Source organism: Medicago truncatula, chromosome 4 (assembly GCF_003473485.1).
Source record: "Medicago truncatula cultivar Jemalong A17 chromosome 4, MtrunA17r5.0-ANR, whole genome shotgun sequence".
NCBI lineage: Eukaryota > Viridiplantae > Streptophyta > Magnoliopsida > Fabales > Fabaceae > Medicago > Medicago truncatula.
In genome coordinates, this window is record NC_053045.1 from 44,024,854 (window position 1) to 44,125,824 (window position 100,971).

Below are 100,971 nucleotides of genomic sequence, written 5' to 3' on the forward strand. Positions count from 1 at the left end.
TGGTTCTCTTTCTCCAACTTTTATCTTATTTTATTTATTTCAATCAATATCACTAAGATCATAATTCATAATCAAAAAGTAAAATGATAATAAGTGTAGACACCATGTGCACAAGATCATTAATATGACAAGTAACAAAAAACTCAGCCTGATACAAAGTCAGTATGGTACTATGATATAAGCAATTCATACCTTAAGCCTCCTAACTTGTCCAGATACAAAAGCATCACCTCTACCTATCAACTTAAGCTTTTAGGAGAATAATCATCCGCATGATACTATACATATTAATGGATACTTAACATATTGTCAGAAAACCCCATTAAAAAAGCCTCATAGCTCAAACCATTGTCAAGAACACTAGTCAAAAAGTCACACTGATTTTTTTCAGTAAGTATTGAATGAATGCGTTTCATTGGTATGACAATGGCGTTTACGGTCGCGGTCAGAAAGAAAAGCATAAATACAAGCAATCCTGTTAGAGACACAAATCACTTTCATTCTTATGGTAGAAGTTTCCCATCTTTGAGACTAACTAAGTTTTTTTAGATTATCCTATTTCAACTCTAGTTCCTGTACTTTTACATGCATTATTAAAGATTTATAAGCTAAACCTCATAAAGTTATAGGTGCAGCCTTGCAGGCTACAGAATTATTGGTTGATTTTAACATTGTTAAACTATATATTTATCCATGTGTGTTGAAATAAGCTATTCAACATGCAACTATTAAACAACATAAGATTATATCTACACATCCAGTGCTAATCATATACTATTAACTTCCATATATTATACCATGAAGCCAAAGTAAATAAATTCCTCCATCCAATTACTCTTGTAGCTTGAACAAGAACCAATCATAGCAGACCAAGTAAACAAATTCATCACAATCATTTCATCAAACACTTTATGTGCCTTCTCCAAAATTCAATTTTCAGTGAGTATTGAATGAATTACCTATTTCCTCAAATGAAAAGCTCGTGATCACATACATAAGAATCTAAAACCTAAAACTCATAAACTAGATTAAACTCATAAATTAGGATCGTGAAACTCAAATCAGAAACTCATCATCAAATTCAGTTGAATGAGAATGAAAGTAATCTAAAACATATAACTCATAAATTAGATCAAATTTAAAAATTAGGATCATGAAACTCAAATCAGAAGGCTATTTTTTATAAAAGGCTATTTTAGTCAACTGCATTTAACTAATAAAAAAAACAAAAGTGGGTTTAAGTTAACCTCATTAAAAGCGTGAAGAAGGTAAGAATATGCGAAAGATACGGGGTTCAAGTGCTGACAATTTTTTTTTTAATATAACAATAAACGTATTATCAAGTTTAGATGAAAACACATCAATTTTAAAATCAGTTTCAATTTCACTTTGCAACTATCTTTTATAAACTATAATCATCAACCATCAGCTATAAATTATAAATTATCAACTGTTTTTATTTTTGTTCTTATTGTCAGGAATCTAATTCTCCATTTTTAAATGAAAGAGAAAAAATAATTAAATTGACTTTGCACATACACAATAAATATCAAGGTGTTTTATACCACATAAAATTTTTAAGTCTTTTTTATTGAGATTTGTGGTCTAATGTTATATTATTTATCTATCGAAATATTTTAACATATTTTTCTTAAAAAGAATCAAAATATTTTAACATTGAATGTGAACAAAAAATTATTAATTACAATCGGTGACAGTTTGACAATTTATATAGATATGTGTTGATTTAGACTTAAATCTAAAATTATAGGATCCATATTCAATATCTAAAATTAAGAAATCCTAAATCCAAGGAAAATAGTAGAAGAAAAAAAAACAAAATAAACAAACTGCAGGAAAATCCGCAGGAAATGACTTTAGAAAACACATAGTAAAAACCCCAGCAATACCTGCGGAATTTCCTAAGGAAACGTTCAAATAATATTCGTCAACGGTTCGGCAGGAAAATCCTCAGCAAATTAAAGTTACCCGCAGATTTTCCTGCGGTATCTGAATTCGCAGGACATTTTGTATGCAAACGTTATTCGCAACAAAATCCTCAGGCATTCCTGTGGATTAATTTCCGCAGGAAAGTCGACAAAAACTTGTTGTGTTTGAGCATATGAGAAACAAGACATGGAGGTTGGTTCATCAGCCTCCAACCTTGTTCGACGAGTAAATATAGATTAGAGGTCCCGTTATAATGTTGATATATTTTTCATTTTAAAAGAAATTGAAAAATAATGTAACACCACTTATAGTAACAGACAACTATAAGTTGTAGTTAAACATATGAGCAATGTTCAAGCATGACTTTTATCTACATACAAATAGACTTTATCCATAGATAATGCATAATCGACAACAAAATTGTTGTCTTTCAGACTTTCACCTACGGAAAAAGGACATTTAGTGACAGATATTCATCGTAGGTACAAATATTTTTTTCCTTTTTTAAAATTTTGAGTCCCCTATATTTGAGGCCCTCTGTCAAAGGCCTTGTTGCACTTGCACGATGCCGGCCTTGAGAGTCATACAAGTTACGAAAGCCCATTTCACCATGAGACTTACTAATTGAAAATGGGCAATTCTATATATAGCGATGACAAATATAGCGAATTTGTCAAGAATAGCTAAATACTATTAAATATCTTCCACTAACCATACAAGAGTAGTTAAAAATGAAATTGAAGAATTGACTTCCAACTGGGCAAGATCACTCGTGATGGTTCGTGAGACTGATTGTCACGATAAAAACCATTTCCCATTGAAAATTGTCTCCTTAAAGCTAGTTTACCGCTCTCATTGTTTCCACCCCAGCCCCACCAAAATGAATTCACGAGTTTCTGAATCTCATCCCCTAAATACCGAGGACTAAGAAAAATACTCATGTACTATATATGTAGGAATAGATTGCATCATCAACTTGATCATCACTTCTTTTCCCTTTTATGGCTAACGATCCACCTGTCTCGTGATTGCTGAATTTGTGAGGGATTTTATTTTTTCCGTCACTAAAACATACTGATTCATCACGCTGCACAATCAATCCGTACGTGGCTTATAATAATACAGTAAAAGACTTGCTGCAATTTGGCAATGGTATTTTCTGAGAGAGAGAGAGAGCGCTCTTACATATTTAAGACTTTTTTGTTGCTAGCTAAAATAGTCTCATAAAATCTCAATTTGATACACCCCTAGGACTCAAATTGTGAACCTAATTTTTGGGTATGAAGTAAGGGTACTTATGTATGAGTTGCAAGATTGTAAACCTAATTCATTCACTATCAGTAAGATAAAACTATGACGTAGGCGTACTTGACTGAACTTCGTAACAAAACATTGTGTTTCATTAATTGTTTGTGCTTTCTCAACAAATTGAGGTTTTGATTTAGGCCGTGAGAATTAATTATTGGTGAACTTATTTTGATTTGCCCTCAAATTTTAATTATTTCCATGAATATATAACTTAGCTTATTAAATAATAGAGACGTGAAATAAAGAAAATGAAATTGTGTATGCAGTTTAATAAAAATTCATATTATTCCATTTATACATTAAGAGTTGACACTAAGGCTTTGTTTGGAAGTTGGGTTTTGGAGGGAAGGGAAGACTGGTGAGGAGATAAAACTTTGTTTGGGAGTTTAAAAAAAAATAAGGAAAGGTTTTGGAGGGCTTATTTGGTCCAATTTCATAGCTCCTCCATATTGGGAGGTTTTGGAGAGTTAAACATACAAATTGACAAATTTACCCTCACAATAATTCAAAATTCTAATTCTTTTATCATTCTTTTATTTTTTTTAAAATTATTAATGAAATTTGTACCCAAAAATAATAATTATGAAATAAAAGGAAATTGTTATGAAATTAAAGAAATAAGAACAGGAATAGAGAGAAGTAAAGAAGAAGAGAGAAACAAAGACGATTATATTATTCTCTTGTAGTACAATGATGTTACATGTGATAAATACAAATATGTGTGTGTGACTTAGAAGATAAGTAATTAATATGGTGTCACTTAAGAGATAAATATAAGGGTTTGTGGACATTCACTTATGATATTCATCACATAAGTATAATTTTTGTGTATATAGTGAAATTAATTTATCATTATTGTATCACTTGTTTAAAAAATGTTTTCAAGATTTTTCATAAGATTGGTAAAAAAAACAATATTTTTATATAATAATTATAAAGTATAACACAAATTATTGATTTTAAGAAAGAGAGAAAAAATGGTAAAATAGTAAAATTATCACATAAGCCCTCCTTTTCTCCTTTTTGTTGGTTTCTTACCTCCCAAACAAGGGAATGGTTTTTCCTCCTTTCCCCTGCTTAGCCTTTCCTTTCCTTCCCTTCAAAACTCACAAACAAAGCTTAAATATGAATTTCATATAACCTACTAGGTATACTCTGTTCGTGTCTAAAAAAATTGTCAGGGTCAACTTTTGTTTTCACACTAACTAATCTTTCAAAATTTTCCTTAAAATACTTGCTTCCATAAGTTCTAGCAACGTCAATTTTTGTTAAGTTACTTGGATGATTGGCACCAATATCAACATCCCTATAATTGAGCAATGCTTCCGTTGGAGAATTCGAAACATAGGGCGTCATGAATTCATAAAACAACCTTGAAAAATTCACATGACGTTCAATAGTCTTGGGACATTCTTCTGTCCAAGAATTAAAGTATTGAATCATGAACAAGTTCCCTGCTCTATGTGGAAATGGTGTTTTTGATGGCGATATCTCTTCCATCCTTCCACCGTAAGGATTCCATTGCATAGACAAAGTCTCACCTTCAATCATCAATTTCCACATAGACTTTAAAGCCTCCCTTGGAATAGGTTTCTTCACATAATCTGACTTACCTTTGAAATAAACTGGTTTAGGGTCTTTTGGTTCATCCAATAAAGCTTCAAGAGGAGAATTGATTGGTTTACCATACCAAAAAAAGTGGAATTAATCCAAGACATTGAAGAACAATCACTTTTCTTTAAACCTAATTCAGGGAAACTCTCATTGATCAAAGGTAAAAGTCTTTCAATTGTCCCTAAAAATTGACCAATGAAACTAACTTGCACTACCTTTTCACCATGTTCACCAATTTGAACAACATTATGTTGAGCTCTAATAAAAAGATCTTTATGCAATTTTGGTGCTATTAATTGCCATTTGTAGAAAACATCAGTCACATCTTCATTCACATTCCTTTTCACATTAAAAACAGTCACTTCTAGAGTTACTTGAATCAATTTGAGTTTCCATGAAAGAATAACACCAAAACTAGCCCCACCACCACCTCTTATAGCCCAAAAAAGATCTTTTTCTATTGATCTTCTATCAAGGATATTACCATTGACATCGACAATTTTTGCATCAATGGTATTATCAATAGAAAGACCAAATTTTCTCATTAAGTTTCCATGCCCAGCACTAGATAATTGGCCACCAGCCCCTACCGAAAAACATACCCCAGATGGGAAAGCAAGGGAGTTATTTTTCATTGCAATCGTATAATAAATCTTACCAAGTATTGCACCTGATTCAACCCATGCAGTTTCTTCTTCTAAATTGACATCAATTGAATTGAGATGAAGCAAGTCAATTATAACATAAGGCATGTCTGATACATTTGATAAACCTTCGTAATCATGTCCGCCACTTCGAATTCTGATCTGAATGTTGTTACTTTTAGCACATTTAACTGTTACTTGGACATGGGAACTATCCTTTACTGTTATAATTGCCAAAGGTTTTAGTGTTTGTTGCTGTTTTGAATCTCTTGTAATGTATTTTCATGTTGAAGATGGTTAAGAATGAGGTGTTGTTTTGAGTGTAAATGATGTCAGAAACATGGGAATTCAAAGATTGAGAATAATGAGAAAAACAAGTGAGAAAATTTTAAATGGGAGATTGTGATGTTGTTGTAGAAACAGACAAGACAACTGTTATAGTTGTCAAGAGAAAAAACAAAATCCTCATAGTTTACGTGGTATAGTAACAATGTGGTTTGTATTTGTTGTGCATCTCATTGTGCAACATTGCACTCTAAATATATTGATGCATCCTCTAGTTGTTGTTAACTACATATAGAAAAAGGCAAATTATATGGTACATCCAAAGATATGAGTGTATTGGTACACCAAATCATTAAATTAATAGTTAAATGTGTTATTTTTTGAAGAGAAAACTGTTTTCTATCACCTATAATTATAATAATTAAATCTTATTTATCAAAAACGTCGACGAAATAAAATTTGATTTTTCTGAATTTTTAGTACTCGTAATAGAAAATTTTGATTATTTTTTACAATAAAATGTAAAAAAATTAGTATGATTTTTATAAACAATGAAATGATGTTTTTTTTCTTATGAAATGATATTTTCTAAAATACAAATATCAACAAATAGCTTTTTATTTCATAAAAATGATAGTTAATTTATAAATTTTTGAAGTAAGAGTACCGGTACACCTTAATTTACAGGTGTACCGTAGAAGTTCCAAAAAAATGCTATTTAAAGAGAGAAAGTGCCAGGCCGATACACTGTGGCATGTATGCCGCTTACCCATTATCTCATGATTTCCATCTTTTTGTCCCCACCTTCCATGAAATCCGCTCAACACAGCTTTCTCGTTGACTTGTTTTTAATTCGGGATCCATTCGGGACAATTGTTGTCGCTATGTATAGCACTTCTGCTAAATAAAATCTGAAAATTTACTAAATAAAATCCAATAAAATATAAAATAACTAGCCAATAACATTCCCTTTCAGAACCAATTACCAAAAATTTAAAACAAAATCAAACATTCATAAATAACTTCCAAACGGGGGCAGTCCAATTTTAATATATATGTGCAAATATTATTTTAGGTTTTATCTATATCATTTAAGATTTTTTAACTTTTAGCCCTCCTTAAAGAGCATTGCTAGATGGCACGGCAACCATCAAGCACGAATTAACACGACATGTGTTTTCAGTAGCTAGACTTTCATTCCCTATTTATTTATTAGTTATTTACAATTACACATAAATTAAAAGTAAAAATAAGCAACCACATCATACAGAAAACTCTGTAACAATAACTCATTTTCATCTCCGGCCACCAACCTCTGGAAACAAGCCATAACCACTTATCACAACCACTATAACTCATCCTTGCCGTGATATCTTCATCTTTAGTTCACCATGATGTTGCAGTTGCTGAAGTTATCTTCATCATCACTGTCATCGTCGTTGTCGTTGTCGCCGCAACCATATAACTATCATCGGTTTCTCCCACATCGTAGCTACTGTTGTCGACCATCATTGTTGATGTTGTCACTGTTATCTCACTGCCTGGTGGAGGTAAGGAACGAAGAGGATTTTGGTGTTGAAGAGAGCGGTTGCCGCATATAAGAGAGAATGAATAGTTCGTGGGATTTGCACAACAAAATGTGTCGTGCACATTAGCATTTCTCCTCCCTAAAATCTGATCATTTGAAAATGTTGAGGAAGCATGCATAGTCAACAATTTTTTTTTAATGATGTGGCTTTTTGACAAACCTGGCTCACTTTTTTTAAAATAATTAAATAGAAAAAAACAATTTAGGGTGTTTATTCTTGAGTGAATAGGCATGTTGGTCCTTGTGTTTGAGACTATCGTTCGATTATTTTCTTAAATTTCTTTTGAAATAATTTTCTTAGATTTTTTTAAACAGCAAAATCATCCCATAATTAACTTCACGTCTATCAAACAAGTTTTCCTGTTAAATTTCTTTTGAATAAATATGTTGGATGTGAAAGTTGAATCTCCACTGTTTTTCTTGTGAATTTCATTTAAACTTATCTCCTATATTATGAGACTCATGTTGCTAATTGAACGAATATTGTGAGAATTGAATATTGTAGTGCTCAACTATTGGATAATTATACACATAATCTTTATCACATAAATGTTTCTTCATATCACATGACATTCTAGTCACTTAGGTAGTAGTGATGTGTTGTTAGATATTGTTCATTGCTTAATTATAATATTTCATATGTGATTTAATATTATTGCAAACGTTATGAGAACCTACAAAGGCACACAATTTAGACATAATTATGAGAGAAATAAATGAATAAGTAATACTTGTTTATAAAATAATAAATTAGACTTATTAGAGATAAATTATTTAGTCAGACTTATTATTTAATTTATAAAAATAGAGAAATACGGTCCAATGTGGCGTGCTCAAGTGCTTAGGTTGCTAACAACATAAGTGCTTCTATAAATAAAACCTTTGTGTTGAAGCAAAAAGACACTCCGCACAATTCACTTGAGAAACCATATCCGCCGCATGGGTTATCTCTTTCGCTCAAAAGCTTTCATTCACAATTTGTGAATGAAAGAATTATGTTCGTATGGACTGTGTAGAGGCGTTATCGCTTCGAGAGGTGTTTTAGTTAATAATTTAAAAGGGGTATATTGGATTAGGATTTTAAAAGATATTTTTTTTATTAAAAAAAAAAAACTTGTGGATTTTAAAGACTATGCAAGATTTTAATGACTATCAAGATTTTCAAAGACTATCAAGATTTGTGATTTGAATTTAAAGAATATATCATAAGATTTTATAATCATAAGAATGACTTTTATGGATTTGTTTGAAAATTATGAACTCTACTTTTTTTTTTGAAGGATTTTATGAACTCTACTTGAATAGTACCAAATATTTTCTCAATTGCATTCCTTAAGACCCATGCTGGAAATTGAATAACTTTTTTTTTCATTTTGAAGGGTGCAAAATTTTGTAGAGGATATCGCACACTTCAATAAGCTAAAAATATATAACCAATTAATGATACAAATAATTTTTTTTCTTAGGGGAATGATACAAAGAAATTTGTTATGTTAATGAAAAGTGGCATATATTCACTGAATACATAACAAAATAGTACAAGAGAGAAAAATTGCATACATCTGAGACATGATAGCATAGGAGAGTATAAGAAAACTGTCACACAGTAGCATAGAAGTAGCACGAAAAATAGCAACAGCTCGTGGTGAAAAATTGGCATTCGATCGTGTGAAGGTAATTAAAAAAAAAAAAGTAAAACGTATGAAAAGTCTCGAAGTTTTTTTGTAAGATTATTGAAGGAGTGTATTATGTATAATTTTAACTAAAAAAAGAAAAAGTCTTTGAAAAAGTATGAAAAGTAGGTTTTAAGTAAGTTTTTTTTTTTCCAAAATAAGATTGTTGAAATCCATTAAAAGCTGTGTACTTTTAAATATTAAGAGACATTTGTTAAGTTGTGAGGAATCTTAATAAAATACCGTTTCGATTGTATTGATTGAATATCATAATATTTATTTATGTTTTATAAAAATCTTGATTGAATACCATAATTTTTTTTGTAATGAAAATGTCTTTTTAAAATCCTAATCAAATACATCCCGCTAATTAAGATCTGTTTTGTAAACTGGTATCAAAACTTACGATTCCGATTAAATCTCATTAGATTTGAATCTAGATTTCTGCATAAAGATGTTTATATGATGAAATATTCATAGTTATATGCATCTATTTCAATATACCCTACACGAGTTTGAATGTGATTCAATTGTCGGATATGTTCTTGGGGAGCAAAGTACGTTAGTCTTCTTATTTTGGTAAATCTTACGAATTAAGATTAAATTGATTTGATGATATCCGGTTATAATTGTTTACCGATTTAGAATTAGTGAATTCAATATTGTTATCACGTGAATATATGATATTGCTTTCTTCAAAAATATGATATATTGCATAACAAACTTGGTACGAGATATTGGATTTTCCTTTTAAATTGGATTCAATTTTTATTTTTATTTTATGTAGGAGTTAGAATCCTCTCCAAAATACATCAAATTGAACAGTATTTGGGATTGAACTCTGCATAATATTATACGGTATCCCTTATCAAAAAATATTATATATATATATATATATAGTTCCCCATTATTAAAAATATTTGGGTTCATCCCCAACGTCGGCTACCGATGGTCGTGACTTGTGAAACCAGTTCACCACCTGACCACCACCATTCTTCTCCTCTCTCAGAATCATATCTCTTTCCATCCAATGGAATGTCACTGCCACAATCTCCATTGAATTACCATCACCTTCACGTGTTTCCACTGATGTCGTCTTGTGAGCTCCTCTATCAAATCTGTTGTTAAATAATTTTTTATTTAAAAAAATGTTCATATGAAATATTTAAAAAAAGAATCTATCATAAAAAGAAAAATATTTTAAAAAAATGATACAGTGTACCACATCAAGGATTTCGCATGGCCAGATTCCATGAATGACTGAAAGTTGAAAAATCTAAAGTGATAGAGGTGGAATCTATAAAACAAGATTTACCTAGTTTCACACTTTCACCCCATATTACAAGAACCAAAAACATTTTTTTTTACCAAATGCCAAAAACACTATTAACCCTAAAATCTCTATATTCATATCAATATCGATATCGTCCATGTAACCCATCATTTCCGGTAAGAATTAATTAAAAAATACAATACTAATTATAATGAATCATATAAAATTTAATAAAGTTTTAAAAATCCAACAAATTTAGAAAATCAATCTCATTATATTACTTTTCAAAATCAATTTCCAAAAATTTAAAATCAAATACATTCATAAATTTGTTAGCAAAGTGCAATTTAGTTGGTTAAACACTTCATTTACACCCAAAAGATCAAGGATTCGAGTTATGATGTTTGAAGTGAAGAACATTATTGATTTCTAAAATAAATATATTCATTACATAATGTTTTACTTAACAATAAGCTCATATCGTAGGATTTTAAGAGGGTTTTTACTCTTTGTCAAAAAAAAAAGGCTTAATTGCATTTTTCACCCCTATCTTTTGCCAATTGTGCGATTTTGCACCCCATGTTTTTAAACGAGCGATTTTGCACCCTATCTTTTTCCCCTTTCTGATTTGGAGGCCCCCCATGTATTTTAGTGATGATGTGTCTGATTTTGATGACGTGTCTTCATTTAATGTTTGCCACGTGTGTAAATGTAATTTTCAAAAAACAAAAAATTGATTTTGGAAATTAAAAGAAACGGAAAAAAAATTTGGTGACCAAAAAAAAAAGGGAAAAAAATTGACAACTCTGCCATGAACAGAACCGGTAATCAATATTTTTTGTTTAAAAAAAATTCTATGAATAAAATCCAAATGGAAAAAAATTAAAATAAATAATAGGTTTTTTTAATTGATTTTTGTTTTAATTTTAATTTTATTTTTTTAATTGGTTTTTGTTTTTGTTTTTGTTTTTATTTTATTTAATTTTAATTTAACAAGATCTGCATTTTCTTTTAATTTCCAAAATCAATTTTTGTTTTTTAAAAATTACATTTACACACGTGGCAAACATTAAATGAAGACACGTCATCAAAATCAGACACATCATCACTAAAACACATGGGGGGCCTCCAAATCAGAAAGGGGAAAAAAGATGGGGTGCAAAATCGCTCGTTTAAAAACATGGGGTGCAAAATCGCACAATTGGCAAAAGATAGGGGTGAAAAGTGCAATTAAACCAAAAAAAAAAGAGGGTTTTTACTCTCTTTTTAAATACTTATAAGCTCTTATTTAGGATTTGAATCTTACTTACCCTTATTTATTTTTCATATCTGCAAAATTGATCTTGAGATAAATAAATATTGCATATTGGTGAAATTTGAAAAGGGCAAAAAAAAAATGGATGGAGTGGAAGGGATGGGACGGGGTTTTGGAAAGGGAGGATTTAGGGGATTTATTTTCAATCATAATACAAAAAAATCTCTAATTTCGATGAGCTGAAAAATTTTATTGAAGGAGGATTTTGACGGGATCAGATAATCTCTATGAATCTGATCTATGATCTTATATTACTCTCAATATTAAAAATATAATAATCACTAGTTAAAATATAATAATCACTAGCATTCATATATCTTTTTATACAAAAAAAAAATCTTTAAAAAAATGGGAAATTTCTCTATTAATAGGCTACCGAATGATCTCGTATTTTTTCGTAAGACTCTGGATGTGGAGGAATTGGTTCTTAAGATCCAGTTCTCATTGAGATTTTTTTTTAGGAGGCACCCTGATTTGTTTGCACTATGAGTTGATAGTGGAACCATTTCTCTTTTGGAGTCGGTAGCCTTTCTCTACATGGGCGTTGGTTGGGAACCTTTGAGCGAGGTCCTTGGTATATTTCTTGATTTTTTGTGTCTCATTTCTCGGGTGGCATAGGCTTGGTATATTCTTCATGTGTTTTGGGTACTAGGACAGAGGTAGGTTTTTTTTTTTTTTTTTTTTTTATGTTAATGTTTTCATTCTATGTTGTTGTTGAAGTTTTAGTTTTATTCTAGGTGATGTTGTGGGTGTTTTTATGTTTCGCTCTTGGTGGGATTCTGGGTCACTTTTGGTGATCATTCATCCTTGTGCATTCGTTCTATTCCCCCCTTTTCTACATGGATATTTGCAGTTTAAAAACAAATAACGAAGCAATTGAAGTCAAGTGGTTAATGAGCTCTATCAAAGGACAAATTGTAAAAGAGAGTATGAGTTTGCTTTTTGGATGGAACAATTCTTGGCAAACCTTTTCTTACCTCCCGACCGAGCTCTAAATTACTATTGCCCCCTTTGATTCAAACGATTAACGCTCGAGGAGAAACTGTATTCCTCAATTATGGATTTCCTAACTTCTTCGGTAGAATGTTAGGTGCAATTGTTTTTGGGTTTAGGCTACACTAATTAATGCATAAATAAAGGCAAAAAGGTATAGGGATAAAAATTGCAAAACAAAACAAAAAAAAACTTGTTTGTTTTGATTGGATGTGTTAATTACAATATATAAACATAGTATTTATATTGTTTTTATTTCCTATTAGCAAAAATGACGCGGCCTATACAATGCATGATAACTGCCTTGTTAGTGGGATCAGGACGCCCCACATCCGTCTGCATTCTCCTCTTTTTGACATGCATATAATTCTTTGACAAAGTCCTTTTTATGTGTATCTCCACTTGAGGTCGTGTCTTCCTCATGTTTTAGTAAAAAAAAAAATGAATTTTGAACCATATTGCATGTTTTCGACTTAATATAATTCCTCCTTAAAATTTATAAATTTTGGGCTTGTGTTTATACTTATGCTATCCCATTTTAAATTTTTATTTATTATTATCATTCGAAAGGATCGATGGCATGTTCGATATTGAGGATTTTATATTCTAAAAGTTTTTTTAAAAAAAAAAAAAAATAGAGTGAAAAACATCATATGATGACATTTCCAACTATATGATTTTACTAAAATTAAATGAATATAGAAAACATTCATCTTGGGCCCCTCAAAAAAAAAAACCAAGGGAATGATTTTTTATTTTTTTTTGAGCAAAGAGGAATAAGTTTTATATTTGACATTTAGGTGTTTTTACATAACTTATTTAATACTTTATGTTACATTTTTAAATTCATGTTTTTTAGAGGATTTTTAAATTCTTGTTAAACTTCTTCAAAATACAGAGTAAAAATGTAATCAAATCTATTAGTTACAAACCCTTTTTTACACAAATAAAATATATTATTTGTTTGTTAAAAAACTAAAATGTGGTTAACCGTATATATTATGAGAGGTGCTATATGGTACGGCATTTTGTTTTACGAAATTTGACGAACTTTCCTATACGCACAACACATCTTCTCGTTTATTTTACTAAAAAAAATCGGGAGATTAAACTAACAAATATTAACGCCAGATTAAAAATAATAGACTTAATTAATGATGTGGTCTCTTAAGTTATTTGTTGGTTATATTTTAGTTCCATAAATTATTAACGTTATAATTTGGTCCCTTTAAGCTATCTTCCGTCAACTAAATAAATCTCCACCGTCAAAACCGTTAATCCAATATCTAAGGTGGATACACATTGCAAGCTGTCACGGCATCCTTTTGTATAAATAATAATAATAGTGATCATGTCCCTTTAATAAATTATACAGTGATCATGTCTCATACCATGGACCATAAAGGCCACTGGATTTGCAACAAAAGGTCTTAAGAGATCAACTTATTTATTTCTTAGAACCAACAAAATAGGTGCATGATACACAGGAGAAATCAAATCAGTGTTGAATTAGTGCTTTTTTTTTTTTTGTCAGGTAGCCTAGTGGCTGGAGCTCACACATTTTAAATGTGGAGAAGTGGGGTGTCCGGGGTTCGAACCCCGGCCCCTGCATATAAAATGCATTTGTCCCTACCAATTGAGCAAAGCTCACGGGGACTGAATTAGTGCTTTTACTATGCAAAGAAAACGAAAAACATCCGGTTATATTGCTCATCCGTGAAATTTCGTATGCACCGTATCCGTACCATTCAGCATTATTCATATATTATTCTCATTTTGTAACAAAAAAAAATATATATTTTCATTTCCATTTAATGCAATTTCTACATTCAAAATTTAGCAACTGTTTAGTAAAAAATCTGAAAAGGTGTTGACTACATTTATATACTACCTCCGGTCCTATTTACAAGAGACAATTTACTTTTTAGATACATTAAATAATTTATGTATTTGGTTTAGGTTCTTGACTAGATACATACATTATTCAATGTATCTAAAAAATCAACTGTCTCTTGTAAATAGGACCGGAGGGAGTATTCTTTTTAATGCAGCTTCTCCGTTCACAAAGACTAGAAGCTATTAATTACAAACCCTTTTTTACACAAATAAAATATATTATTTGTTTGTTAAAAAACTAAACTGTGGCTAACTGTATATATTATTCTCATTTTGTAAGTTATTTTCATTTCCATTTAATGCAATTTCTACATTCAAAATTTAGCAACTGTTTGGTAAAAAATCTGAAAAGGTGTTGACTACATTTATATATTCTTTTCATTTCTTTTTAATGTAGTTTCTCCGTTCACAAAGACTAGAAGCTAACTAAACTATATACTTTCCCGTTTTAAAAAAAAAGTAAACCATATACTTTCCCCATCTTTTGAGTCAAAAAATAAAAATAAAAAAGGAAAGAAGACTCGATTATAAATTAAATGACACAGAATATTACCAAGACCCTCACTTAAAAAGTATATATAGAGCGCAACAATGAGATGCACAACCAAGTAACAAACCACGTTTCTGTTAGTACCATGGAAACAATGAGAGCGTTGTTTTTTCTCTTGACAACCTTAACAATTTTCATGTCTGTTTCAACAACAACATCACTATCACCCATTCAAAATCTTCTCAATTGTTTTTATCATTATTCTCAATCTTTTAATTCATCTGACATTATTTACGGTCCAAAAAACCCCTCATTCTCAACCATCCTAAATATGAAAATACATAACAAGAGATTTAAAACAGCAACATCACCAAAAGCTTTAGCAATTATAACTCCAAAAGATGATTCTCATGTCCAAACAACAATTAAATGTGCCAAAATCAACAACTTCCAATTAAGAATCCGAAGTGGCGGCCACGATTATGAAGGCTTCTCATACTTATCAGACGTGCCTTATGTTATAATTGACTTGCTTCACCTCAATTCAGTTGAAGTCAATTTACAAGATGAAACAACATGGGTTGAAGCTGGTGCAACACTTGGTAAGATTTATTATACCATTTCAAAGAAAAATAATTCTCTTGCTTTCCCATCTGGGGTCTGTTTTTCTCTAGGTGCTGGTGGTCATTTCTCTGGTGGTGGGTATGGTAATTTGATGAGAAAATTTGGTCTTTCTATTGATAATATCATTGATGCAAAAATTGTTGATGTCAATGGTAATATCCTTGATAGAAAGTCAATGGGAGAAGATCTATTTTGGGCTATAAGGGGTGGTGGTGGTGCTAGTTTTGGTGTTATTCTTTCATGGAAACTTAAACTGGTTCAAGTAACTCCACAAGTTACTGTTTTCAATGTCAAAAGGAACATGGATGAAGGTGCAACTGATGTTGTATACAAATGGCAATTAGTTGCACCAAAATTGCATAAAGATATTTTTATTAGAGCGCAACATAATGTTGTTACAATTAGTGGTAAAAAGATAGTGCAAGTTAGTTTCATTGGTCAATTTTTGGGAACAATTGAAAGACTTTTGCCGTTGATCAATGAGAGTTTCCCTGAATTAGGTTTAAAGAAAAATGATTGCTCTTCAATGCCTTGGATTAATTCCACATTTTTTTGGTATGATATTCCAATTGGCACTCCTCTTGAAGCATTGTTAGATGAACCAAAAGATCCTAAACCAATTTATATCAAAGGTCAATCAGACTATGTGAAGAAACCAATTCCTAAAAAAGATATCGAATCTATATGGAAATTGATGGTTGAAGGTGAGACGTTGTCTATGCAATGGAATCCTTATGGTGGAAGGATGGAAGAGATATTGCCATCAGAAACACCATTTCCTCACAGAGCTGGAAACTTGTTCTTGATTCAATACATTAATTCTTGGATAGAAGAATCTCCTGGAGCTATTGAACATCGTGTGAATTTTTCAAGGTTGTTTCACGAATTCATGACGCCCTATGTTTCGAATTCTCCAAGGGAAGCATTCCTCAATTATAGAGATGCTGATGTTGGTGCCAATCATCCAAGTAATGCAACAAAAATTGATGTTGCGAGAACTTATGGAAGCAAGTATTTCAAAGAAAATTTTGAAAGATTAGTTAGTGTGAAAACCAAAGTTGATCCTGAGAATTTTTTTAGATACGAACAAAGCATACCTAGTAGGTTATCTAAAACTCATATTTAGTGTCAATTTCTAATGAAATAAAATGGAATAATAAGCCCCTCTGGAAAAAATGGAATAATACTATTTTTCATTGAAAATTGCATACACTATTTTGTTTTCCTTTCTTTATTTTAGTTCTCTATTTTCTTATTAAGCTAAATTATATAGCCAAGGAAATAATTAATTTATTTTGAGGGTTAAGGAAACAATTATGTTACATTCCCTCAGCCAAAGACATCAAATCCCAATCAAGAGATAACCAGTTTGAAGGCAGATCAGATACTTTTAAAAATTATTAATTCTATCGACATCAATTTAGATATAACATTTTTGCTATTCCATGTCTTAAAATAGTTGTCTTTTAACATTTCTTTTTCTGTCTTAAAATAATTGTCACTTTCGAATATCAATGGAGCATTATTATTATTTTTTTCCACTATTATATCCTTACTAAGGGCAAGCTGCATTGATAATCATTTCTCGATGACAAAATCAATCATTTTAAATACAACGTTCATAGACCTAAATGACATCACATTGTTTGAGGTAATAATTATGTTCTCCTTTGAATTGTCCCATGACCAACTAATGCTAATTCATGTATATGATTTTAGGGTTTTTATTGTTAATATGTATTAAAGATAGAAAATTTGTATTAAAAATTATGCATTTTATTTTATCAGAAGGATCACTACGTTCAAGCAAAGTTTTTTTTTTATTTCTGTTAACAAATTCATGTATTTTTGGAAAAGATTCTTAAAATATTCTAAACATTCTTGCAAAAATTTATTCAAAAAACTAAATGGTACAAATGAACTAACTTAACATCAGAGACCAAAAGTCAAGGTTAACGTTAGTCATATGTGCTCATAGTGGGACGGCTTAGGGCTCAGTTTTGTAATGCCTGAATTTTTTTTTTATAGGGGGTGTATATAGAAAAACTTGTTTTATATAGCAAATCGCACTGGGGGACCCAAACATGAACATAGTTTCATCCCTAATGATGTCTTGGCTTTATACCCCCCCCCCCCCCCCCCAGCAAGTGTTTTCAACCCTAAATTTTACTATCAAAGGAATCTTGCAAAACTTAAAAAAATTGGACCATGAAAATGAGGAAATTGGTCATAAATTGGACCATGAAAATGAGGAAATTGGTCATAATTAAAGTATTCTTAATGATGTGCCAAATGTATCTAATATTGAAAATTTTGGTGATGATTATGAAAACAAAATTTCTCATTTTGATATTTATGATTCAAGAAATTGAGAGAATCTTAATAACAACTCAAATTATATTGTAATTAAAAAGGAGCCTATTTTTTTTTGAAGAATTAAAAAGGAGCCTATTAAAGAAATGAATCTTAATTTTCCCAATGACAAATATCTTAGGTATTTCTCATATGTGAATTATTAAAGAAAATTAAGCAATGGTGAGATTAGTGATTGAAAGTGGTTACTTTATTGCAAATATATTGACAAGGTATATTGTTTTTGTTGTAAATTGTTTAAATCTTCTACTTCTATTAACTTGAGTTTGCTAGCAAATGAGGGCTTAAGTGATTGAAAGCATATTAGCTAGAGACTCACATAACATAAAAATAGTGTCGACCATATGACTATTACGAATACTTGAATGAATTGAAAATAAGATTGGATAAAAATAAAATAATTGATAAACACTTGGAAGAAGAAATTATGAAAGAGAAAGAGTTTTGGAGAGAAGTTTTACATTTAATATTTTCAATTGTGAAATGTCTTGCAAAATATAATATTGTCTACCTATTGTTTTACTTATTAATTTTGTTGGGTTTGATTTGGTTCTCCCAACTTTTTTGTTTTGTAGTTGTTTATTTTGATTAATAATATATAGGATGAGGGGCATCTCACACATGATGTTTTGAGGTGTCAGCATAGTTGAAATGTCAAAGTATCGTATTATGATATGAGTTTTTTTTTTTTTTTTTTACCAAATGATGAGTTTTTTAAAAGTTATATTATGGTGACATGGGGTGCCATAATAGTTGTGATGTCAACTGTTATAACTAATGTATGTTTCATTCATCATTTATATATATAAAAAAAATGATAGAATATGTAAAAGCGTCTTTTTCTCACGCTTTTACTATGGCCCGTAATACACAACGAACGAGGCTGCCAAAGGTGTGGACCGAAAAACTTTTGAAGAAATAAAATCAAAGAAAAAATTTATGAGGACTAATGTATTTATAAATAAAAAAACACATTTAACTCTTGTATTAATTGATAATTCATCATGGATGATGAGAATGAAATGTGACAAGATAAATATGTAAACGATGAATAATGTAACATGTAAAAGTGTCTTTTTCTCACGCTTTTGCATATTACCTCACATTCAACGCTGTTACTCATGCTTACTAATGGTAATTTAGTAATAACACTTTGAAAAAACTTTATTTACTTCAAAAAAAAATATTCGTGATTTTTGTAAAGTAGATTTATAAAAAAGAACGGACGGAGTATATTAATAAATTTATACTATTTGGTTGAAGTTTCAAGTTGACATTTAAGTTGGAGGTGGAAGGCACGGTAGGCAACCTTTTGCAGAAATTGCATAAGAATGAATATGTCTACACCAGAAAATTATAATATTAGTATTATAATTTTCCACAAAATTATGTATGAGATAGCACCATTCAAACTGATATCATGTTGACCCGTCAACAGCAAGACGACGGCAACCCAAGAGCGCTACACACAAATGATGGTCGAGGATTATGGCTTGAAATATATTGTTGACTATTCTGGTAAACTGGTATACCAAAATATTAAATATCTCATGTTAATTGAGAAATTAAGATAATGATTGTTTATAAACAATACTTACATTCATCTACCTATCAAGACGTCTTTTAGCTTAAACATGCACCAAAGCTAACAATACATCCCCATAACCTCAACAATAGGACTACTGCTGTTTCACAGTGCACCAAAAGTTTTCCCACAAATGTTGCCAATGCTTCCGACCTTTAAGAACATTTCCAACATATTGCATATGGACAGTAAATATACTTATACTAAAATATTAAGAGTGTGTTTAGATGAAGGAATATGTTCAAGTAATATAATTTTTTCGAAAAAACTAAAATTCATCTAGGTAAATTTTTTTTTTTTTTTAAGGAAGGTAAATTTTGTTGTTTGGATGATTATTTGAAGAATTTTTAAAATGGTAAAAATTTTATAAATATTTTGTTCAAGTTATATTTAGTGAATTTCAAATGACATCTAAAAGTAAAAGAATTTTAAAAAAATTCCCTAACTCTATACAATGTGAATGACAAAAAAATTCTTATACTTTTTTTTTTTCAAATTTTGCAAGTCGATCCTCATACTTTTCCAAATTTTTCAAATCAACCCCTATAAATTTTCAAAAACTGCAAATTGGTCCTCAAAATTTCAAAAGTTAAAATTTTCCCCTTAAAACTTTAAAAACTTACCCCTCAAAATTTGTTTAATTATTTAATTATTCAAGCACCCATTTTTAGTCACTACCAAATTTTAATTTATTTAATTATCTTACACTTTCAATAATTTGAATTAATATTGGCAAACATCTTAAGAATTTTTCAACATGGAATGAATTGCATATGCTTTTTTAAAAACGTTAAAATTCAAGATAAAATTAATAAATAACTGGACCTAAAAATCAATTTTTGAGCTTACTCTTTTACCAGAGTAACTTTTTATAATGTTACAAATGTCTAAAAACAAACCATTCAAAATTTAAAAGTTTAAAAATAATTAAATAAATTTAAATTTAGCAGGAATTAAAAATGCACGTTGAAAAACTGAATAAGGATTCAAACATGCAATACCTTAGGGGTAAGGATGAGAATAGTCTAGGTCAAACTAAGCTTTTCAGGGTCTAAGCCTGGCTAGTCGAAAATTTTAAATCCTAAGTCTGGCATGTGACATGTCATAGACTTATTTTTTAACCCTGAGCCTACCATTTTGAAAGTCTAATATGACATGCTAGCGTGTTTAAAAGCCTATTTCATATGAACATTTTTAAATATTTAATGTGATTCAAGTTTAAATAGACTAACGAACTAATATATCAATGAGATTAAACTCTCTTTTGATATTTTACATGAAATGTTTAGAGATCGTGATTATATATTATATTGAATGTCAATTTTAGTTCAAAATAATACATTTAAATTAAGGGTGTTCAAAACCGTACCAATCCAATAGAAAAATCGCAAACCGAAATCGCAAAAAACAGCATTTGATTTGGATGTATTCAGATCACTTTTTTACTCAACCGCATGGTTTGCTTTGCTTTGCGGTTTCCATTTTACCAACCGAACCAGACCAAACCAAACCGCAACATAGGAAAAACTCTAATTAAATCTATGTCACCTAGACCAATACTCATAGAATCTCAATTGAAACTTTTATAAAACGGCATATTTTTTTCTTTTGTTAAGTTTCTTCTTTACTTTTTATTTCAAAAATGTATTTATGTGCTCCTTGAACTTTAAGAGAATGATAAAATATTAGTATTTACATTTCTTTCATAATAGAATTACTTTATGTCCACATTTTTAATTTAGTTTATGTTGTTCAGAGAAAATGAAAGTGTAATGTGGAATGAAATTAAAAACATTGTCGAAAACAAAAAATTGTATTGTCTCGAAAAAACCGCACCAACTGATCCAACTCAAACCGCATTGGTTTGGTTTGGTTCGGATTTTATTTTAAAAGTCAACCGAACCAAACCAAAACCGCATGTTTTTTTATCTTGCGGTTCGGATGACTTTTAACCTCAAAACCGAACCAAACCGCACCGCGAACATCCCTAATTTAAATATGAAAAAAAAATTAAAGTATACTAATAAACTCAAATTACTGAAAAAAGTTAACAAATGTATAGTTTAATTCAAAGTACAGATTAAAATATAATATAATATAATATAATAATAATTGATATTTTTTATATTTTTTAAGTAGGTAGGTCTAATAAATTTAAGAGTCTGTTTTAATGGCATGCCATCTGACCTTTTAAATTAGATAGACTTTTAAAAAAGCTAAGATCTTCTCCGATTTTAAAAAAAAAGTTTAACCTAGTCTAATTTTTCGTAACCTAGGTCGTATGCCCTTGAGGCCGGCATGCTCATCCTTACTTAAGGGACATATTTAAGTGTTTTTATTTAATGAAATATTCAATAACTTATGTTTTTCTACGAGAAAACAACTTATTCATTAGTATACTAGCTAATAGTTTCTTTACTGTTTAATTAAAAGTTGACGTTACATTTTTTTAATTGATGCATATCCTCTTAAGTTGTTAATAGACGTTTCAAACTTAGAAAAATAAAAATCCAGTAAGTTCTTTGAAAAAAAACTGAAGTGGTGTCAAGCATTGTCTTTATATATTGTTTTCATTTCTATTTAATGCAATTTTTCCAGGACGAAACTTCCTCTATTATTATTTTGGAAAATGTTTTTGTTTTCCATTTTTTATTAATCAAATACTCTAGCTTATGGAGAAAAGTCAAGAAAAAATACTAGACCATAAATTGATTTTCTATGCCGTACAACTTTCGCGTTTGAAAAGTAGAGGATGCATCAATATATATAGAGTGCAATGTTGCACGAAGAGTTCATAATAAAGTAGCAAACCAAATTGTTACTACTATACCATGGATACAATGGGGAAATTGTTTTTTCTCACGGCAACCTTAACAATTGTCTTGTTTAATTCAACAACAGCTGCAACATCACCTATTCAACATTTTCTAAATTGTCTTCCACATTCCCTTGTCTCTGAAGTTACTTACACACCAAACAATGCCTCATTCTCAACTATCCTCAACATGAAAATACAAAATAAGAGATTTAAAACAGCAACAACACCAAAACCTTTGGCAATTATAACTGCAAAAGATGATTCGCATATCCAAGAAACAATTAAATGTGCCAAAAGCAACAACATTCAGATTAGAATTCGAAGTGGCGGTCACGACTATGAAGGTTTTTCATATGTATCAGATGTGCCTTTTATTATACTTGACATGTTTCATCTCAATTCAGTTGATATCAATTTACAAGAATCAACAGCATGGGTTGAATCAGGTGCAACACTTGGTAAGATTTATTATAACATTGCAAATAAAAGCAACAAGCTTGCTTTCCCATCTGGGGTCTGTTTTACTCTAGGTGCTGGTGGTCATTTCTCTGGTGGTGGGTATGGTAATTTGATGAGAAAATTTGGTCTTTCTGTTGATAATATTATTGATGCAAAAATGGTTGATGTTAAGGGTAATATTCTTGATAGAAAATCAATGGGAGAAGATCTTTTTTGGGCTATAAGAGGTGGTGGTGGTGCTAGTTTTGGTGTTATTCTTTCATGGAAACTTCAATTGGTTCCGGTAACTCCACAGGTTATCGTTTTCGATGTGAAAAGGAATGTCAGTGAAGGTGCAACTGATATTGTTTACAAATGGCAATTAATTGCACCAAAATTGCATAAAGATCTTTTCATTAGAGCGCAACCTAATGTTGTTCAAATTGGTCAAGAGGGAAAAAAGGTAGTGCAAATTAGTTTCATTGGTCAGTTTTTGGGGAAAATTGAAAGACTTTTAACTTTGATGAATAAGGAATTCCCCGAATTAGGTTTGAACAAAAGCGATTGCTTTTCAATGCCTTGGATTAATTCCACTCTTTTTTGGTATGGTGAGCCAATTGGTACTCCTCTTGAAGTATTGTTGGACGAGCCAAAGGATCCTCAACCACTTTATCAAAAAAATAAATCAGATTATGTGAAGAAACCTATTCCAAGGGAGGCTTTAGAGTCTATATGGAAATTGATGATTGAAGGTGAGAATTTCCTTATGCAATGGAATCCATATGGTGGAAGGATGGAAGAGATATTGCCATCAGAAACACCGTTTTCTCATAGAGCAGGAAACTTGTTCTTGATTCAATACCTTAATATATGGTCTAATGAATCTTCTGAAGTTAGTGAACGTCATGTGAATTTTTCTAGATCGTTTTTTGAATTTATGACGCCTTATGTTTCGACTTCTCCCAGGGAGGCATTCCTCAATTATAGAGATGCTGATATTGGTGCTAATCATCCAAGTAATGTAACGAGATTTGACATTGCTAAAACTTATGGAAGCAAGTTTTTCAAAGGAAATTTTGAAAGACTAGTTAGTGTAAAAACCAAAGTTGATCCTCAGAATTTCTTTAGATATGAACAAAGTATTCCTACTAGATCATTGTAAAAGTCATATTGACTGATCGATATAAAAGTCATATGTAGTGTGAATTCCTAATAAATAAATAAATGGCATGCATAATATGAATTCTTATCGAATTGCATGCACTGCTTTGTTTTCTTTATTTCAGTTCTCTATTTTTCTTAATAAGTTAAGTTATATATTCAAGGATTTCAAGGGAACAATTAAGTTAAATCTGACGGCTCAAGTAAAACATTCATGAAACTGATCTCAACTTTTCAAATTTATCTAACAAACAAAATTATAACTGCAGTGAAAAATGATCAGATGCCAAATATCAGTCCACAGTACCAAGCAGATACTTCTGAAAATTATTAATACTATCGACATCAATCAGCAAATAAGTTGTTTTTTTTAGCATCCTATTCAAACAGGTTCCACTTTCACGTGATTACGAAGTCAAACACTCCACTACTCTATAAATAAAGCTAAATTGGGATATCTCCCATGCATTGTGCAAATTTCATTTTGAAAATGATTGAATGTGATATTTATAATTTATAAATGTATCATTCTAAGTAAAATTTTATAAATTTGTAACTGTTTGGTTGTACGTTTCCGTTGCAAAATTAAATATTAGTAATAAAAAATCCTGTTGAAGGGATTAGACTACAAAAATATTGTGAATCAATATTTGAATTTTGATCGTGAGAAATATTTATATTAGTGTCTGACACATCTCGAATATGATTATGTGGATCAATAAGGATTTACGTGAAGAAAAAATAAATACATTTCAAGCATGAAAGGAAAATTAACGTGGGTTGAACATGTAAACATTGACTTTTAATGATATCTATTGTAAGAACCAAATTGGTCCTATGAACAATTCATGGAGACATTGATGATTTGATTATAACATAGCATGAGAACAATTTGTCTCCTGACTTTTTGTTAAGTGTCACTACCAGAAAGTTGTCATTCAATGACCGATTTAGAGAACGAAAAAATATCAGTCACTGCAGAGATAAATTTAGAGACCAAATAAAAAAAAAAAAATCTTTTTTTTCTTTTCAGAAACCATAAATGTACAAAGAAAAGTTAGAGAACAAATGATTGAAATTGATAACCAAACACAAGCTTCTCTCTTATTCAGCCGTAAAAATATTTTAGTGACCAATTTGTAGACGAGAAATGATATTTGTACAACTATTTTTGTACAATTTTTGTACAACCTTCTCTCTCATATTCACATTATCTTCTTATTCTCTCTCTTCCTCTTTCTCTCTCTATTATTTTTGACCAATAAGAAGAGAACACAACAAGGTTGTCCCAAAAATTGTATCAAAAGAGTTGTTCAAATATCACTACTCTTTGTAGACAGATGTATCCGGTGACCAAAACTTTGGTCGCTACACTTCACATTATTTTTTACATATTTGCGCTATCCGAAATTTTACTTTTTGATTCCGCCTGTTTCTTTTATAAAACCATGCAATCTTCTTAAAAAATGCAGTCCCTCCCCATATTCTTTTAGTCTCCCAGGTCTTATGAAAAGAAAGTAGTGTTAAATAAGTTTTTTTGTCGGTATAAATGTCTCAAATTCATTTTAAATCCCGCTAAAAATTTCAGCAAATTTGGTTTGGTTTTCAACTGTTTTCTGTCAAAATTTTGATACATATTTTTAAGTCAACTCATATATACCTTTTACATTTTTAAATAAATGAATATTTATAGAGGTGTTTAGAATATTATAAAAATCTTTTGAACAAAAATTTAGAATTTGTTTAACAATATATGAATTTTTTAGCACCAATATTCTAAAAATATTCTAAACAAATTCTAAGCTATCACTATGCAGCAAAAGAAAGTTTGGTTGAATGTTAGAATTTTTTTTTTGAAAAAATGAAAAAAAAAATTCCAGAATTTTATTTCAAAAACCTTATTTTCCAGAATTTTATTTTCTTAGAAAAATAAAAAACATCAATTTCAAAATATTTTTTTTAGGATTTTTAATTTATTTTTCAGAATATCTTATTTTATTATGAAATTAAAAAATATATTCTTTTAGAAAAATAAAAACTTATCTTAGTTTCCAAAATTTTATTTTTTTCAAAAAATAAAATTCTAACATTCAATAAATGAATTACAGAATTTAAAAAAAAATATTTGAATTTTTTTATATTTTTTTAATTTCTGAAAATTAATTTTAAGAATTTTTAAATTGTTGGAAGATAGTGTGAAGAAAAATCTAGTGTTTAGAGAATATGTTAAGAATATGTTCTTCACTTAATCTAATCATTGAATCCAATTTCCCATGGTGGGAAAGGATTAACCTTTCCCATGTGAACACACACCTCAATTTGGTGACAACTTATTTGACAACCATATTTTACAAAGAAAAAAGTGGTATTGGCACGGAAACCATAGCAATAGAGAGATAAAGTAAAAAAGTAATGTGAGTATGAGAGATAAAGTTGTTGCAAAAGTTGTTACTAAATGGATGTTCAAATATCATTTCTCTATAAATAAAGAGTAAATAGGCAATTACCCCTCTGAAATTGTAAGTTTCGTCAATTACCTCTCTGAAATTAACAAAACTTTAATTACCCACTGAAATTGCATAACGTTAATCAATTTACCCCCTCTGTCAAATTCTTCTGTTAGTCAACATGACGTTTTGCAAATACCCCCTGAAGTTTTGCACTTATGTGCAAAATGCCCCCTGAACTTGAAAATTTATATATTTTTTTATCTTTAAAAGTGACTGCATTATTACTGAATTGTGAAGCAAGTTAACTATGTTTTAAAGATAAGAGAAAAAAATAGCTAAGTTTTATGGGATATGTTGTCCTTTGGTAATTCGCAACTCTCAGAGTTCATCAATATGCAGTTAATTTAGTCGCACAAAAATCATTTATGCATCAATTGTTTTTTTTTTTTTTTGTGTACAATTATCATCTTATAGTTTGTTATCACATTCTTAGGAAGGCCAATAAATCCTTGTTTGGTGGTTAAACTTTTTCTCATGTTTTTATTTTTCACTTCAGTAAATAAACATAATAATGTATTTATCTGACTTACAAGAGCATCATATGGTTGTATACCGTCAAAATTTAGCTAATATGTTCCACAATTCAGTGATAATGCAGTCACTTTTAAGGATAAGAAAAACAAAATATAAATTTTCAAGTTCAGGGGGCATTTTGCACATAAGTGCAAAACTTCAGGGGTATTTGCAAAACGTCATGTTGACTAACAGAAGAATTTGACAGAGGGAGTAAATTGATTAACGTTGTGCAATTTCAGGGGGATAATTGAAGTTTTGTTAATTTCAGGAAGGTAATTGACGAAACTTACAATTTCAGAGGGTAATTGTCTATTTACTCTATAAATAAAATAAAATTTTGTAAGAGAGATATCTATGACATATTAAACATGACTTAAAAAAATAATTTCAAAAGATAAACATGAATTTACTTCAAAGGAGATCAAAAGTGGCGACAGAATATTTTGTTGACTAAAACTTGATGAAATAGTTTCGAAGACTAAAAAACAAAATATTTTGTTAACAAGTGTCCTGGACACTCTTTAAGGATCCCAAATTAAAAAAATATTCTTTAAAAAATTAAATGTTACAAATTTCAATGTTCATGTCTACCACCGAAAGCCCATGTCTTCGTCTCCTTCACTCCGTCAAAATTTGAAATCATCATAGCCTAGCCCGTGTTTGAAAGGAAATAAAAAACGTGATATTATATGTTTGTGAATCAGGCTGTTCTTTCAATTTTTTTCAAATATCAAATTATAGACTTAGACAGACTTTGAAAGTGAAGGAGATATATGTAATTCTCCTTCAAAACCCTATAAAATTCGACTTACAAACACACCCATATTGATTTTGGGTTTGCTGGGTTTTTGCAAGCTGTAAAATGTCTTCAAATGAATTTTTAGGAGATATATGCAGGTTTTGGGTTTCATAATTTTTTTTTTAAAAAGGAAAAATAAATTAAAATACTCTGCAATAAACAAGAGAAGAAATATAAAATTACATATAAACAAGAAGTTGCGAGATACATCCAAATAAACATAACACCAATAACTGACCGAAGGCAGCAGAACTAACACAAAAAATCAGCACCTATACATCATCAATCAACATCCAATAGTCCTACCAAGTTTGATGGTTCTTCAACACAATGAGATTAATTTGCTAGGATTTGCAAACTTTTTCGAAGAGGATCCATATCGTGATGACAATAGTGAGAGAGTTGTGAACACTTGTTTTTGGTGTTTTAGTGTTGTTTTGCTAGGTTTCGTGATCACTATGAACTTTGGAGGAACAAAATTACAAAATTGTAAAATTTCAGCGGTTAAAAATGCAATTAAGCAGCAACAACAAAAAAAAGAAGCAAACCAACGCAATTTGAGTTGATTTGGTTTTTAACGAGACCAGACATAATTTAAAAACTTTGTTAATAATTTTGATTATATTAGCTGCAACAATTAACTAGTCTGCAATGATTAGCAAACTAACTCCAAACACTATTAAGGTGCATAAACAGAAGATGCAACAATTAACTCAATTACAAAGTCTTTTAACAATTAAGTAGGTTGCAACAATTAAGCATAAACAAAAGTTTTCCAAATAGAGTCTAGCTCCAAAAAAAATTAAGCATAAAGATTCAACTCCAAAGCAAACAAAAAATAGAAAGATTCAACTCCAAAAACAACAATAGAACCATAGAAGTGTAGAGTGTTTGGGTTGAGTGTTCGGGTAAGTTACTAATTTAATTAAATGAGTATGCGATTTGGTTTGGTTCAGGTGGCAAGATAAAATCCGTAAACTAAAATGTTTCACTATTGAGTGAAAAATTCATCCGCACGCGAGACGCAATTTTTTGTGGTTTTCAATTTATATTGGTTTAGTTTACGGTTTTCTATAGGTTGTTTCTATTTAGAACAGCCTTATTTATTTATGATTGAAAAAATAAACAGTTCATTCAAATCACTAATAGGAACGAGTGTCGTTGATATTTTTGTATAGAAGTTAGTTTTAACAAGGAAAGGGCCCCAAACCATGTGACTCTAGTTTCACAAAAGTGAAATTCCGTCCACCTGTTTCATGGCTTTGAACATTGAACCAATAGACCATATACGTTGTCTGCCACGAAGAATGATAGCAAACCAATTCATCAACTTTATCTTTAAGACATGGCTTCATCCCAACAAGCAGATTATTACTCATACAAACTGCTATGTCTTTCTATTTCCTTTCCCTTGTTGAGTGTAGACAATGAAAAATGCTACGATATATATAGTTATAAGGATGAAAAAGGGTGCATTACAGGGGATTGTATAAATTAAGATAAAAAATAAGTTAAAAGAGTAAATTGTGTCATATCCCGGGTAATGCATCATGGCTATGTTAGATGGAAGATCTAGTTGACATTGTGTGACATCCAATGATGCTTCACATCCTTGCAGTTAAGTTAAAGATGGTATATATAGTTTTATACCTCAAATTCCTATTTTGGAGTTTATAGTAGGAGAGTGGTAGAATGTTATGATCATAAACAGAAAGGGATAAAATAGAGTTATCTCTCTTATTATCAATTGTGTTATAACTTGTTGTCGGATGCTACAAAATTAGAATATAAGATGATAAATTAAGAATATATATGATGTTAATATATGTGCTATATATTTTAGAGTGTGGATGTCGCACTATTTATATAACAAGAGACGCTACTTCACTTGGGAAAAACAAATATTTGCCAGGAGTTGTACAAATATATGATCAGAGTGAAAAAAACGTGTTTATTCATTTACTATCATTTCTTAAAAATATAACAATACATCTCTCTCAAACCCATGAAGATACGGCATTTGAAACCCAAAAAACATGAGAAAACCACATCTAAGCAATAAAGCATATGTTTGGTATGTCAAAATCACGCCGAACCGCTATGATTTTTCAAAAGCTACACTTTATAGCTTCTGCAAGATATACTAACCGTGATACCAAGCATACACAAAAACATTGCCCCAGATGGCGACTAACACGATTCCCTGGCAAACAGGAGGCCAGCGCCTTGTACTCACTATGCATTATGCGGAGCCCCCTGCACATATATTTTACTATTGCATTTTGTGATTACATTATTATGGAAATCACTCACAAATTAGGCAAAAATACATTATGTGGTTCTTGAAGTTGTTTAATTGTACCATATTAATATTTTTTTTTATGCCACAAAGGTTTTTAAGTTCCATTACAGGTACACATTACTCTCATACATTTACTACGTTAAAAGCTATACACATGTCTTTTATGTTAAGGACTTGGCTGGAAGAGAGTTTTTCATTTAACCCGTTTCAGAATTAGGTTAAGCAATTTCGACCAAATTGCCTAGTTCTTGAGGTATTCGTCTCCTAATGTACAAAAATTTGATAGGGCAAAAATCACCTCAGTTCCTCTTCTCACTCGTGCAATAAGTGATCAACCTAGTTCATGTAACATCACTAGCATAACAAACACATGTGATTGTGGGTAACTACTAGACAGCTATTCTTCCACCTCATTCAATAGTGTTTTGGCTCCTTATTTTTCTGGATTCCTATTCTAAGAGTGTCTTGAAACTAATGTTTAAAAATTGAATCGGACATCAAATTGGTGAAACCTTCGGTAGCAATGCAATTGTTAGAAACCTCTTGAACTTGAACAAAACTACAATCAAACCTCGAACAATGTATAGTGTCGGTTCAAAAAATCATCTTATTTAATTATTTAAAAAAAATGCTTTGGTGTGGAAAATCCATGATAACATTATAAGCCCATTCCACACTTGATAACCGATTGATTGAAATAACTTAAATCACGCAGCCAGTATTATTTTGGAATCTAATTTAGGTCATTGACGCACCGTAGGAGATATTCACTCGCCCACCGTAGCCTATGCCACCAAACTATGCTCATTAATTGGCAAAAAAAAAACTATTTGAAAAAGAAAATGAAACAAAAATGAGCAAGTGGAAATGTCATCCGAGGGCAGGGCACTTACCGACCGACTAATACCATAAAAGAAGCATCCAGGCTGCATGTCATGTGGTATAGGTGAAATTTCACATTCAGAAAACTAATACTACCACCAAAAGTGTTGAACAGGTTATAGTCATTAGGACCCTGAAATCAACGTCTAATATGGATATAGATTGCTGATCCGTTAAAGGTACGAAAAAGTTATGAACAGGTTCCATCAATTAAAGTCTCAAATCAATGCTATCCAAACAGCCTTAGATTCATTGATTAAAATCACAAATTTGTGTTCAATGTAAAAGCAAACTAACTTTTTTATATGTTAGATTTGTAGTGTTTTTTTAGGGTTGTTGATTTTTTAACACCCTTACAAAAAGGGGGAAAATCGTTTTAGTGCTTAGAACGATAAGTCGTTATCATATTAATCCTAAATGTATTGAAATTGCAAATATATGTCTAAAACATATTCGATGATTGAATCGATTACTAACATATTTAACTAATAAAATAATATCTGTGAATATATTTGTAATTTTGATATATTCGTAGATCAATATACAAAAGTTATACTTTTATGGATCAAAATGAGTTGACCCCTTACAAATATTTTGTAGCTTATTGCACCTTGTATTGTAGGACCACCCAACCCACATCCCTTAACCCCTTCCTTACCTTTATTATTCCATGCCTTCTTCTCACGCCATAAAGCTCATAAACCCCACAATAACACTCTTTCTTCTAAGCCTTCCCATGCATAGTGGACCTGTTTAGTCCCATCAAAATTTCTCACTTTTTCTTCATCTCCCAAACACTCCTTTCTATTCCATCATGACCTTACTTTTCTTAGATACATTTATAGAATTGAAATTAGTTTCTTCCTTATCTCTTGATAAATTCTTGAACTCTCTATGTGTTGAAACCATTTCCTCTATTTCAAAATCTTCAATGTTCTCTTCAAATCCTCTGTTTTCTTGCATTGTCACCTTTTGCACCTTGATTTTCCTATACTTACCTCATCATCTTTTCTCCAAGATAGTTTTCTCTCCGGTGCTTATTCTCACCGGGATTCTCTTGCTCACAATCCTCCGACTTGGTGCAAATCAAAAATATCATCATAAACAAAAGGAAACTCAACAGAAACACGAATCCATCATCACTAAAGAAGAAAACAAAGCAACCAAATGTGGAGAAGAGAAACAGAATTCAACATGTCCAGTTGAACCAAAGGAAATTGAGTCTCTGGAGCAAGTGCACCATTCAGAAAGAGAGGTGGATTCCCAAAAAAGTTTGGAATCAAGTTCAAGTTTTATGGAATGGAACGTGAGAGCACCATTGGAGATAATATACGAAGGATATGAAGATGAAGAAAAATTGGATGATCCAAATGAAAAAGAAGAAAACTGGAACATGGGTAATTCGAACTATCCTTCGTTGTCACGTTACTATCCGGAATCTGATTCGGATAGCTCCTCGGAGGATGAGTTTCCGGTGAAAGAATATTGGGATTCGCCAGAGGAGTGGGAAGAAGAAGACAGAGAAGGGTTGATTGAGATAGCTTTAGATGGAAGCAAGATGATGAAGAGGGATTTGGAGTTTCAGTACGAAGAAGAGAATTTGATTGAGATTGATATTTCTCCGACGAGGTACAAAGAGTTTTCCGGTGAGTTTAGGTGCAACTAATGTGTTTGTTAATTGAAGATTTTTTAACTTAGTGGTGGAAATATTGTGTTTTGGGGTGCATGGGTAATAAAAGTGAAAATGGAAATTTGTGATTATTTTCTTTAGAATGTCTTTGAATAGCATGTTTTGGGTGTCGGTTAGTGGTTACTGTCCTATTAATCTTTGTTCTAAAGATGATTAAAGCTAAACTCAGATTCAAATTATTATACTCCCTCTTTTTCTAAATAAGTGTCACAAAAATGTTTATTATTCATATAACTTACTATCATCATATTTTTTAACTATTATATAAATTTAAATGTTAATATATAAGATATTGTTCAATTTGTCTCAATAAATAATTTTTATTATAGATAATTAAAGATATTAATGGTTAAACTTATATATTGACTTAAATTGGTTGACTATGATATGTATTTAGGAACGGATTTAGCAGTAACTAGTTGGTATTTTTATATGTAAACCGATTAAATAAAAACCATAAATTGGTTAAAAGAAAATTATTTAGTTCAAAAATATATTAATTGACATTTCCATTTTAGTTAAGAAATTGAGAGAATCTCATCTCAAAATCAGGTATTATTTGATATTTTATATCTCATTTTTTGATTAATCACAAGATCACAATATTTGTGAAAGAAAGAGAAAAAGCCGCCCCTGACATTGTGATTGGTCAATGTCACCAATTATATGTCACCTAAGTGCAACCCGTCAGGGCCGTTCCTACGAATTCGGAAGCTCGGCTTTGTAAGTGAAAAGAGGCTCGTAATAAAATAAAAACGTATTTTTTTAAATGAACAATGTTCTATTTAAATTTTTTAAAAGATAAATACAAGGTGTCGTATATATGTGATACACCCAAATATGAAAATCACTACCGTATACATGAGTAACCTCTAACCACCCTTCAAAAAAACATCCACCTAACACCAAAAGCAAGATGACCCAATTCTAATAGGCCTAAAAGAAGACAATAGAAGAGGAAAAGGAAATCAAATCGGGGAAGAAGAAAAGGAAAGTCCGATGGAGTGATGGTAATGGAAAGCGTGGTATCAGAGAGAAAGAGAATAATGAATTTTTTTTTAGTGTGGTGGTACTTAGTAGTACACAACTTGGCTATAATTGTTTTTCTTCTGAAGCCCATACCTTGGAGAGGCGTAGCTCCATTGAGCTCTTTGTACACCTCAAAGTCCGTTTCTGCTACCCGTATCAAGAAATTATGATTCAGAGAGAAGAATTACTTTCCTTGTTCAAGAGATTTTTCGACGAAAAGTTAATCACTACTTAAAAATGGTGGGCACTTCATAAATATAACATTGATTATGAAAAAAATCACATAATATCCAAATACTATACTAGTTCTTACAGCTCTTCTTAAGAGCAATTGAATTGGTTGTAGTAAGTAAAATAATCTGTTTATTGTTCTGCACAGCTTTTAGGTTGTATTTGTTTCAAAGGAAAGAAAGGGGAGAGGAGAGAAAGTTGAGGGATATAAACATTTTCTATTGTTTGGATCTCTTTAAATAGGTTAAGGAAAGAAAGATTTTCATGGGACCCACCTATAAAACCTTTCCAGGCACATACGGAAGGAAAGATTGAGAGACTGCTACTTTTTGATGGAAAAGACCAAAATAGTTCCATTTTCATTGCTTTGTTATTTTTGGTCAAACTTTCATTGCTTTATATTGATTTTACTATTTTACTCATTGTATCTTTTTTGTTATTTTTTTCATTTCACCGCCTCATTTTGTATGTATGGTATATAATACGTGCAATTGAACAAATACTCACACCTAGCCAAATTTTGTTTTTCATTGAAATTAAATTGTATTTATATATATTACTTCTATTCAAGAGTATTTATGTCAATTAATAAATATATATCTTTCTTTCCTTCAACTTTCTATTCCACTTTCTTTTATACCAAACAACCAAAACAATCCTCTCATTTTCTATTCTTTTTCTTTCCTCATATAATCTTTCCTTACTCTTTCTTTCCTTTCGCTTTCTTTGATCATCCAAACAGACCTTAGGGACAATTTTACTAACCTATTTATTCCTCAATGATGTTTATATCAGTATGGTGAGTGCTGACTACTTCAATCTGATGATGACTTGTCTCTATTGGTTACGAGTTTTTAGGATTATGAAACCTAGTGACATATATGAATTTCCAAGTGGAAAGATATTTTTGTTATTGTGGGATATATACAATTGAAGTTCATATTTTCGATTTGAATGGTTGTACTCTTCCAAGGAAACAGACATCACCATCCCTAGGTTTCATTTTAAATGAAGCTATCTGAATTAATTGTCGAATGGCTGAACTCTTCCAAGGAAACAGAGGATTTTAAATGATGTCTAGACTTTCAGTTGTTTTCTTGTCTATTGTTGCAGTAATTCTATTGTTCAGTATAATGACATAAAAGATACTCCTTAGCACTTTTATTTATCTTTTGAAGTTGATGTAAAAAAATTTGGAGATTCATATTTAAATTAGGCGTTTTTTTTTTTTTTTTTGAGTTGTTAAATTAGCCTATGTTGTTGTCCAAAAACAATACCCTAAGTGAAGTGGCAAGTATATTTTTTATCTGTAGACAAAGAGGCAAGTACTACTGAAACTCTTACGCACAACTGCAAAATTTCGGATGAAGTCTCCATCATAACAATAATGTGTGTGTCCGCGCGCGTATCACATGTGTGTTTTTATAATCATGGTGTAGGTGCGGAATTCTTAAATAGTGATTAATCTTTGTTTGAAAATTTATTACACACATAAAATGAGTTCTCTCGTTCTAATCAGATTTAATGTATTTTTTTTTAGCAAAATCAGATTTAATGTATGTTCAAACAAAAGTTTGCAGACATACTTATTATTGAATTTTATTTTGGCAATCTGCTTTTGGATTAAACGTTACTTTCCTATAACAAGATCTATGTTTGGATTACTTTTTTTTACAAGTTGGATTTTTGTTCGTATCATATTAATAAAAAGTACTTTTATCTTTGTACTTATGTTCTCTAAAAAAAAAATTGTACTTATGCAAGGGTGCCACTAAAAAGTGTACCAATAAACAATGCCGCGTGAAAAGGAAATTTTCGAAATTAAAACATTTTGGTTTCGCAAAATGAAAAATGAGAGTTAGAACATATGGGAGCATTGTTGTCAAAATTCCGATTTAAATTTTAAAATTTAGGATTTTGCGATTTTCTTCACCTTCAACGACTTAAATCCATAATAAAATTCTAAAATAAGCAAAATTCATCGATTTTGATTGCGATTTTACGATTTCTTATATACTAAGTCATTTATGACTATATACCATTTATAAAATATATTTAGTATTATTATTTTTGGTAAAATCCATCGATTTTGATTGCGATTTTACAATTTCCTATATCGATACTACAAAAGTCCTTGAGTAAAATCTTTCGATTTTGATTCCGATTTTACGAGTCCCGATTAAGCTATTCCCTTTCAACTTGAAGTAAAGACCCGATTTTGACAACCTTATATGGGAGATGGTGGTACTTCAAACTCAACTTGCTTTTGAAACCAAAATTACTTTTACAATTGGACCGTGCATATGTTTGATATAGAATAAACTCATCGTGATTTTACAAAAGTTACGCCTATTGTTTATATCATAATTAACAGACTTAGTTAAGGGTTGATGAGTGAAGCAAGTCATCCACAGTAGATGAGCAATGTGAACTATTGGATGAGTAATGTAATGATGCACCGTCAATAGGTTATACAGTTCTTTTCTCTCTCATTTTTACCCGTTCCTTTCTTCCTTCTACTCCATAACCAAATCCTCTTTACATTCCCTCCCTTCCCATATAAAGACTTATCATAATGTACATGACTATGAATTGATCTAGAATAACTTGATCCGGACAAGATACTCATCATTGTTGAATCACTAAACATAATTGTTGAAAACCCATAAATCAATAGGGTTTTAGTTGGGGTTCTACACCAAGGATTCATGGTAGAAATTCCAATATTTATTTTAATGGACAATATATTTTTCCAATATAATTACATGTTGTCATGTTTATTTATATGATCAAATAAAAATAGCCCAGAAATTGAAACAATTTGGGGATACTAAAAATCAAAACTTTTCTTTATATTTCTATTTTTTTTTTTACAAAGAGTAAAATAATTATTTAAGAGACTAAATGTATAATGTAGCCAAATAAAAATATGAGAAGTAAACATACATTTAATTTCTATATTTTTTTTTTTCCTTTTCTCATGCGCTTGGTAAAAAACTACTCATAAAATGTCAGCACCCTATACTATAATTGATTGATTTTAAACAGAGAAGTGTTGAGTGGAATATATTTTAACGCATTCATTTTTATTTGTTAGATGGTTTTTTCTAGATTTCATATGGATTCCATTAAGTTTATAAGAGGCTCGCATAATTTAGTTGAACACGAATTTCAACTAATATAAGAAAGTTCTAAAAAAAAACTAATATAAGAAAGTTTGTTTGTTAAATAGATAGTTTTAGAATTATTCTCTCTTACATTTTTTTTTGTTTGGTCAAGTTCTCTGTTACATTATTCTCTTAAATATTAACCTCACATGCATTCACAAGATTGGTCGCATATTGATGTCAAGAACACCATGTGAGAAGGTTCCAAAAAGAGCATGTGAGAAAGGTTGCGGATGTTGGACAAAAAGTCTGTCGAGAAGTTCAGACCCAACAACCTAGCATTCTTCTAGAAATCATGACCAACTCATATTTTTTTAGACTTAATTACCTTTTTGGTCCTCTGACTATTTAATTGGTATCAGATTGGTCCTCTAACTAAAAATTGATTTATTTTTGTCATCTAAGTTTTTCACTGTTACTACATTTAATCCTTTATGTTAGTTTTATTCAAATAAACGTTAGAGTTTGTGTTATGTGGGTACCTGATCTCCTGTTTCACACATACATATGAACCATATCAGCTACCAATAATATCAATCACTATTTAGTCATAATACCTTAACAAGGCATATGACCAAAATGATACTAATAAATATAGTTAGAGGACCTATATAACACAAACTCTAACGTTTATTTGAATAAAACTAATAGAAATGACTAAATGTAATAACAGTGAGAAACTTAGAGGACCGAAATAATCAATTTTTAGTTAGAGGACCAATCCGATACCAATTAAATAGTTAGAGGATCAAAAATGTAATTTAGCCTATTTTTTAACAACACCATGATCATTTGAACCAGCAAAGCTCAAACCCCTCGCAAAAATGAGTAGTGATATTAAAACAATTTATTTTAAACAACTGATGTGACAACTTCTTTTTTCTCTATTTTGATTGGTCAAAAACAATAGAGAGAGAATAAGAGTATAATGTGAGTATAAAAGAGAAAATTGTCAAAAATTATTACAAAGTGGTTGTACGAATATCATTTCTCCATAAAAAATACTTGTCAATACTTTAGAATTTAATTTGAATGCAAGTGTAAATTTAATAATCATTTCATTCAAATTGTAATGAAACATTGTTTCGTTCTCTATAAATGTCTTTGGAAAAGTTGACCTATCCACCTCATATCCAACACAAGTATGGCATGTCCTAATGAAGGGAGTGTCATGACCCTTCTTACTCTTGGTATTTTTTTGTGACTAACTGTATTCGTGACTTAAGAATAAAGAGTAGTGTTATTTGAACATCTATTTGCTTGACAATCAAATAGACAACATGTTTTTACAAAGAAAAGTATGCATTTGCACAAAAATCAAAGTAATAGAGAGAGAAAGTAAAAATATAATGTAAGTATGAGAGAGAAAGTTGTCATAAAAGTTGTTATAAAATGATTGTACAAATATCATTTCTCAAGAATAAAATGTGAATTTTGAGATTCAGAATTTCCACGGCAACCGCACGTTGGGATGCGGTATTGGATTGACAAACGCTTATCCAAACTAGGTATTGGTTGGAGTCTTGGATATGCAATTAAGCACAACACAGATGATTTTTTTTTTTTTTTTTAATGAAAGGGAGGGCCGAAACCCGGAAAAAGAAATTAAATCTTAATCAAATGCGGAAAAGTAACCCTCGCTTGATCAGCAGCTAACACATGGTTAATTTGAGTCGGACACGACTCATAAAACATCATCTCATTCCCCATATGATACATCCAATATTAGCTAGCGCATCAGCGCACCTATTTGCTTTACGATATGAGTGTTTAACCTTCACTTTCCATTCCATTTGAAGAAGTTTTCTAATTTTTTGAACAAGACTCCTACCACTCGAATTGCTTTCCTTCGTATTTTATAATAGTTCAATTATGTTAATTATATTTTTTTTAACAAAAATAAACGATATTCATTCTTTCAAATTGATAGAGTCCATCGATACAATACAAATCCAAATTCGCTAAAAACAAAAAGGATGAATCTGTGAACAAACTCACAACATCCATGTTAATAGCATAAATCGGCAAAGCACATATGCCTACAAATATGACTATATTCATGTCTCCCGAATACTCATGTTTCCGGATCTGCAACGTTGACAACGCCAAAGTCATTGTCATTGATCGAATTTGCACTTGCTCAAAGCTAATCTTTCAACCTGAATCAAATAAACACCGCACTAAGACGGGAAATAAAAAATACACTGCACAAAAACGGAAAATCAAAACAAAACTGAGTCGTTCAGAGACGACGAAATCACAAAAACAAACGAAAGAAAACAAAATATGTGAAATCAATCATTCAATTAAGATAGGAGGAAAAACAATTGGGATGAGTGATTTTTGGATCAAAATTAACCAAAATCAAATGGAATATATGACAACTAATCATTGAATATATAATATACAATTTTTACATACTAATTATATTCCTAAATAAAAGTAAATTTTGATACATAATGTAAAAAAGCTACATCTAAAATTAATTTTGTGTGATAACTTTTTCAAACTCTTTCTTATTTCTTGACATAATTATTATGAAAAAATGGGGGTAAGAATATCACTACTCTTTCATTAATTCCCCATTCGCGGCTGCTAGTCACAAAAAGAAAACGACGTGAATAAGACTCGTGGAGATCAGCAAGCCTCCACCTAGAAGACACGCAATTCCCATTTTCCCTTCTTCTTTTTGACCAAATTCTCTCTCTTTTTCATCACCATTGCGTAATACTCCCATATTCTAGTAAACGACACTTCTCTCTTTCTCTTTCTACAACTGTCTCGCCTCATTCTTCTCTCTCTTCTTCCCTCCCTCAACTTTGGACTTAGAACAATGCGGAATTTCCAATTCTTCCAACGCTTTTCTAAAAATTTCCGTGATTATGACTCTCAGTTCAAGCTTGTTCTCCTCTGCACCACCGTAAGGTAAGATATCATCAACTTCAGTTCAAATCAATTTTATTTTTTTTTATCTACTTTAGAACAAGATTCCTTTAATTTAGGCGTAACGCTGATTAAATTCTGAGTTATTTAATAATTAATAGATCTGCGGAAATTTCGGAGATGTGTGATTAGTGAAGAGCTCTAGTCTAGATTTGATCGACAGTGATAATATTATTATATTAACTAGTATTTATGAATTAATTATGGTTTTGTTGATGTCAGTGGTGGTGGTCTTTTGGCATACGGTGAGGCTGTTGCTACATCTGAATCGGCGGTGCCTGAGAAGAAAAAGGTGCTGGTGCTGGGAACTGGTTGGGCAGGAACAAGTTTCTTGAGGAATCTCAACGATCCCAGATATGAGGTTCACGTCGTTTCTCCTCGCAATTATTTTACTTTCACTCCTCTGCTGCCTAGTGTTACCTGTGGCACCGTCGAGGCTCGCAGCATTGTGGAACCAGTCCGCAATATCTTCAGGAAGGTCAGGAATCTCAGGATTAAAACATTTTTCTTAGCTCTGTAGCACTGACAATTCTAATGGAATGCATGTCCAGTCTCTCTGACACGACACATGTAATTACCTTAAATTAATTTGTTTTTTCAAAGTTTTTGTGTCGTGTCCGGTGTGTGCAAGTGCTTCGGTGTTTCTTACTGGTGCATTACTATTATGAAATTGTTCATTTGTTTCATTAGCATGTGACATAGCTGGATATATTCAATTTCAAACCATTTACCTATGGCGTTATTTACAATAACAAATCACTGTTATTACCAGTTTAATCATAAGTTGTTGGGTTTAGTTGGCCAAATTACTGTTTGTCTTATGTGTATAGGAGTACTTGAGAAACTATATCTATATGAAAGCATGCCCACATAAACATGATTTTTTATTTTATTTTATGGCATCATTGTGCTGTACTTTCTGTAAATTACTTTACTTTATGTAAATTAAACTTATCTTTTGGTTCATGTTTTTGATCTGGATGTGATACAACTGAGGATTGTCAGCACTATTACTTGTGAAAAATATCATATTTTTGTTCATTTATTGGTTCATCTGATCCACACTTGGGATATTTTAGCTTCTAATTATAAATAGGAGGCACATTTTGTGGTGATTAGATTGCCCCTATAGAATTCCGTTTAGTCCCTTAGTTCACTACTAGTGGATATAACTGGACCTTTTACTTGTTTCCATCCGAACAGAAACATGTGGACTCTCGATTCAGTGAAGCAGAATGTCTCAAGATTGATGCAGTAAACAGAAAAGTTTACTGTCGATCTAATATAAACAATAATTTGAATGAAAAAGAAGAATTCGTCGTGGACTACGACTACTTAATCATAGCTGTTGGAGCAAATGTCAACACATTTAATACTCCTGGTGTCACGGAGAATTGCCATTTCTTGAAGGTAGCTTTTGTCTTTTCACTTAGTGTTTCACAGCATTTTTCGTTTACAATAAAAAGCTTTGTGCAGTTAAGATATTGTTAGTGGAGATGAATTGGTCAAAATCCAATGATGACTAAAGTGTGATTGCATTTTGTTTGTCCATGTTTTTTTGGTTTTTAGTTATCTCATGGGCATGTGTGTGCATTGTACAGGAAGTTGAAGATGCACAAAAGATTAGAAGAACTGTAATTGACAGCTTTGAGAGAGCAAGTTTGCCTAGTGTGAGTGATGAAGAGAGAAAGAGAATTCTTCATTTTGCTATTGTTGGAGGTGGTCCAACTGGAGTAGAGTTTGCAGCCGCACTTCATGATTTTGTCAGTGAGGATTTGGTCAAATTATACCCTGGGGTAAAAGATTTAGTTAAAATCACGCTCTTGGAGGCTGGAGGTCATATCTTGAGCATGTGAGTGTCAAACTCTTTTAACTCTATCATTATTAGCAGACATGCTTTGTCGTCCATTATTTGCATCTATGAGTAGGCATTTGGAAATCGATTTGATTCGGTCATGGATTCTCATGCATTTTGTCGTTTTGTCGTTTAGAACATAATTACAAACTCATGCTCCATGGTGGTTTTGTCGTTTAGAACATAATTACGAACTCATGCATTTTTATTCTCATGCTTATTTTTTAGGTTTGACAAAAGAATAACAACCTTTGCTGAAGACAAGTTCAAAAGAGATGGTATTGATGTGAAAACAGGATCCATGGTTACAAAGGTATCTGACAGAGAAATTACCACTAAAGAAATGAAAAATGGAGGAGAAATTACTACTATTCCATATGGAATGGCTGTCTGGTCAACTGGTATTGGCACTCGTCCATTCATAAAAGATTTTATGACACAAATTGGTCAGGTGTGTTTTCTAGAAAATTTGACATATACTTGTTTTGATTCATAATTCCATGTTATTTTTCTCTTGTGCTCTGTACTTCATTTATTATTTACTTGACATTGATTATTCTGAACAGGTTAACAGACGTGCCATAGCTACTGATGAATGGTTGAGAGTTGAGGGAACCGACAATGTGTATGCGCTTGGTGATTGTGCTACAATAAACCAGCGAAAAGTCATGGTACCTATTGGCTAATGCTATTTCTCCATCATTTATTTAATTAGCACAGGAAATTCTTACTGCCTAGTGTCTTATACTTTTCCTATATTCCATTCTTTTGGATGGGCACATTAATATCAATACATATTGAGTATTTTTTCAGTAGTTTGATGTTAAAACTATACACAGCGCACACATCTTGCAACTTTGTGCAGTATTTGTGCCTGCATTTCTAAGCTAACTGAGTGTATTAGAGATAATTCTATTGACGATCTGGGATACTGTGTCAAGTTTGACCTTTCTTTGAATTTCAAATGTTACCTCTCTTCCTGCTGATTGCTAAATTGAATTTCGGCATTTTAGGAAGATATTGCGGCGATATTTAAGAAGACTGATGCAGACAACTCAGGAACACTTACACTCAAAGAATTTCAGGAGGTAATGAATGACATCTGTGAAAGGTACCCTCAGGTGGAGCTATATCTAAAGAATAAACAGATGCATGGCATTGCTGATCTGTTGAAGGAATCCAAGGGAGATGTTAAAAAAGAATCTATTGAACTCAATATCGAAGAACTCAAGACCGCTTTTTCCAATGTGGACTCCGAGATGAAATTTCTCCCTGCTACAGCTCAGGTGCATGTCATATTATTTTCCTGTAGCATTCTCTGTAATGGTATCTTTCTGCTTTTGTTTGCTTGGTGATATGACTTTGGGTTTTTGAAACTACATATCAGGTTGCATCTCAGCAAGGCACCTACCTGGCCAAATGTTTTAACCGGATGGAAGAGTGTGAAAAAAATCCAGAAGGTCCTATTAGGTTTAGGGGAGAAGGGCGTCATCGGTTCAAACCCTTCAGGTAACTTGATCATAACTTACTATACTAGATCTCTGTGTTATCGAATGGCAGTATGGTGTGAAGGGTTTTTACCTCGCCGATATGGCGGATTTTTCCGCCATACCCCATCATAACCGTGGGTGAAATTGCAGAATTTTGGGCCTCCGTCACATCTGCCATAGACAACACTGCTAGATCTTTACTTTTATCATTCTCTTTATGTTGACACATCGATGAATGATTCAATGTTTTTCAATAGTTCTCCAATGTTTCCTCATCAATGCATGGTTTATTGTTCCTCAAGGTACAAGCATTTAGGTCAATTTGCTCCTCTGGGAGGCGAGCAGACAGCTGCACAGCTACCTGGAGATTGGGTTTCAATTGGACACAGTAGTCAATGGTTGTGGTATTCTGTCTATGCAAGGTATATTATTTTGTTTTCACTTAACTACTATATTCTTAAAACTGTTAGTCTCATAAGGGATTATGATTAGTAAGTTATTAAAGCTGCTTCTAATGCATTGAACAGCAAGCAAGTCAGCTGGCGCACAAGGGCGTTAGTGGTGTCAGACTGGATGAGACGCTTTATATTTGGGAGGGACTCGAGTCAAATCTGAAGGATATTTAATATCTTCCAGATCCCTGCATTGGCAATATTGAAGTGTTCTTCAATCTTGAATATATTTTGATATAGGAAAATTTCTGTTTCAATTCCCGATTCTTTGAATAACGCAAGCATACTCAGCTGGAATATCAGTGCTGGGATTTATTATCATGACTTGCCACTTTTAACTCCATGTACGAATTTCTTACATGCCCCTTTCCCTTTTTGTTTTGTGCTTCTGGTATTGGAATTGTGGCATTACTGGATCTCCGAGTTTTGCAGATCTATTTCGGAGATGCCTCTGGATGTTAGCTTTTCATGTCAAATAATTATTGTCATACTTCTTCTCAAGCTTTGCTGGAGTGAACTGGTAGAATGAATAATCACTTTAATACATTATTTTGTTTCTTCTGTCTTGTCATTTGCAATTGGTTGATCCATGTTCAAATTGAAGTGAATCTATTTCCAAAACTAATATGAACAAGTTTGACCGAGTGAACACATCCCAATTAGCTTTCATGTGATCTTGTTGCCTTTGAATTGATTCCTATATATATTCTCTATGAATTGAGTTTTTAACAAGTGATCACATTAAATTAAAAAAAGTTCATTAAGCAAGAGGTTGCTTTTTAAGTTTATCGGAATAGTTTATTGAAATAAACTCAATAACTTATAGGTCATCCTTGATTAGAATTATGAACCGGTCCGTAAGTCCTAACTAGCTCAAATGGGAAATATCGAAATTGTTACGATGAATGTCGTACTCTGTCTGAATACAAACCCAAAACCTTCCACTTATGTACCTATGTGTGTCGGTTTTCAAGTACTACCTCCGTCCTAATTATAGGATCCTTTTGAAAAAATAATGAGAATTAAGATAGTGGATATTTGTATTAAATATGTCTGTAATTACTATTGTTTTTACAATTTTATCCTTTAAGAGAGAGAGTTGGTTTATGTTTCCAACATGTTATCTATTGCTGATTGAAGAAAAAGATGTATAATAAATAGGGGCATGTATGTAAAGAAATAATTAATGTAGTTGGAAATAACAAAGGGATCTTATAAAAAGGGACAAAAAAAAATCTCAAAAGGGTCTTATAATTAGGAACGGAGGTAGTAGTTATTATCATTTCGTCTATTTACCAAATTTTATGAATCGACAACCATCAACAAATAGTAACTACCTCAGGAGGAGCCAAACCTTTCCACAAACACATTTTTTAGAGCAATGTTATTTGAACAACCGTTTTATACTTTTATGTGACAACTTGTTGGACAATCACATTATACAAAGAAATTTAGGTAATGACACAAAAATCAAGGCAATAGAGAGAAAAAGTAGAAGAACAATGTGTGTATGAGAGATAAAGTTGTCACAAAAGTTGTCAAAAAGTGGTTGTTCAAGTATATATATATATATATATTTTTTTTTTTTTTTAAGAAGTTCCACTAAAAGATCGGCAACCGAGAGCTCAAATAGTCATGCAAATTTGACTGCATCATCAGAAAGAGATAGAGATACAAAGGAAAGAAAGTTATTGAACTCTAGAATTGGTTGTTTTTCCCAAACAAAAAACTTCATTGTCTAATCAAATTTCAAGACGCAAGAGTCATCTATCCAGCTTCCCAAATCCAAAACTAAATTGTATCATTCTAAAACGAAACTGAATAAACCTTTCAATCTTCCTCTTCTAAGACTAAAGAGGCAATATCCAAGTTTCTATATGCTCGAACAGTGCATAAATCCCACCGTTAAGATGGAGAATTAACACCTCTTCTCCATATTTGTTCCTCTTTTCCATATTTTTCTCCATATAGATAATTTGCTGCAATTCTTCTCCTTATTTTTTGCCCTAGAGAAGAACTGATAAGAACTCATTTAAAGTTTAAACCAAAAACATCTATCACTACTTGCTAAGTAAACTTAAACAAAACAAGGACATGTATAATTTTCACCCCCAAAAACATCGTTGTATCATTGCTTATTATTACACACATAAATATATCTCATGAAGGAACTTTTTTCGCAATCCTCAACTCATTCCATAAAGATTTCCTTTACCTTTAAGGTGGATTGTTTGAGAATTGATTAACCTATTTTTAAACGTGATTTTAGTAAAATACAAGTAATAAGATTACTTGAATTCGGTTAAGAATAATTGATTTTGTCATCAAACCTCATGATAGAAGTGATAAATTGTAGCTTTTGTGTAGGAATGAAACTTTTACGTTTTTTTATCATCAAACTTGCTTTTAAGGTAATTACGATGCAAACTCAAAAAAAAAAAAAAAAAAACAAGATTCAAATATAATCCAGTCTTTTAACAATGAAGATTCATAGAGAAAGTGAGAAGAAGAGGTTAGGGTTCCAATAATATGAATAGAAAAAACTTAAGAATACAAGTATATTACAAAGAAAATTATAATAAAACGTAAAAAGACTAGACTACATTCAACCTTATTATAATAAGATAAGAAGTATTTTTTATTTTATTTTTTTGAAAACTCGGTATCTGATCTAATAATCGACTAATCCGAGGGGACCAATCCCACCGCCCACTTACGGGGGTCCCGTTTAAAGTCATAGCAAGCTCTGTATGGACTTAGGCCACCGAAATTGGCACCATAGGGAATCGAACCTGAGACATCTGGAGGAACGAACTCCAAAATCCCAAGCAAACCACTATGCCAACCCCAAATGGGTTAAGTCTGATAACATGTTATCTAACACCTCTCATCAAATTTATGATGCATTAACAAAAAACAACGAAAGTTTGTCAATCAAGAAATAAAACGATATAATGGAATGCATTTTTGTAAACATGTCAGCATTCTCTGCAAGGAGGAAGAGGCAATGGAAAGTAAAGGTGTCATGATGAAGATGGCGATGTGTAAAGTGATACTCAATCTCAACGTGCCTCGTGCGTTTATGAAAGATCAGGTTGTAGGCAATTTGAATGACACTTTTAGCTTGTTATCGCGATACACATGAATTGGTTAAGAAAGAATGGCATCAATATCAGCATCATTAGAGTAAGCACGTAACTCGGAGAGAAAGAAGATGGTGGAAACAAAAGGCTCCAAGTAGCGAAAATGACTCAAATCCTTCATCTCAAATCTTTTAGCTCATCAACATCATCGAGTGTAATAATCATATCATCAACATATATATAAGAAGAGTAAAACATGACATGAGTAGTAGAACCATGATCACTAGATCCCCGTGAGTTTAGCTCAATTGGTAGGAATATTGCATATTATATGCAGGAGTCGGGGTTCGAACCCCGGACACTCCACTTCTCCACAATTAAATTGTGTGAGGTCTAACCACTAGGCTACTTGACCAAAAAAAAAAAGAATCATGATCACTAGAGCGAAATCCAAGATATGTAGTCACGGTTGAAAACAATTTGACCTAAACTCGTAGAGTTTGTTTCAAACTATAGAGAACTTTGTTCAAATTTATTAAAATAATTTAATTTCATCAAATCAATTATGTTCAGAAGCATATAGAGTTTTGTAAATTGCACATTCAGTTTCAATTTAATAGTTCAACCCACTGCTATTTAAATAAGACATTAGTAACAAAATAATTGGACTCAAGTGATCGATGAGTTTCATCAAATACTCCCTCCAGTCCTATTTATAAGAAATATTTGACTTTTTTGATTCATTGTATAAATGATGTATTTAGTCTATATTCAAGACAAGATACATCAACTACTCAATGTATCTTAAAAGTCAATTTTTTCTTATAAATAAGACCGGAGAGTATAACGCCCACTTTCGTTTAATTAATTATTTAATCGAGTTTAGACGATTATATTATATTTATATAATATATGTGTGAATTTTGTTGATTTATGACGGTTTAGATGATTTGGACGATTTTGATGTGTTTTGATGATTTGATGAGATTATGAGACTTATTTTATTGTTAAATAAAATAAGATTTGGAAATAAAATAAAATATTTAGTTGAGGGCTGTTTTGAGATTTTAGAGAGTTTTGGGGGAGAAAGTGAGATAAGATAAGATATTAAGAAGAGATATAAAAAAGAAAGACCTAGGTTTAGAAAACGTTTGGTACGTACGACTGTTTTTGGAGAAAATGAGGAAAAACCAAGAGAAGAGCACGAACACCTAGAAGAGCTGCGATTTTCATCAATTAAGGTAAGAGTGAGACTAATAATTCAGTAATGTTAATTTCTATGATTCTGATGATTAATTGACAAAGTTAGGATTGAATTAGAAAGTTTTGAAATTAGGTCAAATCCCTAAAATTGATGATCAAACGGTAAAAAATTGATTAGATTGATGTAGAAACTGTCCCTTGACATTAGAATTTGTTTAGGATGAATTCTGGAACCGAAACTAGGCTTAAAACCATGAGTTTAGGTGAATTTTTGAAGAAAACTGCTTTCTGCCCGAGCCAACATTCATCGCTCGCCCTGGCGAACGATGATCCTCGCCTCGCGAGGGATGAAGTTCATCGCTTGCCACGCGAGCCAAAACCCCTCGCCTCGCGAGTTACATGTCGTAGCTCGCCACAGCGAGCAACCCTACTCGCCATAGCGAGCATGACCAGAGAGCATGTTGAATTCTGAGTTTTTGACTTTTGAGTTGAACCTTAGATGCCTTTGAGTACCTTTAGGTGCCTGCTAAAGATTAGAGGATGACTTAGAACAAGATTGAACCTGGAACAACCTTAGTTGGGAATCTGGCTTGTACTCGCCATGGCGAGCAGATGCTCTCGCCTCGCGAGCACTTCCAGAACTGAGTGCATTTGAGGATTTTGAGACCTGAGTTGCTTGGGTTGATTAGGAAAGAAACTTTAGGTATTAATGAGACCTATTTAAGATATTAACTGGGAACTGTGAAGCTATTATGAAATGCTAAGTGATTATAATGTGATTTATTGATTGATTGCATTACTTGAGTTATTATTGAATGATCAGGAAGTTGTTGAAGATGAATGGATATTAAGCTGTTGATGTGATCTGATTATGCTGCTATTGTTAATTAACTAAGTTGCATGAGTCTGAATAAGATAATTAAAATGATGATGAACTCCAAATTATTGAATGTATAAGAGATTTGATGATTAAGATGTTTTGTTGATAGAGTCCATGCATTAGCATACATTGAGCTTTGTCCTCACCACGATTTGAGCTTTGTCCTCCCCACGATGCTTAAAGTATATTAATACTATGATGACGATTGGTACCACATGCATATAAGAGGTCTAAGTTGCATTGTCACATTTGTCGAGTCTAAAGATGTTATGTTATTGATGATGATTGAATGCTGTGATTACTTGATAATTGTTATCAAAGATGCAATGATGATTAAGACTGTTTATGATGTTAATTATGATTTCGAATTATATTGATTAATATTATTGTGTTATGAAATCTCACCCCTTCTACTTGAAAATGTTGCTCTTCGTATGAGTAACTTGCAGGTGATCGTGCTTAGTGTGCAGTTTGCTGTCGTGAGTGGCCTTGCCTCACTGAGTCGTCTAGGTCGCTCTGATACGTAACGGGATGAGGTGTTATGATATGCATGCTTCATTCTCTTACGTGAACAATTATGTTATTTTATGATATTGAATTAACTCATTTGAAATATTTTGATGGGGCCTACGTGCCAAAATGATTTATGGTTTTCGAATTAATTTCCGCTGCAACGTTTGAAATATTTGTTAAAGTTAAATTGTTATTTAACTGTTTTGCAATTATGTTTGAATGTGATATTCCGTTATTTGATGTTTACTCTAATAAATGTTTAGAAATTTTTATATTGGGAAAACAGGGTGTTACAGGGAGAATAGTAAATCGTTTTGAAGAAAAAGAATTTTGATCCATGAATGGAAAAAAAAAAAATTGTCAGACTTTCTTACCTTATAGCCAAACTTCATATTACATTGACTCTTTTCTCATGATAACCGGAGGTTTAAAAAAAAAAAAAAAGACACGAGTGACCCATTGACAATTTGGCATTGCTAAAAAAATTTCCCATTTAAAAAAGCAGAAATAATTAAATGCATATCACAAATGCAATGTGTTTTTTTTTATTACAAAATGCAATGGCTTAATAATGTAAACATTCAATCACAAATAATTAATTTGGTTTTACAGCATCCATATATAAACCGTCAAAAAGAAAAAGTAATAAACACGAAAAACAAAAACCGTCCTGCATTTTGTGTGGGAGCTACTGGTAGTTATACTTATAGATGCATTATTATCATTGCTTTTGGTGCATCTATCTAATCTATCAAAGAATTATGCTATAGATAGATAGTTTAACACGGCCGACAAAGGGTACAGCCTCCGTAAACCATGAAATATGTTGAACTATGTTTATATATATTATTTGTCCACTTGTAAATAAGGCCATTTTGAAATTAAGGGTCCAAATTGACGTTTATCAATGAATGATGTCTTGTCAGTTACACATCGTGAGTGAGTGAGTGGCATATTCAAGTACAGATATGTAGGAAACCTTTCTTCTGCAAATTGGCAGGTCAGTGTAGTACATAAAGAATTAATTCATGTGTACTGTAGAGACTTCTGAAGCTGTTGCAAACAGAACAGTTCAACCAGTGCGGTTATGATAGTGTGTAAAGTGACTAATAGTACAAGGTCTCCAAATTTTGAAGGCTAAAAGTTCGACTTTTTGTACAAGTAATCCAGTAGTTAGATCATACATTTTTTAAAGTACGGAGAAATAGAGAATCTAAGTTTAAACTTTGATTTTTGCAAATAATGTCTCTGGTAGCTTCTAATTACTCTTTGGTAGTTGCTAATTAAGCTATACTTGAGACCGAGTTTTTGGTATTTTATTTAATAAAAATCTAATATTTTGAAATAATTTATAGGATTCAACAATGTTTTTTTTGTTAGGCCATTTATTAAGATTAAAATATGGTAAGACGGTCAGAGTTAAACTATTTGTCAAAGAAACCATCAATAATTTGCATAGATATATTGAAGGAATCTATGCAAATTATTTCAACAATTATTGGACAATTGTTTTAAAAAAGAAAATAAGGAGAAATTAATTGTAAAAAACATGTATGGAGAAAAAGATAACCAAGGAGAATTTCATAGGTGCAGAAACTGTGAGTGTGTTCCACCTAACAGCTTATGTTTCAATCTAAATGGATTAGACATATTTCGTAAAGGAAAACAATCTAGGACTTTCAAACAACTCTTAAACTCCGTTGATGCAGCATCAGTGTGGTGTGTGGGTGCTCCCTCCATTGCAAAAGTCAATTGTCCACCCAAATCGGTAGGTGTTTAAAAATGAATTCTGAAATAAGATTAATTGATATGCATTGTAATTTGTAAACGACTAAACATAAAAATGTTTTATGTTAATGAAATGGTCCAAATGCAACCCAACTGAATCAACGGCAAATTGAAATTGGTCTTTTTTGAAAACAAATGAGAAACACCAAATTGAATAACATAGTCGAAAGAGGTACTAAGAAGAACATAAGAGATACTCAACCACTTGAGAACATTAGGTGAAATATTTCAAAAAAAGAAAGTCGTACACAAAAAACATGTGATTAACAACATTTTCCTCCTTTTCACATTCTCCTAATCATAAAAGAGGGAGAAAAAAAAAAAAAAAAAACTAGAGATAGGCTCTCCCTTCTTTCTAGAAAATGCCCCCTCAAATCTTAAGGTTTAGTGGCTGCCCCCATCTACATGGTGGGTTTCTTCCACCACCTCTTTGGTGGTACTCCCCTCCTTTTGTAGGAGGATCCTCCTTTTCCCTCAACTATCTCTTCATCCTTTTTCATAATCTTTTTCACACACCAGAGATCTCCTTTCTCCACCATGAGTCACTGCCAAGCCTTCTCTTCCGCCGATGCGACCACCACCCGAGCCACCACCACAAAATACTCATGGTTGCTCCCCCACCTTCTTGGTAGGCACCCACCTACCCTTCACCAAAACCACCATGGCTAGGATACGATCTAGATTTCATGTTTGCAGATGTCTCTTTGTTCTACCGTTTTAATGTTTTGTTTTGTGTTTTATCTTTATGTTTATTTTGTTTTAAGTATGTCTTCATGGTGTCTGAAGAAATGTTCCAAGAGAGCTTAACTTGTTGGAACGCATTTTTGATCGCAAAACTACTTGTGGCACCCACCTACGTCAACATCTTCACCACCCAACGAATTGATTTTGGGCATGTGGATATTTTGGACAAATTCGAGACCATTTATAGTCGAACCGTGCTTACAGAAGTCATAGAAATGATCCATAAATGGATAGATTTAAAGATTGTGGACCATAGATCATATGTGGAAGAATTTGACATGGTTTTTTGGATCTAAGGATGGGATAGGGGGAGGAGATTGTCTCCTGTGATATTTACATCCAGTGGAATCTCCTCCACTCACGTAACATTTACAATATGCATGTCCAATTATAAAAAAAATAAAAAATATGAACGACGTGGATTAGCACTGGACAGACTGCAGTGGATTTCTCACTGGAGAGGATCCCTGCCTTGGGATAGGATCTTCCTCCTTGTATTTGTGTTCTGTGTATCAAATCTTGGTTGACTTATTTTTCATGATTAGCTTTGGTGTGTGGATAGGGTACGTCCCAACACATTTGTTTTGAATTTGGTTGCATCCTTTATTTTCTCTATAAATGAAATGGTTTGACTGTAAAAAAAAAAAACATAAAAGAGAGTTAGAACATAAAACATCTCGTTGAGCCAAGTTATCGTTTGCTAGAATCCTATTGTTTTAAATCCTCCATTTGAATAAAGATACATTTAAGGGAACTGTTTTGTTACAAATTAGATCTCTCGGAGCCACATGTTCATCATGCATCAGCTGAGCCAAACATGATAAATCCCTCTGACAAAGTACCTATCATCAAATGTTATCCAACAAAGAACAACAATATACCATTTGTTTCACCTCCCAAACATAAAGCCTCCTAGGCCACCTCCACCCTACTCATTCACCATCCAAACCTAACCTACACATATCCTCAACATACACATAACGATTTTCAGTTAATTCAAAAAGTCTTCTAAACCAATTACATACAGGGCCACCCTTCAATCACCGGTCATGTAAAAACAATGAATTTTTTTCCATCAACCAACTCTTTCACCATGTTGTCGTCGAACCAATTGCCAACATTCAACCACACTGACATCGGACTACCCCATCATTCACATGGTTTTCCTCCACCCCATAACAAGCAACCAAAACCTTGAACTGTAACTCTCTAGTCCACATACAACCTCCAACATTATTTACTTGACAAATATATATTAAATTGAATTGGTAACGAGGGAAAGACAAATTTTAAAAGTACCAAACAATCATTCAACGAAAAATTTCTATGTTTCCACCCTAAATAACTTATTCTTGATATAGTTAAGCAAAGAGTACCAATAATGGAGGCATGCTTAAGTCTTTGGATTGTGCTTCTTAGTGTGTTAATCGAAAATTCTTCCATATACTCAACCCTTGGTTCAGGTTGTAAATGTAGAGAAGGTGTGTCCACAATTTCAAAAATCCTAAAAATTACATGAAAAAATATTACAACCACGAGTACGATGATTCATGAAAACGATATTAAAAACACACTTTGGAGGGATGATCAATGGTAAGAGGTTTGGGGCTTTCATTATCGAATGAAAAATGTTTTTGTTGGGTGGTACAGAGGCGGTGTAATAGGATTTGTCTCATAGCTGTGAAAAAAATTCACAAAGAAGATTTGGTGTCGAAATTTTTTACGTGAGGAGAGGGAAACGTTACTTTTTTGTTTCTTGCATTTAATGTTTATGAGGAAAAGGTGATATAGTGTTGAGTTAGAGTTTTGGGTTTGCCAACACTTGGGCCTTATTTTAAATTGGATTCTGTTTGTTTCTACAAAATGGTTATTGCTTTTCTCCCATCTGTTTTTCTCATTCTCGTCAAAATAAGCGAACGTGAGTTAACTCACGCATGTGCATTTTCAACGTGAGTTAACTCATGTATGTGAATTTTTCAGCGTGAGTTAACTCATGTTGGATGAGAATGAGCAAAAACATATGGGAGAAGAGCAATTCTCCTACAAAATAGGTTCGAAAAATCTCTTTCTTGGAGGAAAATTAACTAATTCGAATTTTGATGGTTAAAATTGATTTATGATGATTTTAAAAAACATGGGAAATTGATGAAAATGATGTTTTCTGATCCAAATTGCTAAATGAGATTATATAATGTACTTGCAAAATTTAAAAATTTGGCAATAAATGCTTACGAATTTGACACATAGAATTAGAGGTGTAAAAAATGAAAAGTAATTGTATATTTTAAAGTAAAATTAAGATTAAGATTGCATTTCACAATATAGATAATTGTGATATATTTTAAGCACTGATAAACTAACATCATAACAAGATGTTTCTTTGCAAAAGATAATAATGACATGTTATAGTCACGTCGGCATTTTTTTTAGTCAATATTGGTCAAAATATGCAAATTATGCATAGAGAAGATGGTGAATATGAATAGAGGATATAGATTGAAGAAATGGTGAATATGTGCGACTAAGATTAAAATGGTGGAAGAAAGACATGAAGAAGATGGTATAATTGTTATTTTTAAATTTGAATTTTTTGACTTTTCGTTTTCCGGTTTTGGTCCCTCTAAGAATTTCGTTTTTGGGTTTTGGTCCCTCTCCCTCTGTGACTCATCATCCAGTTTGCCACGTCAGTCACTGCCACATAATCCTCGGTTAGCCACGTGTACGTTTTTGTAACATAAGCTAACAGGAAGGACGAAAAACATAACGTTAACAACATACATGGACGGTTTTGGAAGAAAAAAAAGATACAGGGACGAATTGCAAAAACACGCGAACTTACGGGAACAATTTGTATATTTAAACCAAAAAAATACAATAATTGCACCTACTAATTTGTGTAGAAACTTTCACCGAAAAAAGGTAGAAATATTTTGGAATATTTATAAATAAAAGAACTCCATATATTTTTTGGGACAAAACTTTTAGTTAAAGAGACTTATAAATTTAGAGGAGACAGTAATTAATTAGGTGGGGATTATAGAATTTGGCCTAGAGTCGAAATTGCCACGTGTTAAATCCGGAAACTAAACGCAATTTAGGCAAACAAATGAAGATAGATTGGATATGATATGATATGAATTGAAAGTAGTGATGGTCGGACAGAAGTTGAAGAACATGGGATTCTTAAGCTTTGGGGAACAAATGGGTAGGGGTCCATTTTAATTGAAAGTGAACCAATAACCTTTACTTCACAATTATTTGAACAAAGTACTATTTAGAAGCTTTATTGGTGTTTTGGCTAAGGTCAAGGATTTGATCCTATAAACCCTTTCACATCTTATCTTTTGTACCAAACTAAATGCATGAGAGGCTTTTAGCCTTAATAATGTGTAATGACCACAATGAATATATTGAAAATAAAAATTAGTTAGTTGGAATTAGATCACTTGCAATAACAATTCATTTTGTTCACAACCTTATCCCATAGTGTCCATAAAGATGCATGTTACAAAATTGTATTACCTAATTCTCACTCAAAGTTATACATAACAACAAAAAATGATGCCAATTCCAATCGGTCAATGAAGACCATAGACCTTTTTAATTTTTTTGTCACCACTTGCGTTTTCTATATAGTGCTTTAAATAATTGTAAAATTAGTTGTAAAAATGATTTGATAACAAGGATGCAAAAAGATTGACCACCATTATAGTGGATCCTTCAATTTGTAATAGCAAAAGTGTAATGTTTTCTTAGGGTTAATTAATTAAGTGAAGAAGGGTTAATGATTTTAGCAGCAAGATAGTTGACAGCACTAAAATTTACCCTTCATAAATAGATCTATGATTTATGATGGATCTTTCCGCATCTTATATTATTATATAGGTTAAAAAAACATAGAATTCCTTCAAAGAAGGTTGGATGCATGTGCTTTCTTTAACCAAACCCTATCCAATTCAAGAGGGATCCAATTTAGATGGAAAGTCCCCACCACCGCCACCACCGCATTAATTCATATTGCAATATTGTATACACCTTTTTTGAAAAGAAAAACAAATAGAAATAACATTCAACTCTCATTACACCTTTTTTTTTCAACGGATGACGTGAACATTTAGCAAGTTCCGTTGGCAAGTTTATGAACTTCAGTGTAATCCTCGGAAAAATGCATAAAATTGATTCCTGGACAAAAAATCTTTAAGTCTTTTCTTGAGAGTGTGAAGAGTAGTGGATGGAAGAGTTTTGGAGGAGGGGGACAAGAGAAAATAGAATGAATTCTTACGTAGTATCTTTTTTCTTTCTAAAGAAATTTTTTACATTTTATTTGAAAGTGTTTTTATAGAGAATGCTAAAAGAATAGTCATGCATTTCCTAGAAAAAATGAATAGTCATGCATACTTATTTTTTTTATATAAAAATTTATAAATGAATGTTAAATGAATCGAGTGTCGTGACTTATGGCACTTGATTTATTGCATGTGTAACACTTGACTTACAACATGTATTTTTCTAGACATTTCATTTGTTACATGTATTACTTATGAGTCATGACACTTGATTTATTATTTGTGCAACACTTAACATGTATATATTACTTTTGACACTTGAGAAGCATTTTAGACGCTCAAAAATACAAATGAGAGTCTTTTTGTCATTTTGAGATGCTAGAATTTTGATGTCAATGAACAAAACAATGTAAATTTGTAGGACTTGCTTAAGATTTTACTAGGATTTCATTACATAACTTTCTTTAAAAAAGACATTATTAGTTAAGAAATCTCACTTTTCGAATTGAAATTCCACGGTGTGCAAACCTGAAATAATTTGGTGTTTAATTTAAAAAGTGGGTTAATGTTAATTTTTTATTTTCTTTTTAGAGGAGGTGGATGTTAACATGGTGATATATATTTGTTGTGAACTCAAAAATAACGTAATAGTAAAAATTGACTTTTTACTATTAAATTAATAATAATTTTTTAATTCATCATGGTAGTAAATATAATTCACCATGTCAAATATTATTTTTTGGGTTAAAATACTCAAGAAAGACTAAAAAGACGAAAAAACAATTAAAATATCAAGAAATAAGTTATTATAACATGAACTAAGGTCAATATTAGAAGAACCTTGATTTGTTGGTTACCCTAAAATCATATATAGTTAAAAATGACTTGGTTGAAAAATGGTTCTTCATTCTTAGTGATATGCGTTCAATACTCAGAAGAAGAATTCTGATTTACTATGTTAACCTTCACTAAAAATAAGATATTTATAAGAATCATTAAAATAAAAATTCTTCAAAAAATTCCTCAATTCTCCTTTTCGTTTTTATTTTGACCGAATATTCTACTTTTTTTTAGTTGAAAGAAAATAAATAATACTCAGCCTCATTTGGACAACGTGGCTAAATCATCCACATAGGATAGCTATGATTAAGTTTGGTGGGCTATAGCATTCTTCACAACTCCGATTTCAAAGCTTATGTCGTTCTTGATCATAGACACGCATGTATTACGTAAAAACAAGTGAAAATGATTTTTAGTTTAATTTTTTTTATATACATTTTTTAAGGTTTTTTTTAAATACACGAGTATTTGTTTTTACCATCATGCATCTTCATTATTCACACTAAAAAAGAGATAAAACATTGACCAAAATGAATTAATCCAATTAGTAATAAATTTGAACTCTTTAAATAAATTGTCGGGTGTTTGATTCTCAAACTGATTAATTATTGTTAGTGGTAGTGAAAATTTCGTACCAATGATATATTAACACAAAAAAAAAACTATATTTTTGGAATGAGTGACAACAACAATCTAAACTCACACACATAAACGTAAAATTTCGAATTCTAGCTCTGATCGAGGTAGATGTTTAATTTAACTTTAGGAGTACGAGGAGTTTCTTTAACTTTTTTCTTTGTGGAAAGTGTGGGTGATAAGGATATTTACGACACTTTTGTAGTCTCTGTTGTTCTATACCTTGGGTCTTGCAGGATTGGACTGAATAAATTTTTGCTAATTAAAAAAAATGTTTAATTAAACAATATCGACTTATCAGTTATGTTAAGTTTTACGGACAAAAAATTGACAATTTTAAAATAAAATATTATGAAAAGACTAATATGATTTTTTCTTTTTGAAGGATGAAAAGACTAATATGATAAATAAAACTAATTAGCAAAAATAAATTAAAATACATTGTATTACTTACCGGCTAATTTAGTATAAGTTATTAAATTATCAGAAAAAGTCAAAAACCCATATGAAAAATAAGCTAGGAGATCTGTATCATTTTCTACAACAATTTTTTACTATAATAATAAAAATAATATATTATTTCTCTGCTTTTTGCTATAATACGCCATAGGTGCCTATGCTTCTTTGGACTCAGACTCATAATAATGAAAGCTTTGTTTGATTCATGAAAAAAGATCCCATTTTTTCATTGACCTTTCTCTATCATCACTCTCATTTCAATATATATAAATATTATATCTATCTACTTCACCTTCTTCTTCTTCTACCTCTTCTTATTTATCAGATCTCAGATTCATAGCTTCTTTACGTGAATCTCTTATTTTTTTTCTTCATGTTTTTTCTTTGTTGGAAGACAAAACATGGATGAAAAAACCACCTTTGTAGTAAAAAAAACACATACCTTAAAATTTTTTAGTTTTGAGAATCACTTTTAGTTTAGTACATTGCTATGTTTCAAGTTTCAACTACTTGATAAAAAAAAAAAAACTATGTGATTTGAAATTTTTTCAGTCATACACAAAACCCAATTGAAGTTTCTTTTCCTTCTCCAAAAGGGTGTTATAAAGTTTTTTTTGTTTTTTTTTGTTTTGATGAACATGGTAGAGTGTAAGAGAAAGAAGGAATCACAAGGTGAAAAAAACAATAACATGGATTCAAATTCAGATTTTCCTGATGAAGTGTTGGAACGTGTTCTTGGGATGATGAAATCACGCAAAGACAGAAGCTCAGTTTCATTGGTATGCAAAGAATGGTACAACGCTGAAAGATGGTCAAGGAGGAATGTTTTCATAGGTAACTGTTATGCTGTGTCACCTGAGATCTTGACACGTAGATTTCCAAACATAAGAAGTGTTACAATGAAAGGAAAACCTCGTTTTTCTGATTTTAACTTGGTTCCTGCAAATTGGGGTGCTGATATTCATTCATGGTTGGTTGTTTTTGCCGATAAATATCCTTTTCTTGAAGAGTTGAGGCTTAAGAGAATGGCTGTTAGTGATGAAAGTTTGGAGTTTTTAGCTTTTTCTTTTCCTAATTTCAAAGCTCTTTCTCTTTTGAGTTGTGATGGATTTAGCACTGATGGGTTGGCTGCTGTTGCTACTAATTGCAAGTAAGAATAATTTCTCTTTAAACTTATTTAATTTATCAGTTTTGATTTCTAGATGTGGATAGTGTTAATATTTGATTTATGATGTGTAAGAGTAGTATTCAGTGTTCTTCATATGAAACAATAGTTGAGTTATTATATTTACTGCTGATGAGGATGTTTTTCTTTTCAGTTTTTACCAAGTTGGTGATGTTTTGCTTTTGCCTTTTGGATGATGTTATACAGTTAATAGATGAGTTTAGTTTTAAACTAAATTTGATTCTCTTGTATAAGTTGTCCGTGCTAACCGAATTGAATAATAGATCATTCTTATATTAGATTCCTTTTTCTGTTTTCTTGACTGTCTGGTTTGTTTGTTTGCCATTTGAACGTGTCGTGCATTGATGCAATTTCCCATTGGTGAGATGTCTGTGAATTATGTTGCCAGTGGAAACAGAATCTGACCACAAAACTGTGATTTTGAGAGTCACTTATGTTATGTAAGATGTAATTAATATTTGAGCATCAATTGAGAATGTGAACAAGGTGATATTCCTTATTTATGCCGAAATAAAAAAAATAAAAAAAAAATAAAAAACAGAAGCTATGACGTAGGGAATCAATTAAATTTTATTTCTCTAGAACTAGAAGGTGGTTCTTACCTTAGCAGTCTAGAACGAGGATAAAGTAAAAGAATGGTAATTTTCTATCAATGCATAGATTGAGTTATTTAATATTTTCTATCAACGCTTAGGTTGGCAAAGTTTACATCTTTAATATTTTTTTTTTTTTTTTGGCTTTCGCACCGGTTTCCGATTCATCAAAGGTGGACGACTAATCCGGCTCATGTGTAGAGGCATGCGCACTGATCAAGCGTTGTTTCCCCTGGGAATCGAACCCGGTATTCCCCGGGTACGTCCTTGGAATGAGCTCCTTGCCACCGGAGACTATCAAGCAATCACAACCAATTAATTATATATGTGACTTTTAAGATAGTTTTAATTAAATGCAAACATTCTTAATGGTCTGATTATAATTGATTGATTGTGTATAAAATCTTTGCCCTGTCATTGAATACCAATTAAATCCTTATAAATGTCAGTGGAACTTTAATTTCTTCACTGTTACATAATTATAGTGTGATGTATTAGGGGAACCTTCAAGTGCTGTGTTCAGATGTTTAATTTTCGTAGAGAAATTTTTTACTTTTGAAGCATAAGCATCGTAAAAATTGTTGATCACATCAATTCCACTATTTTGCTAGCATTCTAATCTTTCTATTGAATCTCCAAACCTTTACTCATGACAGCATCATATCAAGTAGTTATAGAATTTTGTATTATCTCCATTATGATGCATTTTGTTGCTTAATCTTTCATTTGACAAATAAATCATCTTCTGAATATTACCTGGATGCAGGAACTTAACTGAACTTGACATACAGGAGAATGGCGTCGATGATAAAAGTGGTAATTGGTTGAGTTGCTTCCCAGAAAGCTTTACATCATTGGAAATATTGAACTTTGCCAACCTAAGCAATGATGTAAACTTCGACGCGCTCGAGAAACTTGTCGCTAGGTGCAATTCATTAAAGACTTTGAAGGTTAACAAAAGCGTAACACTGGAACAGTTGCAAAGACTTCTTGTCCGTGCTCCTCAGCTCTGTGAGCTTGGTACTGGCTCATTTTCCCAAGAGCTGACAGGTCAGCAGTATTCAGAGCTTGAACGCGCGTTCAACAATTGTAGAAGTCTTCACACCCTTTCTGGTTTATGGGTTGCTTCAGCACAATATCACCAAGTTCTATACCCTGTATGCACAAATCTGACTTTCTTGAATTTTAGTTATGCTCCTCTTGACAGTGAAGGCCTTTCTAAGCTTCTTGTTCGCTGTCCTAATCTTCGACGCCTTTGGGTATGATTTTCTTTTTTTGTTCTTTATTCTTTAAAGTTTCATCAATCTTGAAGTTTTCGATTGGTTTTTTTCAGTGCCTGCTAACGAAAGTGTATTCGAACATCTACCTTATGCAGGTATTGGACACAGTTGAAGACAAGGGACTGGAAGCTGTTGGATCATATTGTCCATTGCTTGAGGAGCTACGTGTTTTTCCTGGGGATCCCTTTGAGGAGGGCGCTGCACACGGGGTTACTGAATCAGGGTTTATTGCTGTCTCTGAAGGATGCCGGAAGCTACACTACGTCCTATACTTTTGCCGTCAGATGACCAATGCTGCTGTTGCTACTGTTGTGGAAAACTGCCCCGACTTTACTCATTTTCGGCTCTGCATCATGACCCCTGGTCAGCCAGATTACCAGACGGGTGAACCTATGGACGAGGCCTTTGGAGCAGTTGTTAAGACCTGCACTAAACTCCAAAGGCTTGCTGTATCAGGTTCTCTAACTGACCTGACATTTGAGTATATAGGGAAGTATGCTAAAAACTTGGAAACACTTTCAGTGGCTTTTGCTGGAAGCAGTGATTGGGCAATGCAATGTGTACTGGTTGGCTGTCCGAAGCTGCGAAAACTTGAGATAAGGGACAGTCCATTCGGCAATGCCGCGCTTTTGTCTGGTTTTGACAAGTATGAGTCAATGAGGTCACTTTGGATGTCGGACTGCAAAGTGACGATGAATGGATGTAGATTGTTAGCACAAGAAAGGCCTAGGTTGAATGTTGAAGTGATGCAGGAAGAAGGAGGTGATGATAGTCAGGCTGGAAAACTTTATGTTTATCGTTCTGTTGCTGGACCAAGAAGGGATGCACCTCCATTTGTTCTCACTCTCTGAAATGCCATCTCCAGTCCTCTTTGAACCTCAGGAAAGTCCTTGGTAATCTCTCTCTCTCTCTCTCTCTCTCTCTCTCTCTCTCTCTCTCTCTCTCTCTCTCTCTCTCTCTCTCTCTCATAAATAGATGATAACTATGAATTCCTAATGAAGCGTGAATGACATCTACTCCATAAATTATATAAGAAGTTACATGAGTTATTGTTTTCAATTGTATGATTCTGCTCCTTATAACTCACATTGTTGATTGGTAAAAAAATAATGGCCTTGATTACTACCGGCAACAATTACTTTTTTCGGTCAAATATGTCGTCATTGTTTGTAGTGTGTGCTTGTGTGAGTTAATTACTAGAGTCATGTCACGCCTTATCCACTTTTAGAGGTGCATGATCATATAAGTAAATGCTACTTGGTCAGCTCTCTATTTCCAGCTTCTCATCCACACTCACCACATCTTCTCGGTTCTCCACTGCTATAGCTGTCTCTTCTCATTCTGTAAATGGCAAAACACAACTTACAGGGATCTCTCAGACTAAAACTCCCAATTCCCTTTCACACAATTGCAACCAACCAGCCATACAAGTGCACCACCATTTTCAAGTTCCCTCCCTTCACTCTGCAAATAGTTCTTGCCTCTTTTTGTATATTTCTGTATTTTTTTCAATTATTTTAATGTTCTCATTAGAATAACGAGTCAGGTTAGATTAGATTATTTTCTGATCAACACCATTGAGTAGGATTAGCTCACTCTGAAAATTATACACAAAATGTACTATAATATTGTGCTGTTATTAACTCACAGACACAGCCTTGTAATAGTTGACACAAATCCGGTATATTAACATCAACTTCTCACGCGAAACATGGATAAATAGTCTAAACAACAATGACCGTAAAACATTCATCCAAACAAGTGATGACTTTTGCATTCTTGCCTTCTAATTCCGTTCTCTTCCTTTCTTATACTCCTTCAGCTCTTCATATCCCTCAACCGACTGTTAGTTATCCTTGCCTTGCCCTCTAGATTCTCAGAGCCTCTCTAACTGAATTTATCTCAACGTGATTGCCATGCTATACTGACTTACCCTCTAGCTGGTAGCTTCATTACACTGTCAGTCCTATTATAAGTTTGTAATTTCCACTTATATCGCGCTTTATAATTTTGTTTTGCAGCCATTGAATGCTACCGTATATGGCAAAGTGCGCATACTGATTATAAAGGCTCAATAATATGGAAGGTGGAAGAAAGAAAGGTTGAAACTTCAGTTCAATCATGTAGCCAATGCTTGAAACGTAGCTATTGATTGTTGTTTGTGTTGATACATCAATGCAAAGGATAAGGAAGGCCGGCGAGAGAGACACACAATAAAGTAATCTTTTGACATCAAATAATTGCAATGAACTTGCCTTCTTTAGACCACTTGGACCCACCAAGAAAAATAATGCAAGTGTTCATTGTAAATGAGCAATAATTGTGAACAATATATCCAAATGACATGAAAAATCTTGTATTTGATTACAGGCAAAAAGTTATTTAATTCACAGGATAATGAATGCTAGAAGGGAATTTGCCGCATGGTGAAGACATTTTGATTTTGTTGTGTTGAAATATGTATTCAGGAAAATACACTTTTCCCTTTTGGCATTGGTTGAAATCTAGGAGATAAATGAGATTAAAAGAAAGAAAAAATAAATAAATCATGCATATGATTGTTTCTTTTGTTGAACCATGTATCCTTCGTACGCAACCGACTAATCTTTCAAGCTGGATAGGGTGCAATGGGTGGCAAAGTTCTTTTTCAAGAGATTTGATTATGTTGCATTCTCATGATTAGATGCAAACCTAAAATCTATGGCTATGAGGAAAGAGTTTCTTTTACTATCTCATTCAATTGCTCTAGGGTATGATTGGATAAAATTTATAGGTCAAATCATATTATTTTTGCCGATGACTTGTTAATTCGTCTGTAGTTTGAAATTTACTTATTATCATGATAAAAGAATGTAATAATGATTAATAACATCATTTTAAAATTAAGACACTTTCACAGCTCCTGTTCAAAAAAGACACTTTCACAGCTAGTTTTTTTTTTTTTTTAAAAAAAAAAAAAAAAAAGAATATTGAAGTCATTTAAGAGAAAAGATTTTATGGTGTCATGTTTGCAACATTTCAAAATCATTGCATTTATAGCCAACAAATGTTGGTTTAGTTGGTAAGAAGTTGACTCATCTTACTAATGTGAGAATTTCTTTAACGGATGATCTACCAATAACTCTGTAAGTGTTCTTTAAACCTGGAGACATGTCCAAACCTTTGAGAGTCTATGAAGTCCAACTTACCTAAAATTGATATCAGCAAAAAACTTTTGCATTTATTGCTAAAGAATTCAATTAATTATATTTGCTATTCAAATATTTTAATATTGAAAGATAAAATTGAAGAAATGACTTGTTTAATTTTGTTAAGAAATATTGCGCTAAATATTATTCTTTAGTCTTGGTCTTCATGCTTGTTTGGATTGGAATTTCACCAATGAAAGAATTGATACCACCGTTTGGAAAATAGTCTATTTTCTTTGGTGTTGTTGGTCATGCTCTATAGAAGGATCTAAATTGTTTTTTATTCTTTGCTTACTACCCAGGATTCAAACTTGATTGATGACATGACATTACATATCTAACAAGGTGAACTCTATTACTCTTAGCATATGTTTGGTTACGCGTTTCAACCCCTCAAACGTGCGTTTTTGTCCGTAAACGTGATTCTTGTCTGTTGTAAACATGTTTGGTTTTTTCTTGAAGAATCGATTCTGCCTTCCAAACTCGATTATATCAAAAGTTAGGAATCCTAGCTTCTGCTAATCGATTCTCAATTTGTTGTTGGGTTACAACTTCAGAATTCATTTTATTCCGTTTTTACCCTTAACAATTATCATCAATAACTCTTTCTGGGACTCACTAATATGTGCCAAATCACCCATATCTACCCCTGCAATTGTTGCATGTTTCCTTTCCTTTCTCCATAATAGAAACGTCATCAAGATGAAATTTATTTGATGAACGAAAGTGAACATGAAGTATGAGAGATGGATAAAGAGAATTGATAGAATTGAAGAAGAAAATTGAGAAATAAGAGAAGGAGGAAGGAAGGGTGAAGAGTTTTTAGATTGCAGAAGGAGATATAGTAAAACCCAAATTCATAGTAAAACCAATCGAAGGTTATGGAGAATCGAGAATGGATAGCAACTTGATTATTTATTTTATTTTTTAATTAAAATGGTTACTAAAGTTGGGCGGAAACTTTTTTACCTTCTAACATAATAGTGAGTGGGGTGATGACTTATTTGGTAATTTACGTATATAAAATCAATTTTGATATAAATGATCCAAACAACAATTTTTATATGTTTCGCTTTTACTTTAAAAATATCCAAACATAAATCACTTTACATTCAACTCACTTTTAATCAAAATCAATTATATCAAAATCAATTCTCGTCACCGCACAACCAAACACACACTTGATATTCTCCACACTTATACGAGTACATGCATGGATCGTATCATTATTATCATAAGGGGGCATTAGGGTCTGGGAACATCTCGAAGACGTTTATAAAATTAGTTTAGATTGTTCACATAATTGGGGCACCGAGGGGCTTGTTCAATACTGGCAAAACAATTTCATCAAATGTTTCTTGTGGGGGACTTGTTTAACACTTTTTTTCTTCTATCTATATCTCACTCTTCTTATCACATCATCTACTTATCACATATATCACATTATCTCTATTTTTAGCTCTCTCATAGTGTTGAATGTCTTTTCTTTTACTATATTTATCAATCCCTTTCTAGCACACACCTATTGAATATCAAGAATCCTAAAATAAATGCAAATTTTTCCTATTTTTGAAATTAAAAATTTAGGAGCTATGCAGAAATTTTTAAAACTTCCGAAAACTATTTTATAAAATTATGATATAATACCTTAAGGCTTTATTTGGGAGTTTGGAGGGGAAGGGAGGGGAGGACTTTGGAAGTTGAAAATATATAGAAAAATGGACAAAAAATTCACATTTTTTGAAAGAATAGTTTTTTAGAAAATGATAAACTAATACTTATGATTAATATACATTTAATTTTAAGAATATTATAACAACGAAGATTGAACTTGAAAAATTCATATAAACCCTTCATAACCCCCCAAAATCCTCCCCCAATACAATTTTTGAGTTCCCCCAAATTAAGGGGATTTTTTATTATGAGTAAAAAATTAACCTCCAAAGCCCTCCCCTCCCAATGGCTTCTATTTCTTCTGGTTGCTTCTTCCTTTTTTCCAAAACCCTCCCCTCCCCTCCAAACTCTCAAACAAAGCCTTCGGGTGTATTTGAATTGAGGGTTTTGGAGGGGAAGAGATGAGAGGGTTTATGTATATTTTATAAATTACAGACTATATAACATGTTTTTCTAAAATAAATTAAGTGTGATTGAAGTATTATATGATCGTTTATCATGTTAATATGTTAACTTTTAAAAATCATTTTCTAGTGTTCATAATTTAAAAATGAAAAGTAAATTCTACCTTTCCTTCCCTCCTAAATCCTCCATCTAAACACACCCTAAAAAAGAATTATCCTCTTCTTGAAGAACTAGGATTCGAAATTAACATTCAGAACCCAATTTTTCAACGAGTTTTGGAATTTAGATTTTGGAAACATAACGAGAAAAAGGGGGCCGGTGTGCTTAGTAAATGAGTGGTGAAAAAGTAGTTCCCAAGAAATGATTATTGACATGCTCAACTCAAGCTACTACATATAAGTAAGTAGTCTTATTTGAAGAAGTAAGTAGTCTTGTAATCTAGTTGAAGAATGATATTTGTAAAATCATTTTTAGACAACTTATGTGATAATGTTTTTTTTCTTTTCTTATTAGAATGAGATTATAAAAGAAAATTGTCCAAAAAATGGTTAAAATATGACTGTACAAATATCACTTCTCTATCTAGTTTAAGGATTCATTAAACTTGGGCTTTTTTTTATCTAAGAATTTAAAATGGAATTTATTGAAATCACGATGAATCCTAACCTCATTAAACTTGGGCCTATTATGGTTTGAGTTCAACTTGGACCACTAAAATGACTTAATATCGTAGGTTAAGATTTGGTTAAAAAGATTCCTAACCTATGTTTAATATCATGTGGGTATACCAAAATTACGGCGACCAAAGCCGTCTCAACCATTAAGCCAATAAAGTCCTTGTTTTAGGCCCCAAATTTTTAATTTTTTTTTTTTAAACTAATATATATGTATATCATTACTAGTATTGAGATATCAACAATTTTATTAACTTTTGTGGTTTCACAAAAGTATTAATTATGTGACTCACATTCCTTATATTACAAGTAGAAAATGATTCACACGAAAATTTTAATTTTAAAAATACATTCTTCCTTATATCCGTTTTGGGGCTCAATATTAGGTGAGACGGCCTTAACGACGACCCATCATGATTTTCAAAAAGTCATTGTATGTAACTTATGCAAAATAATAATGGATTAATGTGATTCTGGTATAGCTAATGTGATACCAAACATATGGTTAATAGAGTAGCAACCCCTTTCTTGGTATATATCGTGGTTAATTCAACCCATTTTTTCGTTTGAGTTCTTAAAAATAAACCATAAATTGGGTTGATGGGTTTGAATTAATATCAATTAATGTTGATTAATTAAACCTCAAATTTTCAGAAGAAATAAAAACGTATTTAAGGTTAAATATGTTTTTCGTCCATATAAATATTTTAATTTTTTGTTTTATTTTTTTAGTACCCCAAAAGTTTTTCGTCTACACTTTTGGTTTATGCTTTTAATTTAGGTCATGTATAACCTTTATATTTTTTAACGAGTTTTTGCATGAATGTTTTAAAAACCTCTTCTACCAAAAAGTAGATTTTTTTTTTATCAAAATATAAATTAAATATGAATTTTTAAGCGACAAAAAAAAAAACGTATTTAATTCATGTTGCGGTGATAAAAAGAGTTTTGAAGAAGCGAAAATATATTTAACCTAAAATTAAAACACAGTTGGTATTGTAATCCAAAAAAATAGTCACAAAACCAGGGGCATCTTCTTCGTTTGCAACACGGCACCCCTTTATTCGGATTTCTGCTCTTCCTCCTGCACAAAATACTCACGCCCTACATCCATTTTGAAAATGTCTCTGCGCTAGTTAAGTAACGCAAGTGTAAAAAATGGGACTTAATTTTTACACATGCATGACTTAAGTTACGTCACATGAGTTAACTCATACCGAAAATTAACACATGCATGAGTTAACTCACGCAGTTTGCAGGTTTCAAAAGTGGAATTAACATTCCGTGTATGTCAGAAGCAGCCAAGCAAGGCACATGGGAGCCAAAGGGAAGTGAGGGAGAATAATATTTGTGTAAGTAGTAAGTACCATTCCAATACTGACATGATATCTCCAAAACATTCACCACGTTTCTGTTAAAAAATGCATCATTATTTTCCAACCAATATACCAAACCTTTCTTAACCAAATTGAACCATGCTATGGTAAACACCGTAGATGGATGGAGAAGTGTATTTGCATTAAAGTTTCATCCCCATGTGATTGTTCTTTTAATTAACACTCACACTCACTTTGTTATGCATCATAAAACCATTATTTGGGTGGCTTGGCTAATCTTAAAGGTTGAAAATGCAAAAACAAAATTTGCTTGAGTTAACTCACGCAGGTGTTAATTTTCGGCGTGACTTAACTCACGCGGCGTAACTTAAGTCACGCATGTGTAAAATCTAAGTTTCGTTTTTTACACTTGCGTTAAATAACTAGCGCATGGGCATTTTCGGAATGGCTGCAGGGTGCAAGTGTTTTGTATAGGGGAAGAGCAGAAATCTTGTATTTGCATGATCGGAAAATATACCTCATACACCAACAATTGTACTCCTACCCCTACAAACTTTTGAAAATACCAATTTTAACCCTTTCAAAAATCTACCCACTCACCCCTCATTTCACTTTTCCGAAAAAGTTTTTCTCTTTCTCATCTTCTTGATATCCTTACTCCTCAACCCAAACTCATTTTTGATGGCATGTAATTTTTCTGTATTTTACATATCAATTTCCCTCATTCAAACAACACCAAAGTTTACTTGACTTAACGACCTCATCCAACATCTTCATAACACCAATATTCTCCTTTTACCATATTAAGAAACCCTAATTTTTTTTCTCCCAAAAAATTAACAATTGGCTATGTAGTTGTCTCCTTACTACAAGAATTCCCCTAATTACCAAGGAATTCAAGATTGCATTACTGAGGGATTTAGGCCTTCAGTAATTACTGGCGGTATAAACCATCAGTAACGTAGAAAAAGCCCTCAATAACATTATTGACGGAATAATCTCACAATAATTTGGAAAATTACGTTAATGATGCATATCTTAAATTTCTCTATTAACCCCAACAACCTCTTCCTCTTTCCATGTCTTTCTTCCCCACGTTTCTAGCTCTATATCTTTCTTCCATCTCATCATTCAATCCTCACCATCAATTCCAAAATCTGAATCTCAATACCATCCTAACTCATTCAGATCTATGCTCACTTTCAATCCATATATTGCTCATCTTCTCAAAACCATACCCAAACATATAGTTGTAGCTGCTACCGATTCCAAAAGTGGACTAAGAAACCCGAAGCTGAACAGAAAACAAACAAATGATTTTCCTTTCACTTTCTCAAAGCGGCTTTCTCATGGTATATATGAACAAAAATGGCAAAATCAATCTCATGTTGTTGAATCCCATGGTTAGATTTGAAGAGTGATGGGATCTTGAAAAAATCTTCAATTTGCACTTCATTTCTTTAACAATTTACTCTTTCTCTTCATGCTCTTCAAATAAAATAAAATGTAACTGATGTTTCTTATTATTATTCTGCGCGAGAATTTTTTGGCCACTAAAATCTTAATTTCTTTTTTTGAATATGGATGGAAAGATATATGATATAGCAGGTTTGAGAGTGGAAGTGTGGGATTGAGTGGTTTGAGAGAAAAATATGGATTCTTTGGTGGTGAATGTTGATGGCAATGATGCTGAATTTTTCCGTTTTGAAGGATGATGTTGGGTTGTCTGATGTTTTAATTGTGTTTTAATACTTCAATATAATAATAAAATTGATAATAAATAAATAGATCACAACAAAAGTGATAATAAAAAATAGATCACAAAAAATAAAATAATAAATAATCATATTTGTGACGAATCTCACATAGATTACTCGCGGATTATTTTGACAATAATTTCGGGCGGATTGTTCTGTCAGTAACTACTGAGGGAATAATCCCTCAGTAATGCTATGTCAGTATTATTGAGGGGGAAAATTCCGTCACTAACATTACTGACGCTAGTATTACTGAGGGAATCTTTTCGTCACCAAATCCGCCACTAATACGTGTTAGTGAGGGATTTTATGCTTTATTGAGGGTTTAATTCCGTCAATAATAAGCAAAATTCTTGTAGTATTAAGATCAAGTGACAGTCCATGATTCGTTGCCATGGGAGACCAATCAATAGAAGTGAATTCTTGTTGCTGCAAAATCCTAATCTCTTATCCTTAAGATTACAATTCTTGTTTTTGTTTTTATCAAGAAATAAATTAAGGACGATAATTAATAGCGGGTAGAGAGAGATAAATAAAGATTGTGGCTGTTGTTCAAAAGAATTTGTTAAGTATGGCCATCGATTGGAATTATACCTAATGAAGCTTTTTGAACACTAAAGTTTTTTTAATACTAAACTTTGTCAATTTTTGTTCTTATTGTGATTTTGTCGGTCATGAATCTCTCTTCCAGTGATGAAAAACTTTATTCAAGCATTCTGTGTGTAAATTCAGGAAAAACTGATGGGGTGAGTGGGTGAATTATTTGAAAGGGTTTAAATTGGTATTTTTGAATATTTGTTGTGGTGGAGGTTTAATTGTTGGGTTATGAGATAAAATGCCCCGCATGATCGATTAGCATTTTCCGGTATGTCTTGATTTCAAATAAGGACAAGGAAAATATGATTCAACTAGCGTTGACAATGAACCGAACCAACTCGATTAAAGTTCGTAATTCGATTCGACAATTGATTCGTTGAACTTGGTTCTTGAACCAAATGAGCCGAACTTGAGCTGAAAATTAAGTTCGTCAACTAATTGAGCTGAACTTGAACTATATGTAGTTCGACTCGTTTGGTTCACGACATAAATCGATTATATATATCACACACATACTTTAAAAGCTAAGACAAACACTTAGCAATAATAGGATAAAAATGAGCTACACTAAAATTGATTGGCAACGTCATGCGCAATGTTGTTGTAATTTGTAAGGATTTCAAAAATAAAATAGTCTCGCATAGGAACATGCATGAAAAATGGAGAATACAATTATCTATAATAAGAGAAACATATGCCACAAGAAGGCAGGACTGGATTTGGTGGTTGCATACCAGTGTTAATTACTATGTGTAATAGCCTCATCTAGTCCATTAAAAATTGGTATAAATTTCAATATATTTATGGGTCAAAAATTTAAATTATTTGACTTTTGAGTTACGTTGTTCAAGTGGTTTTACTCATTTTCATACCTACAGTTATGTGCTTTGAACAAACGAATTGAACCTAATGAGCCGAACCAAACTGTTCGTGAACTTTAAACGAGTCGAACTTGAGCTGAAAAAAAAGTTCGTGTCAAACTTGAACCAAGGCTCGAACCGAGCCAATTCTTAATGAGTCGAATCGAGCTCAGATTGGATTCGATTTAACTCGACTCATTTCCAACCCTAGATTCAACGGAAGCAACAACATGTAGGGATGTGAGAACATGCAACATGATGCACAGGTTCTCTATATTCAATCTATACCATTGGTTTACATATTTTTGACAAATACATGGCTTACATCGCATAGGTCTAGATTGAACCCATTTTAGTGGTCCAAACTAAAAGAAAACCCTAGTTTAGTGATTTTAATGCTTTGTTTATTGGGTTAATTAAGTAAATGGTCCCTATAAATATTCAGAATTTTGTTTTTAGTCCCTACAAAATAAAATCATATTTTTTAGTCCCTATAAAATTTTCCATCAACATTTTTAGTCCTTATAAATTTTTCGATCAGCATTTTTAGTCCATGTCAAAAATTTTCATCAACATTTTTGGTCCTTAAAATGCTTATGGAAAATGTCATAGAGACTAAAAGTTGTGATTTTATTTTGTAGGGATTAAAAACAAAACTGTGAATATTTATAGGAACTAAACTTAATTAACCCTTGTTTATTTTTAGTTTTTAGTACAATGCTTGTTTAATTTTATTTTGATCAGTTTATTTAGTTGAGTAATAACGGTTAATAACATCACACTAGTAAAAGTTAGGGTTGAGAGTTGAGACCTGGGTTCGGTAGATGAGACTATACACTCAACAACGTGGAGATTCAAATTCTTAAAAGAGATATTCATATTTAGTTTCTGATTCAAATAGGAATAGATTTGTAATTGAAATATTTTGGATATTTTACTGATAATCTTGTTTAATACACTTGTACGTAGAAGATAACAAAAGAATAAAAATACCAGCCCTTATATATGGACGACTTTAGGTGGCATACACTCTTTGACACTCATACATAATTGTGATACGTGACAAAAACATTGAAAATCATCCAAAAAGAGGGTGATGGTGTGATGTGAAATTACTAAAATACCCTTACCACATAGGAGTGTACATGAGAGGTACATAAAAAAGGGTGTCAACCTTATCATTTTCCTAAAAATACTTTTGGTCCATCAATTAGAGAAACGATATTTGTAAAACCATTTTGACACATTTTAGAACAACTCTCTCATACTCTCACTATATTCTTATTTTTTCTTTGTTGCTTTGATTTTCATGTAATACCTACCTTTATTTGTATATATTTGGTTGTCTTATAAGTTAATCAAAAAATAGTTGTTCAAATAACGTACCTTTATTCTTATTTGGTTTATTTGTAGCGTTGCATACAATGTAGCAAGTGTTTACATATTTTTTTTTAAAACTTGGATCAAGCAACTCTATAGCTCTCTCTGCAGTGCTGCATGCAGTCCAACCACGCATTTCACATGGAAATAGATCCCTTGAAGTTACTGCTGCATCGTGCAGCTGTTTTAAGTGATCCAAATGTGCATCTCCCTCAGACTCCAACAATGGAAGTGAAAATACCAAACAAAAGCAAATATAACAAGGATTGACTGTGATGGTCTGCAAGGAGACCAACAACACACACAGCCTCTAAATTTTGAGAGTTCAAATTTTGAGGTTTTGGTGCTTCATTTGTAAAATATAATATCTTAAAAATAATTTTTAGGTTCCATCAACACTTTTTTTATTAGAGTCTTGTTTTAAAGATTATAACATGACCTTCAACTTCAATAAAAAAAGTGTTGATGGACCCTAAAAATTCAATAGCTTAAAAACTATTTTAAGACTCCTAATAAAACACAAACAAAATAGTCTTACATCATATAACATGACATTCAATAGCTTAAAAACACAATATGATCATGCTTAAATTAAAATTTAGGTTAAAGAGTGTGGGGATGCTTTGATCCTTATTATTTCTTCTATTATTAGGTTTTGTCTACACAAACAAAATAGTCTTACATCATACACACATCTTTTTCACCATTATATAAAAAAGTTATGTCATTCCTCATTTAATTTAATGGTGGAATATTGTTGATTTAATGGTAAAAACTAGTTTGTGCATGATACAAAACTTGTTTGCCTAAACCATAAAATCGGCTCTATTATTATTCACATGGAAATATCAACATTCTACTGTTGCTGGGGACATGTGGTATGATGAATTTAAAAATATTAGCCAATACTACTATTAAATAATGTGTATGCCATTATCCTGCTGCAAATATTAATTTGATAAATAGGCAAACACAACAAGAAAACTGTTGGGCAATGTGCCACTATTGAATGTGTGGCCATACTGCTTATTTATGATTAGATACATCTTCATAAATTAAATACTCATATGAGTAATGAGCTGTCAAAAAATAACTATTTTCCAATTATATTTAGGTTATAATGCTGTATATCAGCATATGGGAAAACTGATTGGAAAATGGTGTTTTCTATTAAATATTTGAAGTACAATCTTTAAATTCTAGTTAGAGGGAAATTCTGACTATAGTTTTTTGCTTGTTGTTGGTGGGATTACTCTGAAAGGGTAGTGTTGATGGGTTGGTGGGTTTTCTTTGTTGGTTCTTTTGTTGAGTTAGGTGCTCTTCAGCATTGTAGGGTTTCTTTTGCTTTATAAAGATGTTGTACTGTTGCTTCTGGCTCATGGCATGCCTTGTGCTAGCTACTACTAAGTTTAATCAATTCATTTTCCTATAAAAAATATACAATCTTCACATACCTAATTATTCAAAGTAAAAAAGACATAACACTTTTGACATGTGGTTTGGCCGTTTGGGTAAGAAAGAATTGTTGAATGAATATATGTTGTGTACGGGAATGATTGAATAAACTTAAGGCTGTCTTTGGCACTTAATTATGTGAATTCTGCACATAACTAAGTGGTTGTTGCTCGAAGATCAAACAATTTAAATTTAAAGCAGAATTGATTTTACCATAATTTTTTTTTTAAAAAAAAAAACTGAGCTTGAAATCTAGATCATTCGATCTCAAATTTAACCTTCATTTACAAACTGAAGTGTGAATGCGCGTTGTCGATGACCGCAACGAATCTCAATTATTTGAAAGCATAATCGTGAAATTAATCAAAGTAGGTCTTCTTGTTTTTACATTAATTTAATTAATATATAAACGTTGTCGGTGATGGTATATTTTGAGAGAAATCGAGCAGCAATATTAAGAGTTTGATTACGGTTACAAAGACCAGTGTTTAGCTATGAAAAATCATATACCCGTATGTCAAAAATACACATATGCAAATACATACTACCGATCATATTCATAATCACCGTTTTAATTCTACATACAATGATTGCTTGCGATGCTCAATTGGTACATGCATGCAGAATCTGATTAATTTCATTAGTTGGCCCCATTATCATTTCACAATTCACAAGTTTCCTTGTCTAACTCCAACATAAAATTATTAGTAGTGATGTTTGGTAAGATGTCAATTTATTTTCTTTTCTACACGGCTAGTATTTTGATTATGCAAGATTGAATGTGATAATATCTAGTGAAGGGAAAAGGTTCTTCTACAAAGTGTGTAAATAAAAATATTATTTCAATTTTAATAAATTATTTATTTTAAATTAAATGAAATGGAGGAACATGTCATCCATATATTTTGACAAATCTTTTATGCAAAATAACTTTTAGCTTGTCTTTTAAAAGGTTATGCAAAGTTTCGGTGAACTATCTTGTTCAGAATTTGGAGCTAATAATAACCAAATTAAACTTAGGGTTATGAAGGACCCATGTATGATCTCGTAGAGCCGTGTCATTTTCTTGAAGTATAAGTAGTAAAATAAAGCACTCAAGTAACTAGTCCATAGCCATTATCACAATATTTAGTCAAAATAGTAAAAAGGAATAGGGGCATGATCCACATTACTACACTTGGTGTTCTACTCATAGAGTCACTATTTCTCCACTTTCATAGTGGTTGGACATCATGATTGCTTCACGCTTATGCCAAAATAAGGTAAATAAATCAATTAGAGAATTAGAAAGAAAGAAAAGAGAAAAAAATTATGATGTTTTGTATGTTTCCTTTGAAAATATATAGGTATTAGTCTAATATATAGCAACTACTCGTGTTAGTGACTTGTTCGATTTCAGAATGAAGAGGCAGAGGTCCATTATAGATTTCAAATCATGTCCCTTGAGGATCATGTATTGCCAAAATTCATTGAGTCAATTTGTATGTTTCTTATGTTGTTTTTTATTTCGATAAATTCTTAGATACTTTGAAGTCATGTTACGTACCTTCCACCATAGATAATTTTTTTAACATTAAGATTTATTTTTAAATAAATTAATATAAAAATTTACCCCAAAAATGATGGACTACAAAAATTGTGTGACTTAGTGTGTTTTTAATTTCACATTGAGTTTGCTATCTTCTGTCGAAAAACTTTTTTTTTTTTAAACTTAATCAAAGTAACTATTTTTTTTTTCAACATAAAAATAATTTGTTATAAAAATATTTTTTTAAAGAAATTTACATACAAATCAAAACTAAAAAGATTTTTTTTCTATAATCTAAAACAAACAAGCCATATTGAAAGAAACTCCAACTTCTCTTTAGGTTTTCTTTCTCGTGCACTCACTCATCGAGGAGAGGTGGTTTTAGGTCATTTTTTGACCTAGAATCACCCATCTGCATTTTTTCCCATTTCTTTCAATCTAAATAAGTGATTTTTACATATATCAATTTTTTTTTGTGTTTTTTTGTGATTTCTTCGTCTGAGTGCGGGTTGTTTTGTTCGTTGTCTTGTGCGTCGTTGTTTGATTTTACGTTTTGTTGCGGTGTTCGTTTTGTTCATATCGAAAGATTAGTTTCAGTCAATCACATATTCAATCAATGATTTGGACGCCAACGTTACAGATCCGAAAACATGAGTATTTTCGTGATTTAGATTTTATCATATTATTTGTAGGCATTTGGTCGTTATATGTTATTAACTTGGGTGTTGTGAGTTTGTTCACAGATTCACTCTTTACGTTTTTAACGATGTTGATCATGTTATTGTATTTGATGTATTCTATCAATTTGAATGAATGAATATCATTTTATTTTTGTCAAAAAAAACGAGTCATATGTGTCACATAAAATAAAATCTCTCATACTGAACATGTCCTTGCAATATTTTTAAGGGTCTTGCTATCTAGTGCCCTAAAGGCATTAGTTAAGGAATCCATTAATAGAAACTTTGTCTAGGAAATATAAATTTTTACTCCTGAATTGACAATAATCACACCACTTTTTTTATACAAATTTAATCAATGCCTCAAAGGCACTAATTAGCATTTTCCTTATTTTATTTGACAAATAAACTTCATTTAATATTAAAAATTATTGAATCGACTATGTTAATGTGACACGATATATATATGATCCATCTATATTTTTCACTACCAAGGGTACTCCAAATTCTCCAATTGTATGTTCGATCTACATAAGAAAATGAGTTTTGTTCTTAATTTTATCACGAGATCCTTGGCGTCTTCTTCAAACCAAAACTGAACAATTGATTGCTTAAACCCTAAAAGGACAATAATATAAGTACTTTTTATGTAACCCATAATCTATGATAGGTGGAATGATTATATGATCTGCTGTAGATTAATTATACACAATAAATAGAAAATCTATACAGCCATATCAAGCAAACTCCAGTAGTACTGTTTCCATCAGAGGAGTTCGATGATGAACATAAGATATTATTTTTTATGGATATTTCTCTTGAAAGCTAAGACATTTTAAGACTTTTATACAAAATCCTGAATTTCGCTTCTTCCCTACTCAAAGGTATATAGTGTGGCTTTTGTGTATGAATTAATGAATGACATTTTGCACCTAACATGTCAAAAAAAGAGAAAGTAAAACAAACAATGCACACATATAAATAGTACAGTACTTTTTAGAATCAAATGGAGAAGTTAGGCCGTAAACCATTTTTCATTCAAATAGTAAATTTGAGACCATACCGATGAAAGTGATCATTTCTTTCAAATGTTTAAAGTTACGGGTGGGCAACTAATATTGAATTATAATTGCTTTTGTCAAAGTTGATACTCTTTCAAATCCCATAGAGTACTATGAAGAAAACAAGAAGTAGATAATTATAATAAATATATTAGCGTTAAGACGAACAATAACGTGCTTGTCTTTTCGTTTTTTAATGCGATTAAATGTAGTTTATTTTATCATATTTGATTGTAAATTTTTTAGAATATACCACAATCAAATAGATATTTAACTTATATTGTTTCTATTGTAGTGTAATTGTTCTTGTTATAATGGAATTTAACTAATATTTTTAATTAAAGATTTAAATAATATTATACAAAAGGCAAAAATTGTAAATAGAATAGGTTAAATGAAGGGTATAATTGAAAGATAAAACATCGATCGGTTCAAAATCTTGTATCCCCTTTATATTAGTATAGAGTAAATAGACGAAGAGTTGGTTTGAATTTTCTATACCACGACAGTCTAATCTTTTGGGTGTATTGGAAGAATTCAGTAGTTGTATGTTCATGAGACAAAAATTGTTTGAGACGGGTTGTAATTTTCTCTTTGTAAAAATTACAATTATGTGAGAGAATTTGTAATTTTGTTTTGTTTTAAAATTGAAAGTTGAGTATTAAAATATTATAAATTGTGAGATTATGGTTGTAGGTATGGAGTGTCGAAACAAGTTAGTTAAGTTTTGTGAGTTGTCTTTTTTATTATTACTATTATGATTGTGTGTTGTTTCTTCCACTTATGTAGAAAATTTCTCTTTTTGATTTCCTTTGAAGAACGATTCTACGATATACAAGTGACGTAACTCTTTTAATATACACAAATTAATTTTTACTATTAGATCAAATGAGATATGATTAGACTTATAAATTCAATAGTCAAAATACACAGGCTTATGCATGGTGCAAGATTCTTTTCCTTACGCGTATTAGACAAAACCTCATGTGAATATGCATGGTATAAAGTGACTTAGGAATACAAACATTGCTTCAAATTATCCTACATTGCTTCTCATTATTGAGTGATATACATGCAAGATATACTGGATGCTGACCCCTGAATTTAGGCATGTGCAGACTGCAAATTGCAATTATACTGCATGGGAGCAATATATATATATAACTCATTTTTGTGGCTCAACCACTAGCAGGTTGGCCCTATGATCACAAATTACTTAGCTTGGTAAAAGAACATTGCTGAATTTCCTTGGATTAGTTTAATTAGAATTTAGAACTACTAATCCTAAAGGTTTAGCCTTTAGCAACGTGGTCACATTACATAAAATAAGAATCTGTGACTAGCGCAGAATAATGGTATCTTGGCCTTTAATCAAACAGTGTATATAAAAAAATTAGACACCAAATGACATGATGGGTCATTTAATTTTGTTTTGCATTAGTATTAGCATCTTATTTGTCTCATATCAAAGTTAAAAAAAAAAAATCACCTTGATCATCTTTACTGCTCAAATTACCCTAACTAACTGCCCCATATATAAATCATCGTATTGATTGGAATGGTCAATATTTTGGCACTTTTGTTTGGGATTGTCATGACATGGAAAACTTTTATCTTTTGCTTTTACGCCATGGCTCTGCCTATTACCGTTGGGACCTTCTATTCATTATCTGTCTCGTGAACCTTGCTTTGTTTTGTCCCTCAAAGTTGAAACTATTAGAATTACTACTACGGTGGACCACTTTCATAAGTGATTCACCATACACCAATATTCAACTATTAGAACCCTTTTCGTCTTTACAATTAAGACAATGATTATTTAATTGATATCGGTTTAAAACCAGCTACATATTTTCTATTGTTTTAATTAAATTAATATTAATTAAGCCACTATTTCAATCGAAAATATTGTAGATGACCACTAACATATATTATCAAGAAGATTGCCACTATAAGGTTGATCACTTGTGAAGCAATCCATATTAAAATTTCTCTATAATTAAATGAAATTTGTTAAAGGTAATTGCAAGTTGGTTAAAATTAGTAAGATACGCTTAATAAGTTTAGGTATTGTCAAGTGTGTATCTTATACTTATTGTAATTTTTTTTTTTTTTTATTATGTACTCATTGTAATTTTTTTAATTATTTATCATTTTCCTATTAAATTAGCTTCCATCTCATCCCAAAAACTAGCTCAAAGAGAGAAGATACTCAAACATATTTATATGCTCAACAACTCAGGAACCTGAGTAACTTGATACCAATAACAAACTACAAACAATTTCAAAACCAACTTCAACATCCACCCTACACCTAGCTAGCTAAAAGGGATAGGGTACTCCAAGTATATTTACACACTCAAAAACTCGGGAACCTGAGCAATGTGAGAGTAACAACAAACTAAAAACAACTTTAAAATCAACTTCAACACCCACCCTCACGCCTAGCGTGGGCTTGAGTCCAATTCTGTCCCACATTGCAATCCTTAACCTGGTTTTGTTACCATGGTAAATGGGCTTGGATCTCATCCCAAAATCTAGCACAAAAGATGAGGGTACTCAAACATCTTTATACACTCAACAACCCGGGAACCTTAGCAATGTGGGACTAGAAACAAATTACAAACAACTTCAAAACTAACTTCAACACCCACTCTTATGCCTAGCGTGAGCCTGAGTCTAATTCCCACATTGCAATCTTTATCTCAGCTCTAATACCATGTTTAATAGACTTGATCTCATCCCAAATTAAAGCTACCTCAAAAGGGTGAGGGTACTCAAACATATTTATACACTCAATAGCCGAACCTAAGCAATGTGGGACTAACAACAAACTACAAACAACTTCAAAACAACCTTCAACGCCCACCCTCACGCCTAGCGTGGGTCCGGGTCCAATTTCCACATTACAATTCTTAACCCGGCTCCGATACCATATTAAATGAGTTTGGATCTCATCGCAAAAGTTAGCTTAAAGGATGAGGGTGCTCAAACATGTTTATACACTCAACATCCCGAAAGCCTGAATAATGTGAGACTAAAAATAAACTACAAACAACTTCAAAATCATCTTCAACATTTCCCAATTTCAAATAATCAAATTTTTGCCCAATTTAATTTTCTTTTTGTTAGACTTTACCACGTTTCTTAACACAGTATCAAAGTCATAATAACTACCTTGATGAGATGATCTTAAAAGTTTTTTCATTTCTTATTTTTTATTTAATATTTTAGAACAAATATTGTTTCACATCTATAAATCATTTGTTGGATTAATTACTTATTTAATTAATCAAATATGGATTTACAATAATCAATTATTAAAAATTATTATTAAATTATGATATATTGTTATTGAACACTAAATAGTTTATGAGTAATTTGATTTAACAATGTTTATGTACGTTGATGTTTGATTATTCTGTTAAATTCAATGAAAGGTCTCCCCCAATGACGGTTCATTAGACAATCATACTTGCTCTCCTCGGCCATCTTTTGATAATCCTATGGTACAAAGTTTCTTAATCCATTTTGATTAAAAGTTTATCTTGCGGCTAAGATATCATTGCAAAATATTATTTGGTGGAATTTTATTCATGATAATGCCACCCCTTGGCTTTTATTGGACTCTTCGTTATTATACATTTACAACTCACAAAAAGTGTAAGAAAAGAAAAGAAAGCAACTTTCTCAGAATTAGTTATGTGATTCATTTCCCACTATTAATTTCTATTCAAAAGGTCGTTGCTTCCTCAAGGCATCTAACAAAGGGCTTTCACATGGTGGGGGTGTGTGTGACCATGTCATTTCCATTCCATGGCCATTGAAAGCTACTCCATTTTAATTTTTGTCACATAATTAAAGCTATATATGTCCTTTTTAAGATGTGGTCCATCTCAAATTTATATGGTTTTGGGCACCAATTCACTGACCTGAATATGGTTTAATCTTGTTTTCCATTAACTAAAAAAGTGTTCTAGGAGACGCTCTATTTCTCCATAATTAAATTATGTGAGCTCTAGCTACTAGGCTACTTGACCAAAAAAAAAAAAAAAATGTTCTAGCTAATAACAGTTTGATTTGGAGTCTGCCAGTTGGTAGCATTAAAATGACAGGAAATATATATATATATATATATATATATATATATATATATATATATATATATATATGAATATTATTCTTCATATCTACTCCTCTTTTTTATGGAAACAATGCAGTAGAAGCAATTTCAGGAAGGAGATGAATTATGATATATGAAATATGAATTGAGATAGAAACATAGATAACCCTTTATTTACATAAAGTCAAGCGGTTACAATACTATCCATAATTTACTTTGAGTGATTATAAATTCTAAAATTTACTATTCTTAGAATTCATTGCAAGTTATTGGTATGGCCAACCTCCAAAGTTTTACTTAAATTATTTACATATAATGTAGCATATACTATAAATGAAAAGAAGTTGGTTACTCTGTCTGTTAAAAAGAATAATAAATTGATACGTACGATCGATTGCAATGTTCTACTGAATGAGTGAATTTTCTTTTAATAACCGTGTATGAAAACTAAACTCTAAATAGAATGTTGGTTAGTTTAATTTGATTTGAAAATGTACTCTTTCCGTTATTTGTCACGTTTAAATTTTTAACTGTTTGGTATGAAGAAAATGATTAGATTGATAATAAATTTAGCATGTTTATTATCCAGGGTCCACAAAATTGGAAAAGAGAGAAGCTAACGGCGGGGTTATGAGCCTGAAATCTTTGAAAGTATGAACATAACATTGATATTTTAGCTTATCATCACTAACTATTTGACACTTGCAATTAGTTAACACTTTCAAATCTAATTTTATGACTTGATTAACCTCTCCAAGTCTCTATCCCCCCACAAGCGTGGAAGTGATTAAATCTGAGATGAAGAAACTCCAGAGGATTCAGTTTGTCAGACATGATTTAGTATCACTTTAACTAAACTGCATTTTTAATTATACTAAAAAAGTTTATCAAACTAAAGCTACAACCAACTTATTCTAATGAAGTTAATGTAATCTATGGTTTCTGCTATGGAAAAAAAAGTAACAGTTAAGTAATAATTTATTCTCTCAAATAATTGTTAGTATAGTTTTATAATGCATGCCTTTGCTTCTACCTCACTACTTTTTTACATCCTTTTCTGTCCTATGTTGAAGTGTTCATTTTTTTTTAATTTAATTTCCATATGCATACTGCATAAGTATATAAGTATATGTTAAGAAACAATGCATATTCATGAATATTTAAATGAGATGATAAATAATCTCTTTCAACTTAATCAAAGATCTTATGTTGGAGACTAGAGATAGAAATGTAGCAATGTCAAATCTATTAAAAGAAAGGTTTAATTACACTTTTGCTCCTTGCATTTTGACCAACCCACGAAATTGGTCTTACCTCTTTTAAATCGAACAAAATCGTCCTTAAATTATATGTTTTTTTTTGCAGTTTTAGTCTTATCTCCCTATTTCTAACTCCAGAAACGCATATAAATGACAGTTATAGTCCAACCACCTATGTTCAATCATGAAATAAACAAGGAATAAATCTTGTGGGTATAAGGAATCTACTTTGTTCAGCACACAACCAAGAAAAACCCTAATTTCTAATACATGTTTCAAGTATGTAACATATCTCGAAAATTAGATTAGTGTGCTGAATAAAGTAGATTTCTTGTACCCACATATTTTATTCTTTGTTTATTTTATGGTTGAGCATAGGTGGTTGGACTAAAACTGTGATTTATGTGCATTTATGGAGTTGAAAATAGGGAGATAGGACTAAAACCGCAAAAAACATATAATTTAAGAATAATTTTGTTCTATTTAAAAAAAATAGGATCATTTTCGTGAGTTGGTCAAAATGGTAGGACCAAGAGTGTAATTAAGCCTAAAAAAATCTATTGCAGTTTTACATGGTTGGATAGATTAATATTTACGTGCAGAGATATATAGATAGATGATTAAAAAGAAAATAAAATCAACACTTTCCATCCAAAATTCCAATAAACATCACCTAATAAATCCCTATCTCTCTCTTTCCCGTCAACACACACCTCACATGATTCAGTCATCTTTTTTAAATGACACCCAACTTCCTTAACAGTCTCTCACTTGCACTTTTCACAATCTGTAATGACACTATTGCACTAACAAACAACCAAAAACATCACACCTTCAAAGGGTGTTTCAGTAAATGCACATACTAGAGTCCAACCTTCCATGACTGTATCAACTGTAATCTAAGGATAAGCTTATAGATCTGCAAAAACAACCTCTCTCTCTCTCTCTCTCTCTCTCTCTCTCTCTCTCTCTATATTTTCTTCATTAAATCGTTTTTCAGATTCTTACAATAACCGAATCCAACGTTTTTCGCCGGGAAGTTCATTTTTTGCCGCAAAGTTCGTTTTTTACCCCGGAAATGGATGTTTTTGTTTTCAGCAACAACTGAGATTAGAAATGGGTGATGAAGAGTTAACCGGAGAATCTCAACTGGCCGGAGTACCCACCGGAGCTTGCCGACTCCGGCGAGCTTTGGAACTCATTTGTTCGTTACTTTCTCTAACGCTCTCGATCAGGGTCTTCGCCGGAAAATGGCAACTCATTCGGAACAAGCTTGAAGAGCTTCATTCAGGTTTAATCGCCGCCGAGAATAGTGATTCCGGCGAGAATCCGTCGCTTTCGAGGTTAGTAACTTCGATAGTAGCGACGGTGAAGGAGTGTCACGATCTGGGTCAGCGTTGCGTTGATTTCTCGTACAGTGGGAAGCTTTTGATGCAGAGTGATTTGGACGTAGCGTTTTCGAAACTCGATGGTTTAGCGAAGAAGCTTTCGGAGATTTATAGAACGGGGATTTTGACAAATGGGTTTGCGCTTGTTGTTTCAAAACCGTGTCTTGGTGCTTGTAAAGAGGATATGAGGTTCTATGTGAGAGATATTTTGACGAGGATGAAGATTGGTGAGTTGGGTATGAAGAAACAAGCTTTAAGGAATCTTCTTGAGGTTGTTGTTGAGGATGAAAAGTATGTTAAGGTTATTGTTGTTGATGTGAGTGATGTTGTTCATGTTCTTGTTGGGTTTTTGGGTTCTAATGAGGTGGAAATCCAAGAAGAGAGTGCTAAGGTTGTTTGTGTTCTTGCTGGTTTTGATTCATATAAAGGGGTTTTGATTAGTGCTGGTGTTATCGCGCCTTTGATCCGGGTTTTGGATTGTGGGAGTGAGTTGGGGAAAGTTGCGGCTGCGAGGTGTTTGATGAAATTGACGGAGAATTCGGATAATGCTTGGGCTGTTTCGGCTCATGGTGGTGTCACGGCGTTGTTGAATATTTGTGGGAATGATGATTGTAAAGGGGATTTGGTTGGTCCTGCTTGTGGTGTGTTGAGAAATCTTGTTGGTGTTGAGGAAGTTAAGAGATTCATGGTTGAGGAGGATGCGGTGTCGACTTTTATCAGGCTAGTGAAATCAAAGGAGGAAGCAATTCAGGTGAATTCAATAGGGTTCATTCAGAATATTGCCTTTGGAGATGAGTTGGTTAGGCAAATGGTGATTAGAGAAGGCGGAATCCGTGCTTTGTTACGTGTTTTAGATCCGAAATGGTCATATTCTTCAAAAACAAAGGAAATAACAATGAGGGCTATTGAAAGTTTGTGTTTTACTTCATCTAGCTCTGTAAGTATTTTAATGAGTTATGGTTTTGTGGATCAGTTGCTATATTATGTTCGACACGGTGAAGTTTCGATTCAAGAGTTAGCTTTGAAAGTGGCATTTAGATTATCTGGAACATCCGAAGAAGCTAAGAAAGCAATGGGAGATGCCGGTTTTATGGTAGAATTTGTTAAGTTTCTCAATGCGAAATCATTTGAAGTTCGCGAAATGGCAGCTGAAGCACTCTCCGGCATGGTCACGGTACCTAGAAATAGAAAGAGGTTTGTTCAAGATGATCATAACATAGCCCTGCTTCTGCAATTGCTTGATCCAGAAGAGGGAAATTCAGGTAACAAAAAGTTCTTAATCTCTATCTTAATGTCATTGACAAGTTGCAATAGTGCAAGGAAAAAGATTGTTAGCTCTGGTTATGCCAAAAACATAGACAAACTAGCAGATGCTGAAGTATCTTGTGATGCTAAAAAACTTGTCAAGAAACTATCCACAAACAGATTCCGCAGTATGTTGAATGGAATCTGGCACTCATGAATGTAATTCATCAATTATTTTTCTCTCTTTTTTTTAACTGTATATTTACTTTAGTGTCTTACAAGTTTTGCTAATTTGTTTATCCCTATTCAATATGCTTTCTGTTTAATTTCATTGGCCTTTGCCTATGATAACAGTAGCACACACCATTATGTTGATTGTAATCAGAGTTAGTGATGATACCATAAAAGCTTTGTTGTAGATTTTCATGAAGATACTCTCTGCCATTACTGTGAGACTATTAGCTATGGTAGATTGTACCTAAGAAGGAAACAATTATAATATATTATACCAAAAGAAACAAAAAAAGAAAAGAACTTAATTACTTACTAGTTGCAGTTATTTTTCTACCTACCTAACTCATTTTTGTTTGTAAGTGTTGCTACAATATTTTATAGTGTATGCATTTGTAAATAGTGTGTGGTACCACATGGGGGAAGACATACATCTATCTATATCAATACTTGGTAAGCATGTGAGTGGTGTCAACATTGCTTTTCTATATCCAGCATTTTATATTACAAAGCAGATAGTGATAGATGAAGTTTCCATCTGTATTGTTTTTGTCTCTTTGTAAAGTTTTGTACTTTGTTATAGCTACTTCCTAGCTGTTCATTCATCAAGATTGTAAACATGACGTTTGTCCACATGCTTGTTGCTCGTGAACTTTTTAAGATAAGAGCATAGAATGATCATTAATCATACATCATTATATAATTTACATTACCCTTATGTTTGTTTTCTCTGGTTTTTTTAAGTACTTTGCTTAAAATAATTTGCGGCGTGAATTGTGGAAGTACAAGTTCCTAAATATGGGAAATCAATTTTCTTGATTGTGTGAGTGTGATGATGTCAAAGGTATTGGCTCTCGTGTGTTCATGTTGCGTGTATGCAACCAATGCTGTGTGAAAGCAGAATGGGAAACATGTGAATATTCAAATCAATTAGGCTGTTCTAGGGGAGATTTTTGCTAGCAGTGTCATGGGAATTCTGCTCATTACCCAAATAGTTCCACTCATTCCCAAAGTAAAAGTCCAAAATACCCCTATGTATGTTAACATGCGTGGTGTGACTTAAGTTGTGCTACGTGACTTAAGTCACGCTACGTGCTGTAATTCAGGGAGAACCTCATTTTCAAACAACACACAAATCTCATTTTTCTCTTAAATTACCCAACTCCAAAATTCCTATAACTTCAAATCAAACAACACTCCAACAACAAGGGTAAGATAATTGTTGCAGTTGGAAGATAAATTCCGGAATGTAATGTAATGATAGGAACATGTATTATTGAGAATCAACTATATAAGTTATTTATTGACTTTTTATTCGAATTTATTCAATACACGCTGTCGCAATTTTTATTCAAATTCATGCTCTCAATTTTTATTCAAATTCATGTTGTTGCAATTTTTATTCGAATTCACGCTGTCGCATTTTTTATTCGAATTCATGTTGTCGCAATTTTTATTCAAATTCACGCTATCGCAATTTATTTATTGACTTTATTCGAATTTTTAATTTAATACGCAATCAATCATAAAACAAATGCAACAATTAACAAAAATAATATATATAAAATATCGTTTTATTAATATAATTCTTATTACATTTACAATGGGGTAAAACTAAATCTATCAAAAAATAAAAACCACCAGAAAACCTACCTCCCTAACGTAAAACTAAAAGAAAACCACCAAAAAATCGACATCTCTGGGGTAAAACTAAAAGAAAACCACCAGAAAACCTAGCTCCCTAGGGTAAAACTAAATCTGCATGTTTAGTTTTACCCAATCTAGTTCTTTTTTCAAGAAAGCTGCTCACTACTTATCTTTTCCCCAGCATTTCCACTACTTATCATTCTTTCTCTTTATGCACCAAAATAAAGAAGGAAAAAAAGAAGGAAAGGAACAAGATTCATGGGGGGAGAGAGTGAGGAGGAGAGTGGGAATGTGAGATGGTGTGAGGAAATGGGGAAGTTTAGAGGTGTATTTATGGGTATAGGGTAAAAAAAACGTGTAAAAACTTAACAAAAACGTGTAAAAACAATTAAAATGCATTGAACAAAGTCAAAAAAAAAACGTGTGTTCTTGAGCCCAGGATTAACACTAGCGTGAGTTAACTCACACTAGTTTGACCGGTGGTCAAGAACACATTTTTTGGACTTTAGTCGGTTATTCAACACTTTTATTGAGTTTTTTGACTGCATTTAGTGCATATGAAACCTATGCACTAAATAATTTTCAATTAGGCATTTATTCTTATTTTTTGGTTACATTTAGGCCTTTATTCTAATTTTTTTATTATTTTTATTCTAATTTTTTTTTATCAACTTTATTCTAAATTATTTTATTTACTTTATTCTAATTTTTTTTATTTACTTTATTCTAATTTTTTTTTTTTTACTTTATTCTAAATTTTTTTATTAACTTTAATCTATATTATTTTGTTTACATTAATCTAAATTGTTTTATTTACTGTATTCAAATTATTTGATTTACTTTATTCTAACTTATTTATGCTCTTAAAATAAATATTGATTCGAGATTATTCATTAAATAAATACAAATATAAATAAAAGTAAATGAACTAAATTAATATTTATTCATTAAATAGAAAATTAGAATATAAACGCAAATATAAAATAAAAAGGAATGAACAAAATTGAGGCATATAACAATATCTCATTTTTTTAATAATTCATACAATACAATAATTCTTACAATAATTTATTCAAATTCACTACTTATTTTCTCCCTCTTTGGGGTAAAAGGTGACCAATCATCTTGAAGTAAAATAGTGAGCAGCCTTCTTGGAGAAAATACATCATCCACTCTTGGGCTAAATTTAAATCTGGTTTTTTTTTTTTACCCCAAAAAGATTCTTTTTACCCACGGTAGAAAGTTTATGGGGTTTACAAAAGCAGATTTAAACTTATCCCAAGGGTCGATCACTTCCCCAAGTCGGCTACTCACTATTTTACCCCGACGAAGATTGATCACTTTTTCCCCCAAAGAGAATATTGAAAAAGAAAGAAAGAAGAGAAATAGAGGGAGAGAGTGAGGAGGGGGAGAAAGTGATATGGTGTGAGAAATTATGGAAGTATGGAGGGGTATTTATAGGTGGGAATGGTAGTATAGGTTGTAAACACCATTAATGTAATAAAAAAAACATGTAAAATAGTGTTAAAAACGTGTGGATTAAATGTTGAAAAACTGACCACAGACCAAAAAACGTTTCTTCTTCAGTTCTGCACCTGCCAACTAGTGTGAGTTAACTCACGCTCAGAATACACTAGTGCAAGTTAAGTCACGTAGTTTAGGTTAACTCACGCTCAGAATACACTAGCGCAAGTTAAGTCACGTAGCGTGACTTAACATAAGTACATATTACAACTGGCGCATGTTAACATGCGTAGTGGCATTTTGGATTTTTACTTTGGGAATGAGTGAAACCATTTGAGTAATGAGAATTCGGGTCATGGAATGCTCGGGAAACTCGGGTCACACAATATCCAAGTTACCCAAGTCAATGATGTCTTGAAATATGCTAGTATCTCATACTAGTAAACCAGTGTTTTTAGAACCGGACAGGATCGTAGGTTGAATTAGTTACACTTTGAATTATGATCCAAATTATTCTACCATGTTCAAATTCAGCTCAACCTACCCGCTCAAATGATATGCTAAAATGTGTGTTGGGACTTTTTATAGTACATTTAGTTTCACCACTATCTTTGTAAAAAAAAAAAAAAATGTTTTAAATATGTTGTTGGTCCCCATACTTTCACCATATTTTGTTATTGGTCCCTACATTATTTTTGTTTGGCATTGGTTCCTGCACTTTGTAAAAGTTTTGCTATTGGTCCTTCTGTTGAGTGCAAGTTAAAAAAAACCAAAACTAACGGTGTGCCACGTAGACCAATCATTCCATGCCACGTGGCAACTAAAAGACTGTATAAGAGAGATCGGAGACGGCATGTCTCTGGTCCACTACAATAAATAATGATACAAAGAGGTTTCAAGAAATTAGCTTAAAAGCTCATACATGACGAACTCTAATTTCTACCCATTTTCTAAGTCACACACTCACAATGAATCCTATGAGAAAACATTAAAGGAAGTTGTTTGATCCTTCCTCTAGAGATGAAGGATAAAAAAAACTCAATTGGAAAGAGAAAACTCCCCAAAGTGTTTACAAATGTTTCGCAAAAAAAAAAAAACACTCACCAAAGGACGCTCTCAACCCCTCATTTGGTTTCCTAAATTTCTCTCTCTTGAAGCTCTATTAGAATGTGAAAAATGAACACCTTAAATAGAGCATGTATCCAGAGAAAATCTTGCCACAATTCCCAACCATCGTGCCACGATTTATGAGTTCGTACACAATAGGAACTAACTGCTATTCAAAAAACAGTGTCACAATTTCTTCTCTTGCCACAAACAATGTCGAACCAAAACCTCCAAAACTCTAAGCCAAATCGCGCCACGTTTCTCCAAATCTCGACACGATTTTGATCGAACTTCTATCATCAATTTTGAGTCAATTACAACAAATACAAAAAAAAAAAAAACGCACACAAACAAGATACTAGAAACAAATCCAGAAATTGAACAAAAACAAAAACAATGAAACGGCAATGCAATTAATTCAGAGTTATGATGAGAACAGTATGAATACACAAAATTTATATGGTTGAACCTTGAAGACAGAAACGCACAGTTAAATATCAAAAGTCAATACAATGGAGCTCCCTTGATCCCTTGCTTTCCACTGTTAAGTACAACAACCAAAATGCCAAAACTCCTTTCAATATCTATTTTCACACCAGGTAATATACAATGTTTTCTATATTTGATAGTTATTGAAGTGTAAACCCTTAAACATTGTTGTGGAAAGTGTGAGGTGAGTTAGAAGTTTTGCATTGTTTGAAAAATTGGAAGTTGAACAATATAAATGAGAGGATTAAAAACTCATTGTCTTTGAAAAAGTGGAAGTTGAACAATATAAATGAGAGAGGATTCAGAAACTCAATGTCTTAAAGTTTTAACTAAGATAATTTTATAGCTAGGGGCTCCCAATTTTTATACATGAAAAGATAAACTATTTTTTCAATTAAGATCATTTTAAAAATACTGTTTGACACAACTTCCTAGGTTAAGAAGAGAAGAAGAAAAATAAGTCTGGACAAACACATCCTAAACTATATAACATGAGTGTTATGAAAGCAAAAAAAAAATGAATGTTTAACTACAAGAGATATATTAAAAAGTTTGGGTGCATATAGTAACTCTCTCAAATGAGGCTTTGACCCAACAAATATAAACTTTGGCCCACTAGTGGAATAAGAAACCTTTGGCAATTGCTCTTTAGCACCTAAAAAAAGACAGAAGAACAATTCATTACCATTCGGCGTGAACAATACTCCATTGTCATGCATGCACTTTTTAGTTCAGGTAAATGAATTTTTAAATCAATTTAAACGATTTAAAAAGTGTTTGAATGATAATTAACTACTGTTCGACGTGTTTTAGGTGCTGTGAGTAATCGCTAACCGCCTAAACAACAAACCACAAAAACCACTACAGACAATACTGGAGACTTTTTCTAGGTTACAAAATAATTTTTATTGGTGCTTTCTATTCAGTTTGAGCTTTGAGGTACATTTATTCAAAAAAAAATAAAAAAACTTTGAGGTATGGAATAAAATTAGCTTTTTATGTGATTTTGAGTTTTTTTTTTTTTTTTTGTTAAGTAATCTGTTAGTTAATCTGGAATTCAAATCAAAACCCTAACTACATACTAAATATACCTGTCAATTGAACTATGTTATGAACTTTTACTTTACTCCATCGTAAAACAGTTAAACGATATATTAGTGCTTCCATATTTATTTTGCCACATTTGAGTTTGCCTACTCATACTCAAAACTCCATCAATTATCTGATGATATCATGACCATAGTTTTATTTTATTTTAAAAACAATGTCCATAGATTTTTCCATTGTGTTGAAACTGCACTTTCTCGTGGAGCTGGCAGGGGTCCCTAATCTGATGATACAGGCTTACTGGCCACATTACTATCATATTCATATTGGACCATTATACGACATATAGCACCATACCCCCGTCCTAAAGAGGAAGGGTTCCACTAGAGTTTAGAGAAATATCTCGCCTAAATACAGACGCATCTCGCTTAAAGGCGGTTAAAGGAGAAGTGAGAGGTTGGCACCAAGGAAAACTGACAGTTGAGGAAGAGGGGGGTTCTCAGTATAAAAGGACCTGAAACAAGAGAGAAGGGGGTCACTTTGACCAAAAACACCAAGAACATTGAAAACTCGATCACCCTTTCTCGAACAATACCAACAGTGGTATAAATGATCGTACTTCTTGTAAATACACATATATATCAATATCATAGTCATCACTTCTCTTATTCAGTTTATGTCAAGCATTGTGCATAACCTATTTTTATCCTTTTTAATTGTATGTTGTATTAGGTAGTATGTTGTATTAGGTTTCTTATTTGAAGGAGAATGAGGAAAAATAAGATTTAACTATCTAAGATTTTATTTTATTCTCTATTTTTTTCTTATTTGATTATGTCATTATTAATTGTATCTGACGAGACAACTATTATTATATCGTGGTTCAATTTTCAAGTTGTCGGCGTGAACACCTCTAGATGGATAATTTGTAAGGTACATATGTGTGTATTAAATTTTAGAGAAATGATATTTGAACAACCATTTTTTACAACTTTTGTCGCAATTTTCTCTCTCATACTCACATTATCTTTTTACTTTCTTTCTCTATTGCTTTGGTTTTTGTACCACTACCTCATTTCCTTTATAAAATTTTAGTTGTCACAAAAGTTATCACATATATAAATGTTCAAATAACACAACTCTAAACTTTAAAACCGACTCTGGTTCTTATAAGCCGTTAGAGATCAATTCATCTAAATTTCTCCTTGTAAAGGAAATAAAGTGGCCTAAGTGGGAAAATATTATTCCAATACTTTCTAGTTTCTTAATTATAACTCTATATATAAATCATGAATGTAATATCAACATGCAATGTGATTTGAATCCACTTTGAATAAATTAAGTATTTAAACAATGTTTATTGTTAGTCATTTTAGTCCTTAAATGATGCATAAAATTACATTTTGATGTGTAATTTTAGTGCATTCAATGATTATAATGACTAGGGCCAGACTTTGGGATGTGTAAGGAGCTCAATGGAACCGGGTCTTCCCCAGGTACGGGCCTCAGAAAAAAAATTATAGCACAGTATTAAGTACTACCCCATTAAAAAAAATTCTCTTTCTCCCTAATACCACGCGTTCCATCACAATCACTCCATAGGGGTTTTCCTTTTCTTCTTCCCTGATTTGATTTCATTTTCCTCTTCCCGTTGTCTTGTTTTAGGCCCATTAGAATCGGGTCCTCTTGCTTTTGGTGTTAGGTGAGTGTTTTTTTGGGAGGGTGGTTTGGATTCTTCATGTATAAGGTAGTGATTTTCACATTTGGGTGTATCGCATATATACGACACCTTGTATTTATCTTTTAAATAATTTAAATAGAACATTGTTCTCTAAAAAAAAAAAAAAAATTTATTACGGGTCTCTTTTCACTTACAGAACTGAGCGTCCAAATTTGTAGGAACGTCCATAATAATGACACCGTCTCACATATTTAAAGGGGGTAAAATAATGGTTTAATTATTTCCTCGGTTGATCTTAATTGTTATACTTGTGTTTACGTATTCTATTTATGAAAAGTTGTTTATATATTTTCAAATTAAACATATTTTTTCTATTTCTTAATAAAATATCTCTTGGTGATGTCTCTGATGTCAATTTTAGGTAGACTATCTACGTTCTTAAAAAAAATATCACTTGATGCTTCTTATTTATCGTCAATTGAAGCTAACAGAGAAAGGAAGGAAAGAAAAAAAAAAGTGGTATTCACCTTAGTCTCTGAAGGAAGGAAATAAGGCAACACACCATGCTTGATATTTTGCTTAGTCATTCGTATAATTCGTTAATGAATAGATTTGTATATGTCTATCCATTGAGATAAGGATGTGAGATTTAATGTCAATGTAAATGGTCTATGGTCTAGATAGTTTACGTCATTATAATTTGAAATAAGATTTGATTTCATCCATTTTCATGGAAGTACTACCAATGTTTATCTGTGCTAAAAAAAATGAAAACGTGTGTACGTGAAGGAGAGACAACACCACTCTCTACTTGCTGGTTTCATTAGTTTTGTTGCCAATTTAATTTGAAAACGAATCATGCCCATACTCTTCAAAATTCTTGTTCTAGTTCTATTCTAATGTAAACCACCACCATCGTTTAGTGACTATTCATCCTTCATAAATGAACCGAATCTCTTTGCCACTTTGGTTTGTTAGTTATTTGTTTAGCTTATACCGAGTTAAGTCAGAAGATGATGAACTTATAAATAAGACTAAAACATGTCATACCTGTCTTTAAAATGTCATAAGTTTTATACATGTTATATGTTAGCCTTGTTCTTTGAATTTTAAAATTAGGTCAAACTTATTAATTGAAAGTTTTTTTTCAAAGTCTAATAAGAACTAACTTATTTCCACTCTTACATGTGGCTAGAAAAATCGAGTACGTTCTTTTGAAAAGAAAAAAAAAAGTATCTTTTTTTGGGTGGTGCAAAAAGAAAAGTATATAATCTACTAAAGTGAGATAAATTCATTTTAAATGCAAAATAATTAAAAAATTTAATCACTGAAAAAAAATTAGTAATCATAATCATTGAATTTTTCAATTCAATAATCATATCTTTTAGATGATTAGCTTTTTGTGTTCGAAAGAAACAATCTATTTTTTTATCGTTTATTTATTGTTTTCTTTTCTGCTCTTTTACACTCGGTATATCTTTAGTTTTCAGAGTTAAACTTAATTTTAAAAATGTAAAATTGATTTTGACGTGTTTGTTATTCTTGAGTAAAATTAATTTTATCTTCATTATTGATTTTAACTTGTGATTTGAGCTTTTGTTTCTAGAATTTAATTTCATACTAAAATCACTTTCAAATAAACGCATATGTTTCAAATTGGGTTGGGTCCGATCCTAAGTTTAAAAGTTTCAATAAACGTTTAATTCAGATATGAACCACCAAGGCTCATGTAAGAGCACCGAACATAGAAAAAGAACCTGCAACGAATTTAAACCTTCCAATCACGATCAAACGATGATTCGAATAGTACATTGTTTATGGCGTAATGTAACTGCCTAACTACATCTCATTCACCTTGAAGTACCAACCGCCTCTTCAAGAGGCTACTCCACACGAGAAAGGTACACAATTCATTCTCTAAAAATTAATCATCAGTTTTACAAAGTTTTACACAAATTCATTAAGACTTTATTCGGTAAAAATAAGCTATAAACTAGCTAATAACTGATAGCTGATAAGCTAGCTGATAGCTGATAGCTGATGACTGATAACTGATAGTTTATAGCTGAAAAGTTTGCTTATTAAAAATAATGTGTTTGGTAAAATTAGTTGTTGAAGTGATTGATAAGTATAAAATGGCATAAAAGGACATGTTTTTTTTTTAAAAAAAATATACAAATAGACACACATTTTTTTGTAATGTATATTTTTTAATATTTTTAATTATAGTTAAATATATTTTTGGTCCTATAAATATTCAAATTTTTGGTCTTAGTCTCCATAAAAAAATTCTTCGACCTTTAATCCTAAAAAAAAAAATCATCGACAATTTTGATCTCTGCTTCATGTATCCCAAAATTAAGAGAAAGGTGGAAACAAAAGATGAGTTAGAATATATAAAATTTTACAACGTACAAAAGACTAGTTATTTTTTCCTTTAAAAAAAATAGGGTAGTTATTTTTTTTATGGTACGGCAGGTTAGTTATAGCAAAATATAAAACATTTTCTTAAAAAAAAATACATATATATATATATATAAAGTGCTCCTTAAAAAAAACTACCTGACATTTTTTTAAGGGAAAAAATGGGGCGGTTATAAAGATGAATATGGGTAGTTGTTTAATTAAAAAAATAATTAATTTAAATTAATAGGGTTAAAGTTGGAAGAAAATATAAAAAACTATCAACTATAAGCTAAAAAGCTACTTGAAATAGCTTTTCAAAAAACGCTATAAGCTCATGAAAAAAGCTTATTACCAAACACGACACGTTTTCATCTAACGAGTTTATAAGCTAATTTAACAAACTATAAGTTAGCTTTTTTGTGTTACCAAACACAGCCAATTCACTCAAAATATATTTTTTTTTTACTGCAGAACCAATCACATGCCTAACATCACATTGCTAGTGTGGAACTGGGAAACTTCACCTTGCTTTTCTTTTCAAATGCGATGCAATTGCAACAAGTTCAGATTGAAAAGCCTTGGTTCAACCAAAAAAACAGAGGCCAAGTGGGTCCGTCCTGGGCTCCAATATGTGGAGTGGACCCAATAGACAGATTCATTCGTTCCTTTCATGATGATGCTGCTGACGGAAGAAAAACACTGCTTGTGCTCTTCTTCAGTTCACGGTTCACGCGGTTGTTGGGGGGAAAGGGATTTTTTGTTTTCAATTGGGAGAAAGGGAATGTTCAAATTTTATATTATTTTTTATACATTACTTATTTTTAACAGTATACAAAATTTATTTTGTTTGTCTGCTCAAAAAAAAAAATTGGTTTGTAGATATTTGCTAATTTTGATAAATGTGTTTATTTTTAGTTTAATTTATATTATATACATTAATTTTATTTTATTTTACATATGCATCTTTTTTTTTGAAGAAGAAGAAAAAATGGAACTATATTAACAACGGTGGTGAGTCCTCAAAAGCACAAGGTGTACTCAAGAGATTACCCCAAAATTACAAAATATCTGATTACAAAAACAGTAACAGGACTCAGTCGATGCCCGAACAACGTAAAGGATTCGACCACCAAGTCTGTAAACCATAAACAAACCTAGCATTATTAGCTTTTAGCCACCATAAAGCTGCATATTTAACTTTATCCATCAAGTTTGTCAGTGGAGTGTGAACATTATTGAATAATCTGTTGTTTCTTTCGCTCCATAATATTCACACACACAAAAGCTGCATAAAAGAGCGTCTGGACCTCGAAGTGCCTATAGCGTTAGTAAACTGAATAAAATGAGCATGTATATTATAGGGATCAGCTCCTGCGATACCAAGCCAATGCCTAACATGTTGCCATAAAGCACCAAAAATATCACAGTGAATAAACAAATGTAGGGCTGATTCGTTGTTCCCGCACCCCGCCACACTCTGAATGTCCGCCGATTGAATAATACCTCGCCTCAAAAGATTATGTTTTGTAGGCAATCTGTCCCGCAACAACCTCCATGCTAAAATAGAGACCTTCAAAGGTACCTGCTTATGCCAAACAAGATGTCTCGTTTCATCACCGAAAATAGCCACCTGAGTAGTTAGAATTTGGTACGCTCCACGCACAGTGTACCCCCCGTAATGTCAGGGAGCTACTGCCACCTGTCAGTAACATCAGTCTGCAAAACAAAATTGTTAAGTAAAAAGCGACACACCCCTAGCAACTCCTCCTCCCACTCCCATAACCTTCTCCTCCATCTCCACGCTTCTCCCCCTACCTCCCATCCTAGACAGAACACCTCAGTGACTGTAATCATTTTATTCAACGCTAAATTAAATAAATGACAAAACCGCCTACACAACGGGACATCGCCTAACCACCTGTCATGCCAAAACAATCTATTTGAACCGCTCCCCACCTTTCTAAATACATTATCAACGAACCAGCCTCCCATGTCACTCTCTACTCCGTCCCTAATCTTCGCTATCTCCCTCCACCAAGTAGAAACACTCCGGCCCCCAACCTCCAACCGCCCATCCTCCTCACCATATCTTGCCACAAGTACCCTATACCACAATACATATGCATCTTATAATGGGTAACACATTATTTAATAAATATAATAATTAATGTGTTTGTTGTTAATTAAATGATGTCACGACATATCATTAGTTTTTTTTTATTAAGAAAATCAGCCTGTCGTTAGATAATGAGGATCAAGGAACGAGTTACAAGAGTCGACAAGTTGATATCAAAGGAGTTGGTGGCCCCATGACAAGGGCTAGGGTGAAGAAATTAAGGGGAAATCTTGAAGATCAAATCTCATTATTTTTGGACACCAAGATTGTTCCCAATAATAATCCATATTATCTTACACTCTCTTTAGTGAATATTAATTGTAATAGTGTTTAGTTTAAAAACATTAGATTACTTTTATTTTAGTGTTGGATAATGCTCCTTGTTTTTTTCTAGTTCCTTATTGGGCCTTATATGTGATGGCCAATGAGTAGGTATAAATAACAACTTTGTTATCATTTTGAAGGAGGTTAGTACAATTTGATATTTTCAATCTTTGATTGAAGGGAGAGTTAGAATTGCTATTCTAGGTTCTTGGATGAACCAAATCTAGATCCTTATCAAGAGCATCTTATTCTTGTGACGGATCTACGATTCGATCTTATCGTTCATCTTGAATGTGGCGATCGTTCTTCCCACCTCTCATCTAATTCCATTTGTATGTTTTCTTTCTATTCCTAGTTTGGTTAATTTTCTTAGATTTTCTACCTTTTTCCTTCATTTTCTATCTCAATTCAAGAAATTTACACTTAGGTCAAAGATCCTTGTATGGTGAATCCTTGTTGGATCCACATCATTAGATGTATGGATAATTTTTGGTTGATTACAACCACAAATATAAATTACTTAGATACATAAATAAATAAGAAATATACATAATTTACAAAAAAAAAAAAAAAAAAAAAAAAAAAAACTATTATCTTCTTTCTACATTTTTCTATTTGTGTGGATGTGTTTAAATAATTTAGATTTATGCTTTTGACTACAAGTCACGCAAAAAAATTAATTTACACTAATAATAGTAATGTATTAAATTTAAAAAAAAAAATTGGGTCAAATAGTTTAATGGTTTATTCTCACACGTATCATTTAAACTTCTTCTCTCTGGGTCCTCCCTCTTTAATAAGTTGGCCTTAATTTTATCTTTTTAGGTTCTCTCTTCCATTTTCTTCATTGAGTTGGTAGTTTGGGTCAATTATTGATCTAAAATCATCTCTCTTCATCTTTTTTATCTCTCATTTCAATTTAAATAAGTGATTTCCATACATATCTATGTTTTTTCTTTGTGGTGGATTTTCACACAATTTAAATAAGGATGGCTTTTCACACATTTCAATTTCTTTGAGTGTGGCAATTTCTTCGAGTGTGGCATTGTGTTTTTCTTCCTCTTGTGCAACTCTTTTGATTTCTCGTCTTGTCGCGGTGTTCATTTGATTTCTCGTCTGTTGTGGTGTTCATTTGATTTCTATTGAAAGATCGGTTATTCAATCAATGATTTTGGTGTCAACGTTGTAGATCAGGAGGCATAAATATTATGGTCACTTTGATTTTATCATACTATTTCTAGGCATTTTGTCGTTGTATGCTATTAACTTGGATGTTGTGAGTTTGTTTGTAAAACTATTCTTTACGTTTTTAGCAATGTTGAATGATGTACTCTATCAATTTAAATGAATATTGTATTGTTATTGTAAAAAAAAAATATGTAGAATGGTGTCTAAAAATTCGGCTCTTAAAGTGAATAAGTGGGTTGTTCGGGATTTGAACTCCGACTCATGTATATATTATGCAATGTCTTTACTAAATGAGTTAGATTCATATATACATTTAAAATATATTATGCAATATCTCTTCTAACTGAGTTTGACTCACTAAGACGACTAAGCTCTTATAGTATTACGCACAGAAGAAAGAAAATACCAAACTATCCCTAAATGTTTTCTACATAATTACTCTTTCTGTTTTTAAGTCCTATTTTGTTAGAAACTTTTTGTTCCTTGTTTTTTATTGTTGTCAAAAGTATTAGCTTTTTCTAAATTATCTTAATCTATTTATTATAAAGAGAACAATATTATCTTAATCTATTTATTATACAGAGAACAATATATTGTTAACTACGGGTACAATTAATAAATACCGTGCCATAATAATATTATGTGTCTTAATTTGTGATTTGTATTGTATTATTATTAGGAAAATGATTGAATATATTTTTAATGTACAATAATATATCAAAATTAAAACATCAATGTATTTAATTTATTATGTGCCAACCACATACTTATAATTACTTTAATAAATGAACAAAAACAATAATAGTTATAAAATGAAAATAATTTAAAGTAAATATTTCAAATGATACATGTAATAGGAGACCGATATAATAGTATAAAAAAAGGGAAATAGTAAAAGAGAAACTTTTTATGAGGAATTGTATATTAAATACGTTGAAACTTCAAAACGAAATTTTTTCTACATAAATTTTTTAAATCCTTTTCTCTTTTAAATCCTTAAAATACTTGTTATCATAACCCTAAAAAAACTTGGTTTACAATACACATGCAAACTTTTACTTGTTTAATTTAAGTCAATTTGCTTGCTTCAAATAAGAAATCAACTTGCTAGACCTTGTCAACCAATTGTTTTCAATCATTACTGCATGTGAAAGTGCCGGTTTGAAAGATGATAGGTTGCTTTCTGTCGACCGGTGGGCCTGGATGAAAGGAGCTATATTAATTGGTTTCATTGAACATTGTTTAAAAATATATTATCAAGTGTCTCATGGGGAA

General features: G+C 31.8%; 6 protein-coding genes and 1 pseudogene across 10 annotated transcripts; 6 read left to right on the forward strand and 1 right to left on the reverse strand.

Moving 5' to 3' along the window:
- Positions 1 to 4,164: 4,164 nt before the first annotated feature.
- On the reverse strand, positions 4,165 to 5,802 carry LOC11434118 (berberine bridge enzyme-like 17; annotated as a pseudogene).
- A 9,366-nt stretch (positions 5,803 to 15,168) lies between these two features.
- Positions 15,169 to 16,861, forward strand: LOC11424412 (berberine bridge enzyme-like 17). The gene has a single exon (XM_003608194.3). The coding sequence runs from the start codon at positions 15,175 to 15,177 to the stop codon at positions 16,777 to 16,779; it is 1,605 nt and encodes a 534-aa protein (XP_003608242.1). The 5' UTR covers positions 15,169 to 15,174; the 3' UTR covers positions 16,780 to 16,861.
- Positions 16,862 to 22,382: 5,521 nt separating this feature from the next.
- On the forward strand, positions 22,383 to 24,116 carry LOC11418784 (berberine bridge enzyme-like 17). The gene has a single exon (XM_003608195.4). It carries the CDS (start codon positions 22,443 to 22,445, stop codon positions 24,027 to 24,029), a length of 1,587 nt encoding a protein of 528 aa, XP_003608243.1. The 5' UTR covers positions 22,383 to 22,442; the 3' UTR covers positions 24,030 to 24,116.
- Positions 24,117 to 31,681: 7,565 nt separating this feature from the next.
- LOC11435071 (uncharacterized) lies at positions 31,682 to 35,155 on the forward strand. Of its 2 annotated transcripts, XR_005645615.1 has the most exons (3): positions 31,682 to 32,683; positions 34,783 to 34,983; positions 35,069 to 35,155. XR_005645615.1 is itself a non-coding variant. In XM_013601662.3 (2 exons), exons 1-2 carry the CDS (start codon positions 31,852 to 31,854, stop codon positions 34,788 to 34,790), a joined length of 840 nt encoding a protein of 279 aa, XP_013457116.1. In that variant the 5' UTR covers positions 31,682 to 31,851; the 3' UTR covers positions 34,791 to 35,060. The 2 variants fall into 2 exon arrangements, 1 of the variants encoding a protein (XP_013457116.1); XM_013601662.3 differs by lacking the exon at positions 35,069 to 35,155 and having other exon boundaries at positions 34,783 to 35,060.
- A 4,638-nt stretch (positions 35,156 to 39,793) lies between these two features.
- Positions 39,794 to 44,465, forward strand: LOC11425374 (external alternative NAD(P)H-ubiquinone oxidoreductase B2, mitochondrial). Its single transcript, XM_003608199.4, has 10 exons — positions 39,794 to 40,079; positions 40,320 to 40,575; positions 41,301 to 41,507; positions 41,699 to 41,949; positions 42,181 to 42,403; positions 42,519 to 42,623; positions 42,966 to 43,238; positions 43,340 to 43,461; positions 43,745 to 43,864; positions 43,970 to 44,465. The coding sequence occupies exons 1-10, from the start codon at positions 39,988 to 39,990 to the stop codon at positions 44,055 to 44,057; spliced, it is 1,737 nt and encodes a 578-aa protein (XP_003608247.1). The 5' UTR covers positions 39,794 to 39,987; the 3' UTR covers positions 44,058 to 44,465.
- Positions 44,466 to 58,523: 14,058 nt separating this feature from the next.
- LOC11430500 (transport inhibitor response 1-like protein Os04g0395600) lies at positions 58,524 to 63,960 on the forward strand. Its single transcript, XM_003608203.4, has 4 exons — positions 58,524 to 59,476; positions 60,872 to 61,364; positions 61,481 to 62,278; positions 63,407 to 63,960. The coding sequence occupies exons 1-3, from the start codon at positions 58,959 to 58,961 to the stop codon at positions 62,234 to 62,236; spliced, it is 1,767 nt and encodes a 588-aa protein (XP_003608251.2). The 5' UTR covers positions 58,524 to 58,958; the 3' UTR covers positions 62,237 to 62,278; positions 63,407 to 63,960.
- Positions 63,961 to 84,317: 20,357 nt separating this feature from the next.
- LOC11429521 (U-box domain-containing protein 40) lies at positions 84,318 to 87,534 on the forward strand. Of its 4 annotated transcripts, none has more exons than XM_039833244.1 (2): positions 84,318 to 86,013; positions 87,072 to 87,534. In XM_039833244.1, the coding sequence occupies exons 1-2, from the start codon at positions 84,480 to 84,482 to the stop codon at positions 87,185 to 87,187; spliced, it is 1,650 nt and encodes a 549-aa protein (XP_039689178.1). In that variant the 5' UTR covers positions 84,318 to 84,479; the 3' UTR covers positions 87,188 to 87,534. The 4 variants fall into 4 exon arrangements, with proteins under 4 accessions (XP_039689178.1, XP_039689180.1, XP_039689179.1 ...); XM_039833246.1 differs by lacking the exon at positions 87,072 to 87,534 and adding an exon at positions 86,972 to 87,003; XM_039833245.1 differs by lacking the exon at positions 87,072 to 87,534 and adding an exon at positions 86,416 to 86,939.
- Positions 87,535 to 100,971: the final 13,437 nt, after the last annotated feature.

Coding starts and splice junctions, on each gene's coding strand:
- LOC11424412 (XM_003608194.3), top strand. CDS start 15,175: ATGGAAACAATGAGAGCGTTGTTTTTTCTCTTGACAACCTTAACAATT.
- LOC11418784 (XM_003608195.4), top strand. CDS start 22,443: ATGGATACAATGGGGAAATTGTTTTTTCTCACGGCAACCTTAACAATT.
- LOC11435071 (XM_013601662.3), top strand. CDS start 31,852: ATGACCTTACTTTTCTTAGATACATTTATAGAATTGAAATTAGTTTCT.
- LOC11425374 (XM_003608199.4), top strand. CDS start 39,988: ATGCGGAATTTCCAATTCTTCCAACGCTTTTCTAAAAATTTCCGTGAT. Junction 42,624..42,965: donor TAAACCAGCGAAAAGTCATG/GTACCTATTGGC, acceptor TCGGCATTTTAG/GAAGATATTGCGGCGATATT. Junction 43,462..43,744: donor CATCGGTTCAAACCCTTCAG/GTAACTTGATCA, acceptor TTGTTCCTCAAG/GTACAAGCATTTAGGTCAAT.
- LOC11430500 (XM_003608203.4), top strand. CDS start 58,959: ATGAACATGGTAGAGTGTAAGAGAAAGAAGGAATCACAAGGTGAAAAA. Junction 59,477..60,871: donor GCTGTTGCTACTAATTGCAA/GTAAGAATAATT, acceptor ACCTGGATGCAG/GAACTTAACTGAACTTGACA. Junction 61,365..61,480: donor CTAATCTTCGACGCCTTTGG/GTATGATTTTCT, acceptor TACCTTATGCAG/GTATTGGACACAGTTGAAGA.
- LOC11429521 (XM_003608206.4), top strand. CDS start 84,480: ATGGGTGATGAAGAGTTAACCGGAGAATCTCAACTGGCCGGAGTACCC.